The 144,179-nt window shown below is 43.8% G+C and overlaps 1 long non-coding RNA gene across 1 annotated transcript; it reads right to left on the bottom strand.

Annotated features, from left to right (window-relative positions):
• Window positions 1–46,610: 46,610 nt before the first annotated feature.
• LOC137379154 (uncharacterized) lies at window positions 46,611–97,675 on the bottom strand. The gene is made up of 3 exons (XR_010976747.1): window positions 97,537–97,675; window positions 58,088–58,163; window positions 46,611–52,902 (listed from the first exon to the last, which is right to left on the bottom strand). It is a non-coding gene; the product is annotated as an uncharacterized lncRNA (long non-coding RNA).
• Window positions 97,676–144,179: the final 46,504 nt, after the last annotated feature.

Raw genomic sequence — 144,179 nt, 5'->3', positions numbered from 1 at the left:
GATGCCATGAGACTTCATGGGGTCCGGAGTCGATGTTGAGGACTCCCAGGGCAACTCCTTCCCTACTGTATACCACTGTGCCACCACCTCTGCTGGGTCTGTCCTGCCGGTGGGACAGGACATACCCGGGGATGGTGATGGCAGAGTCTGGGACATTGTCTGTAAGGTATGATTCCGTGAGTATGACTATGTCAAGCTGTCGCTTGACTAGTCTGTGAGACAGCTCTCCCAACTTTGGCACAAGCCCCCAGATGTTAGTAAGGAGGACTTTGCAGGGTTGACAGGGCTGTGTTTGCCGTTTTCGTTACCTAGGTCGATGCCGGGTAGTCCGTCCGGTTTCATTCCTTTTTATTGACTTCGTAGCGGTTAGGTACAACTGAGTGGCTTGCTAGGCCATTTCAGAGGGCATGTAAGAGTTAACCACATTGCTGTGGGTCTGGAGTCCCGTGTAGGGCAGACCAGGTAAGGACAGCGATTTCCTTCCCTAAAGGACATTAGTGAACCAGATGGGTTTTTACAACAATCAACAATGGTTTCATGGCCATCATTAGACTAGCTTTTCATTCCAGATTTATTAATTAAATTCAAATTCCACCTTCTGCTGTGGTGGGATTTGAACCCATGTCCCCAGAGAAATACCCTGGGTCTTTGGGTTATTAGTCCAGTGATAATACCACTACGCCACCGCCTACTCCAGGCTAGGAGAATGGGCAGACAAGTGACAGATGGAATTTAATACTGAAAAGTGTGAGGTGATGCATTTTGGCAAAAGGATTAGGGAGAGTTAATATATATTTAATGGTACAGTTCTAAAGATCGTGCAGGAACAGAGGCACCTGGAGGTGCATGTGCGTCGATCTTTGAAAGTGGCAGGACATGTCAAGAGAGTGGTTAGTAAAGCATATAGGATCTTGGGCTTCATAACTAGAGGGATTGAGTACAAAAGCAGGGAAGTTACGCTGAACTTTTATAAAGCTCTGGTTCAGCCCCAACTGGAGTATTGTGTCCAGTTCTGGTCACCACACTTCAGGAAGGGTGTGAGGGTCCTTGAGAGGGTGTAGAGGAGATTTACCAGAATGGTTCCAGGGATGGAGGATTTTAGTTACAAGATTAGGTTGGAAAAGCTGGGGTTGTTCTCCTTAGAACAAAGGTGATTGAGGAAAGATTTGATAGAGGTGTACAAGATTATGACAAGCTTCGATAAGGTAGGAAAGGAATAATTGTTCCCAATAGGTAATGGTACAAGGATTAGGCAAAACAGATTAAAGGTTTTGGGCAAGAGATGCAGGGGGAATATGAGGAAGAATCTTCTTTCATAGCAAGTGGTAATAACCTGGAGCTCGCAGCCCACAAGGGTGTTCGAATCAATGACTTTAAAAGGAAATTGGATGGCCACTTGAAGGAGATAAACCTGCAGGGCCAAGGGAATCAGGCAGGGAATGGGACTGACCACGGAGAGTTGGCATGGACTCGATGGGCCAAATGGCTTCTTTCGGTGCTGTATGACACTATGACTCTATAAATCTATGTCTGATGAGTCCCTGTCCCTGATTCAATATTAGTTTCCTTGGGATGTCTGGCATGCTGTCTTCTCCTCTAGTGGTGCAAAGTAATTATTCAGCATGTCCGCCATTCCTTTACTTTTATTGATAATATCACCATTATCAGTTTTCATGGGGTCAAATTGCTCCTGACCACCCTCTCTTTCCTAATATAATTGTAAAATGTTTTTGTGTTGATTTTGATATCCCTTACAAGTTTCTTTTCATACTCCATTTTTGTATCTCTCACTATTAGTTTTGTCACCCTCTGCTGTTCTTTGTACCTTTCCCATTAACCAAGTTTTTTTTTGCATTTTTGCTTTTTGTCTGCTTTTTCTTTTAGCTGTATGTTGTCTCTTACCTCTTTAGTGGTCCATGGCTGGCTTTTTTGGCAAGTATAGCTCTTTCCCCTTAGGGATATAAATGGTTGTGTATCACATTAAATTATTTTTTGAGCTCTTCCCACTGATCATCTACCATTTTACCCAGGAACAGATTTGCCCAGTTTATTGTGGACGGCCTCTGCCTCATCCCATTGAAATCAGCCTTACTTAAACCTAGAATCTTAGTAGCTTTTTCGTGCTTCTCCCTTTCAAACACCACGTTGAACTTGATCATATTATGATCGTTATTAGATTAATGTTCACACACCATTAGGCTGTTAACTAAATCTGGCTCATTAATCATTGTTAAGTTTAATATGGCCTGCACCCTTATTGGTCCTAAAGAGAGATACAGCACCAAAACAGGCCCTTTGGCCCACCAAATCCACACTAACCATCAACCACCCATTTACACTAATCCTACATTAATCCCATTTTTTCCCCCTCTCACATCCCCACCTTCCCTCAATTCTCCTACCACCTACCTACACTAAGGGCAATTTTTTTTTTACAATGGCCAATTTACCTATCAACCTGCAAGTCTTTGGCATGTGGCAGGAAACCGGTACACCTGGAGGAAACCCACACGATCACAGGGAGAATTTGCCACCTCCGCACAGACAGTACCCAGAACCAAACCCAGATCGCTGCAGCTGTGAGGCTGCAGTGCTAGTCACTGCGCCACTGTGCCATCCTAGGACATATTGCCACAGAAAACTATCCCGGACACGTTCAAGAGACTGTAAACTGTAACCTCATGCTGAAATTTAAAGAAGCAATTGGCCTTCATACTACTAATTTATCAATTACTATTGTGGTAGATAATGTACATTACATTTCTTTTCCAAAGGGTATTGAATCATAGAGTTCAATTTTGAGTCAAAGTTATTATTTGTTTTCCCTCCTAGTGTCACCTGTGGGTCACTTGGGAGCCCTCTCACCTCAGAAGGTTGTTAATCCACTCCAGACACCTGAGCACAAAATCTAGGGTGGCACTTCCAGTGGAGTAGAGAGGGAGTGCTGCGTTATCAGAGGTGCCATCTTTCAGATGAGGCATTAAATTAAGTTCCCATCTGCCCTTTCAGGTATGCTTAAAAGCTCCCATGGCACGATTTATAGAAGAGTAGGGAAGTTCTCCCTGACGACATGGCCAATATTTATCCCTCAACCAACACCACTAAAACAGATTGTCTGATCATTATCATATTGTTATATGTGGGAGCTTGCTGTGTGCAAATTGACTGCTGCGTTTCTTATATTACAATAGTGACGATTCTTCAAAAAAGTACTTAATTGGTTGTAAAGTGCTTTAGGACATCCTGAAGTCATGAAGCGTGCTATAGGGAGATAGAACAAAAGCTGGGAACTATAGACTAGTCAACTTAACGTCAATGATGGGAATGATACTAGAATCTGTACTAAAAGAAATGATAGAAGAACATCTAGAGACAAAAAAAGTCAGCATGGATTCTAAAAGGCTAATTCATCCTTAAGAAACCTGATAGAATCCTTTTAAGAAAGAATGGAAAGTGTGTATAAGATCAAGGGCAATGTAGCAGACATCATATACTTGGATTTTCAAAACGCCTTCAATAAGTTACCACATGGTAGGCATGTGGAGTCAGGGGACAAATAGCGGAATTGCCTACAAAATAAAAAGTATAGAATAGGGGTAAAGGGTAATTATTTAGATTGAAAGAAGATAGAAAGCTGTGTTCCACAAGGATCAGTGCTGGGATGATCGTTATAATAAACATTAATGGTTTGGACTTAGATACAAGAAACTCATTTTTAAAATTTGCAGGTGATATCAAACTGGGATATAGCTAACACTGAGGAAGAATGCAACATAACATACGAAGACATAAAACCTACAGACTGGACAGTTAAGTGGCAATGAACGTTAGCATAGATAAATGTGAGGTGATGTGCCCTGGTAGGAAAAATAGAAACATCACCTACACCATAGAAAATAAGAAACTGAATGAATAGAAGAGCAAAAGGATCTAGGGATACAGTTAAACAAATCATTAAATGCAGTATCGTAGATCAACAAAGAAATTAAACATGTTAACAAAGCACTGGGACTTTTTTTTCGAAGGGTATAGAATTCAGAACTAGTGAAGTTATGTTAAACTTGGACAGGACCCTGGTCAGGCTGCACTTAGAGACTGTGCACAGTTCATGCTATGAAAAGGACATAGAAGCACTGGAGAACATGCAAAATGGATTTACAAGGATGTTAACAGAATTGAAAGATTACAGGTATTGGGAAAGATTGAACAAGTTGGGGCTATTTTCCTTCGAAAAGAAAAGATTTGGAGGAGACCTGATAGAGGTCTTTAAAATTATAGATGTGTTGGACAGAGTAGATGTGGAGAGAATGTTTTCACTTGCAGGAGAATCCAAAACTGGGGGTCATAAATTCAAGATAGTTACCAATAAAACCAATAGGGAAATTAAAAGTGACTGCCTTACTTAGAGAGTGGTTAGAATGTAATACTCGCTATCACAGGAAGTGGCTGAGGCAGATAAATTAGATACTTTCAAAAGGAAACTAGACAAGTACACAGAGGAAATAGAAAGATGTGCTGACAGGCTGAGATGAGATAAATAGAATGGGAGGAGAGTCCTGTACAGTATGAACACCTGCACAGACTAGTTGGGCCAAATGTCTTGTATATTGTAATATAAATACATAAATACTTGTGAGAGAGGCAAACATAAATCATTTTGCTGATTTTAAAAACACTGAAGCTACCATGATTATAATAAGTCTTTTTAGCTTTATTATCTGTTATTCATTGAGGAAGCATTGCTGTCTTACACTCAATACTTGATTTTTTCACAGCAAGTCACATCTAAAATCTGAACAATTTAGTGCCAAAAAGTCATTATGAGAAGATAGGCAAATAATTATAAAACTGGAAAGTTAAAAAGTAGAATGACACCACCGTGGATAGGAGGCTGAATGCAACAGAAACTGTTTCTTCCTACCTGGAGACTCACTTTCCCAAGTCGGCAGGAGCACAGACTGCAGACTCATCCAACAAATGAAGAATCCAATCCAGGAACCAAGGTGGCAAGGTAAAACCAAGCAATCAAATATTGGGTCAAGATTAACGCAGAGTGAGATGGGAAAAGCAATCTACATTTTTAATGTTCAAGATCATTTTGCATAGTAAATTAAAATTTGAAGCAAACACTCTTAGGATCTGTAAGTAAAAGTATCAGGTGTCATCAGATGGCCATTTGAAACCATCTCTGTTGGCAAATTGATTCAGAGAACACAGATTTGACTCAAAGATGTCCTTCTTTCCTGGATTTATGTGCGATTCAATAACATACCGTTTCCAAAAATAGAGTTAGCAAACCTTGAGCACCAGTCCAGAAGATGCATAAAAAACATATACTGTATTAATATTCACAAATGGGCAGCCTACCCATGGCTGTCACTAATAGCTCAATAGAGGATTCAGAAAATGCAGCAGCTCTGTTGTGCTCTCCTATATGACTCAAAGAATGGGAAAGACAAGTTCTGATATAGGAAAGACAATTTAGATTTACTTGCCTGAAGCTAAAGTATCTATGGCAGTGTGTAGAAATACCCCCTCCATACTGTGATAGACTTTCTCCAGGGAGTCATTGGCAGACATCCAGATCCTTTTGAAAAGTCAATGATGTCTAATGCTTTGTGATGTCAATACAAATCTACTCCACCCTAGGCCTAACTGTACCCCTGCATAGAATCAGTGGAACTGTCTTTTCCAATAAGGTGCTAATATCAACTGGTGTGCTAGCTCTACATTTATCACACAATGGGCAATACCATAATTTCTGGATAACGTCAAACTCAGCATAATATTCATGATCTCTGGCTATATGATCAAGAATTAAAAGCTCAATGATAAAAAAAAACACAGCAGCAGATATCCTCTGCAGTTTTTAAAATGAGTCTTAGAACTTAATTATGTCTATGACAAAAAAAAATTACTTGTGGAAGACAATCTATGCTAAAGACCAATTAGATTGGATCCAATACTTCACAACTGACTAAATTGGCAGTATGAGGAAACAATTTTCTACTCAGCCAAACACCTAATTTGAAAATTCTCAGTTTTCTGCCAACCTTCAGTCTCCTGCCAGGGGTAAAAGAGGTAAAAGTTTTTTTGCACCAACTGGAAAATCACTCCATTTCTATTTGAGTCTTGTATTTTTTTTAATCATTCTCACAAAGGCCATTAACCATATGTTAACATTTATATTTACATACAACATCAACTTGCATTTATATAGCGCCATTAAGGGAGTAAAATATCCCTAAATGCTTCACAGGGATGTTCTCAAAAAAATTTAAATTATGAGTATGGAAACAAGATTGAAAATAATTATTTATGGGGGTGCAGAGGGGGAGGGGAGTGCAGTGTTGCATTTTTCACTGGAGATCTTTCGGATTTGCTGCCCGGTTTTCTTTCTCACAAATAATTTTAAATGATTGCAATCAATTTTCAGACAATTTTGCAAACTAATATTTCATAGCATCTTTAACATAATAAAACATTCAGGAGTGTTTACAAATTACAGGAGTGTTATCAAATAAAACTTCTGTAGACAACTTGCTAGGCGACGAAGAAACATCCCACTAAGTGGTCATTTTCAACCTTTCTCTGTTAATGTAGGAAAATTAAATGACTTGGTTAGGCATAGAGAGCAAAATATTGCAGATGCTGGAAGTCTGAAACAAAAACAGAAAATGCTGGAAATACTCAGCAGGTCAGGCAGCATCTGTGGAGAGAAAAAAACAGAGTTAACATTTCAAGTCTGTGTGATTGTTCATCAGAATGGGCAAAAGTTAGAAATGTAATAGGTTTTGAGCAAGTCAAAGCTGGGGGGGAGGGGAAGAAGAACAAAAGTATGTGTTAGGACCAAGGACAGGCGAGACTAAATGACAAGGCTTCATGGAACAAAGCCAAAGTGATGGGACAAGTGAAGAAACAAAAGATGTGTCTGGATGAGGTGTAAATGGCAAGATAGCAGCTGTCCAAATACGAAGTTGTTGTTGTTCTAGCCATAGTCCCAAAGGTCCATAGGCATCTCTCCATTAGAAGAGCGAGAGGGAGAGATAGCTGATGATGTATAGCTTGAGGGCACCACTCCTCAAGCATGGGGTAAGACAAGGAGGCAGGCCTCCATAAACTACAAACTACCACAGCTGGGATGGGAATTGAACTTTCACTGTTGGCATCTTTTCTGTATGACACTCTAGCTGTCTAGCCAACTGTCTCACCCCACCTCTCAGAGTAACAACATCAATAACAGGCTCAGATCAACATTGGTCACAAGGCTTCTTGTAACTCTTATGTCAGAGTAAAGGTAGTCAATAACATGATGGTATCATTATATACAGGTTTGTTCGAAGCCTGGTGTAGATCTTTCCAGTTAATTGACCAAACATTCAATGGTCATGTAAAAGTATTCCGTTTAACTTCATGAGCTGTTCAGCAGTCAATGCTTAGTTGAAAGATTTAAGAAGCTTTCGGTACTTGGATGATCTGAGCAAACTTCAAATTTGCCTGGGATGGCCTTTCCATAGATTTATTTGAAAAAGTACAACACCAAGGATCAATAATGAAAAAACAGGTTGCTGAGACAAGGAATGTTTAAAAATACCATGCAATGATGTACAGGAAGATATACATAATCACTCTCCAGGATAGTGCAAACTATTGCGAATTGTGCACTGTTTAAAAATAACTATATTCTACACGCATCAGCATCACACAGTTTGCTGAGTTGAGACTTAATCAGCATATCTTTATTTTAACTGATGGCAATGTTATTTTTTTTAATTTTTAACCTGTTTCTAGTTCATTGCTTTGCTGCTTTGAATTATGAATTTGGGTAACTGTTTTTCCCCTAATCTGTTTAACTATAGTTAGAGTGAATTTAGTTCACATACTCTGGGAGATATGTCTCGAATTCTACAAGTTTGTGGAATATTTTTGCATCACTACTCATGCAACCTGCTCATCGCTATTGCCTTTGATTCAGCTCTTATATTTGTGGGTTTTAGATTCTTGCTTTCTTTGCTACTTTGTGTCTTTATCATTGATGGAGAATATCCCACACTGTCACCCCACCCCGCCACCGTTTTCCACATAAATATCTCATTTAATTTTAAATTGGGCTGTGATATAATCACCAAGGCGAACATTTCAAATATAGCCAGTTAAGATGAGGAAGGGAAGTCAAGTCAAGTGGAACTTCATCAAGCTTGAAAAAAAATCAATCTTGGGATGTGGACATTGCTGGTAAGGTTGGCATTTATTATCCATCCCTAGCTGCCCAGCTGAAGAGCAATGGAACTAGGGAAGGACGTTGAATTGAAGGATGTCGATGGGTCCGAGGGACAAGCAGATTGTTTTTTCAGAGGAAGGATTGAGAGATATGGGAGGAAGATTTCCTCTGGTCTCTAAGGGCTTGCAACATTGACAACGTAGCAAAATGATTTTCTGCATTTGCCATTTCGAGTGAAATTGTAAACGCTTTTAAAAATACAAGGTTTAAGATTTTGCAAAAAATACCAAACAGGGGAAACCATCTAGCTATGTTTATAACGCAACTAAAACATAGCAAACAGAAAATCTTACTCCTTGGTCAGAAGCCAGTGGGTGGGATTGATCTTTAAAAAAGGCATGGACTTCTTGGCCCTAATTACTTCTTCTGTTCCTGAAAAAGTCTTGTGTTTTGAACTGTAGCATTTGTTAGAAGTCATAGCTACATTTTAATTAGTACTGTTATGTCAGCCTTTATATCATTGCCTTTTTAGACCTTTGACCAGCAACAATGTACAATTAAAGGTCTCTGCTCTTTTACTGACATAATCATTTCATCTCATCTGTGCCAAAACCACCACAACCCGAAACTATGCAGGATATGTCACGCAGCAAAACATGTGAGAAACCTGCAGAGGAGCATGTTGTTATTTCCGCAGTGTAATTAGAGATATTCCATTCGATGTTATGTGATTGAAGCAATCAGGGAATTGACACAGGAAGTTCTTAAAGAGGATGATAAGTTGGAGCAAGGGTCATTTGCCTGAGGAAATGGTGAAGAGAGCAGCATCACAATATTTTTGTGCTGCTCTAAACAGAAGCATGCACTGCAGTATCCAAAATCCGGTCTCGATGCTTAACAGAACTGCCTGATCGCAAACCAAATGGGTTGATTTGCTTCCGTGTACATCAGGATTCCTTCAGTTTGGCAATGATGTCATTAATCATAATTTCACACTATACCAATGCTTTTGCAATGTCTATTCTTTCATATCAGTTTGCTAAATGAATTAGTCCAACTTTCTCATTGTACATCTAGAGGTATTTACTTCCATGCCACTGCTGAAGCTTTCTTTAAAGAGTAAATTGAGACCAACGTCTATTTTTTCCCATTGTTGGGCCTCCATTGCTGTGACATAAATCATCAGCCAATAGAAGCAAATGGGCGGGAGGTATGTTCCATCATTTTGTGCCCTGACAGACTTTTCAAAGGTGGGACCAGTGGGTACTTTATTTAAATATTAGCTTGGGGGCTTGTCTGTCCTGAAGGTTCTGGTGTGCAGGACAAATCTAAACAATATCCACATGAAATAGATATTTCATGGGTTGCTTGGTGGGGTGAGTGAATAGAAAGCCTTAAAAAGATGTGATAGCTAAATGTATTTCAGCTTTTTCTTACTTGTTTCTACTGGGTCTTGAGACAATTGCTGCAAATATTGATTTTTCTTTTAAGATTGTTGTGAAAATAGATATCATGACCCATCCTCTTGACCTGTGCAGGTTTCTTGATCTGTGAGGTTTACTAGGACTGAGCTAGTCTTTGATGTCTATTGCATCCTCTGTAGGAAACTAAGATGAGCCTGCAGCTTGGAAGTAAAGCACAGCAGTCACCTTCACTCTTAAAGACAAAGGACAGCTGAAAGTGACTTGCTACATTTAAGCTTCCTTCCACTCATAGCAGAGATGGAGAGTTGTTTGCTTACCTAAAGAATACCAATTGTCTGGCATTTGACAGACCCAGGGACAGGTGCAGGTCAGACATACCTAGGGCAAACCTTTCCTTGGGAAGGTCAATCCTTGAGACGCAGGTTCTGCCACAGGTGCTGCACATGAAGCTGCCAAGTGTCACTATGAGTTGTTGTTTTTAACGTTGGCGCCTGTTGCCAAGCTGCTGAAGCAACTGGCCATCATGGTAGTGCACACCAGTGTTGCCACTTCCCTCTTTCGCCAGCTAGTGACTCACAGGTGTGATAGTCGACATTTAGGGCCTTTACGTTACGCTTGCAAGTATTCTTGAAGTGGGGATTTGGGCGTCCCACTGGTCGTCTGGCCCCAGCTATCTCACCATACGCAAGATCCTTGGGTGTGCGAACGTTTTCCATCCTACAGACGTGTCCGATCCAACAAAGCCACCTCTGTTTAATTAGGGTCAACACAATTGGGAGCTCTGACTTTTTGAGGACTGCCACATTTGTGAGTGTAAGGCCTTCTCCTTATAATATGAAGGGAATTGGTTAATTTGTGCCTGAAAATTCAACAGTGATATATCACCTGGGATATTGAACATTGAACAGTGTGCTTATCCATCCCAATTAATATATTTGGGCAGGGTGCGAAAACTACCTGGACTTAAAATGTTTAGTTTAACCACAAGCAGTTAGAATTGCCTTATACCCCAAGATAAATCAACTTAAATTTAAAAAAATACAGGCCTATGAGGGCAGTAATTTTTCAAGTTTGGTCTACCAGTGGGGAGCCTTGCCCACCAGAAATTTAGGCATACGCTGTGTGTGGCACCTAAGCTGGCACTTAAATTTCTATTTTGGTCTGCCAGGAGATGAGGCTCCCTACCAGTGGTGCAAAGTCAGGAAATTACCCTTTGTAGCTTTTATTTTGGAAGCTAGAAAGAAAACAAAGAAAAACTCACATTTATATAGCACCACTCACAACTTTTTTTTATTAATTCATGGGATGTGGGCATCGCTGGCCAGGCCAGCATTTATTGCCCATCCCTAATTGCCCTTGAGAAGGTGGTGGTGAGTTGCCTTCTTGAACCGCTGCAGTCCATGTGAGGTAGGTACATCCACAGTGCTGTGAGGAAGGGAGTTCTAGGATTTTGACCCAGCGACAGTGAAGGAACGGTGATATAGTTCCAAGTCAGGATGGTGTGTGACTTGGAGGGGAACTTGCAGGTGGTGGTGTTCCCATGCATTTGATGCCCTTGTCCTCCTAGTTGGTAGAGGTCGCAGTTTAGAAGGTGCTGTCTAAGGAGTGTTGGTGCGCTGCTGCAGTGCATCTTGTAGATGGTACACACTGCTGCCACTGTGGTCAGTGGTGGAGGGAGTGAATGTTTGTAGATGGGGTGCCAATCAAGCGGGTTGCTTTGTCCTGGATGGTGTCGAGCTTCTTGAGTGTTGTTGGAGCTGCACCCATCCAGGCAAGTGGAGAGTATTCCATCACACTCCTGACTTGTGCCTTGTAGATGTTGGACAGGCTTTGGGGAGTCAGGAGGTGAGTTACTCGCCTCAGGATTCCTAGCCTCTGACCTGCTCTTGTAGCCACAGTATTTATATGGCTACTCCAGATCAGTTTCTGGTCAATGTAGCCCCTAGGACATCTCAATGAAGTACTTCTTTCTTGAAGTGTAGTCACTGTTGTAATGTTGGAAACACAGCAGCCAATTTGTGCACAAAAAGCTCCCACAAACATTAATGACCAGGTAACCAGACAATCTGTTTTAGTTATGTTGCTTGAGGGATAAATATTGGCCAGGACTGAGATCTTCCCTGCTCTTCCACAAAGTAGTGACATTGGGGGCTGCATTTTACCAGCCCCTCAACGCCATGGGATGCAGCAGTGGGGGGGCCCATAAAATTGTGGGCGGGGCCTCCTCGAACCCCAATATCGAGAAGGGCCGGCTGCATATAATCGGTGGTGGGAGGACCTCGATGCAGCCCCAGCAGGGCCTTCATCTACATATTTAAATTAACAAAAATTAGATGTAAATGAACTTACCTGCTGGTGGCGGCCGTCCCAAGTGAATTTTAAGGCTGCCGATTAGATCTCGCGCGCCTTCGGAACTCCAGAGGGAGATCCGAGGCAAGAACCTGGTGGAGAGAGGGGAGGAATAAAATTTTCAGGGGTGGGAGACCGGGGAAAACAATTTTTATTGGCTGTGGGGTTGGTGGGAAGGGGTCGAGGGTCAAAGGGAAAAGATTTCAGGGGGGATAGTTCGGGATATCAATAAAAGTTTATTATGGGCTCCTCCCCCTCTATTTAAATGAGTCCCCGTGCATAATATCGCAGGGGCTCGGCGGCAGCACCTGCGTGACCAGAAACATTAACTTTGTTCCTCGCTCCACAGAAGCTGCCAGACCTGCTGAGTATTTCCAGCACATTTGGTTTTATTATTGTTGACTCTTAACTTCCCTCGGAAATATCCTAGCAAGCACTCAGTTGTGTTCAAGAAGGCAGCTCACCAGCACCTTTTCAACTATAATTAGGGATGGGCAATAAATGCTGGCTGTGCTGGGAATGCTCACATCCGGTGAATGAATTGAAAGAAAAATCCACCTAAGAGAGCAGATAGAACCTTGGTTTAATATCTCATCCAACATCGCACTCCAGATACAGCACCTCCAACATCACAGCACTCCCTTAGTACTGCACTGGGAACGTCAGCCAAGATTTTGAGCTCAAGTCTCTGGAGCTGGGTTTGAATCCATAATTTTCCTGATTCAGAGGCAAGAGTGTGACCTACTAAGCCATGGCTGACATTCATGAGGTAAGAGATTCTCTAACTCAAGGACGTATTGTCTATCAAACTGCAGTTACTGTTGTGTACATTTGGGAAGTAAAGGCTGAGATTATGACAGATGCAAAAAAAACTGAACGCTAGCCCTGAAAAATGATATGAAAATTGGCACATGTCAAAACGCAAAGAAATTTAACAATAATCCAGGAGAAGGGAAACTGCGAGTCTGCTTTGATCTTCATAATTTTGAAGCTCTTTTATGTGTATTGTCATCTTCATAAAGAAACCCAATGGGCAGTATGTTATGCTCTCCCCTATGGCGAGTTTGAAGGCGGGGACGGCATTTGATCGGGCGGGATGGTGGCGGGTGGGGACCCCACCACCTTCCCGACTACACCCCGATTAAGTCCGTGGCAGGAAGGCACATGGACGGCCTTCCCACTCTGCTGCCAATTAAGGCACAATTTAGGGCCTCTTCCCGCCACTGTTGGTATTAACCCACTGGCGGGTGGGCCTTGTGTCACGCAAGAAGCATGACATGCAAACCTGTGCAGGGTTGCTTGTGATCTCCCAGGAGGGGTCCCTCATTCAAAAGCACTCAGTGCCTGAGTATTGAGGGCCCACTGAGAGCCACCCCCCCTGCCCTTGTTGCCAAAATCCTTACACCCCCTCCCAGTGTCTCCCATCCCATGTAACCTCTCCCGCCATCACTTACGTCTGGCCTGGGTCACTCCATGATCCTGGGCCTCCAGTGGTTGTCATTCCAGCAGCAGCCACCGCTTCCCTGGGGGCGCTGCCGAGCAAAAGAGCTGCCGGCTTCTGATTGGCCGGCAGTTGTCGGCAGGAGGGACTGCCTGTCCTTGGGACCTGATCCCAGGAAAGGCCCGCCTGTGGTCTCTCAAGTGCCTGATTGGCTCGTGATACGGCGGGCCTTCCTCAAAGGAAGCAACATGGGTCTCTCCAGCTGGCAGCCAAAACCCCGTCGCCTCCATAAAATTACCCCCCAAGTGTCTGAGGATTGTACAATAACATTCAATTATTTGATTGAGGCTGATTAGTTGTTGGGCACGACCATCACTGTCAGTAATTGCTAAGGATGTTACAGGTTTTGCCAAAATCATCCAGCTTTCCCCATTCCAGTCGTGTTTCAGAAATCAAATGGAATGAATAACATTTGGCTCTGTCTGATGTTGCAAAGCAATGTTAAACCAAGGAATTCATAAAAGGTGACCCAGTTCGGATATTCTAGTGTGAATCCTTACTATTGCAAAACATTAATAGTTAGTGCTGTCAAAGCAGATTGATTGTGCTTCTCTTTTTCAGGAGGGTGGGGGGGAGTTGATGGTGAGCACAACAAAGACAAAGGTGAGACCATGTTTTGCTAGAGAAGGCTAAAATTTTGACAGCGCATTCCCTCTACTCCTTATCTCATTTTATTACACTTTGAATCATAAATTCGTACAAAGGCTTCCCTTTTTAAAAACATACTAAAGGACGCCAGTAAAGGTAACTCTACATAAATTTATGCCCTTTGATGTATTATTGTCTCTGACCTTGTGCATATTATGGATTGCTGGGGAATACAATGGGCCAGTGTTAGGGTATATTATACAACAGTTTGACTGCAATATTGATTTCATATTCCTTCCACAGGTGTTATAAGGTCTTTTTGAGTAAATAAGAGGTAAACTTTTAATACTTTTATGTTAAAGTTTATCTGCCCGACAAATTAGTCTAAATTACTTGAAATTACTGCTTCAACATTTTATACAGGTCCCAACTTGCAATTCAACGAGATTGTCAGGTAGATCTGGATGCTGCTGTAATTCAAGAACATATCAAACCAGTATCTGCCTTGAAAATTTGCAGAACAAAGATCGCGAGGATGACTGATGCAGCCAAATGTGGTTACTCCCACTGCAGAAGACTACCCTCATCTAGAGCCGGCCTCCCTAGAGCTGGTACCTTACCTGAAATGGATTGGTCACTGTGACCGTAATTGGAATATAGTGGAAAAACTGCAGTCTAGGAGAGCATGCACATTTCCTGGCAACCTGTTAAAAACTGTCAGTGGCCATTTCCTAGGTTGTACTATTAAAGCTTATACCAGCTGTTGACACAGATATTTCCTTTGCAAAAATAACACATTGTAACTAGGGGCCAGATTCTGATAACCACTGAGCAGTACAATGTAATTGTTTTAATTCACACAGATTTACACTGAGTGGAGCAAGCAATTTATTGAGGCAAACTGAGGGATATTATGTGCTGAAAGTCAGTTCCAACACTGTTTAGTATGTGATTTAAATCACAGTTGGTGTCTAATTCAATTAGATGTGGCAGGAAAATGATACATACCCTGATAAGAATCTAGTTTAAGTTCTTTGGTAGGCAGTATGGAGAAATGATTTCAGCTTACAAAATACTCTTATTTTTCCAACTTACATACATACGTCGCACAAATGACTTGCCGTTATTTTGTACTGGTAGAAATTGGTTTTGGCCCATTTTCAGGCCCCAAATAGACGATGTGCATGAACGTGAGCACCAGAATCCAGAAGAGTATCGGAAATTGGGCCTCGGGCTTCAAAGTTGGCTCTGTTGCCTTGTCGACAATGGCTCTCAGGTACATGTCCATGAGGGGACATCGGGGGGAGGGACTGAGCGCATCAGCCTGCAGTAATGCTCTGGAGTTGGAAGAAGCACTTCCCTCCCGTAGGAGGGGAACTAAAAAAAACTTTCCTCACCCAGTTGCCTCTAGCAGTCCCTTTAAGGATTGCTGCTTACGTGTCCGTAGAACTGGAAAAGCTACTTGGGGCATACTCTGCCTAGTTTTTCATAAACCTTGCAAAAGAGTGCTGAACAATTTACATATTTAAATTGATTCATTGCTGACTGCAAGCAGCCACCGGACGCCTAAAAACAGTGAGGACCAGTATGGTGGTGGCCAGCGCAGATCATGCACAGGAGCTTACTCCTAGAAATTGTTAAACTTTGAGCCTGTTTTACGCTGAAAAAATGGATGAAATGTTTTACCAATTACTACCCCCAATCTTGAAGTGGACTGTGTGGTGTATTTCCCAAACCAAGTATCAGCTTAGCTCAATTCATAGCTGAGAACCTGTAGTTAGTTACCTGAGAGATAATAGACACAGCCTGTTTACCAGCCACTGTTGTATATTAATTGCCTTGCAATCAATCTCCAAATGGGGTGAGGTGATTGCTGAATGTAGAATTGCTTATGGTTTGGAGGAAGGTTACATAACAAGAAGCTGATAAAATGGATTGATCGGAGAAAGCCTGAAGGAAAAATACTCATTCCCTTCTTCCAATAGTTAACACAATCATATGACAAGAAGTCCTTTTTAAATATAAGTCCCACACTTTCCTGATTCCAGTTCTGTAGAAACATACCAGTGTCCATTGAATTCCTTCATAATGCCATCTAATATCCCTCAAATGTCTTCTTTTATCTCCCAGGAAATATGCTATCTACCCCAGATGATCTGTTGCCTATTTATTGAGTGTACAACAAAATTGAAATCATGTTACGAATATATTTTTAACCTCTAACCGCCCAAGTTAAAATTGGCCCTATTGCTTCTAACAACAGACTGTCTTAAGAGAGAAACATTACTCACTATGAAGACCAGAGGGAAGTGGAGTGTTGTTACACCTGCTTACAATGAGTCATTTCCAATGAAGCATTTCAGTAACAGATTGAATAGGAATTCAAACGGTTACATTTGTACACATGTTTAGTCATGTGTTCTGATGAAAGGTCAACAAAGTGAAACATTAACTCTGTTTCTCTCTCCACAAATGCTGCCCAGTCTGCTGAGTGTTTCCAGCATTTTCTGTTTTTATTTACTATTATTCTTGTTAGAGGATACTTCTAGAAATTATTTAATTCTTCCATTACATTATCTTCCTGAAATTCCTTTGCACTGTTTCTCCTCGAACTCCAATGCCTTCTTCAACTGTTTGGCTTTTATGCTGCTTTAGCACCACATGCGACTCAGTGTATTTCTTCTCTGCTAAGATATAAGGGTTGTCCAGAGGTATTGTCGTTATGCCATGTAGACGTAACCTCTGAGGAGCCAGCCTTCCTTCCTTACGTACTTCTTTCTTCAAATTTTTATGTGCTGAGACATAGGCCTACCGTGCACCTGTTTCAATTGTGTAGCTGGGAATTGCATGCAGGTGAGACCCTGAATGGAATGCATAACAACAACTTACCTTTAATGTAGTAGAACATCCCAAGGTGCTTCACAGGAGTCTTATAAGTCAAAAGTTTGATACCAAGCCACATAATGAGATATTGGGGCAGGTGACCAAAAGCTTAGTGAAAGAGGTGGGTTTTAAGGAGTGACTTAAAGGAGGAGAGAGAGGTAGAGACGCAGAGCAGTTTAAGGAGGCCATTCCAGACTTTAGGATCTAGAGAGCTGAAGGCAGGGCTGCCAGTAGTGGGGTGCAGGGAATCAAATATGCATAGGATGCCAGAATTGGAGGAACGCAGAGTTCTCAGAGAGTTTTTTTATTTATTTTTATTTTTTTATTTAGAGATACAGCACTGAAACAGGCCCTTCGGCCCACCGAGTCTGTGCCGACCAACAACCACCCATTTATACTTCTTTGGCCTCCTTATCTCGAGAGACAATGGATAAGCGCCTGGAGGTGGTCAGTGGTTTGTGAAGCAGCGTCTGGAGTGGCTATAAAGGCCAATTCCACCAATTCCAGAGTGACAGGCTCTTCCACAGGTGCTGCAGAGAAATTTGTTTGTCGAGGCTGTTACACAGTTGGCTCTCCCCTTGCGCCTCTGTCTTTTTTCCTACCAACTACTAAGTCTCTTCGACTCGCCACACTTTAGCCCCGCCTTTATGGCTGCCCGCCAGCTCAGAAGTAATCCCATATTCCCTATACTAGTGACAATTTACAACAGCCAATTTACCTATCACCTGCAAGTCTTTTGGATGTGGGAGAAAACCGGAGCACCCGGCGAAAACCCACGCAGACACAGGGAGAACTTGCAAACTCCACACAGGCAGTACCCAGAATCGAACCCGGGTCCCTGGAGCTGTGAGGCTGCGGTGCTAACCACTGCGCCACTGTGCCGCCCATAGGGTTGTAGGGCTGGTGAGGGTTACAGAGATAGAGAAGGGCGAAGCCAGGGAGAAATTTGAACACAAGGATGAGAATTTTATACTTAAGACATTGCTGGACTGTGAGGCAATGCTGGCCAACAAGTACAGGGGTGAAGGGTGAATGGGACTTGGTGCAAGTTAGGACAGAAGGAACAGAGTTTTGGATGAGCTCAAGTTTACAGAGGGTGAAATATGGGAGGACAACCAGGACAGCTTTGGAATTTTCGTGTCTGGAGGTTACAAAAGTATGGTTGAGGTTTTCAGTAGCAGGTGAGCTGAGGCAGTGGTGAAATGGGCAATATTATGGAGGTGGAAGTAGGCAGTCTTGACGATGCATAATACACATGCCTAATATGCAAGTAAAAAGCAGGATCCTGCCATTTCCTTCACCCTTATATCATGACTCATTAGCACCAGCTCCCTTATTGTTTTTCTCCCCAAATGAACCCTGAAAATAGATTAGATTATCAATGGTTGAGCCACTTCGGGGCTGAGTCCCTGCACCTCCTGGAAGATGGTTGAGGGATAATTAAATGGAGATCTTGGAGAAGTTTGCCCAGGTAGTACCATGGCAACAGGTTTCACCGTAAACTAGAAGTGAGCAACAAGGGGAGAGAGATAAAAATCATGATTAATTCCCTCAAGAAATAATTAAAATAGTTACATTTGGCTGCTAGGAATAACCAAATATTTGGAATGCATGTCTTTGCATGTTGTCGTGTTTCTTCTGGCATTGATATTGAAATGAAAATGAACTCAATAGCTTTCAAACAACTAATTATACATCACAATTATCACTTTTGCCATCTGTCATTTAGTTGCTTTACATAACTCAAGAGCTCCAAATAATACTTATAGAGGTCCCAGGAGACATTTAATAACGGTCTCACCAATAAACTGCAGTAACTCATTGATACAAAGCAATTCCCCACAGGAAAGCCTGAGGAAAATATTGTGTTTTAGAAAATAAAATTACCTCAGTGACATCTGAACCATGAAATAGACTGTCGGGGAGTATTTCTCGTTTGGATGCAGAACAAGCGTGACTCCGGCAACGTGCCTTTAACACCTGGTCAAAGCAGTTCAGGTCTCATTAGCATTTTGTTGGCAAACTGCGAGCGCCAAATGGCAAAAATGATGAAATTCGTTGGTTTCCTGTGGCAGTAACTTACCTGCTGCAACACACAGCCAGCTAGCCGGTAAAGCCTAAGGGGCTGGGGTGGGGGCAGATACTGGGGAGCAGGTGGGGGAGGTTTAGTCAAGGACGGGACAGAAGATTTTTATGGGAACTAGAAAAACATGCCTGCTCCTGGAGGCCTCAGAAAAATCTTTTAAAAAACCCTCAAAACATTCTCTTTTGGGATAGCCCTCCAATGGTCCCATTAAGGATTAGCTCTTCAGTCTCTCAATTCCTGGAGAAATGGGACGGCATAGGCTCAGCATGGAATTGGGAGCATACAACGGCCATAGGAATCCAATTTGTATACAGCCTATTTTAAAGGCCTGTTTAACAGCTGATTCAGATAGGCAAATGGATGCCCAAAGTCCCCTCCATACTTCCAGTTGCCCATTTGTCAGACGAGAATTGGGTGGTCAACAATTGAGAGTCTCCTCATGTTTCATTCTCTCTCAATGCGATGTGGTATTCTTTAGAAGATGCAAAAGCAAAAGCACTCGAATTCTATCCTTTCACCTTCGGGAATCAATTCCAACATAAACAAGATGTACAAATAGGTTTCCTATCTTCTCTTGTCAGCCTTGGCTCAGCCGTAGCGCTCTTATCTCTGAGTCAGATGTTCATGAGTTCAGGAGCCATTCCAGGGACTTGAAACTATGGGCTAAATTTTTAGGCTCTGATGGTACAGGCAGGGAGGTTGTTGGGCATGGAATTTCGTGCCTGCATCCGGCACCATCCCGCCCCCGAGCCATTTTCCTGAAGGCACTTTACAGGAGTGTTATCAATCAAAACCAAACTGCAAAAGGACACATCAGGACAGATGACCAAAAGCTTGGTAAAGAGGTAGGTTTTAAGGATCATCTTAAAGGAGGAGAGAGGTGGAGAGGTTTAGTGAGAAAATTTCAGAGTTTAGGGTCAAGGCTGCTGAAAGCAGCCCACCAATAGTGGAATGATTATAATTGGGGATATGCAAGTTACTACAATTGGAGGAGTGCAGAGGTCTCGAAGTGTTGTAGGGCTGGAGGAAGTTACAGAGTTAGGGTGGGTTGGGGCCACGGAGAGATATGAAAACAAGAATGAGAATTTTAACATTCAGGCATTGCCAGTCCGAGAGCCAATGTAGGTCAGCAAGCACAAGGTGATGAGTGAATGGGACTTTGTGCGAGTTAGCATTCGGGCAACAGAGTTTTGGATGGAGGGTGAAGTTGGGAGGCCAGCCATAACAGCATTGGAATAGTCACATCTAGAGATAACAAAGGCATGGATGGGCAGATGAGCTGAGACAGGATTGGAGGTGATATCACAGAGGTGGAGGTAGGCAGTGCTGGTGATAGAGTGGGTATGTGGTCAACAGCTCATCTCAGCATCAAACTCTATTCCACTTTTGGCTTGGATGCAAGCTACAGAATCACAGAATTGTTACAGTGCAGAAGGAGACCATTTGGCCCATCGTGTCAGCACCAGCTCTCTGAAAGAGCAATTCACTCAATTCCATTCCCCTGCCTTCTCCCTGTAACTCTGCACATTCTTCCTTTTCATAAAACAGTCTAATTCCCTTTTGAATGCTTTAATTGAACCTGTCTCCACCACACTTTCAGGCTGTGCATTCCAGACTTTAACCACTCTCTGCGTGAAAAAGTTTTTCCTCATGTCATTTTTGCTTCTCTTACCAAATTCTTTAAATCTGTGCCCTCTCGTTCTCGATCCTTTCACGAGTGTGAACAGTTTCTCTCTATCTACTCTGTCCAGACCCCTCATGATTTTGAATACCTCTATCAAATCACCTCTCAGCCTTCTCTTCTCCAAGGAAAACAGTCCTAACTTCTCCAAGCTATCTTCATAACTGAAGCTCCTCATCCCTGAAACTATTCTCGTGAATCCTTTTTGTACTCTCACCAATGCCTCACGTTTTTCCTAAAGTGCAGGGCACAGAACCGGACGCAACATTCCAACTGAGGCCGAACTACTGTTTTATACAAATGCAACATAACTTTCTTGCTCTTGTACTCTATGGCCCGAATAATAAAGCCCAGGATACTGCATACTCTATTAACCGCACTCTCAACCTGTCCTGCCACCTTCAATGACTTATGCATGTATACATCCGGCTCCCTTTACTCCTTTAGAATTGTTCCCTTTATTTTTTTTTTATTGTGTCTTCATGTTCTTCCCACTCTCTAAGCGGGAGAGGAGAACATGGATTAAATGAGGAACCTGCAAGATGAGGCAAAAAAGCAAACTGAGGAATAAAAAAAAATATAAGGGAAAAAAAGTACCAATTGAGAATTAAAGGGCCAAAATTGTGAGGCACCATTGTTTTTAACTTTCCAGATTTATCTTTTTCTTATGCCTTACCTTCTTGTATACAGCTGTAGGATCACCTTTCAGATGCCTTATTTCAAGAATAAGAAGCCCAAGTTTCTCCAATTAGAGATAGGGATACACCACTGGATTGCTGATTCTTTAACCCATACCTCTCCAAGTATTCCTATCCATAGGGAACATGGAATTGATTAATTTTTTTCCCCAAAAAAATTCTGATATCTCAATTTTGGCCTCTTTCATTTTTCTCTGTCAAAGGAATTGTGAGACAAAAAAAGATCAAGGTCCATCTTGTTCACCCTCTACCATCCTGACAGTCACATGATACAACAATGATGGAGTTGTTGACTAATGATAGCCATCAATCCCTATCAATTAGCCTAGAGCAGACTGAGAAATAACACAAATTCCTCCCAAGCACTCTACAATTATTATATATCATGACTAAAATTACTCATATACCATATCCCAAAATGGTATTTTCTGAAAGAAATCTATTTTCTGCATTTGAATGAATCAATATTAACTGCATCCACCATCTCACTGGGGAGCATGCTCCATAGATTGACCACTTGCTTACTAAGGTTGTGCATAGTCTGGTCAGCTTCAGACAGCTGCCAGGAAGAGGGATGGAATTGGGTGGTTTATAAATTCAATGCATAAGCAGAGACAAAAGGATAACACGCAGCTGCACAGGTTTTGTACAACAGCAGGGAATAAAAGATACGACCTCCAGAACCTGCAACCTATGCATAAATTTCTTTATCAAGGTCTCTATAAAAAAGATACACACAGACATGACTGAAAGACTTAATTAAATTAAATCCTGCAAAAACCACAGCAGAATTTCTAAAAGCCAATTTATTGTCTGACAGCTTCAAGATTGATCCTACCATTTTTAACGTACTCTTTAAGTCAATGCAAATGAGAAGCTTTACCTTGTTTATTCATTGCAAAACAAACCCATATGTGTGAATATGCAATCAATTCATGACTAAGTCAAGATCTATTAACACCAATTCCATTTATTTCACCTTCTGAGATATTTATTTTAATTTAGAGATACATCACTGAAACAGGCCCTTCGGCCCACTGAGTCTGTGCTGACCAACAACCACCCATTTATACCAACCCTACAGTAATCCCATATTCCCTACCACATCCCCACCATTCCCCTACCACCTACCTACACTTGGAGCAATTTACAATGGCCAATTTACCTATCACCTGCAAGTCTTTGGCTGTGGGAGGAAACTGGAGCACCCGGCGAAAACCCACACGGTCACAGGGAGAACTTGCAAACTCCACACAAGCAGTACCCAGAATCGAACCCGGGTCCCTGGAGCTGTGAGGCTGCAGTGCAAACCACTGCGCCACTGTGCCGCCCCTATGTGACAAATGATGACCCAGTTCTAAACAAAATGAACTCCCACTCTAAGGTTGAATGTACACTTGCTGATGATAAAATATTTGGCCCTAGTATTTAACCTTTTCATGAGTTGATACATGTCAAAGCTCTTGTTCTTGTTTTTCAAAAAGTGTTTGCATGTAAATAATAAAGGGCACAGCCTGCAGTTGAAGGGGGGTAAATTTAAAACTAATCTGCAGAAATAATGGGGGTAATTTTAACTTAACCCACAGGATTAGGTGGAACCCCGGTTTTTGCACCCCGCTCAATATCACTCTCAGTTGATTGCAATGGAGATTGAAATCGGGTGGGATATAAAACGAGGGTTGCACCCAATCCAAAGAGTTTGCCAATGTGAAGGTTAGGTTAAACATAACCTCAATATTTCAGTAAGTGAGTGGTCAATCTATGGAGCATGCTCCCCAGTGAGATGATGGAAGCAGTTAATATTGATTGATTCAAATGCGGAAGATAGATTTCTTTCAGAAAATACTATTTTGGGATATAGTATATGAGTAATTTTGGTCATGGTATATAATAATTGTAGAGTGCATGGGAGGAATTTGTGTTATTTCTCAGTCTGTTCTGGACTAATTGACAGGGATTGATGACTATCATTAGTCAACAACTCCATCATTGTTGTATCATGTGACTGACAGGATGGTAGAGGGTGAACAAGATGGACCTTGGTCCTTTTTTGCCTCACTATTCCTTTGACAGAGAAAAATGAAAGAGGCCAAAATTGAGAGATCGGAATGCTTTTTGGGGGAAAGAAATCATCAATTCCATGTTCCCAATGGATAGAAATATTTGGAGGAGAATGGGTCAAAGAATCAACACTCCAGTGGTGTAGCCAATTGGAGAAACTTGGGCTTCTTATTTTTGAAATGAGGCCTCTGCAAGGTGATCTTATAGCTGTATACAGGAAGGTAATGCGTCGAGAAAGATAAATCTGGAAAGTTAAAAGCAATGGTGCCTCACAATTTATGTCCTTTAATTCTCAATTAGTACTATTTCCCACCTCCCCCCATATTCTTCTTTATTTTTTATTCTTCAGTTTGCTTTTTTGTCTCATCTTGCAAGTTCCTCATATAGTCCATGTTCTACTCTCTAGCTGAGAGAGTAGGAAGGTTACTTGCATCCAAGCCAAAAGTGGAATAGAGGTGCTTCATACTCTGACTTTCCAATCTTCCTTATGGATAAGGACGTAGTCCCTCCTACATTCTTCCTCTAGATAAACTATCCAGGATTAGGAAACTCATGTGGAGAATGGTAGATGCATATCAGCATCGCAGTGAGTTGATTCACAAATGCACCAAACCATTGAATCACAGCAAGTCTCCATTTCACAAAGTCCTGCTTTCCTACTCACTTTGAGTCCAACTGTCCCATCCATAACTTCTCCAACCCAAGAAAGCGGTCAGATGACCTGTTGATATATCTGTGCCAATAGAGTTCTACGACAAACTTTAACTGAGGTGCATTACAACAGCCAACTTGAGTCTCATTAGAGGTTCTCCACTCTCTTTCTCCCTATGGTGTAGCAATTGTATTCATTGACAATTTTCATCTTCATTTACTTACTGAAATAGCCAGCCAAGATTATGACCTCACATGTGTAATCTTAGATGGGTACCATTATCTTAATGGACTAAAATGGCTTTTAAACTCAGTTACAGGAATGGTCCTGTCACAGATTTGCCTTGTGATTCTTAGTGCTAAACGTAAAGTTTTTCGTCATTACTGTAAGTTGAGGTTTTTGTAAGGTGACTCACAGGATGCAGTTATGTTGCTAGATGTTAGTCTGCAAATGCTTAACACTTTCATATAAAATTCTTTTGTTCACCATTTTAACAGAAATGCCAATCCACTTCTGATAACAATTATGTGCCATTATGTTAAAACTGCATATCATGAGTTCATATCCACAAAAGCTGAGCTTTTTTTTATTTGTTCATGGGATGTGGACATCATTGGCAAGGCCACGTGCTGTAGGTACACCCACTGTTTGGAGAGTTCCAGGATTTTCACCCTGCAACAATGAAGGCGCGGCGATATATTTCCAAGTCAGGGTGGTGTGTGACTTGGAGGCGATCTTGCAGATGTCTGTGTTCCTATGCACCTGCTGCCCTTGTCCTTCTAGCTGATAGAGGTCGGGGGTTGGAAGCTGCTTTTGAAAGAACATAGGCGAGATGCTGCAGTGTACCATTTAGTTGGCACACACTGCAGCCACGGTACGCCAGTGGTGGAGCGTATGAATGTCTAAGTGGCGGATGGTGCTATTCAAGCAGGCTGCTTTGTCCTGGATGGTGTCAAGCTTTTAAAATCGAGGCATTGCTTAACCGAGAGCCAGTATATGTCAGCAAGCACAAGGCTGACTGGTGAATGGGATTTGGTGTGAGTTAGCACATGGCCAGCAGCACTTTGGATGACCTTAAGTTTACAGAAGGTAGAACGTTAGAGGCCAGCCAGAAGTGCTTTAGAATAGTCAAATCTAGAGGTAACAAAGGCATGGATGAGGGTTTTAGCAACAGACGAGCTGAGGCAGGGGACAGTCGGGCAATGTTATGGAGGTGGAAATAGGCAGTCTTACTGAATAGCAGGTGATTGGGGTCAAATATGACACCAAGCTTGTTAACGGTATGGTTCAGCCTCAGACAGTTGCCAGGGTGAGGGATGGATTTATTAGCTGGGGAGTGGAATTTGTTGTGGGGACCAAAGTCTTTCTAATATTTAGTTGGAGTAAATTTCTGCTTATCCAGTACTGGACGTTGATCAAGAAGACTGACAATTCTGAGACAGTGGAAGGGTCGAGAGAGGTAATGATGAGGTAGAGCTGGGTGTCGTCAAAATACTTGTGGAAACTGATGCTATGTTTTTAGATGATGTCACCAAGGAGTAGCATGTAAATGAGAAATGGGGGTGGGGGGAGGGGTAAGAATAGATCCTCGGGGAGATAACAGTGTAGGAATGGGAAGAGAAGCCAGTACAGGCGATTCGCTAACTTTGATTGGAAAGATCAGAATGGAACCACATAAGCACAGTCCCACCCAGCTGAGTAACGGTGGAGAGGCATTGGAGGAGATGATATGATCAACATCCCAGAAGCTGGGCGGCACAGTGGCGCAGTGGTTAGCACCGCAGCCTCACAGCTCCAGCGACCTGGGTTCAATTCTGGGTACTGCCTGTGTGGAGTTTGCAAGTTCTCCCTGTGTCTGCGTGGGTTTCCTCTGGGTGCTCCGGTTTCCTCCCACATGCCAAAAGACTTGCAAGTTGATAGGTTAATTGGCCATTATAAATTGCCCCTAGTATAGGTAGGTGGTAGGGAAATATAGAGACAGGTGGGGATGTGGTAGGAATATGGAATTAGTGTAGGATTAGTGTAAATGGGTGGTTGATGGTCGGCACAGACTCGGTGGGCCGAAGGGCCTGTTTCAGTGCTGTATCTCGAAACTAAACTAAACAAGTTGTGAAGGTCAAGAAAAAATAGTTTAACTATGTCTAGTCAGAACCTTCTGGCTGCCATCACAGGGGCCCAACTGCATATTAATTTTCTACCCTTTCCAATGATGTCAGGCCCCGCACTAGGAGAGTTCCCAGCTGGTCAAGTTAATAACTCAGTGAAGGCGTCCCTTTAGGCAAGGTAAGTTTTTTTTAATTAACTGTGCTGGCATCAGTCAGGCAGGCCCTGGCAATTGGGGTGGAGGGTGCACCTTCCAGTGGTGGCACCATAGTCGCAAGGGTGGTTATTGCCACCGGGGGCCAATCCGTGGCCAATGGAGTGGCCATAAAGACGGGGCTCCCCCCTCTCAGCCCCGGGAACCTGCTGGGAGGCCGCCAGGGTTTACTTGGCAGTCTCTCCACACTGTGGTGGCCCCTTCCGACACCGGTAAAATGCCAGCAGGAGTGCCAATAATAGGCCACTTAATTGGTTGCCCACTGGGCAGCCGTGCCACTGAGGTTCCCGCTGCTGGTAACGTCCCATGGCAGTGGGAAGACGTCGGGCTTCTCTCCATTCCCCCACCATTTTTTAAGGTTTCTGGCCTCTCAACCCTTCTCCAGACAGCTGATAAAATTCAGCCCCATGTTTTAGAGCTAAGGACTGGTTGTCGTGTTGAAAACCATCTGCAAATCAAGGCAAATTAATCGATTTTGGTATGGACTGTTTATTTGGTTTTTTATTTCAATGCTGGCACAGTTAAGGAGCAAAATAGAATTCAGATAATATAAATGATTTACCTCGATTGAGCTAAGAGTATTATCACTGACAGCAATGCCTGATGTAGGTAGCTGTCCATTTTCTGCAGCTACAAAGCTGAGAACAATCGAAATTGAGGAAATACAGTGGGGAGAAAAGTACTTTTTTGGACAGCTGTGGAATGAGGATGTGTCTGCCTCCATCACTCATCAGTTACCTCTTGCAACACAGCTGTACGTCATCTGGAACTAAATATATTCAAAATAAATAATTTTGTTCCAATAGATTTTTGCTTGGTGATTTTTTGGGGCTTTGTTTATTCATTAATATTTAACTAGCATATATTGTGCAGTCTCGGTGTATCAAGCATATCTAGTTAGCAAAAGCCGCCAATAAAATGAGAAACTGGATGGACTTTGTGAACCCAGTGCTGAAGTCTAACATCTACAGTACTGCAAAGACGTTAAACCAAGGCCATGTCTGTCCTCTCAGGTGGACGTAAAAAATCCCATTGCATTATTTTGAACAGATTGTCCAGTCATTATCACAATCTGTGCAAATTTCCTGCCGTGTTTGCTACTTTAGAACTGTGTCTACTATTGTGGAAGCTGGGATGTCAGTCCTTTACAACGTTAGAACAGCACCATGCGAATTGCCTGTCAGTTTTTACATAATGCCTGTGATGCCGTTCTCGTTGTGATAAAATAGAGTGCTGACAGCACAGCTTCACCTCTGCAACACAACCGTTAGTGCAGCTGTGTCTCTATATCCTGTGGCAAAGCTTTGTACAATGCTTCTCCCAGCGAGGAGTTGTCATTGCTGGGAACTTGCAGAGGTTCAACTGCAGAGTTAACGTCTATTAGTTGATGGAGCGTGCAGTAAGTGGCAGGAAGTTCTGAGTTAGTCCCTTGACAAATCAGCACAAATTCTCTACACCTGTTTGAGCTCTCAGCTACATCAGGGTGCATTTCGAAAGATATTTGTCCCTGTGACAGCTGTGCCCAGCTGCACCCAATTGCTATGCTACCTGCTCTGCAAAAAAAACAGTCACTTGAATCCCTTGAAGGCAGTTGATCTGCTTCATGTCCAACTCTAATTCCCACATATGCTTGATTTAATTGTAAGATATTATACAAAACTTAGCATAGTTTGTTTTTCTCAAGCATGATATAATTTTTTGAAAGACTATTTGAAAACATTATTTTGAATCAGCTAAAAATTTAAGCACAAGGTCACACACAAATGTGTTTAATTGTGTTGAGAACTTAGTATGATGTGGCACAGAAGGAAGCCATTCGACTCATCGGGCTGGATTTTACCCGACCAGCAAAACGGGAATGGAGGTGTGTGGGGCTGGAAAATCAGGATGGTGTGGTAGATGGCAAGGAGGATAGCTGTAGGCTGCAGGAAGATATCGATGGTCTGTTCAGGTGGGCAGAAAAGTGGCAAATAGAATTCAAGCCGGAGAAGTGTGAGGTGATGCATTTGGGGAGGTCGAAAAAGGCAAAGGAATACACAATTAAAGGAAGAAGACTGAGAGTTGTCAAGGAAGTGAGGGGCCTTAGAGTGAATGTCCACAGATCCCTGAAGGTAGCAGGACAGGTCGATAGATGGTTAAGAAGGCATATAGAATCCTTTCCTTTATGAGCCGAGGTATAGAATATCAGAGCAGGGAGGTTATGCTGGAACTGTATAACTCATTGGTTAGGCCACAACTGTGTGCAGTTCTGGTCACCTCATTACAGAAAGGATGTAATTGCACTAGAAAGGGTACAGAGGAGATCGATAAGGATGTTGCCAGGCCTAGAAAAATGCAGCCATGAGGAAAAATTGGAGAGGCTGGGGTTGTTCTCCTTGGAACAGAGGAAGCTGAGGGGAGATCTGATTGAAATATACAAAATTGTGAAGGGCCTATTTACCTTCGCACAGAAGTCAGTGACGAGGGGGCATAAATTTAAAGTGATTGGTAGAAGGATTAGAGGGGATATGAGGAAAAACGTTTTCACCCAGAGGGTGGCGATGGTCTGGAACTCACTGCCTGAAATGGTAGTTGAGGCAGAAACCCTCAACTTATTTAAAAGAAGTCTGGATATGCACCTTAGGTGCCGTGAGCTGCAGGGCTATGGACCAAATGCTGGAAGGCGGGATGAGAATGGGTGGAACGTTTTTCAGCTGGCACAGACACGATGGGCCAAGTGGCCTCTTTCTGTACCATAAATCTTCTATGATTCTCTGATGTGCTTGCCCAGAAACACAACATCGTGACGTCAGTTCCGGATTTTGTCAGCAGCGGGAAAGTTTCAGTGCGACGTTGCCACCATGAAGCAGCAGTGAACCGAAAGTCTGGTGCACTTTCCTATATTCAGGGCAACACCAGCATTTGCTGCCCATCTCTAATTGCCCTTGACGACTGAGTGGCTTGCTAGGCCATTTCAGAGGGAAGTTAAGAGTCAGCCACATTCACATTGCTGTGGGCCTGGCGTCACACAGATACCAGACCATGTAAGGATGGCAGATTTACTTCTCTGAAGGACATTAGTAAACCCGATGGATTTTTACAATGATCGATGATAGTTTTGTGGCACCATTACTGAGATTAGCTTTCAATTCCAGATTTTTTTTTTAACCTGAATTTAAATTCCACCAGCTGCCTTAGTGGGATTTGAACCCGTGTCCCCAGCGCATTAGCCTGGGCCTCTGGATTACTAGTCCAGTGACCTTACCACTACGCCACCATTTCCCCTGCCGGGTTCACAGCAGGGCAAAGGGAAACTTGTTTTTTTTGAAAGGTTATAAATTATGGGGCCTTCAGGGATCTTGCATATTACCTCATTATATGGATCTTTGAACATCTTCTTCTATGCTGCTAGTCCTCGAAGGAGCTGCCTGCTCTCATGGTCAAGGCGGCGGATGGCCCCATCATCGTTGTCATCTGCCTTTGCCGCTCATGTTCTGCAGGCAGCTCCCGCCTCCTGTAGACCCTTGGCGCTACTAATTGCGCACTGAAATCGCCTCCCGTCCAATTAGGGCATGAACATACCAAAATACCATTGTGTGAGTGATGCAGTTGTGGCGCGTGACTGGGACCCAGAAATTGTCTGTGTGCCGGGTGCCCGCCCCATTTTGAAAATCCAGCCCTTGGTTCCCCCAACACCTGCATCTAAATCATTAATGGAAATACTGAATAGCAAAGCTTCTAACACTGAACCCTGCAGGCTCATTCACTAGTTTTCAAGCAGATCCATGCATGGCTGCAACTTCTATTTTGTAGCAAAGTCTCTTGTGTGCTACTTTATCAAAATGCTTCCTGAAAGCCCAGGAACTCGCTGCCCACAAGGGTGGAGACGATCAGTGACCTCAGGAGGAATTTGGATGGCCACCTGAGAGAAATAGACTTGCAGAGCTACAGGAATCGAGCTGGGGAGTGAGACTGACTGCATAGCTCCATGGAGAGCTGGCATGGACTCGATCGGCTGAATGGCCTCCTTCTATGCTGTAAATGACTCTATGACTCTACACATAATGCCTCATCCACTAACCTGATAACTTCAAAAAATTCAATTGAATTCTTTAGGCAGGACCGTCTTTTCCAGAGGTTCTTCTGTGGTCTCTGATAAGGTCTTCTCTACCTAATTGGTCACATAAGGCATCCCTAATGATTTAGAACAAACAAAGAACAAAGAACAGTACAGCACAGGAACAGGCCATTCGGCCCTCCAAGCATGCGCCGATCTTGATGCTTGCCTAAACTAAAACCTTCTGCACTTCTGGGGACCGTATCCCTCTATTCCCATCCTATTCATGTATTTGTCAAGATGCCTCTTAAACATCATCATCGTACCTGCTTCCACCACCTCCCCCGGCAGCAAGTTCCAGGCACTCACCACCCTCTGTGTAAAGAACTTGCCTCACACATCCCCTCTAAACTTTGCCCCTCTCACCTTAAACCTATGTCCCCTAGTAACTGACTCTTCCACCCTGGGAAAAAGCTTCTGACTATCCACTCTGTCCATGCCGCTCAGAACTTTGTAAACCTCTATCATGTCACCCCTCCACCTCCGTCGTTCCAGTGAAAACATTCCGAGTTTATCCAACCTCTCCTCATAGCTAATGCCCTCCAGACCAGGAAACATCCTGGTAAACCTCCTCTGTACCCTCTCCAAAGCCTCCACGTCCTTCTGGTAGTATGGCGACCAGAATTGCACGCAATATTCTAAGTGTGGCCTGACTAAAGTTCTGTACAGCTGCAGCATGACTTGCCAATTTTTATACTCTATGCCCCGACCGATGAAGGCAAGAATGCCGTATGCCTTCTTGACTACCTTATCCACCTGCATTGCCACTTTCAGTGACCTGTAGACCTGTACGCCCAAATCTCTCTGCCTGTCAATACTCCTAAGGGTTCTGCCATTTACTGTATACTTCCCACCTGCATTAGACCTTCCAAAATGCATTACCTCACATTTGTCCAGATTAAACTCCATCTGCCATTTCTCTGCCCAAGTCTCCAACCGATCTATATCCTGCTCTTTCCTCTGACAATCCTCATCACTATCCGCAACTCCACCAACCTTTGTATCGTCCGCAAACTTACTAATCAGACCAGCTACATTATCCTCCAAATCATTTATATATACTACAAAGAGCAAAGGTCCAGGCACTGATCACTGCGGAACACCACTAGTCACATCCCTCCATTCAGAAAAGCACCCTTCCACTGCTACCCTCTGTCTTCTATGACAGAGCCAGTTCTGTATCCATTTTGCCAGCTCACCTCTGATCCTGTGTGACTTCACCTTTTGTACCAGTCTGCCATGAGGGACCTTGTCAAAGGCTTTACTGAAGTCCATATAGATAACATCCACTGCCCTTCCTTCATCAATCATCTTTGTCACTTCCTCAAAAAACTCAATCAAATTAGTGAGACACGACCTCCCCTTCACAAAACCATGCTGCCTCTCGCTAATAAGTTTGTTTGTTTCCAAATGGAAGTAAATCCTGTCCCGAAGAATCCTCTCTAATAATTTCCCTACCACTGATGTAAGGCTCACCAGCCTATAATTTCCTGGATTATCCTTGCTACCCTTCTTAAACAAAGGAACAACATTGGCTATTCTCCAGTCCTCTGGGACCTCACCTGTAGCCAATGAGGATGCAAAGATTTCTGTCAAGGCCCCAGCAATTTCTTCCCTTGCCTCCCTCAGTATTCTGGGGTAGATCCCATCAGGCCCTCTTGACTTATCTACCTTAATGCTTTGCAAGACACCCAACACCTCCTCCTTTTTGATAATGAGATGACTGAGACTATCTTACACTCCCTTCCCTCAGCTCATCATCCACCAAATCCTTCTCTTTGGTGAATGCTGATGCAAAGTACTCATTTAGTACATCGCCCATTTCCTCTGGCTCCACACATAGATTCCCTTCTCTGTCCTTGAGCGCGCCAACCCTTTGCCTAGTTACCCTCTTGCTCTTTATATATGTATAAAAAGCCTTGGGATTATCCTTAATCCTGTTTGCCAATGACTTTTCATGACCCCTTTTAGCCCTCCTGACTCCTTGCTTAAGTTCCTTTCTACTGTCTTTATATTCCTCAAGGGATTCGTCTGTTCCCAGCCTTCCAGCCCTTACGAATGCTTCCTTTTTCTTTTTGACTAGGCTCACAATATCCCGCGTTATCCAAGGTTCCCGAAACTTGCCAAACATATCCTTCTTCCTCACAGGAACATGCTGGTCCTGGATTCTAATCAACTGACGTTTGAAAGACTCCCACATGTCAGATGTTGATTTACCCTCAAACAGCCGCCCCCAATCTAAATTCTTCAGTTCCTGCCTAATATTGTTATAATTAGCCTTTGAGCATCTTATCAATTATTGAAGTCAAGTTACGACGCTTGTAGCTACCTGGTTCTTATCACCCTTTTTGAAAATTAGAACTACATTAGCATCCTTCCAATGTAGAGAAACAGTCTCTGATTCCAGCAAGCTTTTAAAGATACAGAGAAGTAACCAGCATAGCACCAATCCATTTTCATAATGACTATTGGATGGATATCATCTGAGTCTGCACCCCGGTCGATTTTAAGGTCCTTATTCTATCTAGGATGATATCTTTTTCTGTCTTAACATAGCCCTGGATCGGTTTGTGCTAACACAATTTGCCCGCGTTGGATAATTTCTATTAATTTAGTTATGTCCAACTATTAACTGTAACAAGAATCCAAATTCTATTCCAAAGCAAGCTTGAGGAATCCAATAAATACCTCACCATTTAGAAGGGATTAAGTATACAAATTAATTACACCTTAACCAAGTGCCTGTTTGTGATGGTAGTCGGTGTAAGCTGTAACCTAACACCAGTTCAAAGCAATTAAACATACAGGAAATTGAACATTAACAAGGTATGAACTGTTCACTGAACACCTGTTTCTGCCCGAAAAAGCCAGCACCCTTAACACACTGCCAGTGGCAACCATGGAGTTGACAAGAATGATAATGGAAAATGGTTTGCCTGATTTAAGCGACTGTCTAATTTAAACGTGGGCTGCCTAAGTGCTGGGAACTGTATTTTCAATTTTTCTGTTCACAGCCCCACTCAAAGCTGTGAGTTAAGCAGCATCTTCAAGAGTAAAGACTGATGCAAAGTGTTTGTTTGCGTAGTTACAGCATTCTTATTTTTAATACAAAATCACAATTGACAGGGTTTCTCCAGGGTTCTGTTATACAGCACAGTACAGTGCAACTTTATTCAGAGCAAACCGAAGCAGCTGAAAATTGCTCTCCTAACCTTTTCTCTTTCACACATCGCAAAAACTCAAATGCATGAATGTCAGTGATTCCTAGGAATCAACAGTATGAAAATAAAGGTAAAAGAATCTGAGGGGAGATGAGAATTTTTTTTACGCAGTGAGTTGAAATGATCTGGAATGCACTGTCAGGAAGGGCGGTGGAAGCAGATTCAATAGTAACTTTCAAAAGGGAGTTGGATATATACTTAAAAGAGAAAATCCACAGGGCGATGGGGAACAAGTGGGACCAATTGCATAGCTCTTTGAAACAGCCGGCACAGGCACGATGGGCTGAATCTCGTCAGCCCGTCAGGGGTGGCAGAGGGGTGGGGTGGCAGTGTCCTGTGTAAGAGGTTCCATTCCCGTACCCCCTTACTACAGTTCTTGGACTTTGGGAAATACAAGAACAAAATTGCACATGACACAGGATTAGGCTGAACCACAAATTTGTTTATTTAAAAAAACAAAAAACCCTCCTAACACCCTGTTACAAAGACTTCGAAACTATTTCAAAGGACACCACACGACACCTTGATTGGTTAGTCCGATTTAAATCCCTCCACGATTCAACCTTGGCGCTCGCCCAAACACACGAGTCACCATGACTTATAAAATAAACCTTTTCGACAAAAACCACAGACAAAACCAAACGTTTCTGCCCCAAATTCACTCAATTCAAAACCCAAAACCCTCCCAGAATTTGGTTGCTACACTTAAAATTGTTTGAAAACTCTCAGCCTCAAATACCCCTTGGATTTGGCTGATAACTTACAATCCTGCAAGCGGTTGGTCCTTCCGGTGAGAATTTGTAGGTCCACGAGCCAGGTTGACCGTTCCTGACCCTCCTTCTTGACAGCAGTACCCACAGTATAAACCCCTTCAAGATTTGACTGAAAAATGTACAATCACCCACATAGCTGGTCATTACCAATGTTGATTGTAGGCCTGGACCTGAGATGATCTGTCACCGTCCTTCTTCATATAACTGCAGTGCCAAAGCCTTCGATCCTGTCCTTTTAATGATGATCCTTATCGAAATATCATGAACACATTTCCTGAAGCCATCCTGCTGGATGGTCAGCTCTTAGCACCTTTTAATCTCTTTCCTCTGTTACCTGTCTGGTCCAGACAGATCCATTTAGTGCTGATGTGGTTTCCCTGACCGGGAGCAATAAACTCCACCAAGGTGAGGTAGCCCAGGCTCCAAAGCTAATATCCATGAAAGAGGTTTCTCTCCTGTCTTGACAGGAGTGAATGCTCTGATCTGGGGCCAGTTACTGGCAACAATGGCCTCCCCAATTATTTAACATGATGGCAGTTATCTTGTGTCACTGTTATGCTAATGTCCCAAATTCCAGTCCTTTAACAGTATCAGTTCTGTTGTGATGTTGGGATGATTGAAAATGGACTCATCGGAATGCAGCCTGCCTCTGTGTGCTTTGTGTTGAGGTTTGGCTCTTATTAACAGTACTAGTGTCCGTGCGGGTTGTGGTTCCTTCCCCATACTCCACAAAGTCCAGTTTTAAAGTCCAGTTGGGAGGAGGTGGAATTCCGATCCCACACCAGACGGTAGCACCAGATGTGGATGCCATCGCCGCATGTAATGTGTGCGACGGGCCGGCTGTGATCACATGACGGCCGGCCAGTTAACATGACCGAGGCACCGGACCTGTCCTATTGCAGAACAGGAGCGGGCTATGATGGCAGCGTCAGCTGACAAAGCTTGAAAGCGCTGGACCCCCAATTCCTGGACCCCCACCGCAACCCCTTCTGCTGCTTTGACACCTGGACACCCCCTCTCCTTTTTTATTCATTTCATGGGATGTGGGCGGCACTGGCAAGGCAAGCATTTGATGCCCATCCCTAATTTCCCTTGAAAAGGTGGTGGTGAGCTGCCTTCTTGAATCACTGCAGTCCATCTGGTGTGGGTACTCCCAAAGTGCTATTAGGGAGGGAGTTCCAGGATTTTGATCCAGTGACAGTGAAGGAAGGGTGATATATTTCCAGGTCAGGATGGTGTGCGGCTTGGAGGGGAACCTGTAGGTAGTGGTGTTTCCATGCATCTGTTGCCCTTGCCCTTCTAGGGTGGAAGAGGTCGCAGGTTTGGAAGGTGCTGCCGAAAGAGGCGTGGTGAGTTGCTACAGTGCATGGTACACACTGCTGCCACTTGTAGATGGTGGACAGGCTTTGGGGAGTCAGGAGGTGGGTTAATCACCAAAGAATTCCCAGCCTCTGAGTTGTTCTTGTAGCCACAGTATTTATATGGCTGCTCCAGTTCAGTTATTGGTCAATGGTAATCCCCGGGATGTTGATAGTGGGGTATTCAGCAATGGTAATGCCATTGAATGTCAAGGGGAGATGGTTAGATTTTCTCTTGTTGGAGATCGTCATTGCCTGGCATAAATGTTACTTGCCACTTATCAGTCCAAGCCTGAATGTTGTCCAAGTCTTGCTGCATATGGGCACGAACTGCTTCAGTATCTGAGGAGTTACAAATGGTCCTGAACATGGTGCAATCATCAGCAAACAACCTCTTTTCTGACTTTATGATGGAGGGAAAATCATTGATGAAGCAGCTGACAATAGTTGGGCCTAGGCCACTACCCTGGAGAACTCCCGCAGTGGTGTCCTGGGACTGAAATGATTGGCCTCCAAAAACCACAACCACCTTCCTTTATGCCAGGTACAACTCCAACCAGCAGAGAGTTTTCCCCACCGATTCCCATTCACTTCAATTTGGCTTTGGCTCCTTGATACCACACTCAGTCCAATGCTGCCTTGATATCAACTGCTGTTGTGAATCCTCAAACCCCCTCCCCTCCACCCCTCTACTGCTACTGCTGCTGGACATTCCTGGACTCCCCCTCTGCTGTTGCTGCTGCTGCTGGAGCTCCCTGTGCCTCTGCACCAGGAACAAAGAACAAAGAACAGTACAGCACAGTAACAGGCCATTCGGCCCTCCAAGCCTGCGCCGATCTTGATGCCTGCCTAAACTAAAACCTTCTGCACTTCCGGGGAACGTATCCCACTGTTCCCATCCTATTCATGTATTTGTCAAGATGCCTCTTAAACGTCTCTATGGTACCTGCTTCCACCACCTCCCCCGGCAGCAGGTTCCAGGCACTCACCACCCTCTGTGTAAAGAACTTGCCTCGCACATCCCCTCTAAACTTTGCCCCTCTCACCTTAAACCTATGTCCCCCAGTAACTGACTCTTCCACCCTGGGAAAAAGCTTCTGACTATCCACTCTGTCCATGCCGCTCATAACTTTGTAAACCTCTATCATGTCGCCCCTCCACCTCTGTCGTTCCAGTGAAAACAATCCGAGTTGATCCAACCTCTCCGCATAGCTAATGCCCTCTAGATCAGGCAACATCCTGATAAACAAAAACAAGAAATGCTGGAATCACTCAGCAGGTCTGGCAGCATCTGTGGAAAGAGAAGCAGAGTTAACGTTTCGGGACAGCGACCCTTCTTCGGAACTGACAAATATTAGAAAAGTCACAGATTATAAACAAGTGAGGTGGGGGTTGGGCAAGAGATAACAAAGGAGAAGGTGCAGATTGGACCAGGCCACATAGCTGACCAAAAGGTCACGGAGCAAAGGCAAACAATATGTTAATGGTGTGTTGAAAGACAAAGCATTAGTACAGATTAGGTGTGAATATACTGAATATTGAACAGCAGCAAGTGCAAACCTGAAGAAAAACAACCTGAAAAAAACAGTGGGTAAGCAAACTGAACAAACTAAGATGAAATGAAATAAATGCAAAAAAAAAGATTGTAAAAAATGTAAAAAGGAATGTAAAAAAAAAGGAAGAAAAAATAACTAAAAATGACTAAAAATGAAAGTAAAGTGGGGGGCTGTCATGCTCTGAAATTATTGAACTCAATGTTCAGTCCGGCAGGCTGTAGTGTGCCTAATCGGTAGATGAGATGCTGTTCCTCGAGCTTGCGTTGATGTTCACAGGAACACTGCAGCAATCCCAGGACAGAGATGTGAGCATGAGAGCAGGGGGGAGTGTTGAAATGGTACCTCTTCTGTACCCTCTTCAAAGCCTCGACGTCCTTCTGGTAGTGTGGCGACCAGAATTGCACCCAATATTCCAAGTGTGGCCTAACTAAAGTTCTGTACAGCTGCAGCATGACTTGCCAATTTTTATATTCTATGCCCCAACCGATGAAGGCAAGTATGCCGTATGCCTCCTTGACTATCTTATCCACCTGCGTTGCCACTTTCAGTGACCTGTGGACCTGTACGCCCAGATCTCTCTGCCTGTCAATACTTCTAAGGGTTCTGCCATTTACTGTATACTTCCCACCTGCATTAGACCTTCCAAAATGCATTACCTCACATTTGTCCGGATTAAACTCCATTGCCATTTCACCGCCCAAGTCTCCAACCGATCTATATCCTGCTGTATCCTCTGACAATCCTCATCACTATCCACAACTCCTGCAAACTTTGTGTCATCCGCAAACTTACTAATGAGACCAGCTACATTTTCCTCCAAATCATTTATATATACTACAAACAGCAAAGGTCCCAGCACTGATCCCTGCAGAACACCACTAGTCACATCCCTCCATTCAGAAAAGTGCCCTTCCACTGCTACCCTCTGTCTTCTCAGACAGAGCCAGTTCTGTATCCATCTTGCCAGCTCACCTCTGATCCCGTGTGACTTCACCTTTTGTACCAGTCTGCCATGAGGGACCTTGTCAAAGGCTTTACTGAAGTCCATATAGATAACATCCACTGCCCTTCCTTCATCAATCATCTTCGTCACTTCCTCAAAAAACTCAATCAAATTAGTGAGACACGACCTCCCCTTCACAAAACCATGCTGCCTCTCACTAATAAGTTTGTTTGTTTCCAAATGGGAGTAAATCCTGTCCCGAAGAATCCTCTCTAATAATTTCCCTACCACTGACGTAAAGCTCACTGGCCTATACTTTCCTGGATTATCCTTGCTACCCTTCTTAAACAAAGGCACAACATTGGCTATACGCCAGTCCTCTGGGACCTCACCTGTAGCCAATGAGGATGCAAAGATTTCCGTCAAGGCCCCAGCAATTTCTTCCCTTGCCTCCCTCAGTATTCTGGGGTAGATCCCATCAGGCCCTCTTGACTTATCTACCTTAATGCTTTGCAAGACACCCAACACCTCCTCCTTTTTGATAATGAGACTATCTACACACTCTTCCCTCAGCTCATCATCCACCAAGTCCTTCTCTTTGGTGAATACTGATGCAAAGTACTCATTTAGTACCTCGTCCATTTCCTCTGGCTCCACACATAGATTCCCTTCTCTGTCCTTGAGCTGGCCAACCCTTTCCCTAGTTACCCTCTTGCTCTTTATATATGTATAAAAAGCCTTGGGATTATCCTTAATCCTGTTTGCCAATGACTTTTCATGACCCCTTTTAGCCCTCCTGTCTCCTTGCTTAAGTTCATTTCTACTGTCTTTATATTCCTCAAGGGATTCGTCTGTTCCCAGCCTTCCAGCCCTTACGAATGCTTCCTTTTACTTTTTGGGTAGACTCACAATATCCCGCATTATCCAAGGTTCCCGAAACTTGCCAAACTTATCCTTCTTCCTCACAGGAACATGCCGGTCCTGGATTCTAATCAACTGATATTTGAAAGACTCTCGCATGTCAGATGTTGATTTACCCTCAAACAGCCGCCCCCAATCTAAATTCTTCAGTTCCTGCCTAATATTGTTATAATTAGCTTTCCCCCAATTTAGCACCTTCACCCGAGGACTACTCTTATCCTTATCCACAAGTAGCTTAAAACTTCTGGAATTATGGTCACTGTTCCCGAAATGCTCCCCTACTGAAACTTCGACCACCTGGCCGGGCTCATTGCCCAATACCAGGTCCAGTACGGCCCCATCCCTAGTTGGACTATCTACATATTGTTTCAAGAAGCCCTCCTGGATGCTCCTTACAAGTTCTGCCCCAACCAAGCTCCTAGCACTAAGTGAGTCCCAGTCAACATAGGGGAAGTTAAAATCACCCACCACTACAACCCTGTTACCTTTACAGCTTTCCAAAATCTGTCTATATATCTGCTCCTCTACCTCCCGCTGGCTGTTGGGAGGCCTGTAGAAAGTCCCCAATATCGTGACTGCACCCTTCCTATTCCTGAGCTCCACCCATATTGCCTCGCTGCATGACCCCTCCGAAGTGTTCTCCCGCAGTACAGCTGTGATATTCTCCTTAACAAGTAATGCAACTCCCCCACCCCTTTTACACCCCCCTCTATCCCGCTTGAAGCTTCTAAATCCTGGAGCATTTAGCTGCCAATCCTGTCCTTCCCTCAACCAAGTCTCTGTCATTGCAACAACATCATAGTTCCAAGTACTAATCCAAGCTCTAAGTTCATCTGCCTTACCTGTTATACTTCTCGCATTGAAACAAATGCACTTCAGACCACCTGTCCTGCTGTGCTCCGCAACATCTCCCTGCCTGCTCTTCCTCTTAGTCTTACTGGTCTTATTTACTAGTTCCCCCTCATTTATTTCACCTGCTGTCCTACTGCTCTGGTTCCCACCCCCCTGCCACACTAGTTTAAACCCTAAACTGCGTTGTAGATCATCCGATAGTGGAGCTATAGTGGGATTCCCAGTGGTCAGCATTAGGACCACTGCATTTCTTGAGATATATCAATGATCTAGACTTGGGTGTACGGGACACAATTTCAAAATTTGCAAAACTTGGAAGTATTGTGAACCATGGAATGGTCGGACATGTGACAAATGAAATTTAATTCAGAGAAGTGTAAAGTGATACATTTTGGTAGGAAGAAGAAGGAGACGAAATATGAAACAAAAGGTTGTCATGCACAGAAGGAGCCATGATGAAATAAACAATGAAATGGAGGAATTATGAATTTAAAAAGTCAACTACTGAACAAAATCACAAGAACATGGACACTTACACACAGTAAAATGGAGTAGTGGCCATGTGAGCCCCTCCTGTACTGAAAGTCCACAAACTTGTCTGCAAAGATGAGGTCATTAACCTTGACTACCCCTTTCAAATTGAAAGGAGCTATTGCATATTAGTGACTCTGATCGACATGAATGAAGTAACAGAGGATGCTGGAGACAGTCTGGTTCATAGCCAAACCATGATGAATGAGGTGTGAAGCAGCAACATCAAAACAGAATGATTCCTATTCAAACATCATCCTAGCCCATTGTGTAGTCACAACAAGCGAGAGGGCCACATGTCTCCCAATAGAAACTCCAATGTAATAGATTTTGACCTTAAAAAAGATAGCTGTCTGGAGAGAAAGAGAAGAGATCAAGCCAACATCACAGAAAGCCTGTGAGAAGGATCCAACAGGCAAGAGAAGAACCCTGCTAATCAAGAACAGCCACCACAACAGAGACATCACAAAGTGACTTTGAGATTAGCCATCTGTGAAGGTAGCAAACTACACACCACCAGCTTTGGGCTGTATTACAACCATTAGAGCTCTACAATATCTCTGCAAGTTCAAGACTGTGAATAATCAAGCCTGCAACTTTTAAAAAAAAGACTTTCCTTCCCGAGAAGACTCAAAAATCTTCTGTAAACCACCGACACTTACCTCACTTGGGACTTTAAACTACCTCTTATCCTTTCCTATCAATGCATTCTTGTGTATGTATGTCTGGGTAAATGTGCGTGTGAGTGAGGAATTTGCTTAAAAATGAATAATTATTTTTGTTTCACCTATGAAAAAACTTGTTATTTGTCTGTTTATTTGACCCGAAAGATACTCAGGAGCTAAAGCATCATTTTAACAAAGCACAATTGAGGTCAGTTGGGAGGTGAACAGTGGGAACCACCCACACCCCTTACTACCTGTCCATAACAGGGTACAATTCTAAAAAGGGTGCAGGAATAGAGAGACCTGGGGGTATATCTGCACATCGTTGAAGATGGCAGGGCATGTTGAGAAAGTGGTTAAAAAGGCATTGGGATCCTGGGCATTATAAATAGAGACAAGAGTATAAAAGCAAGGAAATTATGATGAACCTTTATAAGACACTTGTTCAGCCTCAACTGGAGTATTGTGTTCAGTTCTGGGCATTGCATGTTAAAAGGGATTTGAAGACTTTAGAGAGGTTGCAGAAAATATTTACAAGAATGGTTCCAAGAATGAGGAACTTCAGATGTATGGATAGACTAGAGAACTCGGAGTTGCTCTTCTTAGAGAAGAGAAGGTTGAAAGGAGATTTAAATAGACGTGTTCAAAATCATGAGGGGTATAAACAGAGTAGATAGGGAAATACTGTTCCCATTGGTGGAAGGGGTGAGAACCAGGGGACTCCAATTTAATGTTAGTGGCAAAAGAGCCAACAGCGACATAAGAAAAATCTTTATTATGCAACAAGTGGTTAGGATTTGGAATGCACTGCCTGAGAGTGTGGTGGAGGCAGATTCGAGGCCTTCAAAAAGGAATTGGATAAACCCCTGAAGAGAAACAATTTGCAGGGCTATGGGGAAAGGGTGGGGGAGTGGGACTAGCTGAGTTACTCTTGCAGAGATCTGGCATGAACACGATGGGCTAAATGGCCTCCTTCCGTACAGTAATCATTCGATGATTCTATAACCCACACCAAGTCTCGTTCACCCCTCTGTCCTCTGACTTACATTGGCTCCTGGTTAAGTAATGCCTTGAATTTAAAATTCTCATTCTTATTTTAAAATCCCTCCATGGCCTCGTCCCTCCCTATCTCTGTAATGAGGTGTCAACCTGGTGAAGCTACAACACAGGACTATCTGCATGCCAAAGTGCGTAAGCAGCATGCAATAGACAGAGCTAAGCGATCCCATAAACAATGGATCAGATATAAGCTCTGCAGTCCTGCCACATCCAGCCATGAATGGAGGTGGACAATTAAACAACTAACTGGAGGAGGTGGCTCCACAAATATCCCCATCCTCAATGATGGGGGAGCCTAGCACATCAGTGCGAAAGATAAGGCTGAAGCATTTACAACAATCTTCAGCCAGAAGTGCCGAGTTGATGATCCATCTCGGCCTCCTCCTGAATTCCCCAGCATCACAGATGCCAGACTTCAGCCAATTCAATTCACTCCGCGTGATATCAAGAAATGACTGAAGGCACTGAATTCTGCAAAAGCTATGGGCCCTGACAATATTCCGGCAATAGTACTGAAGACCTGTGCTCCAGAACTTGCCGCGCCCCTAGCCAAGCTGTTCCAGTACAGCTACAACACTGGCATCTACCCTGCAATGTGGAAAATTGCCCAGGTTATGTCCTGTACACAAAAGGCAGGAGAAGTCCAACCCGGCCAATTACCGCCCCATCAGCCTACTCTCAATCATCAGTAAAGTGATGGAAGGTGTAATCAACTGTGCCATCAAGCGGCACTTGCTTAGCAATAACCTGCTCAGTGATGCTCAGTTTGGGTTCTGCCAGGGCCACTCATCTCCTGACCTCGTTACAGCCTTGGTTCAAACATGGACAAAAGAGCTGAACTCAAGAGGTGAGGTGAGAGTGACTGCCCTTGACATCAAGGTAGCATTTGACCGAGTATGGCATCAAGGAGCCCTAACAAAACTGAGGTCAATGGGAATCAGTGGGAAAACCCTCCACTGGCTGGAGTCATACCTAGCGCAAAGGAAGATGGTTGTGGTTGTTGGAGGTCAATTATCTGAGCTCCAGGACATCACTGCAGGAGTTCCTCAGGGTAGTGTCCCGGGCACAACCATCTTCAGCTGCTTCATCAATGACCTTCCTTCAATCATAAGGTCAGAAGTGGGGATGTTCGCTGATTATTGCACAATGTTCAGCACCATTCATGACTCCTCAGATACTGAAGCAGTCTGTGCAGAAATGCAGCAAGACCGGGACAATATCCAGGCTTGGGCTAATAAGTGGCAAGTAACATTCGCGCCACACAAGTGCCAAGCATAGAACATCTCCAAAAAGAGAGAATCTAACCATCTCCCTTTGACATTCAATGGCATTACCATCGCTGAATCCCCCACTATCAGCTTCCTAGGGGCTACCATTGACCAGAAACTGAACTGAAGTAGCCATATAAATACCGTGGCTACAAGAGCAGGTCAGAGGTTAGGAATCCTGCGGCGAGTAACTCATCTACTGACTCCCCAAAGCCTGTCCACCATCTACAAGGCACAAGTCAGGAATGTGATGGAATACTCTCCACTTGCCTGGATGGGTGCAGCTCCAACAACACTCAAGAACCTCGACACCATCCAGGACAAAGCAGCCCGCTTGACTGGCACCCATCTACAAACATTCACTCCCTCCACCACCAACGCTCAGTGGCAGAAGTGTGTACCATCTACAAGATGCACTCCAGCAACTCACCAAGGCTGCTTAGACAGCACCTTCCAAACCCGCGACCTCTACCAACTAGAAGGACAAGGGAAGCAAATGCATGGAAACACCACCAACTGCAAGTTCCCCTCCAAGTCACACACCATCCTGACTTGGAACTGTATCGCCGTTCCTTCACTGCCGCTGGGTCAAAATCCTGGAACTCCCTTCCTAACAGCACTGTGGGTATACCTACCCCAAATGGACTGCAGCGGTTCAAGAAGGCAGCTCACCACTACCTTCTCAAGGGCAATGGCAATAAATGCTGGCCTGGCCAGCGACGCCCACATCCCATGAATGAATAAAAAAAAAATCCCCTCCAGCACTACAACTCTCTGAGATATCTGCGTTCATCTAATTCTGGCCTTTTAAATGCTCCACCATCGGTGGTCATGCTTTCAACTGCCTTGGGCCTAAGCTCTGTAATTTCCTTCATAATCTCTCTGCCTCTCTACTTCTCATTCCTTCTTTAATATGATTGCTAAACCCTGCCTCTTTGACCAAGCTTTCAATCATCTGCCCAAATATTGACTTACGTGGTTTGGTGTTATCTTTTGTTTGATAACAGTCCTGTGTAGCACTTTGGGATGTTTTACTACATTAAAGGCGCCATATAAATGCAAGTTATTTTTGTTATTGATATTTTGATTCCACTCCGAAATATATATTTTTTTTAATGCATGTTTTTTTTAATCATTGCTGTGCTGCCTGTTGTGCTGGTCTGATTTCCATCTATTTTCAAAAAGTGGGCATTAAATTCTGATTGGTTTTAATGGAAAAGCAGAAGCCGTTGGGAACCAAGCTATCAGAACTTTGGAAGCAACAAAAAGACAAGAACATTATTTCTTCAAAATGAATCAATCTAAATTTTTTCGTCGATAACATATGACACGGGAGGTTTCTTCTGATTTAACATTGAAGAATGAGACCATTGTACTGTTTTATCCCCAGGGTATTCCTTTATGTGCAATGTGCAATGTGCATTGTTCATTGTGTAAAGGCGGAAACAACCAGCAATCTTCAAAGGGATGGCCCTGTACTCAAACAAAGAGGGTGTGGGTGTGAGTAGCAACCCATGGCAATTGATGGATTTCAAGAATTTGTCATGTAATTTTCAAAAGGGAAGACTTGAGAAATGAATTACTTTTAATATCACGCTTTAAAAGCATAGTGCATTCAGTCTAGTTAAGGATGCCGTTTCTTCATAGACTGTAAATAAGAAGCAATTAATTAGCTGGACTTGTAAATAAAAGAAATTCCACACCCATTGTATCTGGAAGTCTTTGTTTTCTTTTAAGGTTGTGAACTAAGAAGTACATGGTGGAGTCTGGGATATTTAAATGCATTGTAGAATATTTATACTCAAGTTTTACAAACTTGAAGCAATTTTCCAATCATCCTTCTGTTTTTTCTGGTGGTGGGGGAGGGATGGCATGGTGTTGCCGCAGACAGGGATGGATGAAAGGCTTCTGGAATCTAATTATGTGATTGACATTGAGTGTGATATTGTACCAGCAACAATATTGGGACTTATTTAATTGAATGAGGGAGGTGTAGTTTTGCTTGGAAATAATATTTTACATTTCACATGTTATGTCAAATACAGTTATAAATTCTAGTTTAAATATTCTACAATGCACGGAAATGCCAAATCTAAATACTGCAATGTGTAAGACTGCTGTATGTAAGTGGCATTCATATTCTATAGTTGCATCTTCATAATAATATTTGCATTTATATTAAGCCATATCCGATTGCATTGGTTCACTGCAGTTAGTTACACTACTTAGGGTTCAAGTGCAATAACTCTGATTAATGTAAGCACAATTCATCCTATATTCTGGGCCAGCAATGTCTCATAAATAATGATCAGAAGAATGAACAGTTAAACTATTTTTGATGCCATTGACTAAGGGAGGAATATTAACCAGGACAACAGTAGGAGTCTTTAAATACTGCCATGGGATCTTTAACATCCACTTGAATCACAAGCAACATAAAACTCTGGTTTAACATCACCTCCAGAGGATAGCATTATTACAGCTCAAGCACACGCCAAATACTATTTTCTGATGAGTAATGCTAAAACTCTTCAGCAGGAAAGCCCTTGTTCCCTATGAAGAGGAACATGACTTTATGCATGCTATCGTGTAGGATAGTATGGCCCAGGTGAATAATGAACCCCAGGAATTCCACGACCTGTCACATCACTTTAAGCACAGTCATGCAGACACTTTCCAAAACAGGTAAGCTACTCAGTGGATTTATTCATGTATAGAATTATTTGCAGCAGTAAGCAATATAAACAAAATGACTGGACAGCCAGTTCACAACTGGTTAATTAGACATATCAGTCAAATTTGATTTCTTTGCAATCAACGTTGCAGCTCATTGAATACAATCTTTCTCGAAACCAATCGACAATTTGTTCTTTCAACAAATAATCACAATGTAGTCTCTGCAGCATTTACGTTGATGCACACTGTTCCTGTGTCACAGCCAGACAAAACTGAACTTTTTTTTATTCAAGGCCAGCACTTGTTCCTCATGCCTGATTTCTCTTGACAACTGAATGGTTTGCTAGGCCATTTCAGAGGACAGTTAAAAGTCAACCTCATTGCCATGGGTTTGGAGTCACAGGTAGGCTAGACCAGGTAAGGATGGCAGATTTCCTTCCCTAAAGGACATGAGTGAACCAGATGGGTTTTTACAACAATTGATGATAGTTTCATGGCACCATTACTGAGACTAGATTTTAATGCCAGATTTTTAAAAATTAATTAGCTGAATTTAAATTCCACCAGCTGCTGTGGTGGGATTTGAACCTGTGGCCCCAGGGAATTAGCCCAGGCCTCTGGATTACTATTTCAGTGACAGTACCACTATACCATCAACCCCAGGCAAAGAAAAGGTGCTGATTCTTAATATTCATAAAGTTCTTTGCAAAAATGGGCCCTGCTTTCAAAATCAGTCTGTGGAACAATGGGCTGAATTTTCACCACAGAGGCAAGAAGCAGCAGCCAGGTTTGTTTTCAGGTCAGAAACCTGCCTCTAGTGGGAAACTGACTGAAGTTAAAATTTTCTCATAGTTAAGCTCTTAATTGTAACGGAGACAGGTTTCGTCTCCAGTTAGAACCAATGAGGGCAGGTACAGAGGTGGATCAGATGAAGTGTGGGACTGATTTAGACTCCCCATAGCAGCTATTACTAAGGGAGAAATGTGCTGATTCTGGCAAAACCTTCCACAGCACCAGAGGGAAGCAAGATATCACAGGAGTGCTGGAGGCCTGGCACCCGAGTCGGGGCTACCAGTCGCTTCATTGATGCCGATCTGGGTCTAATGCTAGAGACCATGAGGGAGAGGAGGGAGGTCCTCTTCCCAGAGGGTGGCAGGAGGAGGCTGCCTCATTGTGTAGAAGGGGCAGCTTTGTGTTCAGTATCATCTCCCTCTGCCTCCTCTTCCTCTTCCTCTCTTGCCTCCTGCTCCTGCTCCTCCCCAAATGCAGAGTCTTCTTCGACGGCCTTGCCATCCTCAAGGACCACACCTCTCTGGAGGGCCATGTTATGTAAAGCCCAACAGGCCACCATAATGGTCGAGATCCTTGCAGGAGAGTATTGGAGGGTGCCACCCGACCAATCAAGGCACTGGAACCGCATCTTCAGAAGCCTGATGGCTGCTCAGTGGTTGTCCAAGTGAACCTGTAGAGGGATGAGTAGCAATGTCTTCAAAGAATGTCCCTTGTCCCGTAGGATCTATCTACTTACTGTGGGTGTTGGAATGAAGATCTGAGACAGCCTGGACTGGCGGAGGATGAAGGAGTCATGGCAGCTGCCAGGAAAGCGAGCGCACACATGGAGGAAGTACTTGTTGTGGTCGCAGACCATTTGAATAGCCTGTGATGTTTGGTCGAACTGTTTGGATTTGGGCAGCGTCAAATGTGAACTGCTCATGGCTCGTTCAAAGCATATTTAGGTGTCTTTGGATTACCACAGAGCAGCCTCCGTAATTGAATAATGATTATTTCTTGAGTACATTCCCATTTAACAACTTTGCAGTCAAAATATTTACAAATTCAGGATACTTTGTTCCCCTTAGAGCCTCCATAGTTACCTTGGGCAGGATCGTGATGGGGAGGCCCGCAAAATGCTCGCGGGAGAGGCCCGCAACAAGAAGGGCCCGCCACATATTAGTGACGGCGGCGAGACCTCAGTACGGCCCCTCCGTCGCCTAGCGGCGGGGCCTTCATTTCAATGTTGAAATTATGTAAAATAATTGCAAATCTCCTTACTAGTTCAGTGAGAGTACCACTATGCCACCAATCCCTTACAAAGAAAAGGTGCTGGTTCTTAACATTCATAAAGGTCTTTGAAGAAAGGGGCCCTGCTTTCAAAATCAACTGTGGAACAATGGGCTGAATTGTCACCACAGCAGCCGTCCCACGCTGATTTTATGGCCACGGGCCGCAACTCCCACGTCTTCGGAACTCCATATGGAGTTCCGAGGCAAGACACTCGTGGGAGGGGGGAGGTGTGTAATTTTCAGATCGGGGTTGTGGGAGTGGGGGGTGGCGGCATGGGACAAACACTTTTTATTGGCTGTGGGGATGGTGGGAAGAGATTGAAGGGCAAATGTGGTGAGGTTGGGGGGGAAGGCTCGTGCTGGGACCAAGATACATTTCCATCAGATCGGACAATAAAAAGACCATTGCGAGGGTTAGGAAAGGGCCCACATCTTTTCATGTTTTATTTCAATGAGATATGTTGTTGCAATGCTTTAAAAATTTATATTAACCTGAAGGGCTTGAAGCCCTTTAAAAATGGTGCCAGCGCCTGCACGGTGGGTCAAGGATATCACTGAGCGGCTACAGAGCATCCTGAATGGGGAAGGTGAACAGCCAGCAGTCGTGGTCCACATCAGCACCAGCGACATAGGTAGAAAGAGGGATGTGGTCCTGCAGTAAGAATTTAGGGAGCTAGGTAAGAAATTAGCAAGCAGGACCTCAAAAGTAGTCATCTCCAGATTACTCCCAGTGCCACGCGCAAGTGAGTATAGAAATAGAAGGATAAGACAGATGAATGCGCGGCATAGAAAGATGGTGCAGGAGGAAGGGCTTTAGATTCCTGGGACATTGGGACCGGCTCTGGGGAAGATGGGACCTGTACAGGCCGGATGGGTTGCACCTGAACAGAGTCGAGATTGAGTTCCTTGCGGGACGTTTTGCTCGTGCTGTTGGAGAGGGTTTAAACTAGTTTGGCAGGGGGCTGGGGAACTGAGGGTAGACTCAGTTGGGACAAAATCAGAAATGAAAACGGATGGCAGAAAATTAATGGATGAGTCAGGAAGACAGAGGAAACAAAGGTAAGATAATAAAAAAAAGAGTTTGGCAGTGCTCAAGGGTATCTATTTCAATGCAAGGAGTATAGCAAATAAAGCAGATGAGCTGAGGGCACAGATAGACACGTGGCAATATGATATCATAGCTATTGCAGAAACATGGCTCAAGGAGGGACAGGAATGGCAGCTCAATGTTCCTGGCTACAGGGCTTTCAAACACGATAGGGAGGGGAATAAGAAAGGATGGGGAGTGGCAATTTTGGACAAAGAATTGCTGTGAGGAGGGATGATGTGTCGGAAGGTTAATCAAATTAGGCCATATTGGTTGAGCTAAGGAACAAAAAAGGGACAATCACACTGCTGGGAGTCTATTATAGACCGCCAAACATTCAGGGAGATGGAAAAGCAGATATGTAGGCAAATCTCTGAGAAGTGCAAGAACAATAGGGCAGTAATAGTAGGGGATTTTAACGACCCCAATATGAACTGGGATAGTTTTAGTGTGAAAGGAATTGAGGGAGCAGAATTCATGAGGTACATTCAGGAGAACTTTTTTGGCCAGTATGTAGCAAGTCCAACAAGGGAGGGCACAGTTTTAGACTTAGTTTTAGGAAATGAAGATGGGCATGTGGAAGGTGTGGCAGTGGGAGAGCATTTTAGTGATAGTGATCATAATTCAGTCAGTTTTAACAGAATTATGGAAAAGGACTGAGATAGAACAGGAGTTAGAGTTCTCATTTAGCGCAAGGCCAATTTTACTAAACTGAGGAGTGATTTAGCAAAAGGGACTGGAAATAGCTACTTGAAGGTAAATCAGTGTCAGAGCAGTGGGATGCATTCAAAGGCAAGATTCAAGACGTTCAGAGTAAAAATGTTCCCAGAAAGAAAAAGGGTGAGACAGCCAAATTTAAAGCCCCATGGATGTCAAGGAGCTTACAGGGTAAGATAAGGCAGAAAAGGAAAGCTTATTTCAACACCGAGCACTCAATACTACAGAAAACCGAGAGGAATATAGAAAGTGGAGGGGCGAGATCAAAAAGGAAATTAGGAAAACAAAGAGAGGGCATGAAAGAATATTGGCAAGCAAAATCAAGGTGAACCCAAAAATGTTTTATCAATACATTAAGAGTAAGAGGATGACTAAGGAGAGAGTAGGGCCAATAAAAGACTAAATAGGTAACCTATGTGTAGGGGTGGAAAATTTTAGTATAGTTCTGAATGAATACTTTGCGTCTGTCTTCACAAAAGAGGGGGATGATGCAGATATCGTAGTTAAAGAGGAAGAGTGTGAAGTATTGGATGTGATAAACATAGGGAGAGAGGAAGTATTAATGGGATTAGCATCCTTGAAAGTTGATAAATCACCAGGGCCAGATGAAATGTACCCTAGGCTGTTAAAAGAAGCAAGAGAGGAAATAACAGAAGGCCTGACCATCATTTTCCTGTCCTCACTAGATACAGGTGTGGTGCCAGAGGATTGGAGAACTGCTAATGTACCTCCGTTTAAAAAGGAAGCGAGGGTTAGACCGAATAATTGCAGACCAGTTAATCTAACCTCAGTGGTGGGCAAATTATTGGAATCTATTCTGAGAGATAGAATAAACTGTCACTTAGAAAGGCATAGGTTAATCAAGGATAGTCAGCATGAATTTGTTAAGGGAAGATCTTGTTTGACCAACTTGATCGAATTTTTTGAAGAAGTAACAAGGAAGATAGATGAGGGTTGTGCAGTTGATGTGGTCTACATGGATTTTAGCAAGGCTATTGACATGGCAGACTAGTTAAAAAAATAAAATCCCATGGAATCCAGGGAAATGCAGCAAGGTGGATACAAAATTGGCTCAGTGGCAGGAAACAAAGGGTAATCATTGACGGGTGTTCTAGCGACTGGAGGGCTGTTTCCAGTGGCGTTCCGCAGGGCTCAGTACAGGGTCCCTGCTTTTTGTGGTATATATTAATGATTTGGATGTAAATGTAGGGGGCATGATCAAGAAATTTGCAGATGACACAAAGATTGGCCATGTGGTAAATAGCGAGGAGGATAGCTGTAGGCTGCAGGAAGATATTGATGGACTGGTCAGATGGGCAGAAAAGTGACAAATGGAATTCAACTTGGAGAAATGTGAGCTGATGCATTTGGGGAGGTCAAACAAGGCAAAGGAATACACGATTAATGGGAAAATACTGAGAAGTGTAGAGGAAGTGAGGGACCTTGGAGTGAATGTCCGCAGATGCCTGAAGGTAGTAGGACAGGTCGATAAGGTGGTTAAGAAGGCATAGTGAATCCTTCCCTTTGTTAGTCAAGATTATAGAATATAAGAGCAGGGAGGTTATGCTGGAACTGTATAACTCATTGGTTAGGCCACAACTTGAGTACTGTGTGCAGTTCTGGTCACTTCATGACAGAAAGGATGTAATTGCACTGGAGAGGGTACAGAGGAGATTTATGAGGATGTTGCCAGGGACTGGCAATGGGAAAATGCAGCTATGAGGAAAGATTGGATGGGCTGGGGTTGTTCTCCTTGGAACAGAGAAGGCTGAGAGGAGATCTATTGAAATGTACAAAATTTTGAGGGGCCTGGATAGAGTGGAGGTGAAGGGCCTATTCACCTCAGCAGAGAAGTCAATGACGAGGGGGCATAGATTTAAAGTGATTGGTAGAAAAATTAGAGGGGAGATGAGGAAAAACTTTTTCACCCAGAGGGTGGTGATGGTCTGGAACTCACTGTCTGAAAAGGTAGTTGAGGCAGAAACCCTTAACTCATTCAAAAGGGGTTTGGATATGCACCTCAAGTGCCATAATCTGCAGGGCTACGGACCAAATGCTGGAAGGTGGGATTAGAATGGGTGGATCGTTTTTAGGCCGGCACAGACACGACAGGCCAAGTGGCCTCTTTGTGTGCATTAAACTTTCTATGATTCTATAGCTGAGACGATTAATTATTCTGAATGTGTTATCAGGAGTTTTTAGTGTCGTGAGATTCAATGGCTGAAAAAATTGTCTTAATTCTATGCATCTTAAGTTATAATTTGTTCTAAAGGTAACTCTACTGACAAAATTATAGTTAAAAAGTCAAAAAAACATAATAATTCGCAGTTAGGTCTATTTTCATTTCTTTTTTCTATTGATACAATAATTCAATATCTGTATTTTATGTATTATATATGCAAAAGACACATTCTACCAGAGACACTTGGCAATTCGCCAAATATTAGATTTAGAAATGCTGAAATTTCGTCTTGCAGCTCCCAATAGTTTTTATTTTCACCAAATTTTTTTCAAAGGCTCTTCAGGTAAAGAAGGTTGCCGACCCCTGGCCAGGATGATAAGTTCAAAACTTCTGATCCAGTGGTGAAAATGTTGAACAAAACTGACAACTTTTTAAACATGCAAGTCAAATGGATTTATTGGCCAAAGCTGTATCTACAAAGGGAAAAAATAAAGATACAACTTTAAATTAGATTTTGCAATAACTGATTATTCCAACTGAATAACTGTACTCTGTAAGCGAAGAAAAGTTGAGACCAGGTAAGGTTCTAGGTTTGATCCCTCAACTAGGTACTGTCAACTAGGGCAGCTGCAAAGAGAAAATCACTAGCCTCAATGACCCAAGATAACCACACAAAATTTGCACGTGAGAAGCCAAAGGCCGGTTGGAGACAGTGGTGATTACCCATTCTAGCCAGAACAATGGGGTGCTGTCTGATTAAATTACCCAAAATGGTCATCAAAAGCCATCGACACCCATTGACTGTGAAAGAGCCAAACCCCCCTACCAAGTATGTCTGAACAGCCTTGAATTTCAAAGATCATTCCAGATGATGCTATTTTAAACAAAGAGGTGGTCACATCACAAGACTGCTTGTGTAATTCTGGGAGTTTGTGAATTGTGCCTCACTAGTACCGGAAGACTGGAGGATAGCTAATGTTGCGCCTTTATTTAAGAAGGGCAGCAGGGATATGCCAGGGATCTACACGCCGGTGAGCCTTACATCAGTGGTGGGAAAGTTATTGAAAGGGATTCTGAGAGACAGGATTTATATGCATCTGGAAAGGCATGGTCTGATTAGGGATAGTCAGCATGGCTTTGTGCGTGGGAAATCATGTCTCACGAATTTGATTGAGTTTTTCGAAGAGGTGACCAAGAGGATTGACGAGGGCAGGGCGATGGACGTTGTCTACATGGACTTTAGCAAGGCCTTTGACAAGGTCCCGCATGGTAGGCTGGTCCAGAAGGTTAGAACACATGGGATCCAGGGTGAGCTGGCAAATTGGATACAAAATTGGCTTGGTGATAGGAGGCAGCGGGTGGTAGTGGAGGGTTGTTTTTCAGATTGGAGGCCAGTGACCAGTGGTGTGCCGCAGGGATCGGTGCTGGCCCTCTGTTGTTTGTCATATATATTAATGACTTGGACGTGAATGTAAGGGGCATGATTAGTAAGTTTGCAGATGACACCAAAATTGGTGGTATAGTGGACAGTGAAGAAGGTTGTCTAAGGTTACAACAGGATATCGATCAACTGGGAAAGTGGGCAAGGGAGTGGCAAATGGAATTTAACACAGACAAGTGTGAAGTGATGCATTTTGGGAAGTTAAACCAGGGCAAGACATATACAGTGAATGGCAGGGCCCTGGGGAGTGTTGTTGAGCAGCGAGACCTTGGGGTGCAAGTACATAGTTCCCTGAAAGTGGCAACACAGGTAGACAGGGTGGTGAAGAAGGCATATGGCATGCTTGCCTTCATCAGCCGAGGCATTGAGTACAAGAGTTGGGATGTCATGTTACAGTTGTACATAATGTTGGTTAGGTCGCATTTGGAGTGCTGTGTGCAGTTCTGGTCGCCGCACTACAGGAAAGATGTGATTAAGCTAGAGAGGGTGCAGAAAAGCTTCACAAGGATGTTGCCTGGTTTGGAGGCCTTGAGTTATAAAGAGAGATTGGATAGGCTGGGTCTGTTTTCCCTGGAGCGAAGGAGGCTGAGAGGGGGCATGATAGAGGTATATAAAATTATGAGAGGTATAGATAGGGTAGATAGCCAGAGACTGTTTCCCATGGTAGGGGTGACTAAAACTAGAGGGCATAGATTTAAGGTGAGAGGGAGGAGGTTTAAAGGGGATGAAAGGGGTAAATTTTTCACACAAAGAATAGTGGGTATCTGGAAGGAGCTGCCTGAGGAGGTGGTGGAGGCAGGAACAATAGCAACATTTATGAGGCATCTGGACAGGTACTTGAATGAGCAAGGCATAGAGGGATATGGAATTAATGCAGGCAGGTGGGATTAGGCAGATAGACATTATGGTCGGCATGGACACGGTGGGCCAAAGGGCCTGTTTCTATGCTGTATGTCTCTATGACTCTAAGGAGACTAGCGGTAAGCCAGCAAGAGAGCTGCAATCTCTCTCTCTCTCCCTCTCTCCACTAAAGTTACAGTGAAGCCTCAGCTGCAAACCTACAGCCCAGCACAGCCAGCAACCAGGTGACATGGATAAAGCCCCTCTTCTGCCTTCTGGAATCTAAGAATCAAGCCCGAGCCATGTGTGGCCCAGCAAGGACTTCAGGACTACAACTTCAACTAAGGACTCTGGGACTAAACTTCAGTATTTAAATTCCATTTTTATTAAGGACACTACTCCAACCTCCGAACTCTCCTCTGTAATCTATTTGTGTGTGTGTGTGTGCCTCTCGTCGTGCATTTTAGCAATTTTATGCGTCGCGCATTTTAGCAATTTTAACCAGTTTAGAATGATAAGGTTAATGAACTTACATCTGTCTTGTTTAAACTCAAGAAAACCTGTCTGATTGGTTGATTTGCAATTATATTAGAGGAACAGGAGCAAGTGCTCACTGAGGTGTTAAGTTAAATTACTGTGTTAAAAGAATAAACCCTGTTGCGGTCAAACCAGAGAAGGGGTGAAAGGGGAGCCTGAGACCCCTTCCTCACCTGGTCATAACAAGTGACTCATGCTGGAAGTGTGTACTTATGGGTAAGACCAGGCTCAGCTGTGATCTCCTCTGTGACTGAATCTCTTACCAACTCTCAACATTAAGACTCAAACATGACTAAATACTACCTGGATGAGTGAGCCTGAGGATAACAAATGCCGATGGAACCACAACCCAACAAGAAGTTATTTCCTTCAAGTAAAGATGAGCAAAGGAAATTGTTAGAAAAAAAACAAGAATAAAAGTTAACACAACAGTGATTTAAGATTTTATTTAAAAAGAAATATGAATGAGTATCAGGCTATTCTCTGAATAAAATATTGATAACCTCACAGAGGAATTGAGCTTCTAATATAATGGACACAAAGATGGCATAAGTCAAAAAAGGGTTGAGATAGATGGGCAATGATTTGTAAAGGAACAGTGTACTGATTTGTATTAAACTTCAAAACCCATCAGCATGTAAGATTTCCCTCTACTTTTTTGCCAATGGACTGTCGCACCTCGCTGGCTTCATTACCAGATGGTCTAAGGCCCAGTATCAGAGGCACCTCAGATCTCACCAGTCAGGTACAGGGATCATTCCCTCCACCCTATTCCCCACCCACCCCCCAACACCACTCACTACCACTCTGCTCCAACCCACCACACCAACCCCCCCCCTACCTACCCCACCACCCCAGCACATGGCCGAATTTATAGGCCATGCTATTATCACTGCACATACAAAGTGGCATTATCATTTTCGCAAACATCAACATCCCTTAGGACCTGGGCAGTGTTCTATCTTTAATCTTCACAATGGAATTGAAGGCAAATTATTGACTTGGTTAGGAAATTGGCTGAGTGGCAGGACACAGACAGTAAGGATAATGGGCAGGTACTCTAATTGTAGAATGTGACTCGTAGTGTCCACAAGAATCTCTGTTGGAGTCTCATCTATCCACCATACTTATTAACAACTTTTTCTCTCAGAGGGTTGTGCGACTTTGGAACTCTCTGCCTTGGAAGGTGGTGGAGGCAGGGACATTGAATACTTTTAAGGGAGAGGTAGATAGATTCTTGTTGGGCAAGGAATCAAAGGTTATCAGGGGTAGACGGAATTGTGGAATTCGCGACACAAGCGGATCAGCCATGATCTTATTGAATGGTGGAGCAGGGGCTGAATGGTCCACTTCTGCTCCTAATTCTTGTGTTCGTATGATGGAATAGAAAGCACATATCCAAGTTTGCCAATGACACAAAGATAGGCGGCATTGTAAGCAGTGTACATGGAAGCTTAAAATTACAATGAGGTATTGATAGATTAAGCAAATGGGCAAAACTTTGGCAAATGGATTTCAACCTCAGCAAATGTGAGGTCTACCTTGGACCTAAAAAGGATAGAAGAGGGTATTTTCTAAATGGCGAAAAGCTAGAAACAGTGGAGGTCCAAAGACACTTGGAAATAATGAACAATTACAGAAAATAATCAAAAAGGTGAATGGAATGCTGGCCTTTATATCTATGGACTAGAATACAAGGGGGATAGAAGTTATGCTACAGCAATACAAGGCAGTGGTTAGACCACACCTGGTGTACTATGAACAGTTCAGGGCAGCACATCTTAGGAAGGTATTATTGGTCTTGAAGGGAGTACAGCGCAGATTTACTAGAATGATACCTGGGCTCCAAGGGTCAAATTTCAGGGAGAGATTACACTAACTAGGGTTGTATCCCCTGCAAATTAGAAGGTTAAAAGGTGATTTGATTGACTGGTTGGGGAGTCTAGGACTAGGGGGCATAGTCTAAAAATCAGGAGTGAAATCAGGAAACACTTCCACACGCAAAAGGTGGTAAAACTTTGGAACTCTCTTCCCCAAATGGCAATTGATGCAAGATCAATTGTTAATTTTAAAACTAAGATTGATAGATTTTTTTGTCAACCAAAGATATTGTTGGAGATGGGGCAAAGGCAACTATGTGGAGTTAGATTGCAGATCAGTCATGATCTCATTGAATGGTAGAACAGATTTGAAGGGCTAAATGTCCTACACCTGTTCCTACGTTCCTTTGTCCTACAATGGTCTTTTTTGTGAGCAACAGGTTTTATTTGCTTTTCTTGACATTTAATTTTACAGAGAGAGCAAATGTTGTAAAGCAGTGTAGATAAATAAATAGCATCTTCACTTCTGTCCCTCTAATGGGGGAAACATCACAATATCAAACCTCATTATTTGGGCTAAAATCTGTTGACCAACTTATTGACAAGATTTGTAATTACACAGATGCAAAAGAAACACAGCTGATAATCGGAAGTACATAGCCTGAGTTACACAATTTAAACTTGCTCAAAAACATCAATCTGTATACATTTTAAGTCCTTTTCTGAACCTTTTAACTGAGACTTTGATGAATCTAACATGGGCACTTTATTACTCCATGACGTCCTATCACACTGCTGCACCATTGGGACTAAATGGTTGAGGCAAGTGAACCGAAGAAGAAAATAAGGCAGTATTTATAGTGTTCCAAGCCAACTCCTAGAAGCCATGATCAAAACAACCTTTTCACACTCAGCACATAAACATGTTACAATCAATTTCATCTTTCAGGCAGCTACAGCGGGATTCACAGGCTTGTAGATCATTGAATGGATTTTGAGTGGTTTTGGCATTTGACTTACATATCAGATAGCTCAGCTGTCACCAAGCAAACACCTCGGCGTAAACACGAGACTGCATGCTTGAATGCACTAACATCTGAAAAACATGAGAGAATTGCAGATGCAATTAACTTGTGAGCTTTAGCAAATGGCAGCACCATGGGGCATGAGCTGCCTCCCTCCCTCCCAAATGAATAATCATCACAAGGCAATTGTGTTCATTGCCTCAATTTGTTTCAAAATTCAATAAAGAGAAATCATTGATGGCAGTCATGTGGCCATCTGAGGAACATATTTTTGCTCTTGCATCATCACTTGCTATTCTCACTTGAGCCCCTTTATTCACTGATGACCATGCACTCAACAGTGTCTGCTGTGTCTCAGTGGGTAACACTCTCACCTCTGAGTCAGAAAGTTGTGGGTTCAGGTTCCACTCCAGAGACTTGAGCACAAAAATCTAGGCTGACACTCCAGTGCAGTACTGAGGGAGTGCTGCACTGTTGGAGGTGCCGTCTTTCGGATGAAATGTTGAACCGAGGTCCTGTCTTGGGTGGATGTAAAAGATACCATTTCAAAGAAGAGCATGGAAGTTATATCCTGGTGTCCTGGCCAATATTTATCCCTCAATCAACAACAGAAAACAGACTATCTGGTCATTGTCACATTGTTATTTGTGGGAGCTTGCTGTTTGCAATTTGGCTGCTGCATTTTCTACATTACAGCAGTGACTACACTTCAAAAGTTGGTAGTCATTGGCAGTAAAGCACTTTGGGACATTCTGAGATCAAGGAAGGCACTATACAAATGCAAGTCTTTCTTTCTCAAGTTTGGAGGATGCACATGAACCTATTAAACTGCAGTCATGCAACAGCTAATCATGAAACAGATAAAATCTATTCTCCACATAAGATGGATTCTGCTCATTTCCACTCCATATATTGATGTGGTTCAAAAAAATCTTCTAACATTAGTTTGCAGTGCCTACTGCCTAACTTTACTCCATATGTTAAGACTTAAGTGCCAATTTCTTCCATTCCTAACTGTTCAACTTCATGTTTTCTATTCATATTATCTAATAGATTGATCTGAGATTAAATAAGCAGAAATAGAGGCTAAAATTTATACTTCCACCGCCGATTACAGCGGTGGACGTAAACAATGGCGGTCTGCCCGTTTGTACCGCAAGCCACGGAGCTGCCGCAATAATAAACGTGGCGGCTCATTTAAATAGCTGGGGATGGCCCGCCCACCCCGATGACATTAAAGGGTGGGTGGCCAGTCACTGGCAATGGTGTCAGCGCCTCTGCAAAGGCGTTTTTAAAGGGCTTTGATATCTATATTTCAATTTAAATATTTAAAGATATATTGGGCTGCATTTTAAGAGTCCGCTGCCAAAGTAGGGGTGGACATTAAAAAAATGCACCCCGCCTGCATGGGCATCATGTCACGGAGCCGCAGCGATTTTCATGGCCGCGGTGCCCACCCCCCCACGTTGACGTGGAGGTGGTGGGTGAGCTGTTGCTGGCAACAGCATCTGGCGCCAATGTGTTGGCGCCATTTTTAAAGGGCTTGCAGCTCTCAACGGAGATTTAAAAATTAAAGGACCAGGTCAATTCAATTACCAAAAAACAGAAATAGATTACCTTTAAATTCATTTTCCCACCCGTGCCCCCCCGCCCCCCCCCCCCCCCCCCACCAATGGCATTTCAAAATATCCCTGCCCTTTTCTCATCCGGAAATTGTTTATTAAGAATTTGACCCTTCCCCGCCAAAGTTCGCCAACTTTGCCCTTTACCCCTTTCCATCACCACCCCCAAGCAATCTGCAGAAATGTTACCCCGCTCACCCCACCCTCGCAGAGAGAAAATATCCTCCTTCCCCCTCCCCACAGGTGTTGCGCCAGATTTTCCCAAACGGGGATTCGAAGGTGCGTGACTGTCAGCCACCCGAATGAAGGTTAGTGCGGCGATTCAGGAGACAGCGGGACCCTCATTAAATCAGGTATGTAAAGTTTAATTTACACATTGAAATGGGGGTCCCGTCGCCAAGCGGCGGGGCAGCTGCCACGAGGCCTCACCGCCGCAGCCGAGATCGGCACGGGGCCTGCCGCTGTTGGGGTCGATGGCGGGCCTCTGCCACACTGATCTTCATTGCCCCCCTGCCAATGTTCTCGACAGCGGAGGGGCTTTTAAATCCAGCCCATTGATGTAAAATTGATTGTGCAAAAATAAATAAATGTTTCTTGCCCCTCTCCCACCCACCCCCCATAACCATGGAATTAATTACCTGCCCTCTCCCCCATCAAAACACTTACCTTGTACACCTGATCTCCCCCCTCCCCGCCCTCAAAGTTCATAAACTTTACACTTTACCCCTTCCCACAATCCTCTGCACCAATGACATTACTTTGATGCCACCCCCAGACGGTGATCCGAAGGCACGGGAGTGCCGGCCACCGGCACTAATAACACAGCAGGACAGAAGGCAAAGGCGCAGGTCTGATGAATTTATTAATTTTAAATGTATTTAAATATGTTAAGGAGTGTCTGGTCACCGAGCGGCAGGGGAACTTCCACGAGGCCTCGCTGCCGCCAGCAATATCAGGCCAGGCCTTCCTGTCCTCGAGGTCCATGTCAGGCCTCTGCCGGAGGCATTTTCCAGCCATGACCTCCGACGTCGGGGGGGGGGAGGGGGGGTCTGTAAAAGTCAGCCCGATATTTGAACCACTTCTTACTGTAGGACTGCCATACCTCGCTACTTATCAGTTCATGTGGTATAAGTGAGGGATCTACATTTTCCATCGTGGCTGCTAGACTTGGGTCTCTGCCTCTGCTGTGGCTTCACTGAGCCTTTGATATTAATCGAGCGTCAAGCAGGCTCTGCTGCTGAGCTTTTGGCGGGTTTTGATAATATGCAAACTTGCAAGCTTTCTAACACGAAAAGGTGCAAATTCAAGAAACGCGCTGCTCAGAGTCTCGGGTGGGAAAAGTCAGTACTGATAAGCAAGCCTTGTTTTTTTAGCGCCTGGAGATGACTGATCTCATCTCAAGTTATGTTGAAGGCCCATTTCAACAGTGGCCACTTATTATCACAGGCAGCACCAATGTTTGTATTCACACCAGATTTGCACTGGGGTGGGATGTTCTGGGCTTACCTGATCCATGTCATTCAACATAATGAGATCTTGTTCCTTCTGCACACCATGACTTCCATCTGACACTCCCTCCTGCACCCCTTCCCCACCCATTAGCGACACAGTCCACTAGGAGAAGGATAATTTGCAGACAAGTTAGAAGAAAATCTGGAAAATTCCCCTCCAATGTATACCAGTTGCTGTTCTTGACATATTCTTTATTGAACCAGGGTTGTTGCCTGGTTTGATGATAATGGTCGAATGAGGGATATGTTGGGCCATAAGGTTAGAGATTGTTGTGGAATAGAACTTTGCTGCTGTTGACAGCCCATGGCACCTCATGGATGCCCAGTTTTGAGCTACTAGATCTATTCTGAATGTATCCCATTTATCACAACGCTGGTGCCACACGACACAATGGAGGGTGTCCTCAATGTGAAAATGCAACTTTTTCTACATAAGACGGTGCGTGGCCACTCCTACCAATACTGTCATGGACAGATGCATCTGCGACAAGTAGATTAACGAGGATGAGGTCAAGTAGGTTCTTCCCTTCTGTCGGATCTATTAACACCTGCTGCAAGCCCAGTCTGGCAGCTATAACTACAGGGCTCAAACAACTCAGTCATTAGTGTTGCTACCGAGCCGTTCTTGGTGATGGACGTTGAAGTCCCAACAGAGTACATTGATATCCGGAGGTAAGTAGGAAATGAAATTGAATTGTATTCTGATGATGGGTTATGCAAAGCATTAATCTGTATTTTCCACTTTTAAATATTAATTAATCTCTTGCTAATTGAAACACTTTCTGTTCTTAAAAGGCAAGCCTAGAATTAATGTTGTTAATAATAGGGAATGAATACAATGCAATTGTACCAGATTTTTCTTTCTGCAAGTTTAACTGAAGTTAATGGGGTCGAAATTTGTCAGTGCCTGGTCCGGGGCATGAAGACAGCCACAGCGTGTGCCTCCACTGTGAGCTTAAGAATATGAGAACATAAGAACTAGTCGTTGGAGTAGGTCATTTGGCATTTTGAGTCTGCTCTGCCATTCAACAAGATCATGGCTGATCTTCTACCTCAACTGCACCTGCACGCACTTTCCCTATATCCCTTATTACGGACAGGGGGAGATAGTGTGAGTGACTTCCACTTTTCACCTCTCCACTGACTGTAGACAGTGTTTTTAAAACTATTGTTTTAGTCCCTGAGTGTTTTAGTGGTCAAATAAACAGACAAATGCCAGGTTTTCTGTAGCATTAAAAGAATGAGGAATTATTTATTAAACAATATCTGAAAATATTCACAACCTCACCCACTCACATAAGCACTTACACAAGAAGAGATAGAGATTAGAGGATTACATGCATTTAAGTCCAATTGTTGTAAAATGAGCTCACTTGGTTTTCCGGGAGGAATGTTTTAACAGTGGTGCAAGGCCTGGTTTTCCTTTTCTTGGTTCACTGGAGTACTGCAGACTCCTCTGGTTAAGATTCAGTCAAGGTTGGTGGTGAGAATCCTGTTACAATTTCTCAGGTGGGGAGTTTTCAAGATCACCTTACAGTCTCTGTCTCCTTGGTTAAAAGATGCTATAGGCAGTGTTCCCTTCTTGGCTGGAATGGATTTCTAAGCTTCCTGGCTGACTTTCCTGTCTCTGTCTTTCAGAGTGCTCTTTTTAAGAAAAAACCTTATCAGGCTTGGTTTCGGTCAGGTGCCCATAGATTCTCTCTCCTGGTGTTTCATACGATGTCTTTCAACGTGTGGCCTTTGTTACACAATGGGGTTTGAATGTGGCTTATCTTGATAAAGTGGTGTTATATCTTGGCTTTGAATACGGAGTCTCCCCATCTGCAAAGGCCTTTGTTAACCCAATTCTTGAACATGTGAGCCATTTAACATTGAATGGGCTGTTTAGCATTTTAATGTGCGTTCCCCAGGACAAGTCCAGACCTGATGATGGTTTAATCTCCAACAGTCATGTGGTATATTTGCAGTACAGGAGAGGTCATCTGACCTCTTACTCTATCTTGTCTGCAGTAAAAGTGTGTTCATTTTTTTGTAGTTTAGATCATCAGTTAATTTTTACAGTTCATAATTGTTCTGGTTCAACTTAGTTCATAACTGTTCCTTACGTGAGCCTGTCACCCTGAATTCCCAAAAGTCGATCGACCTCTGTCTTGAATAAACGCAACAACTGAGTATTCACCACTCTCTAGGACAGAGAATTCCTAAGATTCATAGCCCTTTGAGTGACGAACTTTCACCTCATCTCAGTCCTAAATGGCTAACCTCTTATTCTGGTGTTCTAGATTCCCCAGCCAGGGGAAACATTTTCTCAGCATCTATCCTGTTAAGTGTCTTATGAATTTTATATGCTTCAATTAGATCACCTCTCATTCTTCTAAACTCCAGGGAATATAGGCCTAGTCTACTCATTCTCGCCTAGTCCTGAGTGCAGCCTGAAATTTAACCTCAGGCTCCATCTAAATATCTATGTGAGCTGCCAGCAGTAGAGTCAGTGTGGGGGTAGGCGTGGGGGTGGATTGGGTGGGGAAAATGGAGTTGATCAGAAGGGGTGCAGTTTGTGGGGGCGGGGGGGGGAGAGTTGGTGGGGGAGTGGAGTCGATGGGGTGAGTGGGGGGAATGCAGTCGGTGCGGGGGGGGGGGTTGAGGGGTGCAGGCGGTTTCAGTCAGAGGGGGAATAGGGGAGTCGGTGGAGGGGGAGAGGAGTCAGTGGGGTTGGGGTGGGGCAGCAGGTGAGTTAATTGTGCTCTTCCTGGCTAAACAGTGACAAACTTTAAAATATGAGCCTGCTCCACTCATCGAAATCCAATTTCACAAAGGGAATCCGAAGCATCTATTAGGCCCCTCATGTCCATGTGTAACAGACCCAAGAGCGGTTTGTGCAGCTACCAGGGATACCTGAAAACAGCCCAGCACAATATCAAATCAGATGTCTTTCAGGTGTCTGCAAAACGAGTACAATGAGGATTAATTTCTCCCTTAACAGCTCTACAATAATTAGAGCCCTGCCAAATTAACAGTCAAATTTTACAACTTTTATGGTCACAGCATTTTAAGAATCGTGAATTTCACAATTTCACTTATTTAAATCGTAAATTTCACAGTGTCTACACAAACCATGAAATTGATCTTTTTAAGCAAAAAAAGACAAGGGAGGTTTCTGGTTTCAAATGGCATTTATTGTATACTCAAAAACTATTGTAAAAAGATGACTATAAACAGGTCACATCCTTAATTCGCTGAAGTTAGTGGTTGAATGTGAGCATGGAGCAACCTACAACTGTCTCTTCCTTCATTCCCTGTCTCTGAGCTGTTAACACCCGTCCCTGTTTAGACACAGCTCTCTCCGCATCCACAGAGTTTGTTGGAATTGTCAGACAGCACCATGCTAGCCTTGCAAAGTGGGGGTTTCTGCATTCCACAGAGTTCCAAAACTGCAGCACAGGCAAAGTACAATCTGTTTCTTTTGCAATGCTTTTATAAGCAGGAATCTCCAGGCTGCAGTTCTTGTCAAAACCAGGAATTGCATCAAACAAGTTTAAATCCATACCATACCATACCACATGAATTAGGAGCAGAAGTAGGCCATTCAGCCTGTTGAGCCTGCTCCGCCATTTAATAAGATCATGGCTGATTTGTTTCTGTCTGGAATTCCACACTCCCATCTACCCCCGATAATCTTTGATTCCTTTTCCTAACAAGAATCTATCTACCTCCGCCTTAAAAATATTCAATGACCCCGCCACCATCAACAGGCGCATCTGTGCAGGGTCAAAGATGTACACAACTTTCAGGAATGCCACAGAATTTTGTTGAAACCTCTGAGCCATTTTTTCTTCACTGCTTGGCTCTTCCCCACTTCCAGAAATATTGTTTGATCTGTTTTGCTGTGCAAGGAAACACCTTTGAACACAGGCATTTAATTCAGCATCATCAGAGTGTTGTTCATTTGTCTGTGCGTCAGCCCAGAACAATCCACCCATTGATTAAATCCAACAGTCGTGTAGCATTCTTGGCAACAAACTGAACCTCCTCATTAAGCTGAGCATAATTTAGAAGGGTTACAATGTCTGTTGAAACCTGTGTTTTCAGTGTCAGTGAGAGCTCTTCTGAGATGAAGTCTGAGTATTATTTCAGGTAACCTGTCCAAAACCAAGAATTCCAGCATGTAATTACTGGCTCTGGAAGAGGGACAATGTTTTGTTCCCCAATTGCAGACGCATTTGCAATGTGTTGCCTGTATCGAAGCTTACAACTACGACACTGTTTTAAGATCTTTTTAATATAGCTGACCAGTTTATCAACTTTATCAAATTCACTTTTCTGCAGCTCGCTGACAAGAGAAATTATATGTGCATTACATGTAATATGGACAGCATTAGGCATTACACCTTGGAGCACAGATTTTTATCATGTAAGTTGCAGAGTCACTAATGAAAACAGACACTTTGTTGCAATCTGCACCGTATTTCAAAATGGTTTTGATCGGGAAACTGTGGTGTAATTAACAGCTTCTAAGTGGATGTAGTCTGTGAGCACTGCTGTTAGCTTTCCTGACTGTACATCTTTGGCCTTACCAGACATAAAATCAAATAAAAGATGCAGGACATAGTTGTCTTGCTCATCGGTGGACTCATCACAAATAACTAAAAAAGACTCACATGCGTTAATCTGAGACGTCATCTCACAATGTGTAGAAAAGCCTTCAGTAGATAGTCCTGTCGTAATTTATTTGCACTTGGCAAGCGACCACCATTTTGCACATTACGTTGAATGAATAGCCACAACTTTAGGTGATCACGTGGTACGTTAGCACTTGCAAAAGCATCCACAAGTTTCATATAACCAAATTACAATTTTCTGAGCTTTCTGTCGACCTCTTCAATAGAAATGAAATCGCTGCTTTTTTTTTGCATATTTGTTTTCCAGCAGTGCCTGTTGGATGCTCTCTTTCTACTGCGATGGCTTTCGGATTCTAAGTGGTGCTGAACCATTGTCCACCGTGTTTGATCTAACAAAACCGTATTCCACCATCGGCATGCAGAAATTGGCTTTTTTTCTTTCACTCAATGTGTTGCAGTAATGGCTGTGACCATTTTTGATTGGCTCATTCTGGCATTCTCACTTGTCTGCCAACATTTGAAACTGCTTCTCTCAAAACTGCACTGGAAGCCCTGCCTCATCTACCAATCATCAAGTTGAGCCTTGTGTCAATCAGTAAAACACGCAAAGTTTGCAAAATGGTTGATTTCATGGAGGACCCAAGATTTCACGGTCTGTGACGTATTTTTTACAGATGTGAATTTGGTAGGGCCTTAATAATAATATAATAGTATATAGAGGAATCACATTTGAACATATTATCACCAAAAGTCTTTTGACTCTTTATTGCTTCGTACTGGAAATAAAAATTAAATAACATTGGCAACTTGAATCATTGTTTAAAAAAAGTAGACACAAACTTGTGTTGCAATGATGGGTACAGGAAGCTCAACTTTGTGTTTTTGCATATTCTTGGCTGGCTGCCTCCAGTCTGGATTTTGCAGCCTGTTCTCCTCTTACTGATTATTAATGTCACTTCTCTAACATGGGCTCCCTCCCCAGTTACAGCACAGTAATAAAGGGACATCCACTTCAAGTGAGGAAACAAACTGAAAACAGCTTTGAAAATCACACATCAACAGTCTAATGGTCTACATCACCATTGTGCATTGTCATAAAAAACAAAATATGAATATCTTCATGTCAAAGTAAAAATCAGCATTACTGCCACTCCAGTTCCCCATTTTAAAAAAAGAACTTGCATTTATATAACGCCTTTGACAATCTCAGGACATCCCAAAGTGCTTTACAGCCAATTAAATACTTATGACGTGTAGTCACTGTTGCAATGTAGGAGTATTTTATTTTCAGACCCTGGCAATTCCACAAGCGCAGTGCCAAGAATGCCTAACTAAAGTTAGTTAGTACATTTACACCGAGCGATAACTCCTTGTGGGGGTAATTTTAACTTTGGGCATGGGCTAAAAACTGGCAGAAGTAGATCAGTTGCCTACGCGCGACATCAGTGGTAACAAAAATCTGACGGGTGCACAACAGGCACTCAATTGGGTGGAAAATTGCCCAAAGTGAAATTTAATACTCATATTTGCAACAATTCTTAAAATAAATAGCTCTTCCCATGAGCCAGCAGACAGGAATGCTGCAGTATGTTCCTTCAGTAATAGAGTAGTGACATTAATTATCAGCAAGAGGATAAGAAACTGTTAAACCCAAACTGGAGGCAGTCCGCCAAGTACACCCAAGAGCAGAAGGTTGAGTGTACTGCATGTGGCTCAGTGGTAGCTCTCTTGGCTCTGACTCTGAAGGTTGTGGGTTCAAGTCCTACTACAGAGGCTTGAGCATATAACCCAGGCTGACACTCCAGTGCAGTAGTGAGAGAGTGCTGTACTGTCAGTGGTGCTGTCTTTTGGATGAGACATCAAACTGAGGCCCTGTCTACCCTCTCCGGTGGACGCAAAAAATTCCACAGCACTATTCAAAGAAGAACAGATGAGTTCTTCCTGGTGCCCTGGGCAACATTTATCCCTCAGTTTAAAATCAATAAACAGATTATCTGGTTGTTATGAGTGTAACACCAGGAGCCCTAGCAAAATTGAAGTCAAGAGGAATCAGGGGAAAACTCTCTCCTGGTTGGAGTCATACCTAGCACAAGGGAAGATGAGTGTGGTTGTCAGAGGCCAACCATCTCAGCCCCAGGACATCACTGTAGGAGTTCCTCAGGGTAGTGTCCTAGGCCCAATCATCTTCAGCTGCTTCATCAATAACCTTCCCTCCAAAATAAGATCAGAAGTGGGATGTTCACTGATGATTGCACAGTGTTCAGTACCACTCGCAACTCCCCAGATACTGAAGCAGTCCGTGCACGCATGCAGCAAGACCTGGTCATCATTCAGGCTTGGGCTGATAAGTGACAAGTAAAATGTGCCACACAAGTTCCAGGCAATGACCATCTCCAACAAAAGAGAATCTCACTATCACCCCTTGACATTACCATCGCTGAATCTCCCACCATCAACATCCTGGGCGTTACCATTGACCAGAAACTTAACTTGATCAGCTATATAAATATTGTGGCTACAAGAGCAGGTCAGAGGCTGGTGGGGAATAACTCATTTTCTGACTCCCCAAAACCTGTTCCCCATTTACAAGGCACAAGTTAGGAGTATGATGGAATACTTTTCACTTGCCTGGATGAGTGCAGCTCCAACAACACTCAGGAAGCTCGACACCATCCAAGATAAAGTAACCCACTGACTGGCACCCCATAGACCACCTTAAACATTCACTCCCTCCACCACTGGCACACAGTGGCAGCAATGTGTACCATTTGCACGATACACTGCAGCAATTCACCAAGGCTCCTTCGCAGCAACTCCCAAAACCCACGACCTTCACCACCGAGAACAAGGGCAGCAAATGCATGGGAACATCACCATCTGCAAGTTCCCCTCCAAGTCACACACCATCCTAACTTGGAACTATATCACCATTCCTTTACTGTCAATGAGTCATAATTCTGGAACTTTCTCTCAAACAGCACAGTAGGTATACCTACACCATATAGACTGCAGTGGTTCAAGAAGGCAGCTCATTGCCACTTTCTCCAGGGTATTTAGGGATGGGCAATAAATGCTCACCTTGCCAGCAACGCTCACATTCCAAGAACAAAGAAAAAAAGTCTCACTGCTCTTTGTGGGACTTTGTTGTACAAAAATTGACTGCATGTTTCCTACATTACAACAGTACTGCAAAAGGTACATCATTGCTTGTAAAGGGCAGAATCTTCCCAGCCAGGCGGAGGTAGGGTCCAGTGTGTGCAGGGCGGGAATGTCGTGGAAAATGACTTTGGGTTGGGAACCCAACGTCATCCCACCCTCTTCCAGCTTTCCCTGGAGCAGCTTCCAAGTCCTGTGGGGAACCCCACGGTTCTGGCGGGAAAGCAATTGAGGTGATTAAAAAGACAATTAAGAACCTTTTTATCTATAAATTCCTTCTTTCCCAACTGTGCATGACTTCCATACTGTGTCTGAACCTCACCAGGGTCACCAAGTTGATTGTACAGCGGGAAGAGCTCTTTGAATGAAACTGACAAGGTGGGAAGGCTTTGATCAGTTACACGGAAGAGCTGTAGCCATTGAGAGACTGCTGTTCAAAACACTTCTTCTCTCAGAGAGTGCAATCACTGCTTGACTGGTTATTGCCAACTTCTTGGGAAGGCACTTCACCTGTCCAGCACTTCACACACCTTCAGCTGCACTTCCCTGCTGGCAGCCTCCACCACAGCTTGGGAGCAGCTTATGCAGCTCCACCATCCACCTCTGATGCATGGCAAGAGCAGAATCTATACCACAGCCAACAGCTCCAGCAGCAGCAGGAGCAACACTAGCAGCAGCACCAGCTGCCTTCTCCTCAGCCGCATGCCCCTCCAGAGGGCAGATGGGATGGATACTGAGATCCCACTGGAAGGAAGCAAGACCCCCAGCAGAGGGTCCACAGGCAGAGGATCAACTCTCTCTACATGTCTGAGCATCAGTGCCTCAGGAGGCTCGGTCTTCATGGCAGGTTGCTGCTGACATCTCCAGCCTCCTGGAACAAGGCCTCCTTCCCAGTAGAGCATGTGGGCATGCAATGCCAAGACAATGCCTGTCGCTGGAGGGCCATGCCCCACCCCTTCCAGGGTCTCTGCCTCTCACCAAGTAGTGTGCTCTCTTCTCCTGCAAGGAGAGAAATCAGAGAGTGTGAGTGTTCTTAATGGTTGGTGTGGAGAGGAGAGAAGGACACTATTTGTGGAAGGGTGATTGTGAGGCATGGGTGCAAGAGAGCAATAGGCTGATGGTGAGTGAGAGGGTTGGCTGTTTGGATGGGGATGTGAAGTACCAGCAGAGAGAGGAATGAGTGAAGCTGCAAGATGTGTTGAATTAAGGAGTGCTGGGCAAGTCAGAGTGCAGGGCTTTTGGCACCTGAAACCGCCACTCACCTGTCCTGTCCTCCTGAGGCCCGGGATCCTCTAGGTGCACCATCTCCAAGCTGGTGGGACCACACTTCTGCTGCCGATTGCCTTGGTCTTCGGCTGGGCTGCACTCCCAGCTGTGGCCACCACTCCTGGTGCACTGCTGGGACTAAGAGCTGCCGGCCCACTGATTGGCCGGCAGCTCAATGAGGCGGGACATCCTCCCTCAAGCGGGTGGAAGTCCCACCTCAGAACAATTAAAGCCTGGGGACCCATAAAATGCAGGTCGGATCCCCAGGCGAGGCGGAAGCGGCTTCGACACCGACTTTTCAGTCGGTGGCCGGCTCCCGTCCGCCCAACGTGAAATCCCAGCTTAAAAATCTCTGTAGCTAGACTAACTAAGGTGGCAGCGTACCAAACAAACATATAATATGGTGATCAATGGTGGGATTGAGAACAGAAGTTGTTACCATCCTACACCCAGAAGAAGAATTTGAAGCAACTAGTTGAAAAGACCTGACTTGGAGAAAAACACCAAAAAAGCTGCAGTACTTGAGAAGAGGCTGAGAGAAACTCCACAGCTATGGTGAAAGACAGGCTGCTCCACAGAACAGAAGCGTGGCTGCCTGAAAAAAATTCCAACGACCGGGTGAGTTACAGTGCCGACAGTCGAGGAACTGCGTTTCAAGCCTTTGAAGGGCTTAAAGTAATTTTCTGAAGGCATTGTGCAAGAAAAAAACAGGGAAAAACCCCATCCTTTACTTGGAGAAAGCAAGGAAAAAGAGCAGGAAACCCCAGAAAAGCGCGTGAAATGCCGAAAAGTACTGGAACCCCCGAACACAGCAGGGACACTCCAGTAAGGCAACCAAGCCTGAAGAAAAACAAATAAACTAAAGTTCTCAAAGAAAGGGGAAAACCCTAGAACAGACTATTAAAACAGCAGGGAACTCACAAACATCTGTCAACTCCATTAAGGCAGGCTAGCCTGAAAAAAACAAAGTAAAGTTCTCACGCATAGGGTAAAATCCTAAAACAGCCTATTAAAAACAGCAGGGAACAACTCAAGTGCAGCTGTGACACTTCATTAAAGCAAGCTAGCCTGAAAAATAAAGAGTTTCTTAAAGGGGAAAATAAAGCAACATGGATCAAAAATTGGGAATGCCGGAGAGTTTCCAAAGTCAAGAGAGACACAATCAGATTCAAAACTGGGTATTATAAAGAAAAAAGTTTCTCAGATACAGAATTGCATCTAAGTTAAGACAGCCAGGCTGAGGCAGAGCAAGTGAATACATTGTTGTATTCTAATGGGGCTATAGCAGATGATGTGATTGCCAGACAAAGTCTTAGTGAGGCCTCTGCCAACTTCAACAAAGTTTTAGAAGCTTTGATCCTTACTCAACTTGTGGAGTAACAAGATTTTATAAAGAGCAAGAATCAACAAAAGTGTCCAGAAACTGAGCGAAATAGGTGATGCTTTTGTCAATGATCTTTACAGGCTTACTGAAGGATATAAATATGGAAATCTTAAAGCTGAATTGATAAGAGACCAAAGTGTTTTGGGTGTTGCTGATGAATCCCTATCAGATTTATTGTAGTCTAAAGAAGACCTCACTCCACACAAAGTTATTCAGCTGGTGAGACAAGCAGAGGTCCAGAAATCAACAGAGCAATCATGCGAGGCGAAGACCTTGGTTCAGGAAACCTCCATCAACCATACAGTTCCTTCACCAGAGGGCTGAAAAAGAGGCAGCAGGTAAAAAGGTACTGTGGGTGGGGGAGGGGGGAGGTGGAGCAAAAGACACCATTAAACCCTGCCAGCAATGTGGCGCCAGAAGTACCTACAGAGGCAAACAGTGTCCTCCAAATAGAGTAGAATGCTTTTATTGCAGAAAAATAGGGCATTTCAGTAAAATATGCCAAAATAAAATCACGGCTACCTCAAGTTCTAAAGAAAAAGCATTTAAGAATGGAGTGGTTAACAAAGTTAACCAACCTCCTGCAGCAGAGCAGTCGAAGCATTTTCTTGGTGAGATCAATGATCCAGATCAGGTATTTTGGTTTGCAGACATATATGTCAACGGACATATCACTAACTTCAAACTCGACATCAGACAAAAAGCCATGGCTATCCACCCACTTCCTGCAACCAATGGAAACTCAGTTACATAGCACAGGAGTAAAGGCGAAGTTACAGGCAACACTTCAGTACAAGGGAAAGCAGATATTAGAAATACTGTATGTCCTAAGAAATCAGGAGTTCTCACTCTTATGTAGAAGAGCTTGTATTGACCTTCAACTTACAGAAAAAATAAAAGAAGTACAGCAACAAGAATCCAAGAGTCACATTCGAGAGGATATCCCAAAATTGTTCACTGGTCTAGGGAGACTGAGCCGGGACAGAGGGAGAGCCTCCCACCCCGCCTGAGTACTGTGGAGAGCCCGGACACCACCAGAGAGACCACCCAATGGAAAGAGAACCCATAGAACACAGCATAGCCCGCCATGCCGCCCAAAGACTACCAGAGAGCAAGAAAGAAAAATGCAGCAAGTTCCTGCAGGAGTTCTACACAGACAGAGAACTCAGAAAGAAGCAAGTCCAACAAATTTGCCAGGCGCAGAGGCAAGCAAGTTTGGCCACATCAGAGTCCCAAGGGTAAGAGGGTGAAAATCTTCTCTGAACACAGAAGACACTTTACTTTATTGTGTGGATTTTGGAGAAGTCACACAGGCTAGTGTGGAATGTAAATAGCTATAATGTAATAAAGATTAATGATTAACTACTACAGACTAAGAATCTCTCTAGCTAGACTAACTAAAGTGGCAGTGTACCGAACAAACATATAACACAAGGTATCCTGAACATCCTGAAGTCATGAAAGGTGCTATGTAAATGCTAGATCTTTCTTTCTCATTGGTTCTGTCAAACTTTAATAACAAAATTTTTGAAGTTGACAATCTTTAGTCTGGTGGAAACGGGATCAATCAGTGACTGCTAGCTTTTGGCCCTTACATTTGGCATGTATGCTTTTAACATTAATGTCTGTGAAATAAACAAAGGTCAAATAGGTATATTCTAAAATCAATATATTCGGTGCATACAATGTTCCAGAATTACAACTCGACATGGAGGAAAAAATATCACCCAATTTGCATGCGGATAACTCACAATGAATAGAGAAGCTCAGGCAATGAATTTGTTGCAAGCAAATTGTAGCTTTCTAAGGCACTGAAGTAGCACTAAAGACATATGGTGGAGATAGCTAGAGTATATTAAACTACAGCAATGTCATCCCATGTTTGAAACTAGTCAGCAAAATAAACTAAACCTATGTGTCACGCTTTTGGAAACCTACAATGTTTCTCAAGTTTATGCTGAAGTGTTACTAAAAGGCACTCTGACAGAAGCAGCCATCCTGAATTCAAGGGGAACAATTTCATCTTGAACAGGATTGCACGCCGCCAGTAGATCTTACAATTTATTGAATTTGACATAAATGTGTTGTAGCTGTCTGAGATTATTGAATCATTGATAAAAGAAACATCCATTTAAGCAGAGACAATGGTCTTGAATTTCAGCAATAATTCTTCTTTTTCGAATCATTTTCCAAACATTTGGACAAAATGATATTGAAGGATTGGGTAGTGCAATGGGCTCACAGAGTGTCCTGTCACCTCAGGGGCCTGTGTTCAAATCCAGACCAAGCTGATGGGATGGATGTCTGCCTTCTCTGCTCAGGATAGGAAAGTTTAGATTGTCTTGGACCATCTCTGTTCATATCATGCCTGACTCCACAGAAACCCCCCATTAAAGGGCCACCATCACTCAGAGATGCCTTAGGATGGCTCATGTGAGAAATATTCCATGTACAATAATCTTATTTTAATGTTGACAGCATGTATGCTAGGGATTTAAGTGTGGCAGTTCTGTGGCTGTCTGTCTCAAAATTCACAACAAATAGATTTCTTTTTCCTTTTCAACTATTTTGAAACTTATTGAAGCTGGCAACAATATTGGGGTAGATTTTCCTCTTTTTCGGTAATATTCTTGAATAGTTTATTAAAGGACTATGAATACAAAGCAGGTTTCCATGGATAAGTTTTCCTACTAACATTAATAAACAGATGAAAATATATCTAATCATATTTAACTTTAACATCCTTTGGTTTTTGATTTTTTTTTAATATCTGTGTAAATTTAATGTACTTGCTTTGTTTGAGGCTAGAGATCATTATTGAGAATTCTAAAAGAATGCCATTTACCAGCTCTCTGAAAGACCTATCCATTTGGTCCCATTCCCCTGCCTTTCCCCATAGTCTTTTAAATTATTCTTTTTCAAATATTTATCCAATTTGTTTTTAAAAGCTATTATGTTTTCTGCTTTCATCACAGTTTCTGGTCAGGCATTCCATGCCCTAACAACCCTCTGAGTGTAAAAATCTCCCAACTTCTCCTTTCTTTCTTTTATGGTGAACAGATTTTTTCCCCTAACACACAAGGAAAGCAAACAGTAAATATATGGAAAGCCAATCTGATATCAGAATCAGTTAAAACACCTATCATTCTTCACATCTTAATTTTAAGCGTGGTTCATTTTAATTATGGTTTTTTTGCCTCTCTCGGAAGATTGAATGGGTTGTGTAAACGTTGTGGCGGGTCAAATTGTTATTTTCCTTGTGATGGAGTAGTACTACAAAATCTCTATATTTCATACTTTTCATAGCAAATATGTTTAAGAGTGGTTGATAGTGAGTTAAAGCAACACTATATATATATGTGTATGTATATATATATATATGTATATATTGCGCACACACACACACACATACATCTATATGCAGGCTAGTAATCATCATATCTCCCAAGGGGAGTCATTGCATGTTAATTGCATCAGGAATTCTCTCCTGTCTTTGAAATGCTGTTTACATGCAAAGCTTGCAGTCAACAACAATCACCATGAATTGCTCTGAAGACCAGCTATTTGACAGGCATTAGAAGATTATGTGATCCTTCCAAACATCAGAGGTAGACAGTCGCATGCTCTATATCTGCCTGAAAACCTAAAATTAATGAACATATGTTTACATGCCTAGAGTGAAAGACCTCCTTTGACCTGGGGTATTGAAAGCCTGAGTGGAAATTACAGGCATGGCTGGATTTCCTATACTGCAGTTCCATGTGTGGGGCATGGATCTGTCTACTGTATTTTGTTGCAAAATAAAGTTGGGAAATGGCACAAATTGTGACAAATCTCAAAGAATAGGTTACACGGGCCAAATATATTTTTCTGCCATATGTCCATTGTTCTCTTATGTCCTTCATTACAACAGTGACTACATTTCACGACATCCTGAGGTCGTGAAAGGTGCTATATAAATGCAAGTTCAAAAGTGAAGGCTGAGGGGTGACCTGATAGAGGCCTTTAAGATTATGAAAGGGTTTGATCAGGATAGATGTAGAGATGACGTTTCCACTTGTGGGTCATAAATATAAGACAGTCATTAATAAATCCAGTAGGAAATTCTGAAGAAACTTCTTTACCCAGGGAGTGTTTAGTATGTGGAACTCGCTACCACAAGGAGTAGTTGAGGACAATAACATAGATGCATTTAAGAGGAAGCTGGATTAGCTCAAAAGGGAGAAAGGAATAGAAAGATATATTGATAGGTTGCATGAAGAGGGATTGGATGAGGCTCATGAGGGGAATGGACCAGTTGGGCCAAATGGCACATTTCTCTGCTGTACATTCAATTTAATTCTATGTAATTATTTCTTTCTTTTGTTATGACCAAGGAGGGAGGAGTGCACTGTTTATTCTAGTTCCACCTCTCCGAGGGTCATAACATATGTTTAAATTTTCCCGCCTACTGATATGGTCAATCATGTACTCTATTTTTCCCCAAATACTACCGAGGTTTCTTTAATGAACAAAAAAGGTTATCAGTTTATTATAAAACAAGCCTTAACCAGTAATGAAGTAAAGAGTAAACGCACAGATTGAAATTTTTAAAGTTCCTTTTTTACCTTAGCCCCTCACATTCACACACACACACACACACATGCACTGGTTAACCATAAAAATAAAAGGGATTTTTGTTGAGAGCTCTGTTACAGACAAAAAAAAACACTTAGGCTGAATACTTTCTCATTTTTGAAGAAAACAGCAGATGAGATATGTTGTTCCAAAACTGGCATATAGTCTGACCTCCGAATGCACGTAGACAGGTTACTGAGATCTTTTAGAACAGTTCTTTTCAGGCAGCATTGAGAAGTAATTTAGCAGGCTTTTCATTAAACATTCAGCAAGAATCCAGTCTCATCCTCCATGTCACTTCTTCAGCAGGCTTGACTCTTTATCTCATTCCAGAAGCTAAACACTAACACTACAACCAAAAGCTTGCGAGTTTGTTGCTCTCTCAGGTGCACACTGCTGCTCCTGGGCTTTTCCTGTCACTGGGCGCATGATTGTCACTTCTCTGCACACATCTTACCTAGTTACCAGGGTTTCTGTTCTATTATTACCTTGAGCTATGTGACAACCAGTAAACGTTGTTGCCAAACCAGTTCTTTCAGTGTCCTCTGTCTGACCCTGTTGGGAAAAAAACTGGTCCACAATTTCTTCAGTTTGACTATGAACTCCTCAAATAATATTTTAACAAAGATCAGAAACACTTTCATAACACTTTACATTTGGTGAATGCTGATGACATCACCAGGGAAATTCTTTTGGAGTTACTGATTCTGATTGTAAACATGCCATAGCATGAGATGTGATTTGTAAGTAAAATTATGCCTCCCTTGCAATCTCGCAAGAGGTCTCTGAATTCTCAGGACTTTTCACAGGTTCACACACAAAACTGGAGGGATTTCTTATACTCGTGCTTCTGCACATGTGCCTGAACTTTTAAGACAGTACCATTACAACAGAGGAGTCAGGCTGGATTTATTTGGACTCTGGAGATGGGCTAGCAGGCAAAGGGAGCCATAGAATTGTGATGAGAGGCAGGGGGAGAGAGCTCGTCACTTTCCCGTCGCACCGCAATTTCATTGGGGGAGCGATAGGCTGACGACAACCTTCCCACCCAGAAGCCAATTGAGGCACTAAAGAGGTCTGTTTTCAGCCACTTAAGGGCCTCTTCCCCCCACTGCTGGCATTAAACCAGCAGCAGAGGTGCCTCCGCCATGCAGGGAGGTCACCCAGTAAAATGAGGTGACCTCCTTGCGGGTTTAGCGGGTGGGGAGGGGGGCCTCTTCCATGGCCCAGCACTGGGCCCAGTTCCCAGGCTTCTTGCAGTACTGGCAGTGGCCACTGCTCCCAGTGGCGCTGCCGATACTGCTGAGCTGATGGCCCTCTGATTAGCTGGCAGCTCTGGGAGGCAGGATTTCCATCTTTAAAGGGACAGGAATCCTGGCACTGGGCTGTTAATTGCCTGGGCACCATTAAGTAGAGTCGAGGGGCTCCGAATGGCCGAGGCGGAGTTCTCACCACCTTTTCAGTCCAGTGCCAAAAGTCCCATCAGCTCCACTAAATCCTGCCTCTCGTTGGCAAACTTTGGGTGAATGGGATGGGATCTCCAACTGTCAGAGAGGAGAACACAGTCCTGTAATACAGAAAATAAACCTCCATCCCACTGGCACCCCACCCCTGCAGTTGCCCCTCTCTCAGCTCCCTCTCTTGTGCCCAAATGTTGCTCATCCCTTCATTCGCTACAAAGTCCAACTCCATCCAATATTTGATCATAATCCCGTGACTGAAAACTTTTGCAGCATCGCTCTCTCTCATTGCTTACAGGACACAAGAAAAAGTCAGTTATCTGATAGTCAATCTCTCATCTACAGTTTTCTGTCTCTTTCTGTGCCTTGCTGTCTCTATTTCCTCTTGGCTCTGTGTGTGTTTCTTTCAGTCTCTGTCTCTCTTTCGTCTTTGTGTGTCCCTGAGCATATGTCTCTCTCTCTCACTGCCTCTATCATGCTTTGTCTCTGTGTGCCTCTCACTCTCTCTGTCTCTCTTGCTGTCTATCTTTTTGTGTGTGTGTGTATCTCTCTCTCTCTCTCTCTCTCTGGGCTGGATTTTCAACTTGGGGTCAGGAACCCAACGCCCAGATAATTTCTAGGTCCCAACACACAGCCACTGCATTGCTCATACACCACTATCGTTAAATGTAAATGCCCTAATTGGGCTGAAGTCAAGCACGGTGCCCAATTAGTGGCACTGGGCATCACCAGGAGGCGGGAGCTGCCTGAAGTGCACGAGCAGCAAAGGCAAGATGGCAACCATGATGGGGTCTGCCACTGCCTTGCAGAAGAGAGCAGGGTCAGCAGCCCCAATGTGGACAAAAGTGGCGAAACGGCCAGATGGAAGGCAAAGCGCACAATCCGGCGCAAGATCTCCCAGCTCCCGAAATCTTTCATCACCAATAAAAAAACTTCAGCCTCTGCCCGCTTTGAACCCAACAGCTGTACGCTGACATACACCAGACTGTTCCGGTTCAGCGATCCAATCTTTGAAAACTGCCTTCTCGCCCCGTTAACAAGCTCCTCAAGGAGCTTAATGATTGGAGGCAAACGGGTCCCCCATTTTCTCACCTCCCACCCTCCCTTTGAAAATTGCTTCACGTTCCAGAGGCGGCGGAATCCAGTGCCCCCGCCAGGAACGCAATGTTCAAATCGTACCTTTCCCGACCCCAACGGCAGTTGAAAGTTCCGGCCTATGTGACTCTTTTTCTCTTTCTATCACTAATATTACTATGATTGGTGGTGTTGTACTTTGGTCTCTCAGCCCACATCCCCAGTTGTCCTCACTGGGTAAATTCAGTGATACTGGACTGTGCGAGAAGACAGAGAGGAGAAATAAATAGACAAGGCACCTGATTTGTATAAATTAATCATAGAGAGATACAGCACTAAAACAGGCCCTTTGGCCCACCAAGTCTGTGCTGACCAACAGCCACCCATTTATATTAATCCTACATTCCCTTACATCCCTCAATTCTCCTAAAAATACTAGGGACAATTTACAATGGCCAATTTACCTACCAACCTACAAGTCTTTGGCTGTGGGAGGAAACTGGAGCACCTGGCGGAAACCCACACAGTCACAGGGAGAACTTACAAACTCCACACAGACAGAACCCAGAACTGAACCCAGGTTGCTGGAACTGTGAGGCTGCAGTGCTAACCACTGCACCACTCCTTTTTTTAACAGATTAGGTTTAAATTTGCCCCTTTGTACATGTCCTCTGGCTCTCCAACAGCAGCTTACTCCTTGCTCCCCATTTTACTACTGGTAGTTAATCACACCCAATTTTAGGAAGTGCTTGGCGATAGGATTGTCAATCAAAATAGAATATCCTCCAGAAACCTCCCTCATTTGCCAACTCCACAAACCAGAGATACAAGGTTGGTAAACATGACCCTTTGTCTACTGGGACAGAATGCACAACTGATAAGAGCTGGATTTAAAAAATTATTTTCATAAAGCATTTTCCAATGCAGTTTAGTTTTGTAAAGCGTTCTGACCTGTGAGAGATTAAGTAAGCCACTGATGAGGTTTCTGAACCAACTGTCAATCTATTTGGCTTATGTTTGGGAAAATGAGCAACTCATGATTTTTCTTACCAAATCTCTTGATTTGTCTCTTGATTTATGATCTGGTGGTGTTAGGAAAATAGGCAATACGTGCAGGAGTCAGCCATTCGGCCCCTCGAGCCTGCCCCATCATCCAACTAGATCATGATCTTCTACCCCAATGCCATTTCCCCCCCACTATCCCCATAATTCCACATTATCCTTTAGATCTAGAATTCTCTGTCTAGAATATACTCAATGACTGAGTCTCCACAGCCCTCTGGGGCAGAGAATTCCAAAGACTGGCATGTTGGCATGTCTGTGGTAGCATGAGAGCTGAATTAACATCAGTACCTACACAGGGTGCATTAATGAGCTTATTATTTGAACTGTTTGCATCTTAAAACAGCTCCTGCACCTAGTTGGTCATAACAACCCCACCATGCCAGCTTCCTGTAATCATGTCATCAACATGTATACAAGGCTTTTTAAAAATCAAGAGAAGTAAGAGGGGGTGAACTCAAAAGATATTGAAACTGCTAGGAATTCATTGTATAGGTTTGGTTTTAAAAATGGTGCTCGTGAAAAATACCGAAAAGAATATTGTTCCTAGCAGTCACCATCAGAAAAAAAGTTACAAATAGGAAAATATACAATAGCAAACCACTACATGCATTTTAGCCCTAACTCATAAAATGTCCCTGCAAGAATGGCAACAACGTACACTTAAGGAAAAGGAGATTCCAGACATTATTATTTAATATTCTTCAATTTGTGGCAATTTAATAAATTGTTTCTTGAAGATAACCCCAAATGGGCCAGGTTTTATTGCTTTTTTTAAAACGTAAGCACTTTGTTGCATCTTTCTTTGTATCTACACCTTAAAAACATGGTACTATTAGCAGATCTCCTGTGGGGATGCCCACAAGTAATCTCAGAATCATACAGCACAAATGGACGCCTGTCTATGATGACTCTTAGAAAGAGCTCCAATTAGTCCCTCTATCCCTGCTCTTTCCCCATAGCCCTCCAAATCTTTTGCTTTGAAAAATATTTGGCTCAGGCACGATGGGCCAAATAGCCTCTTTCTTTGTTGTATCATTCTATGATTCTAAACATCCAATTCCCTTTTGAAAGTTTCTATTCAATCTGCTTCCACCACCTTTTCAGGCAGTGCATTCTAGGTCGTAACGGTTTGCTACGTCAAAAAACAATTCTCCTCATCACTCCTCTGGTTCTGTTGCCAATGAGCACCGGGAGTGTGGTTTCTAGTGTTTAAAGATCCAACCATAGTGAGTGTATAAAAAATGGATTTGGTAATGTCTGATTTGTGAATTTTTCATGATCCCATGCACAATGACCATGAAATTAATGCTGCTGTAAAACTGCTTTCGCAGAAGGTTAGCTAGATGCACTGGAAGGTGCATTAGGTTCGCATACTTCCTTTTAGCTTTTAGGTTTCTAGGCCCAAATCAAGGCAGCCTGTTGGAGTGAAAGTGTTATCTCTTCGGTAGCTTGGCTGGTGGTGAGAAGGGCCCTCCCCGTCAGATCCTTCATGCACACCCGAAGTCTCGCCCCCTCCGTACAATGCCCCCGCGGTGGCTGTGGTGGGGAAGAGACGGTTGCCCACCTCCTCCTGGAATGTGTCTTTGCAAAGCAGGTGTGGAAAGAGATGCAGTGGTTTTTGTCGAGGTTCATCCCAAGCAGCTCTGTAACACAGGAGTCTGTGCTCTATGGGCTGTTCCCAGGGACGCACACCGAGACAAACATCAACTGCTGCTGGAGGACTATCAATTCGGTGAAAGACGCCCTTTGGTCTGCCCGAAACTTGCTGGTCTTCCAGCGCAAAGAGTTGTCCACCACCGAATGTTGCAGACTGGCACATTCCAAGGTCCAGGACTACGTGCTGAGGGACGCACTAAAGCTTACGGCAGCCGCAGCAAAGGCTCAATGGGGAAAGACCACAGTGTAACGTCCCCCCACCAAGCTGAACTGAGGGGCTGGATCCATGGGAAACCCCTCGAACTGTATCGGGAAAATTTTCAATTGCTGTAAATGTAAAACTGTAATTGGCATGACAATTGCGAAACGGAAAGGTTGTGAAGAAACTCATGATAGTATTGAAGGAAACTGATCTCCCTTGCAATGTTTGTATTTTTTGGTGCCGTTTGAAACTGTTTGGCAATGTAATTTTTGCAGATTTTTATGAATAAAGTATATTTTGGAAATTAAAAAAAATAAATTAAAAAAAATCTCTTCGCTGCCTCAAGTATCCTGTATCCACCCAATTGCTACTGAGCACGATACCTGGTAAGGTCACTCAAAGGCACCATAGCAATGGCTGATGTAATAAAAAGGGCCAAAAAAATCACACTGGTGTAGTAAGATCTGTGTGAAGTTGGGATTAAGGCACAACTTTAGGGACAAATTTGGACAAAGTTTTACTGTGGAATTGAAGGCGATACAGTGATTCTGGGGGCCCCAAAATGGAAATGGCACATTGCTTAATAACGGCATCATTTACTTGGATGCGCAAAAGAATTTAATTCATCAGAGGGGACGGCAGCTGTGTGGAAAGGTAGATTAGAAATGCGATGCATTTCTAAGACAGTGAGGAAAGCTTGGGCAACGTGGTGACTGGAATAGTTTCAGACATAGCTGTTTATGATGCATTTGACGAATGAGGAAAGAAAATTAAACAGCAACAAGAAAGAAAGGAAACATAAAAATAATTATAATCCTAAAACAGTGAATCTTTTGTTGTTGCACACTGCTCTGTACTCTAGACACACACATTCAGCTTCCTTTTGAAAATTACAGGATTGTTAGAAAAACAGAGTTATAACTATAAATTATGAAAATACTTTTCAATTACCAAGGTTTTTTTAAAAACGAAACCAGCTCTCTGAGGAATGTAAACTTGCACCAGTGTGTTTTTGTAAAAAAGTTATTCGCTCCATTATTTTAAACACTAGTCACAATTTGCATTCAATCACCTCAGTGCAAATAACCAAGGATTAATTCACTATTTTAATGAGGTCAAACAACAACTTAAACATCCTCTATTTATATTCTGCCTTTAATATAATAAAACATCCCAAGATGCTTCAGAGGAGCATTATAAAGCATAATTAGACACCGAGCCACATAATATAGCACTAGGGCAGATGGTCAATATCTTGGTCAAAGAGCTTTAAGGAGTGTCTTAAAGAAAGAGAGAGGTAGCAAGTCTGAGAGTTAAGGTAGGGAATTCTAAAGTCAACTTTGGTAGATCAGAATGCAGAGGAACATAGATCGGGGGGGAGGAAAGCCTGGATCTGCACTTAGTGGACAGGGGCTGCACCAGACAAAACCATCTTCAAGTTGGCATGAAATTGGTAATCTCACTCAGAGACCACAGAATGGCTGGTGCAGCAAACAGGAGAGCGTCATAATGGTGTTCTTCTGAGGTACATCGAGGGAGCTTTACTCTGCCTCACTGACGCCCCACCTCACCTGGGAGTGCTTTGTGGTGAAATAGACAGCACTCGGCTCTGAATTCAAAGTTCACAGCTAGGGTGTGCATTGCACAACCCCCTACATCCTCCCCTTTTACAAGACACATAAGACTACCTCTTCCTGAAAGAGGTCTGGTGTGCAAATGGTTGGAATACCCCTTGAGGCATTTGTGAGTGAGCAAGAACTTGTTCCTTGGATAGTGTTGTATGATCACTTTAAGTGTGGTTCCTTTAAGAACTCAGTATGCTAATGATCTAAGTACCAGGATGTACTCATGTGACGAGAAACCACACTCACTCTGTACTGTAACGCCCTGGACAAAGGTTCTGTAGATAGTTTGCTCTGTATTGTATATGCTAGTTTTAGTTGTTAATAAACCTTACAGAGATTGTCAAGGAACTGGAATCCACGTACTTCATTGTGTTGCTTAAGATAACACAAAGAAACTCATGATATGGTGGCAGCGATAGTGCAAACACAAGATATAAGCTTGAAGACCACGGGTAAAACAACAAACACAATTTAAAAGCAGTACAGAAAACAGAAGAGAAAATTTGAAGCAACAAGTGAAGAAACTTCAAAGCAAGTTCCTGCAAAGAGTGAAAGCTACATATCTTAGAAGGCTGGGAATCATAGAATGGAAGCATGGCTGAGGGGCAAGCAATCGGGTGAATCGTTGTGCCGACGATCAAGAAATCTCGGTTAAAAAAAGCCTTTGAAGAGTTTTAAAAGCATTCATTTCCTAAAGGCTCCATGTGAGCGAGAGAAAAAAAAGGGAAATCCTGAAAAGAGCACAAACTAAAAAAAAAACAGAGTTTGATAGTGAAAAAAGCATGGGAAACCCTAAGCATTAAAGCAGACAAGCTGAAAAAAAGCATTAAACCAGTCAACTGCGAAGAAGATAAATAAACTCTAGCAAAAAAGGAAAAGGGGACAACCCATGAACTGCCTGTCAAACAGCTGTGTAAACATACAAGCAAAATTCTGAAAGAGAAATAAACAGAGAACACTGTCAAGCACCAGTTACACTCCGTCAAAGCAGCTAGCCTGAAAAATGAATTTCTTAAAGGGAGAACAGTGCAGAGCCCCCTGATGTCTGAGATTGAGTCACAATTCTTCCAGGATCTCAGTGCTTCTTGTTTGCAGAGTATTAGCCCCTTCTCAGAGATGCCACACCAAGAGAATGAAGATCCAAATTCAGATGGTGAAAGTTCTTTGTCAACAGGAAGTGTTTCTTCACGCACCAGCAACTCAGAAGAAGAGATTAACGTTGTAACTAGTGAGAAGCAAAGGCCGGCAGTGAGGATCATTGCCAATGTGAAATCTCCAAGGACCGGAACCCACTCGCAGACTCTGGCCAGCATCAAACGGTGCAGTCTGGAAATCCAGCAACAGCACAGCTATGCCACACCCTCACCTCTGCTCTCTAGAGAATCGCCAGCACCAAAACGAGCCAGAATTGGACAATGAGGCCAAGTACTCTTCCCCCAACAAGTCCTTGACCTTGAGCCAAAGGCCTTCAGACGTGGAGGATGAGGAGAGGTGAAGGACACACAATCCTGAAGAGGCAGAGGAGGCATGAGTTGAAGCATTGTCTGTTTGTTCTTCGAGATGAGGTGCTGGAAATTTCTAAGAATGACAAGACCTCAAAAGTGGTCATCCTGAGAAAAGCAACAGAGTATAGTCACAGGCTGAAGGCAGAGCAACAGAAACTGAATGCAGAAAGGGAGAAACTTCAGAAAAAACTTCAGAAAAAACAGCAACAGCTGAGATACAAATTCTCCGAGCAAGAATTATCAAACCATCGAAACAATCTATGGACTCTTAAGCTTCTGCACTCATAAATTTCACAATCCCTATCTTTGTACTTGTAAATTTTATAATCTCTTTCCCTGTATAACTAATTTTGATATTATCCAATTTTATATGTTTTTACTTGGAGCATACAAGACTTATCTTTGAAAAGAAATGGGACGTTTTATGATTGCTTTAAGCGTGATGTCCCTTTAAGAACTCAGTATGCTAATGAGCTAAGTGCCAGGATGTAGTCATCTGGCAAGTAGCCATACTCACTCTGTACTGTAACACCTTGGACAAAGGTTCTGTATATAGTTTGCTCTGTGTTGTATATACCAGTTTAGCTGTTAATAAACTTTATAGAGATCTTCAAGGACCTGGAATCCACATATCTCATTGTGTTGCTTAAGATAACACAAAGAAACTCATGACAGGTATAGTACTTTCTTTAATCTTGAACTGTACTGCAAGGCCAGAGCTCCCTTTTTCTCTCTTTATGCTCGCCCAACTCCTCAGCAAGGGGTTAGCTTGCTGTACCTTCTTTAATCCCAGTTGGCTCATACTTTCAGAAGTTCCCTGCAGCCAAGCAGGCTAATTTTATCTCTTAGAGTTTTGCAAAACCTTTGTGTTTATTTTACTCCTTGCTGCTGTTCAATTTAAAAGAATCCAATAAATTATTTAACAACGGCAAAAATGCTTAATTTTTGTCACAGGAAGTATTTTTGGTTTAAGTATTTTCCTCATAAAAAGAAAAAAACTTGCATTTATATAGCAGCTTTCACATCCTTACGACATCATAACGTGCTTTACAATGAATTAAGTACTTATAAAGCATAGTCAGTGTTGTAATATAGGAAAAACAGCAGCCAATTTGGGCACAACAGACTCACACAAACAGCAATGTCATAATTGCCAGATATTGGTGATGTTGATTGAGGGATAAATATTGGTCAGGACACCAGGGATACCTTGTTCACCTTCATTGCTTTCTATTTCCCTCCTGGTGTTTGATAAAGTGTCTACCAAAACTCATTTTCACAGCCACATCTCCTTCCTCAGTGCCTGTCTCCGGCTCTGACTTATTCCAAGTGGATTCCAACTGAAGTTTCATCCTTCATGTTTTGAATCCACCCAAGATTACAGGTATCTCCGAGAAATACAACGTTCCTCAGACTGCTGTTCTCACCGCATCCTGAGATCCACACTTAGTGCCATGCGCCGTCACATGCACACACTGGACCTCCCTCTCCAGAAGCACCATCTCACCTTATCTCAAACCTGTTCTGCTCCGCAGTTTCATTTCATCCTTCGTCTCATCCGTCACATGAACAAAAAGCTTATTTTCTTCCTTTCCGGTGTTAAGGAATGCAAGCTCCAGCAGCTGATGGGGACTAATGCTCCTCTAGATCCTTCTTCCCCTTCACTTCCCTCTGACCCCATCCCTTTTGATCTGACCCCTTGCCGTGTATTCACTATACCCTCTGACCTTCCCCTCTCTGATGCTGAGCATTCTGTACTCAGCAAAGGACTCAGTTTTATCCCCTTACGCCCCTACCTGAATGAATTTCGCGCTCGGCATGACGTTGAGCTCTTCTTCCGTCGCCTTCGCCTCCGTGCTCACTTCTTTGACCAGGAATCCCTCCCCCGATCAGCAGACCCATCAACCCGCCTCCAGCATTCTCCCTCCACCTGGACCCCTCCCTCTGGCCTCTTACCCACTCTTGATCTTTTCATTGAGAACTGTCAGCGTGACATCGGTCATCTCAATTTCTCTGCTCCCCTCACTCTAACCTGTCTCCCTCTGAACTTGCTGCACTTCGTTCTCTCAGGTCTAACCCCAACATTGTGATCAAACCTGCCAACAAGGGTGGTGCTGTTGTTGTCTGGCATACCGACCTCTGCCTTGCTTTCTTGATAAGTTTCCCATGTGGGACCTTGTCAAAGGTTTTGCTGAAATCCATGTAAACTACATCAACTGCACTACCCTCATCTACACACCTGGTCACATGCTCACAAAATTCAATCAAATTTGTTCGGCATGACTTCCCTCTGACAAAGCCATGCTGACTATTCCTAATCAAATTTTGCCTCTCCAAGTGGAGAAAGATTCTCTCCTTCAGAATTTTCTCCAATAGTTTCCCTACCACTGACATGAGACTCACTGGTCTGTAGTTCCCTGGCTTATCTCTACAACCTTTCTAAAATAGTTGGACCACATTAACTATTCTTCAGTCCTCTGGCACCTCCCCCGTGGCCAGAGAGGAATTAAAAATTAGGGTCAGAGCCCCTGCAATCTCCACCCTCGCCTCCCACAGCATCCTGGGACACAAATCGTCTGGACCTGGAGATTTGCCCACTTTTAAGCCTTCCAAAACCTCCAATTGTCACTACCTATGACAATTTGCTCACGAGCCTCACAGTCTCTCTCTCTAAGTTCCATATCTACATCCTCTTTCTCTTGGGTGAAGACAGATGTGAAGTATTCGTTCAACATCCTACCAATGTCCTCTGGCTCCACCCACAAATTTTCCCCTTGGTCCCTAATGGGTCCTACTCTTTCCCTAGTTATCCTCTTCCCATTGATATACTTATAGAATATCTTGGGAATTTCCTTACTTTTACCAGCCAGAGCTTTCTCACATCCCCTCTTTGCTCTCCTAATTGCTTTCTTAAGCTCCATCCTACACTTTCTGTACTCCACTAATGCTTCCATTGATTTGCTCTCCTTGTATTTGCTAAAAGCCTCTCTTTTCCTTCTCATCGTACCCTGAATGTTTCTGGTCATCCATGGTTCTCTGGGCTTGTTGCTCCTACCCATTACCCTAGAGGGAACATGTTGGGCCTGTACCCTGCCCATTTCCTTTTTGAATACCCCCACTGCTCTTCTGTAGATTTCCCGACAAGTAACACTTTCCAGTCTACCTTAGCCAGATCCTGTCTTATTTTACTAAAATTCGCTCTCCCCCAATCCAAAACCTTTTTTTGCAATTTGTTTCTTTCTTTCTCCATAATAAGCTTAAATTGTACCATGTTGTGGTCGCTATCACCAAAATGCTCCCCCACCAGCACATCAACCACCTGTCCAGCTTCATTCTCCAGAATTAGGTCCAGCACTGCACCCTCCCTTGTTGGATCCTCTACATACTGAGCTAAAAAGTTCTCCTATATACATTTTAAGAACTCCACTCAATCTAAGCCCTTAACACGATGACTATCTCAATTACTGTTGGTTAACACGATGACTATCCCAATTAATGTTGGTATGGGTCCTATTTATGCCTGTCTTTTTGTGGGATATGTCGAACATTCCTTGTTCCTGTCCTACTAAGGCCCCCTCCCCCAACTCTTTTTCTGGTACATTGATGACTATATTGTTGACGTTTCCTACTCCAACCCAAAACTAGAAAACTTTATCAACTTTGCCTCCAATTTCCACCCTTCTCTCGCCTTTACGTGGTCCATCTCCGACACTTCCCTTCCCTTCCTCGACCTCTCTATCTCCATCTCTCGGGGTAGGCTGTCTACTAATATTCATTATAAGCCCACCTACTACCATGGCTACCTTGACTACACTTCCTCATACCCTGCCTCCTGTAAGGACTCCATTCCATTCTCCCAGTTTCTCCGTCTCCGACGCATCTGCTCTGATGATGCTACCTTCCACAACAGCGCTTTTGATCTATCTTCTTTTTTCCTTAACCCGAGGATTCCCCCCCCCCACAACACACCCCACTGTGGTTGACAGGGTCCTCAGCCATGTACGGCCCATTCCCCGCACCTCTACCCTCACCCCTTCCCCTCCCTCCTAGAATCGCGACAGGGTTCCCCTTGTCCTCACTTTCCACTCCACCAGCCTCCACATCCAAAGGATCATCCTCCGCCATTTCCACCATGTCCACCGTGCCAAACGTATCTTCCCCTCCCCTCCCTTGTCAGCACTCCAAAGGGATCATTCCCTCTGTGACACCCTAGTCCACTCCTCCATTACTCCCCGATACCTCATCCCCTTTCCACAGCACCTTCCTTTGCAATCACAGGAGGTGTAATACCTGCCCTTTTACCTCCTTTATCCTCACTATTCCAGGCCCCAAACACTCCTTTCAGGTGAAGCAGCGATTTACTTGCGCTTCTTTCAATGGAGTATACTGTATTTGCTGTTCACAATGTGGTCTCCTCTACACTGGGGAGACAAAACGCAGATTGGGTGACCGCTTTGTGGAACACGTCCGCTCAGTCCGCAAACAGGACCCCGAGCTTCCTGTCCTTGCCATTTCAACATACCCCCTTGCTCTCATGCCCACATCTCTGTCCTGGGCTTGCTGCAGTGTTCCAGTGAACATCAACGCAAGCTCGAAGAACAGCATCTCATTTATCGATTAGGCACACTACAGCCTGCCGGACTGAACATTGAGTTCAATAATTTCAGATCATGACTGGCACCCCCCTTTTTTTTCAGTTTTACTTTGTAGTTTTTATTTGTATTTCATTTTATTTTAGTTTGTTTCATCATTACACTTTTTTTTTAACCATATGCCTGCCCACTGTTTCTTTTCATTTTTTTTCATGTTTTTTGCATATGGCTCGGGCTTTCATTGTTCTGTCATTTAATACCCTCTCTGCACTAATGCTTTGTATTTCACAACACCATTAACACACTCTTTGTCTTTGCCTTTGCCCCATGACCTCCTTGTCAGTTTATCTCTGTGACCCTCTGTCTATGAACAGCTTCCCATTTGTTCTCTTTTGTCCCACCCCCACTTAATTTGCTTAAACCCTATTCCATTTCTAATCTCTGCCAGTTCTGGTAAAAAGGTCACTGACCTGAAACGTTAACTTTACTTCTGTCGCTACAGATGCTGCCAGACCTACTGAGTATTTCCAGCACTGTTTTGGTTTTATTACACCAGGGATAACCCCCCTGCTCTTCTTCACAATAGTGCCATGGGACTTTTCAGTCCTCCCAAGAAGGCAGACAGGGCCTTGGTTTAGTATTTTAGCCAAAGGAAGCCCCTCTAACATAGAGTCACAGAGTTTTACAGCACAGAAACAGGACGTTCGTCCAAATGCACCTTCATTGACCATCAGGCACCCGTCCAAAACTAATCCCATTTCCCCACACTTGGCCCATAGCATGTTATGGCATTTCAAGTGCTCATCGAAATACTTCTTAAATGTCATGAGTGTTACTGCCTCTACCACCCCTTCAGGCAGTGTGTTCCAGATTCCAACCACCCTCTGGGTGAAAAAATTTTCCTCAACTCCCCTCTAAACCTCCTGCCCCTTACCTTAAATCTATGCCCCCTAGTTATTGACCTCTCGGCGAAGGGAAAAAGTTTCTTCCTATCTATCCTATCAATGCCCCTCAGAATTTTGTATACCTCAATCAGGTCCCCCCTCAGCCTTCTCCGTTCCAAGGAAAACAACCTCAGCCTATCCAGTCTATCTTCATAGCTGAAATGCTCCAGCCCAGGCAACATCCTGGTGAATCTCTTCTGCACCCTCTCCATTGCAATTACATCCTTCCTATAGTGTGGTGACCAGAACTGTACACAATACTCCAGCTGCGGTCTAACCAGCATTTTATACAGCTCCATCATAACCTCCATGCTCCAATATTCTATGCCTCGGCTAATAAAGGCAAGTATCCCGTATGCCTTCCTAACCACCTTATCTACCTGTGCTGCTGCCTTCAGTGATCTATGGACAAGCACCCCAAAGTCCCTCTGACTCTCTGTACTTCCTAGGGTCCTACCATCCATTGTATATTCCCTTGCCTTGTTAGTCCTCCCAAAATGTATCACCTCATACTTCTCAAGATTAAACTCCATTTGCCACAGCTCCACCCATCTTACCAGCTCTTCTATATCGTCCTGTAATCTAAGGCCTTCCTCCTCACTATTTACAACACCACCAATTTTCGTGCTATCTGCGAACTTACTGATTATCCCTCCTATATTCACGTCTAATTCATTAATGTACACTACAAACAGTAAGGGTCCTAGCACCGATCCCTGCGGTGCCTCACTGGTCACAGGCCTCCATTTGCAAAAACAACCCTCGACCATCACTCTCTGCCTCCTTCCACTAAGCCAATTTTGACCCAATTTGCCAAATTACCGTGGATCCCATGGGCTCTTACCTTCTTAACCAATCTCCCATGCGGGACCTTATCAAAAGCCTTACTGAAATGACATCAACTGCTTTACCCTCATCTACACCTCTAGTCACCTCCTCGAAAAATTCAATCAATTTAGTTAGACACGATCTCCCCCTGACAAAGCCATGCTGACTATTCCTGATTAATCCCTGCCTCTCCAAGTGGAGATTAATCCTGTCTCTCAGAATTCTTTCCAATAATTTCCCTACCATTGACATTAGACTCACAGGCCTATAATTACCTGGTTTATCCCTGCTACCCTTCTTGAATGATGGTACCACATTCGCTGTCCTCCAGTCCTCTGGCACCTCTCCTGTGGCCAGAGAGGATCTGAAAATTTGTGTCAGAACCCCTGCTCTCTCCTCCCTTGCCTCACATAGTAGCCTGGGATACATCTCATCTGGGCCCGGGGATTTATCTACCTTTAAGCCTGCTAATACAGCTAATACTTCCTTCTTTCCAGTGTTAATTTGATCAAGTATATCACAATCCCCCCTCCCTGATCACTACACCTACATCGTCCTTCTCCATTGTAAACACGGATGAAACGTAATCGTTCAAAACCTCACCGATCCTTCAAAACCTCACAAAACCTTCGGCTCCACACACAGATTGCCTCTTAGATCCCTAATGGGCCCCACCTTTTCCCTGGTTATCCTCTTGCCCTTAACATACTTATAAAATGCCTTGTGATTTTCCTTTATCTTGTCTGCCAGTGATTTTTCATGCCCCATCTTCGCTCTCCTAATTACTTTTTTAAGTACATCCCTACACTTTCTATACTCATCTAGGGCCTCCGCTGTTTTCAGTACTCCGAATCTGCTATACGCCTCCATTTGTTCCTTATCCAATCCTCTATATCCCTTGACATCCAGGGTTCCCTGGACTTATTGGACCTACTCTTCACCTTTACGGGAACATGCTGCACCTGAACCCTCACAATTTCCTTTCTGAATGACTCCCACTGGTCTGATGTAGACTTTCCTATAAGAAGCTGCTCCCAGTTCACTTTGACCAGATCCAGTTTTATCATATTAAAATCTGCCTTCCCCCAATTCAGTACTCTTATTTCCCAGTCCCTCTATGTCCTTTTCCATAACAACTTTAAATCTTACAGAGTTATGGTCACTATCCCCGAAATACTCCCCCACTGCCACTTGTACCACTTGTCCGGCTTCATTCCCCAGGATTAAGTCCAGTACCGCTCCTCCTCTTGTCGGACTCTCTAAGTACTGGCTCAAAAAGTTCTCCTGAATGCATTTGAAGATTTCCGCTCCCTTTAAGGTTTTTGCACTAATACTATCGCCTCTAATATAGGGGAAGTTGCAATCCCTTACTATTATTACCCTATTATTTTTGCACCTCTGTGAGATTTGCCTACATATCTGCTCCTCTATCAGTGCCTGACTGTTCGGAGGCCTATAGTACACTCCCAGCCAAGTGATAGCCCCCTTTTTGGTTTTAAGTTCTACCCATATGGCCTCATTAGAGGATCCTTCTAAGATATCATCCCTCCTTACTGCAGTAATTGACCCTTTAATCAACAGTGAAATGCCACCTCCTCTTTTCCACCTTCCCCTAGCACATCTGAAGATTCTATACCCTGGGATACGAAGCTGCCAGTCCTGCCCTTCCCTCAGCCATGTCTCAGTGATAGCAATAATATCATATTCCCATGTGTTAATCAACGCCCTCAATTCATCTGCCTTACTAGTAAGACTCCTTGTTTTAAAATAGATACAATCCAGCCTTGCATTATTTGCTTGAGCTTTAACAGGTCTACATTTACTCTGTCCTCTAGACTGACTTAGCTTCTCATTTATATTTAATTGTACAACAGCCCCTGCTTTGCTTTCAGTCTGTATCCCATCCCCCTGCCAAATTAATTTAAACCCGTCCCAACAGCACGAGCAAATCTCCCAGCAAGGATGCTGCTCCTGTTCTGGTTCAGGTGCAACCCGTCCGTCTTATACAGATCCCACCTTCGCCAGAAACAGACCCAGTGATCCAGGAAACTAAAGCCCTCCCTCCTGCACCATCTCCTCAACCATGCATTCATCTGCTCTAACATCCTATTCACATACTCACTAGCCTGTGGCATCAGAAGAAACCCAGAGATTACAACCCTTGAGGTCCTACTTTTTAATCTGCCACCTAGCTCCCTAAATTCGTTTTGCAAGACCTCATCCCTCTTTCTACCTATGTCATTGGTACCAACATGGACCACGACCTCCTGCTGTGCACCCTCACCCTCCAGAATACTTTGCAGCCGCTCGGTGATATCCAAGACCCTTTACCAGGGAGGCAACATACCTTCCTGGAATCACGTCTGCAGCCACAGAAACACCTATCCATTCCTCTAACCATAGAATCCCCTACCACTATTGCCCTCTTGTCCCTTTTTCTCCATCCCAGCACAGCTGAGTCAGCCATGACATTCCGGTCATGACTGTCGGTGCATTCTCCAGAGGAACTCTCTCTCTCATCGGTACTCAGAACTGAATATCGGTTCGAAAGTGGGATGTCCTCTGAGGACTCCTGCACTACCCGCCCTGACTTCTTTGTCTGTCTGTCCGGCAGCCACCCAGTCTGTCCACCACCACCCCCCAACTGTGCTCACCTAGGCACCGGATTGACTACCTCCTGAAACGTGCCATCCACGTAGTCCTCCACCTCGCGGATGCGCCGCATTGACTCCAGCCGCCGCTCGAGCTCTGAAACCCGAACCTCAAGCTACTTCAACTGGAGACACTTTCTGCAGACATGTTCACCAAGGTCACATGGCACATCCACGACTTCCCACATTGCACAGGCCAAGCTGCCCTGCCATTACTTACTTTTACAATTGGAAAAAAAACTTGCTACTATAATAACACTGCAGCATTGCACTCGTCTATCAGCATAGATTACGTGCTCAAGTCTCTGGTGTGGGCCTGGAACCCACCACCACCTGCCTCAGAGGCAAGAGTGCTACCAATAGAACCACAGTTAACACCTGATACATAAATGCAGTGACAGAAAATAGAATGTTTGTAAGGTATACCTTCTCTGCGAGTGGCAATATTCTGCATATTCAGAGATTTTTTTAACATTGACAAGAATATTGATTATAACTGTGACAGAAATCACACCTGCCAAATGGAAACATATTCATTTCGTCATATGGGACACTACAGCAGAGGGCTGGTGAATTGTAAGGGACCCCTGCCGAGAATAAAAGGGGACAGACAGGCTCAGGTCTAGCAAAAAGTTAGAGAGGAAAGAAAGGACAAAGCGGAAAAGTTAAAGGAGATCCGAGAGGATTCCCAAATGAAAACCCCAACTGTCCGGTCAGCCAACCCCTAAATGTTGGAAAAATTAGACCCCACATCCTCCTATATAAATGCAGACACCAGAAGGACCCTACCAGGGTTGCTAACAGCATTTCCAGAAAACTGCAGGGACAAAAAAGTCTTCACGAGGACAGAGAAACCGTGATGCTTCACCTAGTCAAAGTGCCGCAGGGGCGTGCAGTAGAATCTGGACAAATACCTGCAAGCAGGAATGTCCCAGAGGACAAAGGGAAAATTAGCAAATAATCCTGCCCCACAGTCAGGAGAAAAGAGAACCAACAATGCCCTGAAGTGAACAGCACTTGCATGACTCACCAAAGCACTGAAAGTGAGGTCAGAGTGGATCCAACCCACTGCCGACTCCCATGATCAGAGCTCCAAACCAGGGCTAATTAAATCTAACCATCCTCCTGCAGATCCCAACAGGAACCAACGCACCCTAGACAATCATGGAAAGATGCAAACTTCAAACCACCCCAAAAATCACATGTTTATTGGGATGACCATTCCCAACGTATTGAGGCCGATAGTAAAGAAACTTTAAACCCCTTGGGCAACACATAACTATCTCAGATCCACCTCAAGCAAAAGGGGGCAGTTAAAGCAGCACTGCTACAAAGGAAAGACAGGCTGTAACAATTTTAATATTTCTGAATGAATGAGAATGAATGAGAGAAATGTATGTGTGCTTTCCTGTATTGTCTCTTCCTTCTAATTTATAATGAAATGCTCCCCTAATGTCGTGTTTCATTCGGCGACAGGTGGAGGTGTGACGGAAATCACGCCTGCCAAATGGAAACATATTGATTTTGCCATATGGGACACTACTGAAACGTTTTGTTTGCTGGACATTGCACAGAACTTGTTTAAAAAACCAACAGAACTAAGTGGCTCAAAACATGGTTGCACATTTGCATTCTGAGAGATAGTTGCATAGAGAGGCAATGGAAGTGCTCACTGATGCAATTAACAAGATTGGTCTGGGCAACAGTGATGATCCACATCTTGTCTGTGGAAGAGCCAGCAGTCCACCCCTCCCACCCCCAACCAGTAAGTTTTGAAGTCCAGCAACCCCCCACCCTCACCCCAAGAACCTGCTGGCCAACCTGTGGACTTTCTGAATTGTGCCACACAGAAAGGGAAGACTGCAATTTGAAGACAAAAGAGAAGGAAGCTCTCTCTCCCTGTCTCTCTCTCAAGCAAAGCCCCAGGGACCCACGGAAGCAGCTTAAGCCTCAAGACAGAGGACCTCTTCAGCCTTCTGGTACTAGAGAAACAAGTTTGAAAGTGTGCACTGGGCCCCAGCGCGAACTGCAAGTCCGCAACTCCAATCAAAGACTTTACATCCAACCGAAAAACAATAACTGAATTTTATTTATTGTCAACCCGACATAAGCCTCCCCCTTTAATTCTTTATCCCCCTCTTTATCTACTTGTGTGTGTGTTTATCTCATATGCATGTGAGCGTGATTGCATCGTCATTTTAGTAATTTTAACCGACTTAGGGTGGTAAGGCTAATAAACTTACATCTTTCTTGTTTAAACCTAAAAAAGCTTGTCTGATTGGTTCATTTACAATTATAGTTAGAGAACAGTGAGCAAGAACTCACTGAGGTGAAGCTAAAAACAGTGTATTTTAAAAGATAAACCCTGTTCCGGCCAAACCAGGAAAGGGGCGAGAGGGGGCCTGAGACCCCTTCCTCACCTGGTTGTAACATAACAAATCCCAATCCCCACCTCCCCTCCCACTCCACCTCCCCACAGTTAATTTTAATGACAGCATTTAACCAAGAATATTCAACAGCAAGGCAGGAAACCTCTGGAATGGAGGTGGGAATTTTCCCAGCCATGTGGAGGAGGGTTGGAGATCGTTATGGAGGTGGTTGGAACTGCAAAGGTAACAGGAAACCCCATTAGGCTAACTCCACAATGTGGTCCCACCTCAGGGTGAGTTTCACTCGGGTGGGCTGCCACTGGAATCGGCAACCCGTTCGATGGAGGTGGACAAGAAATCAGTGTCATAAAGACCTCAATCAAGGGCCATTTTCTGACAATATTGGCATTTTCCCAGCAATGCACAGGCACCCCTTTGTGTCAGGGCCCAGCAACACTTCAGAGGCGGCCTCTCGGCGGGAGGTCAGAGGGACATCAGAGGCTGGATGAAATGACGGTATCAGGGAGCCACAAGGCTCAAAGTGGCCCAATTGAAGCCGCAGACTTTCTTGTGGAGTTGTTCCCCGCCCACTCTGAGGTCCCTCACAGTTCTGGGCCTTTTTTAAAAACTGATTTCTTGACAGCCTCCATTTTGAGGCGCCCCCTAGGTCTCACCTCTCCCAGTGGGGCTGCCAACCAGACAGTCCTACGGGCCCTCCCACATCCCTGTTCCACCACCATCCTTAAATGGACAGCGAATGCAAAGGCGACCAATTAGAGGCCGTCTCCTGTAAACTTGCATTGGCTGGTGCGCTGTCAACAAACGTGGACTCGGGACCCGCAAGTGATCCTGATGTCGGGTTCCTGACACCTGCAGCAAAATTCAGCCCAATGTGTCCCAAAGCATTTCACTGCCAGTGAATTGATTTTGAGTTGTAGTCAGTTATGTAGATGTTACAAATTCAGGCCTCACATTGACACCTTCTTGGGCTCAGTGGCATCAATTGCTCCCCGAGGCAACTTGAACATCTTATCTTTATGGGAGTTGACTTACACTGCTCTGTAACAATTTAAATGACCGTGGGTCACACACGCGTAACAATAGAACGCCTTTGTGACCTGATCCGCACATCCATGTTTTTGCATGCCTATTTCTTCAGTTGTTCTTAAGGCAAAATAAGTTAACATTACACGATACTAGGATTAATTAAATCGTTAAGTTTCTTTATGCTACAGTAAGGCGAATGTACAAAACAATACCTATGATCAGATTCACTCATTTTAATTGATAGGACTTACCTCCAAATAATATAAAAATAATAAACATACTGAACGACCCCAACTTCAGTGGGTCTACTTGTCTGATTTGAACAGACTAACTTAACTCTATTTTTCAATCTGGCCTCAGCAGCTTCTCTGTGGCAAAGGCTAGTCTGACTTTTAGGCGTCTCTGTTTCTATATCCTCTACTTCACAGAGATCAAAGTCTTTACAAACGGAATACTTGAGAGATGTTTTATGATTACCCAGCCAAGCTAACAAATCATTTATTGCTTAGTCTCTGGGAAAACGAACTTCTATTTAACATTGTCTGGGTCTCTTTATCAATAAAAGAGACAACTTACTGCTTTTACAAATCCAGCTTTAAAAATCATTTATTTTTTAAAATCCTTTCTATGAAAAAGTCAAGAAAATTCTGAAACATAGGAACATTGGAACAGGAGTATCCCTTCAGACTCTTGCATCATTCAATGAGATCAGAGCTGATCTGTGATCTAACATCCATATACCCACCTTTACCCCATATCCCAAATCCTCTGGCTAACATAAATCTGTCAACCTCAGATGTAAAATCAACTGCTATTTGTCGAAGAGATTGCCAAACTTCTCCACCCTTTGCATGTAGAAATGTTTCCTAATTTCACTCCTGAAAACTCTGGCTTAAAATGTTAGACTCTGTGTCATGCTAGGCCCCCGCCTGCCAAGAATGAGGCACATTACTTTTGTCATGAACATTGATTTTAAACTGTTACTGAAGTTAAGAAAGTACTTGTTAAACAGATAAGCCATTTGCATATTAGCAGACAGTGTTTGGATGGACAAAGCAGCCATCCCCTGACACATTCAACCCACAATGGACTTTTGATCACCAGACATTGAAGGTGGGGGAGCTCGCATTCCTGGTTGACTGCTAAAATGGCCAAATACACAAATGGACATGGTCAAACCAGTTAGTCACATGACTAACCTACTGGGCAACCTGAGCTTTTTGAATTTGTACAAACAGTTTGGGCAAAAAAGTCTGTTTGCTCCTGGACTGAGAAGATCTCTCTCCTGTCTGCTCCCATCTCTTTCTCACTAGCCTCTAAATCCACTGAAGACTCATGAAACCCAAGAGAGAAAAGTCTCCTACAGTGAACAAGGTTTAAGAAGAATACTAGGCCCCAACAAAAAGCAAGATCTACCTACAATCAAGGACTCTACAGTGAGCTCGAAGAACCGTAACACCAACTCTTCAGATATTGCCTCAAACCTTTCCACTTTATTTTTCTTCTGCTCTTATCTGTCTCTCTTTGCATGTGTGTATCGCGTATGCATGCTAGCATGAAGCATTGCGTGTGTTCCTAGGCGTTATCCGAATTAGAATTTAAGATTAATAAATTTCAACCTTTCTTCTTTAAACCTAAGAAAGCCTGTTTGTGCTGGTTCCTTTGCCTTATAATTGGAAAACGGTGAACAAGGATTCACAAAGGGGGAGCAAAAAAACACAGTGTGTTTAAAATCAAACCCTGTTACAGTAAGACCAGGTGAAAGCTGAAAGGGAACCCTAGACTTTTCTCATCTGGTCGTAACACTCTGTCTCCTAGTCCTAGATCCCCCCAACCAGTGGAAATAGTTTCTCTCTATCTACCCTATCAGTTCCCTTTGATAACTTGAAAACTTTGATCAAATCACTCCTAAAACTTCTAAATGTCAGGGAATACAGCCCTAGTTTGTGTCAATTTACCATACAATTTAGCTGTCGGCATCCAGGTAAACCTACACAGCACTCTCTCCAAGGTCAATATATCCTTCCTAAGGTGTGGTGCCCAGAACTGCTCTCAGTACTCCAGGTGTGGTCTAGCCAGGGCTTTGTATCGCTAAATCATGACTTCGATCCCCTTATATTCTACTCCTCTGGATATGACGCCCAGCATTCCATTAGCTTTTTGATTATTTTTTGTACCTGTTCATGAAAGTTCAATGATCTACCAACATAGATCCCTCAGTCTTACTCGACCTCCTGTGGTCACTTGTATGAAGGCCGTGTGCTCCTGAGTGGGTGTGCCACGACACTTGCCATACATATCAAGCCTGGGGAACCCACCAGCTTTGTGGAAACCTGCCCATGACAGATGTACAAGTCCTGTTCCTGAACCTTTGCTGCCACTGTGGTTCCACATATTGTACAGCAAGGTTTGCTTGTGTTGTCTGACAGGGCCTGAATTGTCAGTCCAGACCCTGTGGCCAGTCCACCACGGGCTTCCCTGGGATGATATTGTAGCCGGGTGCTACGACTGGCTTCTACCACAGACTGCCTCTGTCTGTCCCTCCACCGCCGAATTGAGGCAGCCACACCTAATGAGCCCTTGCCCTCACTTCAGTCATGTGGTCACTAATCAAGTAGGCCAGATACGTTAGGCTCTTTCCTCCTGCTCAATGTGAGGTTCAGATCTGCTTCCAGAACTCCGTGGGGGACATTTTAACCTATCCCGTCAGTCAGAAAATCCATGGGATTGGGTGGAACGCTGATTTTACACCTTCTCAGTATTACCTTTCACTGACCTCATTGGAGGGTTCAAACCTAGAGGGTTGAAAAACCAATATTGCAGCAGTTTCCTGACAGGCAGTTGGGATAAAATTGCCCAGCATGTGTTCTTCTGGGTTTCTGAACACACCCTCTCAGCAACTGGTGCCCTTCAAATTCAGTTTCTGAGATGAGGGATGTACTTTCTGTTGGCTTTTCACTTAGCCCGAGGGCATATTTGGCCAGCTCCACCTGATTTGTACCAGCCAGGCCTCTCTGGACTGTGAAGCCCCTGGAATAAAGTAGTCCTACTCTCTGCCACTTCTCCTACTCCTGCACTGCCTCAAATCACCATAGCCTCCTGAATCTCTTCAGGTGAAGCAACTTCTAGACCGCATGCAACTCAGTCAGTGACCTCTGCAGCACCCTGCCCTGGATTATTAAGGGGTATTCCATTCTGCATCACCCCCTTCCTTATGTCTACATCATTCCCTATGAAAACATTGAACATGGATGAATAAACACCCACTTCCGTGACTCCTGCTTACATCAATATATTTCAGCCAGTCTCTAATCCTGGATGCTCCCAGTTTGCATTGCACTGAGAATAGAATTTATTTTCCTTGTCGTATTTCAAATCCCTGAACTCATTTTCTACGGATCTCTGATGCCTGATTAGCTGACCACTTCCCGCCTCAGCTGGAGTGGATTGAGCAGGTGGCACGCTGAATGCCTCATTCATGAGACGTCTGGTCTCCCCCGCCCCCGTGCAACAGCTGACCCGTGCTCACTAGGCCTTAGAATGATCAATGTTTCTGCCTAGCTGCTCAAGTGTTTCACACCCTTGATCAAGTAACCAGATTCTTAAATTATCTGGAACTATATCCAGAAAAAGGAATATAGGAACAGGAAGAGGCCATTCAGCCCCTCAGGCCTGCTCTGCCATTCAATTGGATCATGGCTGATCTACACCTCAACTCCATTTTCCGCCCTTTGTTCTGTATCCTTTGATGCGCTTACCTAATGTATCAACAATGCCCTTGCCTAACAGAAAGTTATCTATCTCAGTCTTGAAAGCTCCAATTGTCTTGAAAGTCTTTTGCGGGGGACAGAGTCCAAACATCTTTGATGTGAACAAGTGCTTCCTGATTTCACTCCTGAATGACCTAGCTATAATTTTAAGATTACACCCCCGGTTCTTGATTTTTGCCCCACCAGAGGAAACAGCTTTCTACATATCTACCCGAGCAAATCTTTTCAAATATATAGTTCAGATCACCCCTCAACCATCTATACTCAAGGGAAAATGCTCAAACACGTCTTGACATTAAATGGGAAAAGCCTCCCTGGTCTCTTATGCCTTCATGTCCAAGCCACATCCTCCATGTGTCATCAAGCTGGATTAACATGTCCCTTTAGATACAGGGAAGATTCTCTCTTCATCCTTTAAATCTTTGCCTGCACGCTTCAGATGTTAAATTATAAGCCTTGTGAAAAGCACGCTTTACAATATCATGCTTTATTCATTTTAATGGGCAAAAAAGTTGGGAAAGCACAGAAGCAGAAAATTCTGGTCCATTTCCCTCTGTAGGAAAGAAGGAAAGCAAAGGAAAGAAAATGAAGAAATTAATTTTTAAAGCACCTTATCAAATCTTTCAGGTGCCTCAAAACTGCTTCATGTAAAATGAATTACTTTGAAGTACAACGATTCTGGTTGTGAGGTCTACTTGATAAAATTAAGCTCCGCAAAACAATTCCCACCACAATTGCTTTTCATTATTTCATTCATGTAGGTTCAAAGGGCATCTTTTGTTAACTTAAAGCTGTCAAAAATAACCATTAGTGGCAGCGGCTTGCGCTCCCAGGACATGTCCTGCTGCTTATTGTTGACAGAGCTGTTCCAGAAAACTGGGAGTTCGTTTCTGTTTATTTTTCACCTCAATGCAGGGTAAGTATTAACACCCATTAAAGAAATTCCCTTTTGGTTTTAATGACTAGTAAAAACCTGTTTTGTGACACACCTAATTACAAAGTCTTCCTGTGTTGCCGCTTAACCTGTCTCTGTGTGTTTTTGCTTGCAGTAACAAGCAGCATGGCATCATCTGGTAACAAAAGGCTGCTTAATGATCTCACCAGAGCAGTAAATAACTGCTCTTTGGCCAGTTGAAAGCAGTCAGCCTGAAACCGGATTTTCCTGTTGAGATGACATAACACAAAAATAAATCTGATGCTTAGTGAGAGAGAATAATGAAAGACTGGGAGTGATTTAATTCTGGGGATTAGTTCCCCTTCGTGCCATGGCCCCATTTTCTTTTCTCCTCTCCTGGAAGTGCGAACTGAGGCTGTGGTTTGGATCCATGGGAACCTGTAACCCTCAGTTATCTCAAACTAATGTCCATTCTTCATCTTGGCCTATTGTTACAACCAGGTGAGAAAGAGGTATAAGATCCTGAGTGGACAGGGTGGATGTGGAAAGGATGTTTCCCCTTGTGGGAGGATCTAGAACTAGGGGTCACTGTTTAAAAATCAGGGGTCTTCCTTTTAACACAGAGATGAGGAGAAATTTTTTCACTCAGAGGGTCGTAAGTCTTTGGAATTCTCTTCCTCAAAAGGTGGTGGAAGCAGAGTCTTTAAATATTTTTAAGGAAGAGGTAGATAGATTCTTGATAAGCAAGGGGGTGGAAAGTAGGTGGAAATGTGGAGTAATCCGTTCAACCATGAACTTGTTGAATGGCGGAGCAGCCTCGATGGGCCGAGCGGCCTACTCCTGCTCCAAATTCGCATGTTCGTATGTACATATGTTCATATATTCGTAGGTCCAGGGTTCCCTCTCACCCTTCACCTGGTTTTACTGTAACAGGGTTTAATTTTAAACACACCGTATTTTTAGCTCCCCCTTGGTGAATCCTTGTTCACCGATTTCCAATTGTAAGGCAAAGAAACCAGCACAAACAGACTTTCTTAGGTTGAAAGAAGAAAAGTTGAAATTTATTCAACTTAAACTTAAACTCTAATTTGGTTGATGCCAAGGGATACACGACGTGCCCACGCTAGCATGCATACGCGATACACACATGCAAATAGAAAAATAAAGTGGAAAGGTTTGAGGCAATATCTGAAGAGTTGGTGTTACGGTTCTTCAAGCTCACTGTAGAGTCCTTGATTGTAGGTAGATCTTGCTTTTTGTTGGGGCCTAGTATTCTTCTTAAACCTTGTTCACTGTAGGAGACTTTTCTCTCTTGGGTTTCATGAGTCTTCAGTGGATTTAGAGGCTAGTGAGAAAGAGATGGGAGCAGACAGGAGAGAGATCTTCTCAGTCCAGGAGCAAACAACTTTCTGCCCAAACTGTTTGTACAAATTCAAAAAACTCAGGTTGCCCATGTGTGTCATGTGACTAACTGGTTTGACCATGTCCGTTTGTGTATTCGGCCATCTTAGCAGTCAACCAGGAATACGAGTTCCCCAACCTTCAACGTCTGGTGATCAAAATTCCATTGTGGGTTGAATGTGTCAGGGACTGGCTGCTTTGTCCTTCCAAACACCGTCTGTTGATATGCAAATGCATTTTCCAGCCACGGCTGATCAGTTTAACAAGTTCTTTCTTAACTCCAGTAACAGTTTAAAATCAATGTTCATGACAAAATTAATGTGCCTCATTCTTGCCAGGTGGGGGTCTAACATTACACCTCCACACCCAGCAAAATGAAATGCAATTTGTGAAAAGCACATTTCATTAAAAGGGTTGAGAGAAAAATGTAAGATACAGAAAAACCCATACATTTCTCTCATTCATTCCCATTCATTCATAAATCCTAAAACGTATTACAGCCTGTCTTCTCTTGGTGCCAGCGATGCTTTAACTGCCCCCTTTTTGGCATCCCAATAAACATGTGTTTTTTGGGGTAGTTTCTCTTCCATTTGCCCATTTCCATGGCTGCCTAAGGTCTTTGTTCCAAAACCCTCACGGTTTCACTTGCCCCCTAGAGATCTTTCTTTGTCTCTGCAGGTTCCTGTAAATACTGTTAGCAACTCTGGTGGAGTGCTTCTAGTGTCTGCAGGAGGATGTGGGCTCTAACCTTTCACATTTTTCTGGGTTGGCTGACCGGACAGTAGGGGTTTTCATTCGGGATTCCTCCCGGACTTACTTTAACCTGCCCTCTTGGTCACTCTTTCCCCTTCTCTTTCTAAACTTTTGCCAGCCTTGTGCCTGCCTGTCCACTTTTGTTCTCGGCGGGGTTCCCTTACAGTTCACCAGCCCTCTGCTGGAGGGTCCTCCTAACATCGGTACAGGAATTAGGGGTGCAGGTTTCACTGTAGTTTGGGATTTCCCCTCAACCTGGCACATGTGGCAATTCCTGCAGTACTCCACCACATCTTTGTGGAGTTTTGGCTAGTCAAACTGCTGTCTTATGAGGGATTTGGTCTTTCGTATACCGGCATGTACAGCCACTGTAGTCTTGTGGGCCCTTCTTAATATTTATCTCCAGTAAAAACAACCTCAAGTCCCTCAGCCTTTCCTCGTAAGACCTTCCCTCCATACCAGGCAACATCCTAGTAAATCTCCTCTGCACCTTTTCCAAAGCTTCCACATCCTTCCTATAATGCGGTGACCAGAATTGCACGCAATACTCCAGGTGCGGCCGCACCAGAGTTCTGTACAGCTGCAGCATGACCTCGTGGCTCCTAAACTCGATCCCCCTACTAATAAAAGCTAACACACCATATGCCTTCTTAACAGCTCTATTAACCTGGGTGGCAAGGAGAGAGAAGTAGGAGAAGAGGTGACTTAATAGAGACATATAAGATAATCAGAGGGCTGGACAGGGTGGATAGTGAGAGCCTTTTTCCTCGGATGGTGATGGCAAACACGAGGGGACATAGCTTTAAGTTGAGGGGTGATAGATAATAGGACAGATGTCAGAGGTAGTTTCTTTACACAGAGAGTAGTAGGGGCGTGGAACGCCCTGCCTGCAACAGTAGTAGACTCGCCAACTTTAAGGGCATTTAAGTGGTCATTGGATAGACATATGGATGAAAATGGAAAAGTGTAGGTCAGATGGTTTCACAGGTCGGCGCAACATCGAGGGCTGAAGGGCCTGTACTGCGCTGTAATGTTCTATGTTCTATGTTCCAGTACCACAGCGGCACCACTAACTGGTGAACTACTGCCCACTCCTTGCTCTCAGGTCTGTGAGGAGAACTTCATTTCCTCATCAGAAGGAGGGAGGGTTTCAGATATCTGGATCATTGGGATCTCTTCAGGGACAGGTGGGACCTGTACAAGAAGGACGGGTTGCATCTAAACTGGCGGGGCACAAATATCCTGGCTGCGAGGTTTGCTAGCGTCACTCAGGAGGGTTTAAACTAGTGTGGCAGGGGGGTGGGAACGAGAGCAGTAAGACAGCAGGTGAAGTAAATGAGGGGGAACTAGTAAATAAGGCCAGTAAGACTAAGAGGAAGAGCAGGCAGGGAGGTGTTGCTGAGCACAGCGGGACTGGTGGTCTGAAGTGCATTTGTTTCAATGCGAGAAGTATAACAGGTAAGGCAGATGAACTTCGAGCTTGGATTAGTACTTCGAACCATGATGTTGTTGCTATTACAGAGACTCGGTTGAGGAAAGGACAGGATTGGCAGCTAAATGTTCCAGGATTTAGAAGCTTCAGGCGGGATAGAGGGGGATGTAAAAGGGGTGCGGGAGTTGCATTACTGGTTAAAGAGAATATCACAGCTGTACTGCGGGAGGACACCTCGGAGGGGTCATGCAGCGAGGCAATATGGGTGGAGCTCAGGAATAGGAAGGGTGCAGTCACGATGTTGGGGGTTTACTACAGGCCTCCCAACAGCCAGCGGGAGGGAGAGGAGCAGATATGTAGACAGATTTTGGAAGGATGTAAAGGTAACAGGGTTGTAGTGGTGGGTGATTTTAACTTCCCCTGCATTGACTTGGACTCACTTAGTGCTAGGGGCTTGGATGGGGCAGAATTTGTAAGGAGCATCCAGGAGGGCTTCTTGAAACAATATGTAGATAGTCCAACTAGGGATGGGGCCGTACTGGACCTGGTATTGGGGAATGAGCCCGGCCAGGTGGTCTAAGTTTCAGTCGGGGAGCATTTCAGGAACAGTGACCATAATTCCGTAAGGTTGAAGGTACTTGTGGATAAGGATGAGAGTAGTCCTCGGGCGAAGGTGTTAAATTGGGGGAAGGCTAATTATAACAATATTAGGCAGGAACTGAAGAATTTAGATTGGGGGCGGCTGTTTGAGGGTAAATCAACATCTGACATGTGGGAGTCCTTCAAACGTCAGTTGATTAGAATCCAGGACCGGCATGTTCCTGTGAGGAAGAAGGATAAGTTTGGCAAGTTTCGGGAACCTTGGATAACGAGGGATATTGTGAGCCTAGTCAAAAAGAAAAAGGAAGCATTCGTAAGGGCTAGAAGGCTGGGAACAGACGAAGCCCTTGGGGAAAATAAAGACAGTAGGAAGGAACTTAAGCAAGGAGACAGGGCAGCTAAAAGGGGTCATGAAAAGTCATTGGCAAACTGGATTAAGGAGAATCCCAAGGCTTTTTATACGTATATAAAGAGCAAGAGGGTAATCAGGGAAAGGGTTGGCCCACTCAAGGACAGAGGAGGGAATCTATGTGTGGAGCCAGTGGAAATGGGCGAGGTACTTAATGAGTACTTTGCATCAGTATTCACCAAAGAGAAGGACTTGGTGGATGTTGAGTCGAGGGAAGGGAGTGTAGATAGTCTGGGTCATGTTGTTATCAAAAAGGAGGAGGTGTTGGGCATCTTGCAAAGCATAAAGGTAGATAAGTCCCCAGGGCCTGATGGGATCTACCCCAGAATACTGAGGTAGGCAAGGGAAGAAATTGCTGGGGCCTTGACAGAAATCTTTGCATCCTCATTGGCGACAGGTGAGGTCCCATAGGACTGGAGAATAGCCAATGTTGTTCCTTTGTTTAAGAAGGGTAGCAAGGATAATCCAGGAAATTATAGGCCAGTGAGCCTTACGTCAGTGGTAGGGAAAGTATTAAAGAGGATTCTTCGGGACAGGATTTACTCCCATTTGGAAACAAATGAACTTATTAGCGAGAGGCAGCATGGTTTTGTGAAGGGGAGGTCGTGTCTCACTAACTTGATTGAGTTTTTTGAGGAAGTGACGAAGATGATTGATGAAGGAAGGGCAGTGGATGTTGTCTATCTGGACTTCAGTAAATGGACTTGACAAGGTCCCTCATGGCAGACTGGTACAAAAGGTGAAGTCACACGGGATTAGAGGTGAGCTGGCAAGATGGATACAGAACTGGCTCTGTCATAGAAGACAGAGGGTAGCAGTGGAAGGGTGCTTTTCTGAATGGAGGGCTGTGACTAGTGGTGTTACGCAGGGATCAGTGCTGGGACCTTTGCTCTTTGTAGTATATATAAATGATTTGGAGGAAAATGTAGCTGGTCTGATTAGTACGTTTGCGGATGACACAAAGGTTGGTGGAGTTGCGGATAGTGATGAGGATTGTCAGAGGATGCAGCAGGACATAGATCGGTTGGAGACTTGGGTGGAGAAATGGCAGATGGAATTTAATCCAGACAAATGTGAGGTAATGCATTTTGGAAGCTCTAATGCAGGTGGGAAGTATACAGTAAATGGCAGAACCCTTAGGAGTATTGACAGGCAGAGAGATCTGGGCGTACAGGTCCACAGGTCACTGAAAGTGGCAATGCAGGTGGATAAGGTAGTCAAGAAGGCATACGGCATGCTTGCCTTCATCGGTCGGGGCATAGAGTATAAAAATTGGCAAGTCATGCTGCAGCTGTACAGAACTTTAGTTAGGCCACGCTTAGAATATTGTATGCAATTCTGGTCGCCACACCACCAAAAGTATGTGGAGGCTTTGGAGAGGGTACAGAAGAGGTTTACCAGGATGTTGCCTGGCCTGGAGGGCATTAGCTATGAGGAGAGGTTGGATAAACTCGGATTGTTTTCACTAGAACGAGGGAGGTGGAGGGGCGACATGATAGAGGTTTACAAAGTTATGAGTGGCATGGACAGAGTGGATAGTCAGAAGCTTTTTCCCAGGGTGGAAGAGACAGTTACTAGGGGGCATAGGTTTAAGGTGCAAGGGTCAAAGTTTATAGGGGATGTGCAAGGCAAGTTCTTTACACAGAGGGTGGTGAGTGCCTAGAACTTGCTGCCGGGGGAGGTGGTGGAAGCAGATATGATAACGACGTTTAAGAGGCATCTTGACAAATACATGAATAGGATGGGAATAGAGGGATATGGTCCCCGGAATTGCAGAAGATTTTAGTTTAGATAGGCATCAAGATCGGCGCAGGCTTGGTGGGCCGAATAGCCTGTTCCTGTGCTGTACTGTTCTTTGTTCTTTGTACCTCATTCTTTAAATAGTAGCAATCGGGGGCTCCCTCTGCTTCACTTTCAGATTGGGCAGCCTGTGCTAACTCTCGCAATACTGGGTCTGCTCGCTGAGCCTCAGCCAGGGAAAATCAATTTAATTCATTCCCTGGGTCTCCTAACTTTCCAAAAGAAAGTCTCAGACAGGCAGACCTGGTCATCTGCCTGCAGCGCCAATGCAGTCTCCTCTGGGGGAGCTGGTTTGATCCTGGCCTGATCCACTACACATTCAGGGACTCCTCAGGGGTCCATCTCCTGCCACTGCCCTGTCTCTCTGACCTCCTCCGGTCTTTCTCTCACTACTGGGGGGGCTACCACCTTCACCCCAGCCGGATCCTTACCTAGGAGCAGGTCAACCCCGTCCACAGGCAAACTAGGGACAATCCCTATGGTCCCGAAACTAGGTCGCACTCCAGGTGCACCCAGCATACAAGTACAGGCATACACTGCCCTCCAATACCATTCACCACCATTCTGGTGTTCACTGCACTCTCTGGGGAAAGGTCAGGTCTTTTCCCAGTAAAAGGGATCTAGTGGCTCCTGGGTCCCTGAGAATTACTGTGGGCTTGCTTGCCCCACTCGAGGAGTATGGGGTTACTTTTCCTTCAGATATAAAACCCTGATAACCTTCAGGAATCCTACTATCTTTTCCAGCACGTGCAGTAGGAAGCTTCCTGGGTCGCACTTTCACCACAGTTAAAGCCACAGCTTGTTCTGCTGTACTTTCCATCAGAGTCCCATCTTTACTGAGCGGGTGTGCCCTGATTAACCCTACCAGTTTTCCCTTTTGTTTCCAGCAGTCAGCTTTTAAATGCCCTGCTTTATTACAAAGGAAGCACACAGGTCTCTGGGTCTCATTCCTGCTTATTGCACCTTTCTTTTTGGCCAGAGGAGGACTGCCTGTGTCTCCTGCTTTCCTTTCTCTCCCAGGGCTGCTTGGGCTCCTATCACCTTCCCACCCTTTGTCCCTTTCGGATTTGTGGGGGTGACTCGGAAAGGTTCTCCCCTTGGAAACCGACTTATAAATTAAAGCAAACTCTTGGGCCAGGACGGCCGCTGCTCCTCTCCATGTGTCTTTATGGAGAGTGGGAGAGAGTGTTTAAATTCCTCTAACAGAATTACTTCTCTGAGATTCTCATAGCTGAGCTGTCCTTTAAGAGCCCTCAGCCACTGGTCAAAAGCCAGCTGCTTACTTCTTTCAAACTCCAGATAAGTTTGATTAGCATGCTTCTTGAGGGTTCTAAAGTTTTGGCGATAGGCTTCGGGTACTAATTCAAATGCCCCAAGGACAGCATTTTTGGTCAGTTCATAATTTGATGAACTCTCATCTGGTAACAGGGATAAACCTCATGGGCTTTTCCAATTAGCTTTCTTTGTGGTAAAAGAGGCCAGGTCTCAGCTGGCCATTTTAGCTGCCTTGCCAGTTTCTCAAAGGACACTAAAATTCTTCTACATCTTCCTCATTGAATTTTGGAATCAATTGAGCTAGTTTTAATAACTTTGTACCCAGCCCTGAATTATGCTCCTCCACATTGGCCATGCTATCACTGGGGTTACTCTGTTGCCTCCTAGTTGACTCAAGCTGCTTCAACACTCTCTCTTCGCATTCCTTCTGGAATATTCTTTCGTTCTCCCTCTCCTGTCTTTCTCTCCCGCGCTCCTCAAATTCAAGTTTCCTCTATTTTAATTGTATCTTTGCTCACAATACCCTGTCTGGGTCTGCTTCTAATCTGTTTCTCCTTCTTCACATTCAAGGGAAAAATGGATGGCCACTAGCCTTCGGCGTTCAGACTTCCTAGCCTTGCCACGTACTGTGATCCCACACTGCTCCGCCATTTTCCTCAACTCCTCCACAGAGTATGCTTTTAACTTATCCCAAGTTACTTCACCCTGGCTTGGAGAGCTGCTACTTTCAGTTGCAGACATGTTAGTATTCAAGCACACACAACCACAAGAGGCGGCACAGTGGCGCAGTGGTTAGCACCGCAGCCTCACAGCTCCAGGGACCCGGGTTCGATTCCGGGTACTGCCTGTGTGGAGTTTGCAAGTTCTCCCTGTGTCTGTGTGGGTTTTCTCCGGGTGCTCCGGTTTCCTCCCACAAGCCAAAGGACTTGCAGGTTGATAGGTAAATTGGCCATTATAAATTGTCACTAGTATAGGTAGGTGGTAGGGAAATATAGGGACAGGTGGGGATGTTTGGTGGGAGTGTAGGATTAGTATAAATGGGTGGTTGGTGGTCGGCGCAGACTCGGTGGGCCGAAGGGCCTGTTACAGTGCTGTATCTCTAATCTAAAAATTACTCCCTTTGGCTCTGTCCCACCAACTCTTTTGTCATTTAACCTCTCCTATCTTCTACCCTAGCACAGAACTTCCCTTTTGTTTTTTTTTCCCACCCTCCACCATTTCCCCAGTTCCGACGAAGGGTTATCAACCTGAAACGTTAACTCTGTTTCTCTTTCCATAGATGCTGCCAGCATTTTCTCTTTTTATTTCAGATTTCCAGCATCTGCAGTATTTTGCTTTTGTATAAATTGTTGTTGTTGTTAAGTGTTGCAAGTCTCTCTGTTTTAGCACCTCCAGGCAAATTCATATTATGGTAATCAGCAATTAGGATACAAATTGTGTGTTAAAACCAGACTTCCAAACAGGCCTGGCTTATTAGCACTGTGCCCATTTAGCACCTGTTTTCACCCTTTCACCACAATAATCCCTATAGAATTAGGGCAGCGTTTCTTCACAACACAAGTGGGTGGGAGCTGATTTCTGATTGTTTCCTTTGGAGGACAAGACACACCCAACAGTTTGTCTGGAATGTGTATTGTGATCCTGCCTAGTCTGGAGTAATTCAACGTTCTCTGCATTGCGTAATTGGATCCGGTCATTGTCAGACAAGCAAGGAGGCTTCAAAGCTCCCAGTGCAGCTGTGATTGAAGAGTATAGCTGAGGAAGGTGCAAATCATGTGAGAATGTGAGAACGGCGATATGGTAGAAAGCACAAAGAAGAGGTGTGGTTAGCTTTGTGAAGATCCTCTAATATACTGCAATTGTAATTATCATTGTCCTCGGCTGGTAAAATAAAATACTTTATAGAATCATAGAATGTTTACAGCACAGAAAGAGGCCACTTGGCCCATTGTGTCTCCCAGCCTAAAAACGAGCCGCGCAGTCTAATTCCATCCACCAGCATTTGGTCTGTAGCCCTGCAAGCTACGGCACTTGAGGTACATATCCAGACTCCTTTTAAATGAGTTGAGTGTTTCTGCCTCTACTATCCTTTCAGGCGGTGAGTTCCAGACCATCACCACCCTCTGGGTGAAAACATTTTCCCTCATCTCCCCTCTAATCTTTCTACCAATCATTTTAAATCTATGCCCCCTAATCACTGACCTCTCTGCTACTGTAAATAGGCCCTCCACATCCACTCTATTCAGGCCCCTCACAATTTTGTACATTTCAATCAGATCTCCCCTCAGGCTTCTCTGTTCCATGGAGAACAACCCCAGCCTATCCAATCTTTCCTCATAGTTGCATTTTTCCAGTCCTGGCAACATCCTCATAAATCCCCTCTGTACCCTCTCTAGTGCAATTACATCCTTTCTGTAATGAGGTGACCAGAACTGCACACCGTACTCAAGTTGTGGCCTAACCAATGAGTTATACAGTTCCAGCATAACCTCCCTGCTCTTATATTCTATACCTTGGCTAATAAAGGAAAGGATTCCATATGCCTTCTTAACCACCTTATCAACCTGTCCTGCTACCTTCAGGGATCTATGGACATTCACTCCAAGGTCCCTCACTTCCTCTACACTTCTCAGTATTTTCCCATTAACCATGTATTCCTTTGCCTTGTTTAACCTCCCAAAATGCATCACCTCACACTTCTCCGGGTTGAATTCTATTTGCCACTTTTCTGCCATCTGACCAGTCCATCGATATCTTCCTGCAGCCTCCAGCTATCCTCCTCGCTATTTACCACATGGCCAATCTTTGTGTCTGCAAACTTCTTGATCCTGCCCCCTACATTTAGGTCCAAATCGTTAATATATACCACAAAAAGCAGGGATCCAGTACTGACCCCTGCGGTACACCACTGGAAACACCCCACCAGTCGCAAAAACACCCGGCAACAATTACTCTTTGTTTCCTGCCACTGAGCCAATTTTGTATCCACCTTGCTGCGCTTCCCTTTTTTAACCAGTCTGCCATGTGGGAGACCACATTAACTACACTACTCTCATCAATCTTCCTTGTTACTGTTCAAAAAATTCGATCAAGTTGGTCAGACAAGACCTTCCTGTAACAAATCCATGCTGAGTATCTTTGATTAATCTGTGCCCTGCTAAGTGACAATTTATCCTGTCTCTCAGAATTGATTCTAATAATTTGCCCACCACTGAGGTTAGACTGACTGGCCTGTAATTATTTGGTCTATCCCTTGCTCTCTTTTTAAACAGAGGTACAACGTTAACTGTCCTCCAATCCTCCAGCACCACACCTGCATCCAGTGAGGACTGGAAAACGATGGTCAGTCCTTCCGCTATTTCCTCTCTTGCTTCTTTTAACAGCCTGGGGTACATTTCATCTAGCCCGGGTGATTTATCAACTTTCAAAGATGCTAATCCCATTCATACTTTCCCTCTCCCTATGTTTATCACATCCAATTCTTCACACCCCTTTTCCTTAACTACAATATCTGCATCATCCCCCTCTTTTGTGAAGACCGGCACAAAGTATTCATTAAGAAAAATACCAACATCTTCTTCCTACACATAGGTCTTTTATGGGTCCTATCCCCTCCTTAGTTATCCTCTTACTCTTAATGTATTGATAAAACATCTTTGGGTTCACCTTGATGTTGCTTGCCAATATTCTTTCATGCCCTCTCTTAGCTTTCCTAATTTTCTTTTGATTTCACCCTTCCACTTCCGACACTCCTCTCAGTTTTCTGTGGTATTGAGTTTTTGGTGTTGGACATAAGCTTTCTTTTTCTGCCTTATCTTACCCTGTAATCTCCTAGACATCCATGGAGCTCTAGATTTGGCCATTCCATCCTTTTTCATTGTGGGAACATTTTTACTCTGAACGCCTTGAATCTTCCCTTTGAATGCCTCCCACTGCTCTAAGCGGAGAGCAGTTGGACCTGTGTGGGAATGCATAAGACCGGGAGTGGATAAATTCAGCACAAGGCTCGGGTCCTTCACTTACCTTCTGGGAGTGGAGAGCAGTCGGACCTGTTTGGGAACACCGTGAACTGGGAGCAGATAAATTCAGCATAATGTTTGGGGCCTTCACTTACCTTCTGGGAGCAGAGCGGAGAGGAGTCCAGGCACGCCAGAGTTTTGAAAAAACAAGAAAAAAAGACAACAGTGACATCACAAGAAAGCTGCAAGGTGATTCATTGGTGAGTAACTGCTGTTAGGGAATAACTCTAAATAGCTGGGTAAGCAACCAAAGCAAAGTGAAAGGTTTACAGTTTTTAAAAATCTAGTAGGTAGTTTTTTTTAGGAAATCAAGGTCCCTAGTGTAAAAATTGAACTTTTGGGTAATTTAAGGGAGTAAATTAAGGGTAAGTCATGGCAGGGCAGGTCGGCAGCATGGAGTGCTCCTCCTGTTCAATGTGGGAAGTCAGTGACACTTCCAGTGTCCAGGGCAAACATGTGTGCAGGAAGTTTCTCCATCTGCAGCTACTCGAAATCTGCGTTTCGGATCTGGAGCAGTGGCTGGGAACACTGTGGAGCATCCGGGAGGCTGTCATCATCGTGGATAGCAAGTACAGGGAGGTGGTCACACCACAGGTAAAGACTGCTCAGGCAGAAAGGTAATGGGTAACTGCCAGGCAGAGTAGAACTACGCAGGTAGTGCAGGAGTCCCCTGGGTCCATCTCCCTCTTGAACAGATTTTCTGGTTGGATACTGTGGGGGGAGATAGCTTCTCAGGGGAATGCAGCAACAGCCAGGTCTGTGGCACCACGGGTAGCTCAGCTGCACAGGAGGGGAAGAAAAAGAGGGGGAGCTTTAGTGATAGGGGATTCTATTGTAAGTGGTACAGATAGGTGTTTCTGTGGCCACAAACCTAACTCTAGGATGGTATGTTGCCTCCCTGGTGCTAGGGTCAAGGATGTCACGGAGCAGCTGCAGGACATTCCGAAGGGGGAGGGTGAACAGTCACAGGTCATGGTTCACATTGGTACCTAGAAAGAGGGATGAGGTCCTGCAACAAGAATTTAGAGAGCGAGGTAGCAGATTAAAAAGCAGGACCTCAAAGGTTGTCATCTCCGGATTACTCCCGGTGCCACGTGCTACTGAGTATAGGAATAGGAGGATAGAGGAGATGACTGCGTGGCTGAAGAGATGGTGCAGGAGGGAGGGCTTTAGTTTCCTGGATTACTGTTTCTGGTGAAGGTGGGACCTGTACACGTTGGACAGGTGGCACCTGAACCAGAACGGGACCAACATCCTTGCTGGGAGGTTTGCTAGTACTATTGGGGGGAGGTTAAACTAATTTGGCAGGGGGATGGGATACAGAGTGGAGTCACAGAAGGGGGTAATGCACAGTCAAATATAGAAGAGAAACTCAGTCTGGAAGGCAGAGCAAATATAGACCTGTTAAGGCACAAGTGAATAATGCAAGGCTGGATTGCATCTATTTTAACGCAAGGAGTCTTACTAGTAAGGCAGATGAATTGAGGGCATTGATTAACACATGGAAATATGATATTATTTCGATCACAAAGACATGGTTGAGGAAGGGCAGGATGGGTAGCTCAATATTCCAGGGTATAGAATCTTCAGGTATGACAGGGGAGGGTGTAAAAGAGGAGGTGGCATTGCACTGTTGATCAAGGTGTCAATTGCTGCAGTAAGGAGGGATGATATCTTAGAAAGTTCCTCAAATGAGGCCATATGGGTAGAACTTAAAAACAAAAAGGGGGCAATCACTTTGCTGGGAGTGTACTACAGGCCTCCACACAGTCAGGGAGAGATAGAGGAGCATATATGAAGGCAAATCTCAGAGAGGTGTAAAAATAATAGGGTAATAATAGTAGGGGATTTCAACTTCCCTAATATCAACTGGGATAGTCTTAGTGCAAAAGGCTTAAAGGGGGCAGAATTCTTAAAGTGCATTCTGGAGAGCTTTTTGAGCCAGTACATAGAAAGTCCTAGGGAATGAAACCGGACAAGTAGTAGAAGTGTCAGTGAGGGAGCATTGTGGGGATAGTGACCATAACTCTAAGATTTAAGGTAGTTATGGAAAAGGACAAAGAGGGACTGGAAGTAAAAGTACTGAATTGGAGGAAGGCCGATTTCAATATGATAAAACAGGATATGACCAAAGTGGACTGGGAGCAGCTACTTGTAGGAAAGTCTACATCAGACCAGTGGGAGTCATTCAAAAAGGAAATAGTGAGAGTTCAGGGCCAACATGTTCCCGTAAATGTGAAGGGTAGGACCAACAAGTCCAGGGAACCCAGGATGTCAAGGGATATAGAGGATTGGATCAGAAAAAAAAAGAGGCTTATGCAGATTCAGAGCACTGAAAACAGCGGAGGCCCTAGAGGAGTATAGAAAGTGCAGGAGGGTACTTAAAAAAGTAATTAGGAGAGCGAAGAGGGGACACGAAAATTACTGGCGCGCAAGACAAAGGAAAATCCCAAGGTGTTTTATATGTATATTAAGGGCAAGAGGATAACCAGCAAAATACTAGGACCCATTAGGGACCAAAGTGGCAATCTGTATGTGGAGCCGGAGGACATAGGTGAGGTTTTAAATGATTACTTTTCATCTGTGTTCACTATGGAGAAGGACGATGTAAGGGTAGAGTTCAGGGAGGGGGATTGTGATTCAATGAACAAATTTCCATTGAAAAGGAGAAAGTATGAGCTGTTTTAGTGGGCTTAAAAGTGGATAAATCCCCAGGCCCAGATAAGATGTATCCCAGATTGTTATGTGAGACAAGGGAGGAGATAGCAGGGGCTCTGACACAAATTTTCAAATCCTCTCTGGCCGCAGGAGAGGTGTCAGAGGACTGGAGGACAGCGAATGTGGTACCATTATTCAAGAAGGGTAGCAAGGATAAACCAGGTAACTACAGGCCAGTGAGTCTAACATCAGTGGAAGGGAAACTACTGGAAAAATTTCTGAGAGACAGGATTAATTGCCACTTGGAGACATAGGGATTATTCATGGATAGTCAGCATGGCTTTGTCAGGGGGAGATCGTGTCTAACTAAATTGATTGAATTTTTCGAGGAGGTGACTAGATGTGTAGATGAGGGTAAAGCAGTTGATGTAGTCTACATGGACTTCAGTAAGGCTTTTGATAAGGTCCCGCATGGGAGATTGGTTAAGAAGGTAAGAGCCCATGGGATCCAGGGCAATTTGGCAAATTGGATCCAAAATTGGCTTAGTGGCAGGAGGCAGAGGGTGACAGTCGAGGGTTGTTTTTGCGAGTGGAAGCCTGTGACCAGCGGTATACTGCAGGGATTGGTGCTGGGACCCTTGCTGTTTGTAGTGTACATCAATGATTTAGACGTGAATATAGGAGGTATGGTCAGTAAGTTCGCAGATGACACGAAAATTGGTGGTGTTGTAAATAGTGGGGAAGAAAGCCTTAGATTACAGGATGATATAGATGGGCTGGTAAGATGGGCGGAGCAGTGGCGAATGGAATTTAATCCTGAGAAGTGTGATGTGATGTATTTTGGGAGGACTAACAAGGCAAGGGAATATACGATGGATGGTAGGTCCCTAGGAACTACTGAGGGTCAGACAGACCTTGTCCATAGATCACTGAAGGCTGCAGCACAGGTAGATAAGGTGGTTAGGAAGGCAGATGGGACACTTGCCTTTATTAGCCAAAATATAGAATATAAGAGCAGGGAGGTTAGGATGGAGCTGTATAAAATGCTAGTTAGACCACAGCTGGAGCACTGTGTACAGTTCTGGTCACCACACTATAGGAAGGATATGATTGCAATGGAAAGGGCGTACAGGAGATTCACCAGGATGTTGCCTGGACTGGAGGACTTCAGCTATGAAGATAGACTGGATAGACTGGGGTTGTTTCCCTTACAGCAGAGAAGGCTGAGGGTGGACCTGATTGAGGTACAGAAAATTATGAGGGGCATTGATAGGATAGATAGAAAGAAACTTTCTCCCTTAGCAGAGGTTTCAATAACCAGTGGGCATAGATTTAAGGTAAGGGGCAAGAGGTTTAGATGGGTTTAGAGGGAAAAAAAGTCACCTAGAGGTAGGTTGGAATCTGGAACACACTGCCTGAAGGAGTGGTAGAGGCAGTAACCCTCAAACCATTTAAGATGTATTTCGATGTGCACTTGAAACGCCATAGCATATGGGGCTATGGGCCAAGTGCTGGAAAATGGGATTAGAATAGATAGGTGCTTCACGGCCGGCACAGACACGATGGGCCAAAGGGCCTGTTTCTGTGATGTATAACTCTCTGACTCTATGACTGATTTACCTTCAAGTAGCTGTTTCCAGTCCACTTTCGCTAAATCACTCCTCAGCTTAGTAAAATTGGTCTTGCCCCAATTGAGGATTCTAACTCCTGTTCTATCTCTGTCCTTTTCCATAATTACGTTGAAACTGACTGAATTATGAGCACTATCACCAAAATGCTCTCCCACTGCCAGTCCTTCCACCTGCCCATCTTCATTTCCTCAAATTAAGCCTTAAACTGTGTCCTCTATTGTTGGACCTGCTACATACTGGCCAAAAAAGTTCTTTGAATGCACCTGAAGAATTCTCCTCCCTCAGTTCCTTTCACATGAAAACTATCCCAGTTATTATTGAGGTAGCTAAAATCTCCTACTATTCCATAGTAACAGTCACATGGACAAATGCGAGTTAATTAGGGAAAGCCAGCATGGATTTCCTAAGGGAAAATCATGTTTAACTAATTTGCTGGAGTTTTTTGAGGTGACAGAGAGGGTCGATGAGGGCAATACTGTTGATGTGGTGTACATGGACTTTCAAAAGGCATTTGATACAGTGCATCCAACAAACTTGTGAGCAAAATTGTAGCTCATGGAATAAAAGGGACGGTAGCAACATGGATACGAAAATGGCTGAGCGACAGGAAAGAAAGAGTTGTGGTTAATGGATGTTTTTTGGGTTGGAGGAAGGTTTGCAGTGGAGTTCCCCAGGGATCAGTGTTGGGACCCTTGCTTTTCCTGATATATATTAATGACCTAGACCTTGATGTACAGGGCACAATTTCAAAGTTTACAGATGGTACAAAACTTGGAAGCATTGTGAACTGTGAGGAGGATAGTGTAAAACTTCAAAAGGACATAGACAAGTTGGTGGAATGGGCAGACCGGTGGCAGATGAAGTTCAATGCAGAGAAATGTGAGGTGATTCATTTTGGTAGGAAGAACATGGAGAGACAATATAGAATAAAGGGTACAATTCTAAAGGGGGTGCAGGAGCAAAGGGACCTAGGTGTATATGTGCATTAGTCATTAAAGGTGGCAGGACAGATTGAGAGAGCAGTTAATAAAGCATACAGTATCATGAGCTTTATTAATAGAGGCATAGAGTACAAGAGCAAGGAAGTTATGTTGAACTTGTATACAATATTAGGTCAGCCTCAGCTGGAGTATTGCGTCCAATTCTGGGCGCCGAACTTGAGGAAAGGCGTGAGGGCATTGGAGAGGGTACAGAAGAGATTCACAAGAATGGTTCCGGGGATGAGGAATTTCAGTTATGAAGACAGATTGGAGATGTTAGGACTGTTTTCCTTGGAGAAGAGAAGGCTGAGAGATGATTTGATAGAGGTATTCAAAATCATGTGGGGGTCGGACATAGTAGTTAGAGAGAAACTGTTTCCACTTGTGAAAGGATCGAGAATGAGAGGCACAGATTTAAAGTATTTGGTAAGAGAAGCAAAAGTGACATGAGGAATAAAATTTTCACGCAGTGAGTGGTTAAGATCTGGATTGCATTGCCTGAGAAAGTGGTGGAGGCAGGTTCAATTGAAGCATTCAAAAGGGAATTAGACTGTTATATGAAAAGGAAGAATGGGCAGGGTTATGGGGAGAAGGCAGGGGAATGGGACTGAGTGAATTGCTCCTTCATAGAGCCAGTGCGGACACGATGGGCTGAATGGCCTCCTTCTGCACTGTAACAATTTTGTGATTCTGTGATTACTGCCCTATTGTTTTTGCACTTCTCAGAGATTTGCCTACATATCTGCTCTTCTTTTTCCCTCTGACTGTTTGGGGGTCCATAGTACACGATATACCCACAAACAGTAATATCCTAATTCTGGTTAGCACACTTTAGGACGGATGTGAGGGCCCTAGAGAGGGCGAGAGGAGACCTGGGATGGAGCATTTTAGTTACAAGGTTAGGTTGGAGAAGCAGGGGATGTTCTCCTTGGAGCAAAGGAGATTGAGGGGATATTGGATAGAGATGTACAAAATTATGACAGTTTTAGATAAGGTAGACAAAGAAAAGCAGTTCCCATTTAGCTGATGGTACAAGGACTAGAGGACACAGATTTAAGGTTTTGGGCAAAAGATGCAGGGGAGGATGTGAGGAAGAATTTTTTTACACAGCGAATGGTAATGATCTGGGACTCGCTGCTATAAGGGTGGTGAAAGAAGAGATGATGAATGATTTCAAAAGGAAATTGGATGGACACTTGAGTGAAATAAGCTTACAGGGCAATAGGGGTAGAGCAGGGAATGGGACCGACTGGATTGCTCTACAGAGAGCCGGCATGCACTCGATTGGCTGAATGGCCTCCTTCTGTGCCATTATGACTCTGTCACTAATTACTGGGTTAATTACTTCTTTGGAGCTCGATTTGCCCTTCAGGATGTGATACAATTTCTTTAATTCAGAATGAAGGGACCAATGTCAAGGTCACATTTACTGCAGAAATATCTAAAAGTTTAAAACACGCTTCTCGTGTCCTGGTTAACCATATTTGCAGGAAATGTCGTCAGTTGCAGCAGCTTGAGCTCTGGGTTTCGGAACTTGAGCAGCAGCTGGCATCACAGCAGGGCATCCGTGAGGATGACAGCTTCGTGGATAGCACATTTATAGATGTGGTCACCCCACAGCTTAAGTGTATGCCGGCAGGGGAGGAATGGGTGAACGCCAGACAGACAAGAAGAAACAGGCAGGTAGTGCAGGAGACCCCTGAGTACATCTCACTCTCCAACAGGTATTCAGTTCTGAATACTAAGGAAAGTGATGGTTCATCTAGGGAGTGTAGCCAGAGCCAATGCCATGGCACCACTGGTGGCACAAGGAAGACTGGAAGAGCGACAGTGGTAGGTACTTCAATAGTCAGGGGAACAGATAGGCATTTCTGTGGCCACAGACATGAATCCAGGATGGTTTTTTGCCTGCTTGGTGCCAGAGTCATGGATGTCACTGAACGGCCGCAGAGCACCCTGAGGGGGAAGGGTGAACAGCCAGCAGTCATAGTCCACTTTGATACCCACGACATAGGTAGGAAAACGGATGTGGTCCTTAAGTCAGAGTTTAGTGAGCTAGGTAAGAAATTAGCAAGCAGGACCTCAAAAGTAGTAATCTCTAGATTACTCCCAGTACACGCTCTAGTGAGTATAGAAATAGGAGGATAGAGCAAATGAATGCGTGACTGGAAAGATGCTGCAGGAGGGAGGGCTTTAGATTCTTGGGTCTTTGGGACCGGCTTTGGGGGAGATCGGACCTGTACAGGCCGGATGGTGTACACCTAAATAGAGCTGGGACAGAGTTCTTTTCAGGGCAATTTGCTAGTGCTATTGGGGAGAGTTTAAGCTAACTGGGAAGGGGTGTGGGAACCAGGAGGAAATATCAGAGAGGAATACCAAGGTGCACAGAATAGGAGAGATAGATAGCACTGGAGTAGGGAATAGTAAGTTATTAGTTGGTTTAATAGGTGGGGTCAGAGTAAGGAAGAAAGAAATTAAGTCTAAATCAGGGTTAATGTGCATGAATGTGAATGCATTGAGTGTGGTTAACAAGATTGGTGAGTTACAGGTGCAGATTGCCATGTGGAAATATGATGTTGTGGCTATAACAGAGATCTGGCTCAAAGAAGGGCAGGACTGGGTGTTAAATAATCCTGGTTATAAGATGTTCAGGAAAGATAGGGAAGGGAAAAAAGGGGGAGGGGTGGCAGTATTGATTAAGGAGAGCATTGCAGTGCTGGAGAAAAAGGATGTCCCAGAGGGATCAAGGACAGAATCTATTTGGCTCGAGCTAAGGAACAAAAAAGGTGCAGTTACATTGCTCGGTGTTGTCTATAGGCCATCAACGACTGGAAAGGATGTACAGGAACAAATTTGCAAGGAAATTACAGAGAGGTGCAAAAATTATAGGGTAGTTATAATGGTGGACTTTAATTATCCAAATATAGACTGGAATAGTAGTAGTGTAAAGGGAAGAGAGAGGCAAGAGTTCCTAGAGTGTGTTCAGGAAAATTTTCTACAGCAGTACGTTTCCAGTCTAACGAGAAAGGAGGCACTGCTAGACCTGGTTCTTGGGAATGAGGTAGGCCACGTGGATCAAGTGTCAGTAAGAGAACATTTAGGGGAAAGTGATCATTATATCATAAGGTTTAGGCTGACTATGGAAAATGACAAAGAACAATCCAGAGTAAAAATAATTAACGGGGAAAGCCAACTTCAATGGGGTAAGAACAGATCTGAGACAAATAAATTGGAGTCAAAGAGTGGCAGGAAAAATAATAGTTGAACAATGGGCTACCTTCAAAGAAGAGGTATCTCGGGCACAGTAAAGGTATACACATTCAAAAGGGAAAGGTAGGGTAAACAAAGCCTGAGCTCCCTGGATGACAAAAGAGATAGAAATGAAGATAAAGAACAAAAGTGTGCTTCTGACAGATGTCAGGTAGAAAATACTATTGAGAACCAGACTGATTATAGAGGATTCAGAGGGGAAGTGAAAAAGCAGATAGGAGAAGCAAAGAGGGAGTATGAAAAGAGACTGGCAGCTAACATAAAAGGGAATCCCAATACCAAATTCTTCTATAAACATATAAATAGTAAAAGGGTGGTAAAAGGAGGAGTGGGGCTGATTAGGGACAAAAAAGGGTATTTATGCATGGCTGCAGGGGGCATAGCTGAGGTATTAAATGAATACTTTACATCTGTCTTTAGTGAGGAAGAAGATGCAACCCAGGAAATGGTGAAAGAGGAGATAATTCAGACACCAGAAGGATTTAAAATTGATAAGGAGGAGGTATTGAATAGACTGTCTATACTTAAAGTGGATAAGGAACCAGATCTGGATGAGATGCATCCAAGGATACTGAGGGAAGAGAGAGTGGAAATTGTGGATACACTGGCCATAATTTTTCAGTCTTCCTTAGACTAGGGGGTGGTGCCAGAGGACTGGAGAATTGCAAACGTTATATCCTTGTTCGAAAAAGGGTGTAAAGATAAGCCCAGCAACTACAGGCCAGTCAGTTTAACTTCAGTGATGGGGAAAATTCTAGAAAGAATAACTCTGGACAAAATTAATAGTCACATGGAAAAATGCAGGTTAATTAATGAAAACCAGCATGGATCTCTTAAGGGAAAATCATGATAAATTAACTCGCTGGAGTTTTATGAGGAGGTAACAGAGAGGGTTGATGAGGGCACTGCTGTTGATGTGATGTACGTGAACTTCCAAAATGCATTTGATACAGTGCCACACAATAGACTTGTGAGCAAAATTATAGCTCATGGAATAAATGGGACGGTAGCAACATGAATACGGAATTGGCTGAATGACAGGAAACAAAGAGTAGTGGTTAATGGATGTTTTGTTGACTGGAGGAAGGTTTGTAGTGGAGTTCCCCAAGGGTCAGTATTGGGACCCTTGCTTTTCTTAATATACATTAATGACCTAGACCTTGGTGTACAGGCACAATTTCAAAGTTTGCAGATGATACAAAACTTGGAAGCATTGTGAACTGTGAGGAGGATAGTGTAGAACTTCAAAAAGACAGACGAGATGGTGGAATTGGCAGGGGAAAGGTGACAGATGAAGTTCAATGCAGAGAAATGTGAAGTGATTCATTTTGGTAGGAAGAACATGGAGAAACAACATAAAATAAAAGGCACAATTCTAAAGGGTTGCCTAAGCAAAGGGACCTGGTGTATCTGTGCATAAGGCTTTGGAGAGGGTACAGAAGAGGTTTACCAGGATGTTGCCTGGTCTGGAGGGCATTAGCTATGAGAAGAGGTTGGATAGACTCGGATTGTTTTCACTAGAACGACGGAGGTGGAGGGGCGACATGATAGAGGTTTACAAAGTTATAAGCGGCATGGACAGAGTGGATAGTCAGAAGCTTTTTCCCAGGGTGGAAGAGACAGTTACTAGGGGACATAGGTTTAAGGTGAGAGGGGAAAAGTTTAGAGAGGATGTGCAAGGCAAGTTCTTTACACAGAGGGTGGTGAGTGCCTGGAACTTGTTGCCGGGGGAGGTGGTGGAAGCAGGTACCATAAAGACGTTTAAGAGGCATCTTGACAAATACATGAATAGGATGGGAATAGAGGGATACGGACCCCGGAAGTGCAGAAGGTTTTAGTTTAGGCAGGCGTCAAGATCGGCGCAGGCTTGGAGGGCCGAATGGCCTGTTCCTGTGCTGTACTGTTCTTTGTTCTTTGTTCTTTGTAAGTCATTGAAGGTGGCAGGACAAGTTGAGAGAATGGTTAATAAAGCATACAGTATCCTGGGCTTCAGTTATAGGGGCAAGGAATACAAGAGCACGGAGGTTATGTTGAACTTGTATAAGACACTAGTTCAGCCTCAGCTGGAGTATTGTGTCCAGTTCTGGGCGCTGCACTTTAAGAAAGATGTGAAGAGAGAGTGCAGAAAAGATTCACGAAAATGGTTCCAGCGATGAGGAACTTCAATTATCAATATAGATAAAAGAAGTTAGGACTGTTTTCCTTGGAGAAAAGAAGGCTGAAAGGAGATTTGATAGAGGCATTCAAAATCATGAGTGGTCTGGACAGAGTAGATAGAGAGAAACTGTTCCCACTCATGAAAGGATCGAGAACAAGAGGACACAGATTTAAAGTAATTGGTAAAAGAAGCAAAAATGACATGAAGAAAAGCTTTTTCACACGGCCAGTTGTTAAGCTCTGGAATGCGCTGCCTGAGAGTGTGGTGGAGGCAGGTTCAATTGAAGCATTCAAAAGGGAATTAGACTGTTCTATGAAAAGGAATAATGTGCAGGGTTAGGGGGTGAAGGCAGGGGAATGGGACTGAGTGAATTGCTCATTCGGAGAGCCAGTGCAGCCACAATGGGCCAAAAGGCCTCCTTCTGCGCTGACACAATTTGTGATTCTGTAAAATAGGAAATGGAAAACAAGAAGTGCAAGTACTCAGTGGCCTCCAATTCTCAGTGGTGCTAGTGTAGCAGGAAGATAGTAAGGATTTGCCAGTCAATAAACCAATGGGTGTATGTGTGTGTTTGTGTGTTGTGTGTGTGTGTGTTGGGGTTGTGCTGTGGAGTGTATGTGTGTGGGGTGTGTGTGTGTACATGGGGTGCCTGTATGTGGGATGTGGGTGTATGGGTACATGTATGTGAAGAGGACTAACTTGCTGGGTTTTGGGAGAAAGATGTGGGACTGAATTGGACAGTTCTTTCAAAGATCTGGCATAGGTCGAATGGGCTGAATGGCCTCCTGCTGTGCTGTAAGGTTCTATGATTCAGCATACATGTAGTCCTGTGCTGTAGCTTGACCATGTTGACACTTCATTTTCCTGACAATGACTGGATCAAATTACACATTGCAGAGATGCCCTAACTATAATCTTCCAAAGCTCTCTAAATACAGGAACTGTTCCTTTAGGTTGGAAAATCGCGCATGTCACTCAGTTATCTAAGAAAAGATGACAGAGGAAGACTCGGGAATTAGTTGAGGGAGTTAGCTGAACATCTAGGAAATTACTAAAGTCTATAATTAAGGATAGGGTGACTGAACACTATGAAAATTTTCAGCTGATCAGAGAGCTGGCATGGATTTGTAAAGGGTAGGTCAGGTCTGAAGAATTTGATTACATTTTTGAAGAGGTGACTAAAGTAGTGGATAGAGGAATGTCTATGGATGTTATTTATACGGACTTCCAGAAGGCATTTGGTAAAGTTACTCATTAGAGGACTGTGAGCTAAAGTTGAAACTCATGGAACCAAAGGCACATTATTAACCTGGTTAGGAAATTGGCTGAGTGGCAGGTGACAGAGAGTAGGGATAATGGGCAGACACTCTAATTGGCAGGATGTGACTAGTGGTGCCCGACAAGGATTAGTGTTGAGACCTCCATTATTCACTGCATTCATTAACAATTTAGAAGATGAGATAGAAAGCCGCATATCCAAATTTGCCAATGACACAAAGACAGGTGGCATTGTAAGCAGTGTAGAAGTGTAGATGGAAGTGTATCATTGCAAAGAGATATTGATAGATCAAGGGAAAGAACAAAACTATGGTCAAATGGATTTCAATGTAGGCAAATGTGAGGTCATCAATATGGGACCTAAAAAGGATGGAACAGTGTACTTTGTAAATTATGAAAAGTTAGAAACAGTGGACGTCCAAGAAGACATGGGGGTCCAGGTACATAGATCATTGAACTGTCGGGAATAGGTATAAAAAATAATCAGAAAGGCTAATGGAAAGCTGGTCTTTATAACTAGAGGACTAGAATACAAGGGATAGACATCATCCTTCAGCAATACAAAGCCCTGGCTAGACCACACCTGGAGTACTATGAGCCGTTCTAGTCACCACACCTTTGGAAGGATATATTGGCCTTGGAGGAAATGCACTATAGATTTACTGGAATGATATCTGGACTCCAAGGGTTAAGCTACGAGGCGAGGTTAAATAAATGAGGGTTGTATTCTCTTGAATTTAGAAGGTTAAGGAGTGATTTGATTGAAGTGTTCAAGAGATTAAGGGGAATAGATAGGATAGATTGGGAGAAGCTATTTCCACTGGTTGGAAAGTCTAGGACAAAGGGGCCAAATTAGAGCCAGACCTTTAAGGAGTGAAATTAGGAAAAACTCCTTCACTCAAAGGGTGGTAGAAATTTAGAACTCTCTTCCACAAATGGCAACTGATGCTGGATTAAATGTTAATTTTAACACTGAAATTGATAGAGTTTAGTTCACCAAAGGTACTAACGGATATGGGGAAAAGGCATGTATATGGAGTTAGGTTCAGATCAGTCATGATCTCAATGAATGGTGGAACAGATTCGAAGGGCTTAATGGCTATGCAGACTTCAATGGCTCAAGAAGGAGGCCCAACCATCATCTTTTTGGGGGCAACTAGGGATGGACATTAAATCACGGCTTTGTCAGCGATGCCAGAATCCCGAGGAAGATGATACAACACTTGGAAACATTGTTAAACAGGAGGAGGATCGGGTAGAACTTCAAAAGGATATAAACAGGTTGTGGAATGGGCGGACAAGTGGCAGATGAAATTTAATGCAGAGAAGTGTGAGGTGATTAATTTTGGTAGGAAGAACACATTGAGACAATATAAAATAAAGGGTGCAATTCTAAAGGGGGTGCAGGAACAGAGGGACATAGGTGTATATGTGCATAAATTATTGAAGGTGGCAGGATAGGTTGCGAGAGCGGTTAATAGAGCACCCAGCATCCTAGGCTTCATTAACAGGGGCATGGAGTGCAAAAGCAAGGAAGTTATGTTAAACATGTATAGAACACTGGTTCGCCTCAACTGGAGTATTGTGTCCAATTCTGGGCGCCACACCTTCGGAAAGTTGTGAAGATATTAGAGATAGTGCAGAAAAGATTCACGAGAATGGTTCCAGGGATCAGGAACTTCAGTTATGGGGATAGATTGGAGAAATTGGGACTGGTTCCTTGGATAAGTGAAGGTTGAGAGGAGATTTGATAGAGCTGTTCAAAATCATGAGGGGTCTGAACAGAGTAGAAATGGATAAACTGTTCCCATTGGTGGAAGGATCGCGAACAAGAGGGTACAGATTTAAAGTAAATGGCGATGTGAGGAAAAACTTTTTAACACAGCGAGTGGTTAGGATCTGGAATGCACTAACTGAGACTGTGGTGGAAGCAGGTTGAATTGAGACATTTAAGAGGGAATTGGATTGTTAACTGAAAAGGGAGAATGTGCAGGGCTATGGGGAGAAGGCGGGGTAGTGGCACTAGGTAAAATGCTCTTTAGGCGAGCTGGCACATACATGTGAGCCTCCTTCCCTGCTGTAACAATTCTGTGATTCTGTGAACTTTTAAAATAAGATGAAGATGCAGCATACGTTTTGAATAGTGGCACTTTGAGGCATAAGGGATGCAAGACTTTTATTGACACATAAAACAGATCTGGTGATTATGGTGATGAGAATTTATTAAAGTTGTTCTATTGGGGTGAGGGGTCAGAGTGGCTGTCCTGAGAGATCAACACTCAGGGTGCTCCATGCTAAAGTGTTCACTGAAAGATTAGTCGCAACAATCTTATCATTTTAATACAATTTAACCCAAGTTTACATTGCAGCTTATCAAATGATAGCACAAAGCTATCTGGCAGGAAATAGCAGTGAGTGTATACCAGACAAAATAAAATTTTAATTGTCATAATTTGCCCCCCAACAGATATCTCTCAACAGAAAGATACTGTTAATCATTTGTACTTTCTGGTACAAAACTTGACTCAATAGTGTTGCAAAATTTCTTATCTGTGCCGTGCTGAGATCACACGTAACAAACAAGACCCATTAAGCTAACTTCTGCAGAGAGCCCCTTAGTGTACCATTATGGGTATATCCTGGCAGGACAAAATCACAAATGCGGCAGTGCTCTCAAAGGCAGAGCTCCCAAGTATGTTGGCACTAATCAAACAGAGGCGGCTTCGGTGGATTCGACACGTCCACAGGATGGAAGACGGTCGCATATTCAAGGATCTTCTGTATGGTGAGGAAGCCAAGGCTAAACGACCAGTTAGACGCCCAAAGCTCTGCTTCAAGGATGCTTACAAGAGTGACATGAAGGCCCTAAATGTCGACTATCGCACTTGGGAGTCACTAGCAGGCGAAAGAAGGAAATGGCGACACATCCTGTGGACTGGTGTGCACTACCACGATGACTAGTTCCTACAGCAGCTTGGCAACAGGTGCCAATGTCAAAAACAACAACTCAAAGCGTCACTTGGCAGCTTCACGTGCAGCACTTCGACAGAACCTGCCTTTCAAAGATTGGCCTTCACAGCCATCAACAAAGGTGCACCAAGAGAAAACACCCTACTTAAATAGATTGTTTGCTGTGTGCTCATCATCTTTCATAGAAGGAAAGTTGTCAACAAAGAGAACCGCATCCAGATTATAACTGTGGATTGTTGAACCAAGTTTTATGCTTTGTGCCCAACTGAATACAAAAAAGGAATAGCGTCATAAATCATGAGACCAGGCCCCAGTCCAAGTCAACTTAAAAACATTGTGCCTCTCTGAATTATGTTCCACATTATTAGTACCTGACCTGTTTTCACTGGTCCTAATTTAATTCTTTCTCCCAGAGATGACCACATAAATAGTATTATTGGCCAGTTTATTTGACACAATCTTTCCTCCAGACTAGTCCCTCACTGTCCCCAAACATCCACCACCAAGGCTTGCAGGCTGCTATCTTAGCTTGCAAACTTATGCCTTGATTTTCACAGTGTAGGGGGTCTTGAAGGGTGCATGGGTAACTGGCAGTAGGCAACGAACACGGCAATGCCGGGGACTTGGAGACCCTGCCGATCTCACTGGCAGAGCTTCATTTGAATAGTTCTTTGCAGTCTCCAGCCCAAATCCTGCCAGTTTGACTGCCCAACCAGTAGGTGGGAGTTGGCATTAGGCCATGTGAACAGTTCCTGGCAGTTATTAGGTGGAAGGGATTCCCTGGCTTTCCAGTGGGAAAGGCAGAAGAATGAAAGAATATGTGGATTCCAGGGCTGGGGGACCTGTGGGGAACACTCTTGCTCCTCCTGGCCCACAAGGAGTTCAAAGAAACGCAAAATTGTAAGACTTACCGGAGCCTCTTCTGGCTAGTCAGCTCTACGCACTATGTTAATAAAAGCAAAATACTGCGGATGCTGGAAATCTGAAATAAAAACAAGAAATGCTGGAACCACTCAACAGGTCTGGCAGCATCTGTGGCAGCACAGATGCTGCCACGCACTATGTTGCTGGGTAGCAATAGATCTGCCAGTCTTATATAATTTCAATACAGTACAATCTGCTTCACCCTCACCAACATCACAGTCATAGCCTGATGGCAGTGGGTAACTCCCCCTGCATGGACCTTAAAGTCTCGACTTTTGACTTTTGAATCTTAAGTAAGCCCCTTCGGATTTCAGCAGAAAACTCGCTTGGGGCCTGAATCACCATCTGAGTCACGGCAGCCGGGGGCACACAGAAGCTTGGAGGCTTTCATCTCAATTTTTTGGATTTTAAGCCCTTGCCTGACCCGTTCCTGCCCGACACAGGAGGGGGATGGAATTAAAATTGGGACCTTAATGGCTGCTATGACATTACCTTGTCCATAATTTTAGTGGAAACATTTTGAACAAAATAATGTCAGCTTAACACATCAAATACTTCCTAGAATCATAGAATGGTTACAGTATAGACGGAGGCCATTCAGCCCATTGTGTCCATTCTGGCTGTCTGCAAGAGCTACTCAGCTAGTCCCACTCCCCCATCTTTTCCTCTTAGCCCTGCAAATTCTTTCTCTTCAGATAATCATCCAATTTCCTTTTGATTGCCACTATTGAATCTGCTTCCACTACACACTCAGGCAGTGCATTCCAGATCCTAACCACTTGCTGCGTCAAAAAAGTTATTCCTCAAGTCGCCTCTGGTTCTTTTGCCAATCACCTTAACTTAGTGTCCTCTTGTTCGCGATCCTCCACCAATGGGAACAGTGTCTATCTAATCTGTCCAGACCCCTCATGATTTTAAACACCTTTATCAAGTCAAAATGACAGACCTCTCGATTTTAATTAAGGCTATTTTAGCGCCTTTCACGACCATCAGACATCCCAAAGTGCTTTACAGCCAATGAAGTGCTTTTGAAGTGTAATCACAGTGGTAATGTAGGAAACGCAGCAGCTAATTTACACAAAACAAGCTGCCAAAAACATCAATGTGGTAATGACCAAAAAATCTGTTTTAATGATATTTGATGTTGATTGAGGGATAACGATTGGGCAGGACACCAGGGATAACTTCCCTGCTCTTCTTTTAAATAGGGCCTTGGGATCTTTTACATCCACCTGAGAGGCCAGACAAGGCCTTGGTTTAACGCCTCATCCAAAAGGTCAGCACCTGTGACAGTGTAGCACTCTCTCAGTACTGCACTGGAGTATCCACATAGATTTTAATGCTCAAATCTTGGAATGATTCAGTGGTGAGAGTGCTACCAACTGAGTCACAATTTACCCAACTCTGTGTTAATGCTCTTATTATTAATTCAGTTACCGTTATAGATACCCCGATTGAAAATTTTAATTTCCTGGCTCCTAGTTTTGAGAGAGGAAAAAAAGGAACACCTCACATTAACTTTTTTTCTTCTTTCTTTTCTAACATGGTCGGTCCACTCCGACCCCTGACCCCGCCCCCCCCCCCCCCCCCACACACACACACACTTTATCCCCTGCCGGTCTCAATTAGCTCTCACTGCTGGTCACTGCCCTGCTCTGCCGCCGTTCTTTATTCCCCCCCCATCAGTGTTGCTCAGGTTTCGCAGTTTGGCGAGCCTTATATAATTTTTTTCCTACATGACAATCTGCCTGAAACTCACCCCATCTCAGCCACAGCCTGAAGTTAATACGGCCATTAGATCTCATTTCTTAATATATTAATTTTAAGAGGACAAGCAGATACTAAACAAGACAAACATCCATAAATAACCTGACATTGCAACAACATCCACAAGGAGAACAATCTAAATAAACAGATCCCCAATTACATTTCAGGGCTCTTAGAACACAGCAAGAATCCTTCACTGTGCTCCTTTAGAATCCTACTCATAGTTCTAGCATCAGGTTCTGGAACAGATTTGTACAACATACTTCAAATACTGTCCCTACATCTCGAGGGAAAGAATAAACATGTTTTTTAAAAATTCGTTCGTGGAATGTGGGTGTCGCTGGTTAGGCCTGTATTTATTGTCCATCCCTAATTGCCTTTGATAAGGTGGTGGTGAGCTGCCTTTTTGATCCGCTGCAGTCCTTGGGGTGTAGGTGCACCAACAGTGCTGTTAGGAAGGGAGTTCCAGGATTTTTACCCTGCGACAGTGAAGGAGCAGCAATATAGTTCCACGTCAGGATGGTGTATGGCTTGGAGGGGAACTTACAGGTAGTGGTGTTCTCATGCATCTGCTGCCCTTGTCCTTCTAGGTGGTCGAGGGCATGGGTTTGGAAAGTGCTGTCAAAGGAGCCTTGGTGAGTTGCTGCAGTGCATCTTGTAGATGGTACACTCCACTGCCACTGTGCATTGGTGGTGAAGGGAGAGAATGTTGAAGGTGGTGGATGGGGTGCCAATCAAGCGGGCTGCTTTGTCTTGGATGGTGTTGAGCATCTTGAGTATAGTTGGGAGCTGCACCCATCCAGGCAAGTAGAGAGTATTCCATCATACTCCTGGCTTGTACCTTGTAGATGGTGGACAGGCATTGGGGAGACAGGAGATGAGTTACTCACCACAAAATTCCCAGCCTCTGACTTGTTGTAGCTACAGCACTTATGTGGCTGGTCCAGTTCAGTTTCTGGTCAATGGTAACCCCCAGGATGTTGATGGTGGGGGATTCAGTGATGGTAATGCCATTGAACGTCAAGGGGAGATGGTTAGATTCTCTTTTAGTCATAGAGAGATACAGCACTGAAACAGGCCCTTCGGCCCACCGAGTCTGTGCCGACCATCAACCACCCATTTATACTAATCCTACATTAATCCCATATTCCCGACCACATCCCCACCATTCTCCTACCACCTACTTACCTACACTAGGGGCAATTTACAATGGCCAATTTACCTATCGACCTGCAAGTCTTTGGCTGTGGGAGGAAACCAGAGCACCCGGTGGAAACACACGCACTCACAGGGAGAACTTGCAAACTACGCACAGGCAATACCCAGAACTGAACCTGGGTTGCTGGAGCTGTGAGGCTGCGGTGCTAACCACTGCACCACTGTGTTGGAGATGGTCGCTGCCTGGCACTTGTGCGGCACAAATGTTACTTACCACTTATCAGGCCAAGCCTGGATGTTGTCCAGGTCTTGCTGCATATGGACACGGGCTGCTTCAGTATCTGAGGAATCGTGAGTGGTGCTGTACATTGTACAATCATCAGCAAACATCCCCACTTCTGACCTTATGATGAAGCAGCTGAAGATGGTTGGGCCGAGGACACTACCCAGAGGAACTCCTGCAGTGATGTCCTGAGACTGAGATGATTAACCTCCAACAGCCACAACCATCTCCTTTGTGCTCGGTATGACTCCAACCAGTGGAGAGTTTTCCCCCGATTCCCATTGGCTCCAGTTTTGCTAGGGCCTTGATGCCATACTCAGTCAAGTGCTGCCCTGATGTCAAGGGCAGTCACTTTCACCTCACTTCTAGAATCAGCTCTTTTGTCCATGTTTGGACCTAGACTGTAATGAGGTCAGGAGCTGAGTGACCCTAGCGGAACCCAAACTGAGCATTACTGAGCAGGTAATTGCTGAGCAAGTGCCACTTGATAGCAATGTCGATTACACCTTCCATCACTTTGCTGATGATCAAGAGTAGACAAGTATAGGCAGTAATTGGTTGGGTTGGATTTGACCTGCTTTTTGTGTACAGGACATACCTGGGCAATTTTCCACATTGCCGGGTAAATCCCAGTGTTGTAGCTGTACTGGAACAGCTTGGCTAGGGGCGCGGCTAGTTCTGGAGCACAGGTCTTCAGTACTATTGCCAGAATGTTGTCAGGGCCTCTAGCCTTTGCAGTATCCAGCACCTTCAGCCATTTCTTGATATCATGTGGAATGAATCAGATTGGCTGAAGACTGGTATCTATGATGCTGGGGACCTCAGGAGGAGGTCAAGATGAATCATCCACTCAGCACTTCTGGCTGAAGATGGATGCAAATACTTCAGCCTTGACTTTTGCACTGGGCTCCCTGATTGACAATGGGGATATTTGTGGAGCCTCCTCCTCTTGTCAGTTGTTTAATTGTCCACCACCATTCACGATTGAATATGGCAGGTCTGCAGAGCTTAGATCGCATCCGTTGGTTGTGGGATTGCTTAGCCCAGTATATAGCATGCTGTTTCCGCCATTTGGCATTTAAGTAGTCCTGTGTGTAGCTTCACCAGGCTGAAATCTCATTTTTACTCTTCATTGAAATATGTGTTTCTTGTATTAGAAATAATTATGATTCAAATTCTTTCTTTGTCCCCATTATTTTGTAGACACGTTGCAGATTACTTTCGGAAGCTGGATAAAATATTTGGTTGAATTTGTGCCCTAATATTAATGGAAGGTAACATTCTCCCAGCACTGCACAAGCAACCTCATTAATTAATAAAGACTTGTCTCTGCAAAAGTATCATCGAATCTGATGAAAATTCATGTTAGTAATGATATTTATTTCAGCAATGGATAAACTGCGACAGCTTCACAAGAATACAATGAGCATCTGAGGGTTTGAAAGGCAGAAATATTTAAATACTGAAGAGGGACTTTGATGCAATGTTCCCCTTTTTCTGTAATGGTAATTTACATACAGGAACAGGATGTTATTTTACAGATTTCCTCAAAAAGAACATGCCATTTATATCATAAGATCTGCACATGCAAATATTCCATCAGAGGCATCGGATCACACCATTTGTAACATAGATTAAATAAAAAGGGCCCTGTTGTCTACAGGGAAACATGCTATCATATCTATTACAGTATGCTTAGGGTATGCTACTCCCCATCACTTGCAGTGAAATAAAACCCGACACAGCAGTTCAAATCATGTGGCAGAATATCATGTGATTTAGTCATGGAAGTTTGCCATCTGTTCCTGTCCACTGCCACAGCTGTAACTGACAAAGCAAAAAAATTAAAAAGGACAGCTAGTTAAAGATGGGCTCCCTCCATAAACATGATTTAGAATGGCTGAACTTGGAGACTGTTTCAAGGACTGAATGTGATCAGGGTCGAGACGACACTGACTTTTTCCTTTCTGGTTTATAGTGTCATGACAACCCCTTTAATGTGTTACTGACTTGTAACATACTGCAGTGTCTACATGGGATCTGTTCATGAACCTTCACTGCCTCGAGGACTCTATACAAAATTAAAGCAATCGGGAAGCAAATTGTGCTACATAATGTAAGTTTAATAATCTGTTGCGCCAAATCACATAGCTCAATAGAAAAAAAGAGAGGAAAGAAGAAAAGAAGGGAAGAAGGAGGGAAAGACTATATAGCACCTTATTTCTCTCTGAAACATCCTACAGTGCATCATACACAATGAATTATATTGAATTGCTGGCATTGGAGATAGGTGGGCTAATTCTAAGTAACGTTCAACACATTCCTCCATCTTTATTTTTACTGATAAGAGACATGTCATGTTAATAAAAGAATAACTACCTGATGAAGAACAGATCTCACGATTGGATATGACAGGATTGCAGAACTTAGATCTGATCCATTGGATGTGGGATCGCTTAGTCCTGTCTATTGCACACTGCTTCCACTGTTTGGCATGTAAGTAGTCATGTGTTGTAGCTTCACCAGGCTGAAACCTCATTTTTAGGTATGCCTGATGCTGCTCCTGGCATGCCCTCCTACACTCTTCATTGGAATATGTATTCCTTGTATTGCAAGCAATTATGATTCAAATTCTTTCTTTGTCCCCATTTTCTGTAAACACGTTGCAGATTAATTTCAGAAGCTGGATAAAATATTTGGTTGAATTTGTGCCCTAATATTAATGGAAGGTAACATCCTCCCAGCAATGCACAAGCAACCTCATTAATTCTCAAATAGGCTGAATCTGACTGATACACATCAAAACACCTTACAAGTCTTGAAGGATTCTAGATTAGTTATGTCAGTTACCAACTCCTAGTATTGCAGACAAACCTCCTAGCTGCATTGCTCCAGACAGTGCAACAGAGCAGTTACAGGCCGAAGGTTTACCTCCAACACCCCCAGCTGGGCTTTCGTTCCAGGGTCAGGAACACAATGCCTGGATCATTATTGGGTCCTGCCCCAGCGCCACATCAGTGTCGTTAACGCGATGCTATTTTAATATGCAGAGTCCTTAATTGGGCCGAAGGTGAACTCGATTCGTGGTGATGGGCACTGCCTGGAGGTGGGAACTGGCTCTGGAGTGCAATGCTCAAAGTCCAACGGCAGCTTTGACTGGGCTTGTCGTTGCCTTGCAGATTAGAGCAGGCAGGAGAGCAGAGGGCCAGCAATGCATACAAGTGGCCAAAAGGTTAATCACAAGGTATTCGACCAGCTTTGCTCAAGCGATGGTAGCTTTGTGCCACTGCTTGAGCCCTTCAGTTTCAATAACCCTTTTTTCACCCACTTTCATTCAGCAGCAACATCACAGTATGGCTCCCTGCAGTGCTTCTGACAGGTGTGCACTAACATGCCCCAGACTGTTTGCTCTTCCCGTTCGCCACTTTGAAAATTTCCTTCTGGACCTCACTCGCCCATTAGCAAGCTCTTCAATGAGCTTAACGGACTGATAATTGGAGGAAAGCAGGTTGTCTGCTCCACAACCTCCACCCTCACTTTGAAAATTGCAGCACATTCCAGAGGCATTGGAAGACTGGAAACACTATTTTCAAAGCATGCCCGCACCCGACCTCACCCCATGGTCATTTAAAAATCCAGCTCTGGCAGTCAGCAGCCAGTGATGATCTGAGCATTTCCCAGGCGGATGAGAAAATATGTTCCTACAACACATACAAAACACCCAGACAACGTTACAGCTCCTTAAATTGATTGCCATACAACAGCAGGACAGTCCTTCATGCTGTAATTTAGTATTGCCTTTGTTGTCAAAATGTCTTAATAGACTCACATGAAGCACCCTTCCAGCACAACTGAACTTTATGATGTGTGTTCATTTACCAATAAGCAGCATGGTGTAGGATAGCCATTAGAATACCACTAGATGTGCTTCAAACTTGAAACTACCAGCATCTCAACAATAGTTCTCTGTTTTCGGGACTAAATGACTCCCAGCAGGAGGAAAGAAATCCACACGGGAGAATAGATACTTGCAGCTTTTGAGGTTGCCATGCTGAAAGTTGTAGACTTGAACTTCAGACGGGGATTGTGACAATGAAGCCAGAGTCTTCTCTCAAGCTGAGGCCGAATATTATCCTCCTCTTACATCTTTGTTCATGAATCACTCCCTCACCCTCTGAGCTATACAGCAGCATGAGGCACAATAAATCACTCAGTAAGCACTGTTTGACAGGGTGGCCTAGAAGCAGCAGTTTAACATTTTTTCCTCTTTTATTTCCACTCACAGCCCTAGGACCACCTAAGAAACCAGCATGTCACTGAGTTTTGGGTCACTTACTCCACTTGTTACATGACCCAGAACAGATATATCTACCCTGGAGGGTTTGGACAATGAGTTTGAGGATGATACACACCAGGTGTACTGAGCACAGAGAGGGGCAAGTGGAAGCAGTGGTGAAGGAGTAGGAACCTGCTGGTCAGAGGGCCAAATACAGATATTAAGGATTTGACAGATAGAATGAACAAATCTGCATTCATATTGTGCTTTTCATAACCTCAGGATGCCCTGAAACACTTCATAGTCAATGAAGTATTTCTGACCTGTAGTCACTGTTATAATGTAGGAAAACACAGCTGCCAATTTGCGCACAGCAGGTTCAATAACAGCAATGAGATAAATACCTAACAATCTGATTTTTGTCATGTTCATTGCGGGATAAATTTTGGCTGGACACAGCAAGAGCTCTCCTGCTCTTCTTCAAACAGTGTAATGGGATTTTGTTTTATGTCCATCTGAAAGGATAAATGGTGTCTCTGTTTAACCTCTCATCGAAAACAACCTAAGCACTGCAGTGAAGTGCTGGACTAGATTATATCAAGTCTCTGGACTGGGGTTTGAACCTATGACCTTCTGAGTTCTGGGGTTAATTGCTGCTAATGAAGCAAGTCTGATTTGGGCCTGATTCATCTTTCCTGTTGGGTTTTTGTGTCTTAGAGGAATGTATATTTGTTGTAAACTGTGTCATACTTCTTTAAATACTAGCCATTGCCTGTCTACCGTCAAACCTTTTCATGTATTTTCCCAATCTACAATAGCCAACTTGCCCCTCATACCTTCATAGTTTCCTTTGTTCAGATTTAAGACCCTAGTTTCAGAATGAACTATATCACTTTCAAACTTAATGCAAAATTCTATCATATTATGGTCACTATTTCCCAAAGCTTCCTTTACAGTAAGGTTATTAATTAGCCCTTTCTCATTGCATAATAGTAAATCTAAAAAAGCCTGATCCCTCATCAGTTCTTCAACGTACTCTTCAAGAAACCCATCTCGTACACACTCCAGGAATTCATACTCCACAGCTTTAGTGCTGATTAGGTTTACCCAGTCTATACATAAATTGAAGTCACCCATTTTTACCATATTACCCATGTTACATGCACCTCTAATTTCCCAATTTATACCATGCCCATCATTACCAGTACTGTTTGGTGGCATATAATCAACTCCCACCAATAGTTGCTGCTCCTTGCTCTTTCTTAGCTCCACCCAAATTGATTCTACAAATTGGTCCTTCAATCTAAGATCCTCTCTCACTAATGTACTGATCTTGCACCTTTTAGCTTATCCTTCCTAAATGACAAATATCCTTGAATATTCAATTCCCAATCTTGGCCACCTTGTAACCACGTCTGTGTAATGGCAATTAAATGGTACCCAATTACCTCTATTTGTACCTTCAAATCATCTACCTTCTTGTGAATGCTGTGTGCATTCAGATAGAGTGCCCTTAACTTTGGCCTTTTAACATTATTCCACATTCTGATCCTATTTGATGCTTGCCTTCGCTTTGTCTGTTTTCTAATTTCACTTACTACTTTTCTACTTCCTGTTACCAGTTTTGCTTCCCTCCAATCTTCCCTTCCTGCCACACTCAGATTATCAATTCTCTGATTGATATCTTGCTCTTTTCCTTCTCCTCTCTCTCTAAATTATCACATCTTCCCCCACTTGATCTCTTGCCCCCACTATTTAGTTTAAAGTCCTCTATACTGCCTTAGTTATACAACTCGCCAGAACACAGGTCCCAGCACAGTTCAGGTAACAAAGGTACAGCTCCAACTTTCCCCAATACTGGTGCCAGTACCCATGAATCAAAATCCATTTCTGCCACACCAATCTTCGAGCCACACATTTAACTCTGTAACCTTATTTACTCTACTCCAATTTTCTCATGGTTCAAGTAATATTACAGAAATTATTACCTTTGAGGTTCTGCTTTTTAATTTAGCCCCTAGCTGCTCATACTCTCAATGCAGCATGGGACCCGGGGAGGTAAATATGCACCAATCATTGAAGGTGGCAGGGCAAGTTGAGAAAGCAGATAAAAAGGCATACGGGATCCTGGGTTTTATAAATAGAGGCATAGAGTACACAAGCAAGGAAGTTACGAAGAACCTTTTGCCTGAAATTTATACTGCCGCCACCATATTTTATTATTTATTTATTCATTTAAATGGCCGGGGAGGACCGCCCGCCCTGAAGACATGGAGGGGGCGGGCTATCTGTCCCCATCAATGGCATCAGCAGCCTTTGTGCAGGCACTGACAGCATTTTTAAAGGGCTTTGAGCCCTAACATTCAATTTAATTATTTAAAGATACTGTGTTTTAAAAAAATAAAATAGTGATCCTGACCCTCTCCCACCACCCCCACGATAAGCATAGAATTGATTACCTGCCAACTCCCTCCCCGAAAATACTTACCTCGTGCACCTGACCTTCTCCCAAAGTTCATAAACTTTAAATTTAACCCCTTCCCACCATCCCCTAGACCAATGAAATGAGTCTAACAGTGCTCCCCGCCTCCTGCGCTGAAAAACATACCTGCTCCCCACTCCCCCACAGTGTTCCGCCTCGGAACCCCGAATGGGGATCCTAAGGTACGGGAGTGTCGGCCACCGGCACCAATATCGCTCTGGGACAGACAGCGGGAACGGAAAGGTAATCAATTCGTTTATTGAAATAAATTTAAATATTTAAATGGGGTTCTTGTCACCGAGCAGCAGGGAGCGGTGCCACCACGAGGCCTCACCGCCGCCAGCAATATCGGGCCAGGCCTTCCCGGCATCAAGGCCCATGGCAGGCCTCTGCTGGAGGCACTTTCCAGCAACTCCCCCCCCCCCAACTGCACACCACCCACTGCCATGACCCCCAACATTGGGGACTGTGTAAAAATCAACCCTTTATAAGACATTGATTCAGCCCTAACTGGTGTATTTTGTCCAATTGTGGACACCACAGTTTAGAAAGGATCTGAAGTCTTTAGAGAGAGTGCAGAAAAGATTTAGAAGAATGGTTCCAGGGATGAGGGGCATCAGTTACTCGGATAGACTGGTGAAGTCAGGGCTATTCCCCTTAGAGAATTAAGGTTGAGACAAGATTTGATAGAGGTGTTCAAAATCATAAGTGGTCTAGACAGAGTCGACAAAGAGAAATTGTTCCCATTGGCAGAAGGGTCGTGAACTAAAGGATACTAATATAAGGTGACTGGCAAAAAAACAACTGCAAAATTAGGAAAAACTTTTTTTCACACAACGAGTAGTTAGGATCTGCAATGCACTGCCTGAGAGTGTGATGGAGGCAGATCCAATTGTGGCTTTCTAAAGGAATTAGATAAGCACTTGAAAAGAAAAAAAATTGCAGGGCTACAGGGAAAGGGCGGTGGAGTGGGACTAGCTGAGTTGTTCTTGCAGAGAGCCGACATGGACACGAGGGGCCGAATGGCCTCCTTCTGTGCTGTAATTATTCTCTGATTCTATTCTATATGGAAGATAGCAATTGAAGGCTGATATGCTGAATTAGATTTGTAGATTTACAAACAGTTAGTTGGAGAAATTTGAACTGTGCTGCTATCAGGTCTTTGCAGACTGTAGGGGCATCAACTGCAAGGGGCATGTGCATCAGGAGTTAGCAGCATTACGTTAATGTAGAAGTGCCTTGTTTAAAAAAATGCGAAATCATCTTGCAACGACTTAAGCAAAAAGCCTAAAGACAAGAGAATTACATATCTAATTCAAATGCTGGGTTATTTTCTGTACCCTGCTACTCCCTGACTGAGACTTTTATTGACTCTAATTGTGAGACTCTTGTAATGAGGAGCTGCCACCATATAATAAGTTCTTTTTATGTTGTCTGATGTAACATAAATGAGATGCATGAAGTACAGGTTGTTGAAGATGTCAAACAGGTTTATTTACGGCTAAACTATTATACAGTACAGAGCTAACTATTTACAGGACCTGCCTCTAGGTGTTAAAGTTGCAGAGTGACTCTGGTTCTGAGTCACATGGCTGCATCCTGGTACTTACCTCATTAGCATACAAAGATCTTAAAGGGATATCACCCTTAAAGGCAATCATACAACATTCCCCCCTCTTTCCAAACATAAGTTTCATATGCTAAAAGTAAAAATACATAAAATTAGCTAACATCAAAATTGCGAAATTTACAAATATAGAGGCTCAAAAGTCCATATATCATCTTTTGACAACTCTTGCTCAGGAACTTTGCGTCTCATCTGTTGTGTTTTTTTGAAGTTTCTCCCTCTCTGTATTCAGTTTCTGTTGCTCTGCCTTCAGCCTGCTAACATACTCTGTTGCTTTTCTCAAGATGACCACCTTTGAGGCCTTGTAATTCTTGGATAGTTCTGGCACCTCCTCTCGAAGAGCCAGCAGAAAATGCTTCAACTCATTCCTCCTCTGCCTCTTCAGGACATTGCGTGTCCTTCACCTCTCCTCATCCTCCACATCTGAAAGCTTGGGGCTCAAGGTCGAGGACTTGTTGGGGGAAGAGTACTTGGTCTCATGGAGATACCCGTTTGTTCTGGCATGTTGTGGTGCTGGCGATTCTCTAAAGAGCAGAGGTGAAGGCACGGCATAGTCATGCTGTTGCTGGGTTTGCAGACTGCACCGTTTGATGCTGGCCAGAGTCTGAGAGCAGGTTCTGGTCCTTGGAGTTTTCCCCTTGGCAATGCTCTCGTGCATGGTTATGATGTTGAGGTCCTTTCACGCCGGTCCTGCCACTGTTGGTCTGCTTGTGTCTACAAGGTAGAATATTTGTAGTTTCCATGCCGACTTGCCATAGCTGCTTTGCATTGTTAGTGTGCCACTGCATGGGATGGGTGACCTGTTGTATGCAGATAACTTGGGTGTTGTTGTTGTATCATTGATTTCCAATGACTCCGGTTCATATCTTTCAGGATTCAGACAGGTAGAATATTTGCACCAGAGCCGGTGTCAATCTTGACCCTGAGTGTATGTTTGCCAGCTTTCTTTGAGCATGTGATGTTAATGGTGGCGAAAACTTCCAGTTGTTTGACTTCACCAACATGATGTGTCAGAGTCACAATGTGAATTGCTTGTTCATCTTCTGGCTGAAAATTATTTCTCTCTGGGTCTTGTCTCAGGTCTGTTTTGCTGTGGATTCATGTATCGGCTTGCATTTGCGCTTTCCTTGTTGCTGTTGCCCTGTTTTCTGTTTGCTTGTGCTCTAACATGACTTCTGGTTGTGTCTTTGGAGCCAGAATTCCTGCATAGGCAGGCCCAGTGTCCTTTTTCACTGTATGCCATGCACAGGTTTTGAAATTCAGGACAACATCGCGGTGAGTGGGACTAACTACACTTACCACACAGCTTCCTTGCTCTTTTCGACCTGGTTATGGTGCCGATAATGTTGGCTGCACCTACTGATTGCAGGTGCTGTTGTCCAGCTACAATGGCTTTGTATTTCCTGCCATCTTCCAGCAGTGCATCAATGCTGTGACCTTTCTTTTTCCCCAAGAGGTCTTACTGAAATACTTCAATGGGTGTTGATACAGTCACCAGCTCCATTATTCCGTCTGACAGCTCAGTTTCTGAGAAGTTGCATTCGTTGCCCTTACTGTGGCATCTATTGACAAATTGGTCTATTGATCCCTATGGCTGTTGCCTGTAGGACATCAATTAAGGCGGTGAATTCTAAAATTCACGTAATCAGAGCTGATCTTCCAACACTTTCCATATCTTTGTGTGATCTTACTGGTCCTAGCCAGATAGCCCTGAGGTAATGATTCTGTGCAATACCTCAAGTCCAACTGCTATCATTATTTTTACAGCCAGTTTTTCTAGTTCTGTAATCACCTGGTCGGTGAAGCTGCATTTACTGCATTTACTGTTTCAAAAGCTGAAACTCGGATAGGATATCCATGGCCTTCCAGTTTACGCTTGGAAATTTGGTATCCATCTTCCTGCTATTCCTTTGTTTTAAAACTTGCTTTAAGAACTTGATTTATGATTCGGTACTGTTTTCCCTTTAAAAAAAACTCTCTTGGCTGCTTTGATTGACAGGAGCAGGTGTTTAGCAGTGCTTGTATGTTTGTCTAGCTTCCAGCACTCCAGTCTGTATGTTTAAACAGCTGTGCAATAGGCATTTCAAGTGCTCTGTTGTTCTGCGAGAGTTTGTTTATACAGCCATTCAATGGGTAATTCTTCACACTTGAGTGGTTTTATAGGTTTTCGTAAACTTTAGCTGATTGAATGAAAGCTTTTCACACTTGAGTGATTTAATGGGTCTTTTATTAAAGCTTTAGCCAGAGGCTACATGAATGGAGAATTTCCACACTTTTTGCTGTCAGGCACCCTCCTGTAATGGGGCAGACTTCAATTAGCCTGGGGGAGCCTTTGAAAACAATTGATCATTGATTTTTCTTTCTTTTAATGAGCCTTTTAAAAAATCAACTTTGCAAGCACCTCAAAGCTTTATAACGTGGATTCCTGCACCGTTGGGACAATTACTCACCCAATCGCAGTGATTGATTTGCAGCCTGTCGTTCAGTGCTCTGTCTTCCACAGTTTGAAGTAAGTGTTTTCTTCTTTCCCTGTTGGGAACAGAATTTTTTTTAACCTTTTCTGTTTTAGCTGCAGGAAGGTAGTTTTTAAAGCTGTGGTATTTAATCCTGGATCATGTCTTCTCACCACAGCTGCCACCATGTAATGAGGAGCTGCCACCATATAATGAGTTATTTTATGTTCTCTGATGAAACATAAATGAGATGAGTGGAGTCCAGGTTGCTGAAGATCTCAAATAGTTTTTCTACAGCTAAACTGTAATACAGTACAGAGCTAACTATTTACAGGACCTGCCTCTAGGTGTTAAAGTTACAGAGTGACTCTGGTTCTGAGTCACATGACTGCATCCTAGTACTCAGTTCATTAGCATACTAAGATCTTAAAGGGCTATCACTCTTAAAGGCAATCATAAAACAACTCTGCCATCCTGTTTCCATTCCTTCTGTCCTTTGTGTTTTAGTATGTATAGTTTATCTAGAGGTCAGCTTTTTTACAAGCACACATTGCAGTTTATGTAGAGGACACCCTTTTGACAAGCACACATTCTGTTCACTAAAACAAAGACAAAGAGTGGCTGC

Source organism: Heterodontus francisci, chromosome 17, assembly GCF_036365525.1.
Source record: "Heterodontus francisci isolate sHetFra1 chromosome 17, sHetFra1.hap1, whole genome shotgun sequence".
In the NCBI taxonomy this organism is placed as follows: Eukaryota; Metazoa; Chordata; class Chondrichthyes; order Heterodontiformes; family Heterodontidae; genus Heterodontus; species Heterodontus francisci.
The sequence above is the reverse complement of the archived record's forward strand: the minus strand, read 5'-3'. Positions and strand labels throughout refer to the sequence as shown.